This window comes from Anolis carolinensis, chromosome 4 (genome assembly GCF_035594765.1).
Source record: "Anolis carolinensis isolate JA03-04 chromosome 4, rAnoCar3.1.pri, whole genome shotgun sequence".
Lineage (NCBI taxonomy): Eukaryota > Metazoa > Chordata > Lepidosauria > Squamata > Dactyloidae > Anolis > Anolis carolinensis.
In genome coordinates, this window is record NC_085844.1 from 46720360 (window position 1) to 46864538 (window position 144179).

Consider the following 144179-nt stretch of genomic DNA (forward strand, 5'->3'; position numbering starts at 1 on the left):
TGCAATACTGGACTCCAAATAATCAAGAACTTTTTGGTTTGGCAATGACTTGCCTGACTTTGAGACTGGCTAATCTGCAATATTATTATTTATAATAACTTTTAGGTATGGCAATGGCTTGCTTAACTTCGAGAACAGTTAATTTGTAACATTATTATTAATTAATCAAGAACTATTTGGTTTAGCAATTGCTTGCTTGACATGGAGACTGACTGATCTGCAATTTTATTATTTATAATATTCAATAACTTTTGGGTTTGGCAATGGCTTTCCTGACTTTGAGACCAGCTAATCTGCGATATTATTATTTATAATAATCAATATCTTTTTGGCTTGGCTTGCTGATGGAATACTGAGATTGAGATTAAAAAAATTAAATTCAAATAAAATATAATTTCAAAGTTCTGGTAAGCCCTTTTTTTGCTAGAGCCAGCCAGCCATCAGCCAGAACTCAAACCGCAGCCAGTATGCATCGCTCTCCCCTGAGCCCAGTGCACAGATCAATCAATATCAATCAATCAATCAATCAATCAGCAACTCTGTTTCTTCATCCTTCTTCCAACTGTCAGACTTCTTTCTTTCTCCTTCCCTTCGAGGTCTTATCTTCTCTCTGCCTGTCTGCCTGAGCTCATTGCTACTCTCCACCCTCTATCCCTTCCCTTCCAAGTGCTGCCAGGTGCTCTGCCATTTAAAGGCAACATGGAGGCAACTCTGCCTCCCCTTCTGTCCTCCATTAGCCCTGATTGCCTGAGAGGCATGCCAACAGGTTTGGCTTCGCCTCTCATCAGGGTTTGATTGCCCTGCAAATTTTAACTGTGTCACAGGGACTTCCGAAGGAATCTAAACTTAAGAATCAAAGGCATCTTAAGCTTCAATGTCTTAATATTTGGTGTGCACTGTGTAAAAAAGGTAAAGGTTTCCCCTGACGTTAAATCCAGTCATGACCGACTCTGGGGCTTATCTCCATTTCTAAGCCGAAGAGCTGGTGTTGTCCATAGACCCCTCCAAGGTCATGTGGCCGGCATGACTGCATTTAGCGTCATTACCTTCCCGCTGGAGCGGTACTTATTGATCTACTCACATTGGCATGTTTTCGAACTGCTAGGTTGGCAGGAGCTAGAGCTAACAGCGGCCGCTCCTGCCGCTCCCGGGGTTTGAACCTGGGACCTTTCGGTCTCCAGCTCAGTGCTTTAACACACTTCGCTTTCCAGTTTCAGATGCTGACAAAGTCCCACAGAGGCTATCTCACAATGCACAGCCACTCCCAGTGGTTGCCTATGGGAATCTATGTGGCAAGCATCTGAAAATGATAAGACTCAGTTTCCTGTAATCCCTGACTCCTAATTAGGAGATAGGAATGATGTGGGATAGAAAGCCAGCTAGAACACCAGAGGGGTTTAGGAATTGGAGGCACTGTGCTGCAGTGGTTCCAGTCATACCTTTCAGGCAGGTTCCAGATGGTGGTGCTTGGGATAGCTGCTCCTCAAAAAAGTAGCTATTACATGACATCTCACAAGGTGCTATTCTATCCCCAATGCTTTTTAATATTTATATGAAATCACTGGGAGAGATCATCCAGAGGCATTGAGCGGGATTCTATTAGTATGCTGATGACACCCAAATATTTTTCTCCATGCTTTCAAAAATAGCCTTGCCGAGCTGCCCCTGTGGGCTTTCTTCATCATCAGCTGGGTCGGGGGCTTTCTTCCATAGTTCCCTATCCTGCTTTTGCTGTCTCAGTGCCTTTGGAGTTTGGGTTGGCTGGGCTGCCCCTGGGGTCTTCTCGGTTTGCACGCTCCATTGGTCCTGGATTGAATTCCTGGTGAGGGTTGTTTGAGGAGGATTACCAGTGAGGAATAGTGTCTCCTCTGAATGAGTGCCTGGAGGAAGTAATGGGATGGATGAGGAAACTGAAACTGAATTCAGACAAAACCAGTGCTAATCTGGGGATGGAGGTATGTCAATCTGCCCTAGATAGGGTTATGCTCCCCCTGAAAGAATGTGTGGGCAGCTTGGGAGTGCCCCTGGTTCCGAATCCCCAAATGTTAGCTCAGGTAGATACAGCAGTCAGTAGTGCTTATTATCAGCTTTGGCTGATACAACAGCTGCACCCATTCCTATATACCTATGCGCTGGTAACCTCAAATTTGGACTTCTGCAATGCGCTTTACATTGGGCTACCTTTGTACCTGATGCCCATCTTCCTAGAAAAGCAGACCATGGTCAAGGAAGCCAAATAGTTCTTGACGATATCATTTGCAGAACCAGTTGACTACCTCTATTATTTTTTTCACTCTTCTTGGGCTGCATTGTGCAGGATCATACCAGGCACTGGAATTTATCCTCTGTTATTTGGGAATACAATCCCCTGAAGATGGAGATTCACAGCTTGGGTGTTCTCTGGGATTTCTGTGGTGGGCAGGAGTGCTGTCGCACACTTATAACTACTACAGAAACTTTATTTATTCCTGGAAATGCCTGATCTGTTGATAATGTCACATGAAATTTTATATGTCATTTGGATTATTGCAACATGCTTTATATAGGGTTGACGCTAGACTTTAGTACTCCTCTAAAAAGGAGTATTTATTTACAGTATTTATATTCCGCCCTTCTCACCCCGAAGAGGACTCAGGGCGGATCACAATGTACACATACAAGGCAAACATTCAATGCCATATGAACATAGAGACAGAGACACACAGGCAATTGAACTTTCTCCAGCTTCCAGCTTCCTGAGGGGATGCTCGATTCCGGCCACAGGGGGAGCAACTTAATCCCCACTTTGACGATCAAAGAAGAGGGTCCAATCCAGTAATCCCAGAAAGCAAGACTCACTGTAGTCTAGTTTGCCTTCTGTAGGAATGAGTACTGAAGTTTTGGACACAGTAAGCTCTTGGCCTTTTAGGGACAATGCTGAATCAGAGACTACCCCCAAATGAAATACCTGGTTTCTGGTAATCAACAGAATTCCTGTCTTGTTTAGTTTCAGTTTGTTCTTTAACATCCAATCTGTCATGCATTTAGATATCCACAGCCTCCTAACCATGAAATAAAAAGAAAGAAATTGGTTTCACAATCATAATTTGTGGTGTGTCTTCACATTGTTCCAACTATCAGGCAAGATTTGTTCAGAATAGGTTTGCCATTGCCTTTCTCTGAGACTAAAAAATGCGACATGCCTAAGATAATCCAATGGACGACTGGAAATTCAACTCCCAATTTCCAGCACCATAGTCCAATGTTCAAACCACGGCACTGCTCATCTGCAAGATAACAACAACAACAACAACAACAACAAAAACAAATACAGCAGCAGCAGCAACAAAAAACTTTATCTTTCCTCCACCACCAACTCCCATAGAGACTCAGGGCAGCTTACAAAATAGCACACAAAGATACATAAAATACATAATGCCTAAAATAAAACACATCAACATGAAAGCAATAATAACATTACATAAACCAAGTATATAAATTGGATAGAACAACCTCTATTAAAATAGAATCAGTTAAAAAATCCATGTATTCAATATAGCAGCCCAGCTGAATGCAGAGAATATAGATAATATAAAGTACTGATTGGCAATCAGTTCTGGTTACTGTCTAAATGTTATCAAATGCTGGGAAAACCAAGTTTTAAACTCTCTCCTAAAGTGTTGTAGTGTAGGGACTTGTCTAAGTTCACTGGGGAGGGCATTCCAGAGCTGGGGGGCCACCACCAAGAAGGCTCTCTCCCTCGTCCCACCAACTGCACTAAAGACGGAGGTGGGACAGAGTGGAGCTTCCCCTAGTGACTTCATGTATATCACTGGCCAACACACATTAAGGTGCCCCAAATGTTAGACCTGTTTCTGGATATATTGACATGCTGATTCCAAACATGGTGCCTGTTTCCCTTATCAGCTCTAGTGTTTTGAGACACATAACATATGTCATCTACCAGTTGTGATCTTCTTACCCATAGAAAATCATGTTAACCATATCTAAGGAATTAGAGCTGCGGCTGTCTAGGTAATGCAGTTTTCTAAATCAACATCACAAATAACCACAGGAACAGGCCTAAAAATCAAGACAGCAAGTTTTTTTGTTGAGATTTGCCTTCAAACACTAATACTCCTTGGGAAATCCCATAAACTGAGAGCTGTAAACTTGATGCTCCAGCACCATCTTGTGGGAGGATTTCACTAATTAGGATGAAAACAACCCCAAAAGAGTCTACTATATGCCCACCAAATCCTTTAGAAATCTATAATAAGTTATGATAATGAATAATACTGGGAGGTCTAGCAGAACAGGATAAAATTCTCCCCTGCTCATTCAAGTTCTGATATAGATTATTCATAAGGATGAGAAAAGATATTTCTGCTCTCCAAACAGCTGAGGTATAATCCAAATAGTCAACTGCATCCATGGAAGATGTTTTTCTGATGAGACAGAATTTTACAATGTAACTACTTGTGTAAGTTTGGGTTCTTTTAATAATTGATTGCTTGATGCTGCAGTCTGGCCATCTGGAAAAGGCAAGGGCACGCGGGGCGGGAGGCAAGGCCCCGTCTGGGTGGAGCCCCGCCTCCTGGCCTGCGCGCCCTGGCCCCGCCTCCCATGCTGCGCGAGAGGTGGGGTCAGAGCGAGCAGCGCGGGAGGCGGGGCCAGGGCACAGGAGGCGGGGCCAGGTCTGGCCATGCCCCGCCTCCTGCAGTGCATGGCCACACCTCCCTCAGCGCGGGGGGGGGGGCGCAATTTTCACCCCCCGCTTAATGTTTAAAATTTTCTCGGGCCGGCCCTGGGAGTCCAGGCACTTAATGATCCAGCTGTGTGGGAGTGAGTCAAAGGCTTTTCTGTAGTCAATCCACATCATGTGAAGATTAGTTTTTCGGCTTTTACAGTTCTCCAGAATCAATTTGTTGATTAATAACTGGTCTTATGTGCCCCTGCTTTTCCATTTGTTGCCTTTCTGTTCATCTAGCAAGATGTTCTTTTCTTCAATATAGTCTTGAATTCTGTCAGCTATGATGCCAGTCAGTAGTTTAAACATAGTTTAAACATAGTGGGCAGACACGTTATTGGCCTGGCCCATTCTGAACCAGTTTGGCACAATCTCCCATTAAGGAGTAAACAAGATAGTTAAGCCCCAATTGCTCTCCTGAATAAAACTGTTGTTGTTGTTGTTGTAGTTGTTGCCTTCATCCAAATGGCTAAGGATCCAAGACATTATTCCCTATCCAGTCAGATATGTCAGATACAGAGTATCAGCTCGGACATAACCAAGTAATACAGTGCAAGATATTTTGTCCTTCTTGACAACCATGCAAAGCCCCCCTATTTTTCCCTGATTGCTCAGAAATCAGTCCAGCTTCCTTGGCGGGAAAAATAAACAGTGGAGTAAGTATCATTTGGAAAGGCCTGCCCAGAATGGGCATAGGTGGACAAAAAAAGTGGTGTCTATATTTAACCTATCCCTAACAGTTAAACAGTTCAGATTTCAGGATAGGCTTTTGTGGGCATACATTTCCACTTCCCATTGGGATTAGTCCGGTAAGAGGTTAACTAATCCCCTCCTGAATGTGTAGTTTCCGGCTGGACTGCTGGAACTTTGCACAGACTTACCACCATGCATTCTAAACCAATGAAGTTCTTAATTGTTAAGCAAAGTCATAAATTAGAGATTAGCATGACTGAATTTATTGCGGCATGGCAAAAGGATTGTAAACAAACAAATATTAGCAATGTCTCCTAAATATGCATGCACTCGCTTATTGGTTAGTTGCTTAGGTGCCTTGAGTGAACAGACTAAGTTTGCCAACAACTCAGAATTCTCTATATGCTGCAGAAACATTTATTTCACAGGAAGACAGTCTTATGGAAGTGAACTTTGCATATTCCTGGCCATTATATGTGTGTGTGTGTGTGTGTGTGTGTGTGTGTATGTGTATGTGTGTATGTGTGTATGTGTGTATGTGTGTATGTATGTATGTGTGTGTGTGTGTGTATATATATATATATATATATATATATATATATATATATATATACATCTATCCAAAGGATCATTTTTAACAGATGTCTGTTGGAACTATTTTCAATCGCAGTGAACATGACCCGTGGTGGGTGCTATTGTCCAGCAATTTCTGGAGCAGCCACAGGTTGAGGAAAGCTTATCTTTTGTAAACAAGATTGTACAGAGGGCACCATCTAGCCTACTTCCTTTTCCCAAAATTCTGCTTTTCAGAAATGCACAAGCATGGTATGAACAGGCAGCTTGAATTTTAAACTCCCAGCTGCAATATAAGCATTATTATCTGATTCCAATAACAAGAAGGAAATATCACAAAAGTCAATGATTTACCTTCTTTGTGGTGTTGTTTGACTATTTATGATGTATTTATTGAGAACATGAAAGTGAAATTCACAACCATTTATTTAAAATATACACATTCAGACAAATTATATAGCAGAATATTCTATTGTGTATTCTATTTTATAAAATGCCTAAGGAAAATAGACATTTTAAAATGTTACATTAAAAAACAACAGTAAATATACAAGAGTTATTTAGAGAGAGGAATGTGTCATAGAAAAGCCCATTTATGAGATATACGGTATAAAATCTAGTAATTCTTGTGGTGCTTATCAAATTGTTTGGATAATGCTCTTAATATATTTCCTGGTCTTTTTTGGTATTTGTCACCAAGATTTTCAATTGCAATCTTAGCCTGATAAAAAAGGGAAGTGTATATATTACTGTTCATTGTAACATTTTAGACTTTCTTTGTTTTAGGGATAGGGATTTAGGAGGAAATGATGATTCTAGGTGGGGCATTTTCATTCCAAATACTGTAAATAAAATTATATAAGAGGACAACAGAGGATAATGTCAGTCTCATAAGTCCCATGGACGGCCAATATGGGAATGTCGATATCGGCCACTATTAGATGTCTCACCTGAATATTCACTACTGCTAATTTTCAGTGAGGTATGTGTGAGATGTATATCTTCTTTCCTCTTCACAATTCAAATTTTGTCACACAATACCATGTTATCTGTCATTTGCCTTAATGCCCTTTGAATAGGTTTTACTTATGTGATTTACTCATGTACTTTTCTTATAATGTGATCCTGCTATTCATTCCATGCAGAAATAACATACTAACTCTGATATTCTCTTGTGGAGTCAGGTTTTGTAGGAAGTAATTTAGAGTAGCGTGTAGGTATATTGATATATTTTTGGCTGTGAAAATAATGGCTAAGTATTCCATATCTGGAAATCTGAAATCCAAAGTGCTCCAAAATCTCAGCTAGCCCAAATGATTGGTTGAAATAATGACCCCTTCACTTTCTGATGTTTCACTGCACATAAACTTAATAATATGATATAATACATTCCATAACATCCAGTGTATAATAAAAATGGAAACAAAGAGTTTGAAGTCCAGAATTAGCTTACCTTTTCAGCCAGTTCCTTTGCATTTAGATTTGGGTCATATGTTATACCCTGTTTCCCCGAAAATAAGACAGGGTCTTATATTAATTTTTGCTCCCAAAGATGCTCTAGGTCTTATTTTCAGGGGATGTCTTATTTTTCCATGAAGAAGAGCTCACATTTATTGTTGAACAACAAAATGAACATTTATTATATACTGTAAAGTAGTTGTCATCACAAACCAGCATAACCAGACAAACTATGAATCCTATCAAGAATTTCTTGTTACTACCATTATTTACATGTACAACAATCTATGGTACCTCTTGCAATTTAGGTTTCACAAGGTTTCCATGCTGATTTCTCTCTATTCTAGTTTCAATGTAGTCATGAACGATGAATAATATAATATACTATAATAATAATATGATAATATAATAATAATATAATGATATACAATATATTAATGAGATAATATAATATAGGATATAATAATATCAGAATATGATAATAATATGGTATTAATAGGATAATATAATAATGAGATATAATAACAGAATAGCATAATAATATAATAATAATAGGATAATATAATAGAATAATAGAATGGAATAGAATGATATAAAATATATTAATAGGATAATATAAAATGGAATATAATAATAATAACAGAATATGCTAATAATAATAAAATAATAATATGATAATAGAATAGAATAATAGTATAGAATATAATGATATAAAATATATTAATAGAATAATATAAAATGGAATTTAATAATAACAGAATAATAATATAATAATATGAAAATATAATAGAATAATAATAGAATAATAATATAACGATATAATAATAATAATAATAATAATAATAATAATAATAATAGAAAAATATAATATAATGATTTAAAATATATTAATAGGATAATATAATAATGGGATATAATAATAGTAACAGAATATGATGATAATAATATGGTAATAGAATAATAGTATAAAATAATCAGTTTCATGGCATGGGATAGGAATAAGGATGAGAGGAGAATCCCAATGCGTCCTGTACCTTTAAGGAGCAGAAGCCTTGGGGATGAGTGGAAAGCCCTCTTCCTTCCCTCCACCCTCCCTTGCCCGGGCTCCAGGAGCCAATCAGAAGCCTCTGGGAAGAAGGGAGCATGGCCAGCATGGCCTTGTCTCCGAAGGAAGAAACGGCAGCGCAGCAGCAGCCAAGGAAGGTTTTTCAAGCCGCGGCTGGGGGACAGGCAAGGAAAGGCAGGCAGGGAGGGAGGAAGGGAGGCACAGAAAGCAAGCACTTTCCCTCCCTCCCTCCGGTGTGTGTATGAGGAGTGCTGCTTTAGCCCTGCAGCCATGCTTCCCAATGGAACTCTGCTGCAGCCTTAGTTGCTAGGTCTTACTTTCAGGGGAGGCCTTATATTTGGCAATCCCCCCAAACCCCTGCTAGGTCTTATTCTTTGGGGAGGTCTTATTTTCGAGGAAACACGGTAGGTTCTTCAATATATGTATGCAATTTGACAGGAAAGCCTCCATATAACGGAAGTACTAGAAGCTTAATTAGCTCACATAGACACTTCAGCAGCCCTGAAGTTATAGAGACAAAATATTTTCCTATTGGAATGGAAATGTTTGTATACATATAGGCAATTTTATCAGTGTTCTACTTAATCTTTGCTATCCATTGATCTTGTCCTGGGCGATTCTTCCTCTCCTTCTACAAACTGTTTTGTACCGTTCAAATATGACTTGATAAACAACCCCGGAGGCACAGTGTGTTAAAGCGCTGAGCTGCTGAACTAATGGACCAAAAGGTCCCAGGTTCAAATCCTGGGAGCGGAATGAGCACCCGCTGTTAGCCCCAGCTCCTGCCAACCTAGCAGTTCGAAAACATGCCAATGTGAGTAGATCAATAGATACCACTCCAGCGGGAAGGTAACGGCGCTCCATGCAGTCATGCTGGCCACATGACCTAGGAGATGTCAACGGACAACGGCAGCTCTTTGGCTTAGAAATGGAGATGAGCACCAACCCCCAGAGTCGGACACGACTGGACTTAACGTCAGGGGAAAACCTTTACCCTTTACCTTAAACAACCTCTCACTGGAATGAAACCAAACATTTTATTTTCTAAATGTGTTTAAGTTCCTATTCCAAAACATCAAGGACATTAGCCAAAGAAATCATTGCATACAATCAGGATTCTAGGACTGGGCATTTGGTAGGTCTGGGGTCAAATTTCTGCAATAAATCAGACACTGATTAAAAGTCTATTTCTGATCTGGAATGGTTTTCAGTGTTAAACAGGGGAGGCTCATCCCAATTGTTTACTGAAAAGATGAATTACCACTCCTAAGATCCTTTCACACAATCCAGTTAGGATGTTATCCCATGACTGGGGGGAGGGGCAGCATGATATATCTGTGCTGTTATGTCCTGTTGCATTGGAAAGAAAATGTTATTGTTCCTCAGAGCCTATCACATGTTATTCTTTTTTTTGCCTTTTCTCCCAAAGTTATCAATTTTCAGATTTATCAGATTTATCACTCAAGAAAGTGCAGTTCCGGCTCACTGAATAAAAAAACAAGGAAAAAACTTGGGGGATGCTAGACTTTCCCTTCCAATCCTGCAACTCCTGAGTACACAGGAGTCAATGATCTGGGAAGACAGACACTACTTTGGGGATTTAGACTGTCCCATCCAATCCTTTTACTCCCGAGGTGACAGGAGGCATTGATCTGCATCCCCCGTTCTCTGAGCTTCTCTCTTTCCTCCCAATCTTATTAATCACACTGGCCATTGTGAAATTTCAAAAGGCAAGATTACTATGAAGGAGAAATGACAGGAAAAAGTGGTGATACTTTGAAATCAATAAGTTAATTTGAAAAATTATTATGTCAGGCTCATGAAGCAGGATTTTGAGAGAGAAATGTCAGTGTTTGGTAGGAAATTTCCCACAGAAACGTCCCTAACTGCACGTCATCAATTTGATTAAATGTGTGGAATCTGACATAGTCCATCCAATGTGTTTTTTCTTTTTCTTTTTAATTTTTTTTGCTTTTTTAAAATTAATTTTTATTTACATACATTAATAACATACAGTGAAACCAAACACAAAACAATGAACATTTTGCAAACAACAACCCCACCACCAAGGCCTGAACAAGTATCATTTCATTTACCATAAAATTTATAATTCAACCATTAAACCAATGTCATATCCAAAATTCCTGACCAACAAGGTTGTATTGTTTTCCTTTTTCACTTTCTAGAACATATTTAATGAAAACTGACCAGTATAAATCAAAATCAGATCTTTTAATTTACCCCCTGAACACCCTCATTTCCACTGGTAATTTATCATTTAGAGCTACATTCCATACCTCCCATCCCAATGTGTTTTTTGCCATTTTCTCCAGTTGTGAAGTGATTCCTAAGCTCAGAAGATGATCTCTGCCCATTTTCTTTCCCCTTCATTTCTAGGCACTTCAGAAACAATTAATTAATGTTGTGTTGTGTGAAGGGTTCAATTGCATATCACTAAATTACTATATTACAAGTGTTACTATTAATTATTACTAGTGCATGGGGTAGTGCACTAGAGCATTATCATTCCTCTTTATTGCTCGGTAATTCTGGGATGTCCAGATTTTTGACAGAGAGCTCTAGGATGCCATCAGATGACAAAGCCCAGGGTCCCATAGGATGCAGTTGTGATGTGGAATCATGACTAAAGTGCCTACAGAGTCTTCCAGAAGAGGCAATTAATAATGTGTCTTTAATTAGAAAAAGGACAGCTTAGGGCAGTTTAAGGGGAGAAGGGCCACAAGAGCAAACACACTTTCCAATTTATTTACTGTGGAAAATATACATATTAAAAGCAGGCCACTTAGAATTTCTTCAGAATTTCCACACAATTAGCTTTTGTGCCAAGTGTACAACCCACCACATCAAGGATCAGTTTTACTCCTGTAAACACTGGTGAAGGAAAACATTGAAACATAAATATTTATATCTCAACTCAACTAATACTTTAAATGATATTATATTTATTATACCTGGCTCCTTGTCAGTCTGTCTACCTAGGTGAATCAAAAGTGGTAGCGATTGTAATTTTAATTTCCTTCATTTCCTTAATTTGATATATACTGTATCAAAATGAAAAAAATTACATCCCTTCCTAATTTAAAAACTCAGACTGCACACCTCTTTCCTGATCTGCCTTTGCCTGACCAGAAGTACCCTTGCCTTGTCTGGATTATGTTTTCATTTGTTTGACTTTATCCAGCCCATTATTGACAGGAGAAATTGGTTCAGAACAGAGTGAGTTTTCATGGTATTGGATGGAAAGGAGAGCCAGAGATAGTTGTCATCAGCATAGTGCTGACATCCAACTTCAAAACTCTGAATTTCCTCCCCCGGGGATTTCATATAGATGTTGAATAGCATGGGAGAAAATATTGATCCTTGAGGAACTCTGCAGGTCAAAACCCACAGGGTCAAGCAGGAATCCCTCAGCAGCTTCTTAGTTTGCTACTTCAAGAAAGACTGGAACCACTGCAGAACAGTGACCCCAAATCCTAGAGAAATTGTTCAAAAGAACACTGTGGCCAATTGTTATGGACACTGCTGAAAGATCTAGCAGAATGAAAAGATATATACTCCCCCCTTCCACTATTTTCTGCAAAAGTCACCCACTGAAGTGACTAAAGCTGCCTCTGGCATGAAGTCAGATCTGTAGTTAGGTAAACCACTGCAAAACAGCTTATTATTTTTGTATGTAGTACTTTGGCTGAACTGGGTAACACTTGGGTAATTTGAAAAAGACTAACATTAAATGTATATTTTAATCTTACCTGGTAGATACATGGCATGGTGAGCTACACAATGGAGGGATCTTCCTTTGTGTACATACACTCTAGCTACTAAAAACATATAGTCTAGAACAAAAGCTCCATGGTAATAAACAATAATTCCTGGAACTTTTGGTAGATTTTCCATGCCAATAACCTCATAACCTGAAATGATGACAATGTATAACAGGTTAATAGTAATATCATATCATTAACAAAACCCTGATTTTCAAATCAGTGATAATAAGCTTGCATATTATCTCCAAAGAAAAAGTATCCAGATATATTTTCTTTGATCTCTATCCTGAAAAGCAACTTGTTTATAGCTTGGACAAATATAAGTCAAAGGAGTCCTACCGAAAATAAGACAGTGTCTTATCATAATTTTTGCTCCCAATGATGTCCTACATCTTATTTTCAGGGGATGTCTTATTTTTTCCATGAAGAAGAATTCACATTGAACAAAAATGAACATTTATTATATATTGTACAGTAGTTGTCATCACAAACCAGCATAACCAGACAAACTGTGAATCCTATCAAGAATTTCTTGTCACTACCATTATTTCTATGTACAACACTCTATGGCCTGTACATTTACCAAGCCTTGCTGCTCTGGTGTTCTGTTTGGCGGGCATGCTTCCAAACAAAAACTTAGCTAGGTCTTTCTTTCGGGGGAGGCCTTATATTTAGCAATTCAGCAAAACCTCTACTAGGTCTTATTTTCAGGGGATGTCTTATTTTTGGGGAAATAGGGTATATTTGTCCATTGAGATGCTTACATATGTTTCTGTTGGAGGAGCTGAGACAAATGGTAACCTTTTCATTAGGCCCTCGTCTGTAGCGACCCTCTTGAAGAAAATTATCTAAATTCTGACATGCATTATTGTTGTCTATCCACCTCATCACATGAGGGGTTTTTGGCCCCTCTCTAGGGACAGATCCAGTTGAACTCCATCACATAACACAGGCAATGGCCGTGCCTCACTGATGGCTGATGTGGTGAGGAAGCGTTGCAAGAAGCTTCCTTACCAACCACAATAAGGATTCATCCTCCTCGCCAACCAAAGTAAGGATTCACAATTTCAGGGCTTTCCCCTCATTTGATGGGGGAAACTGCTATGCAGCAATGCGCCTTTCTGCATGCACCAATGCGCCTTGCCTCCATGTCCCCATATGATAAGGAAAGGAGGGAATGCATGTAGCTCACCATGAGGTGCCACATGCATGTTCCATTTTGCCGATAATTGCTGGCAAAATGGATCAAAGGGAGGAGGGACATCAATATGATGAGGTCCATAGGGCTACATATGATATTCTTCCTTAAAATGGTAATTTTAAAAGCATTTTATGCTGATAATAATGATACGAGAGATTGTTCTGGAGCTCCATTCCTAGTGAACAATGGCTATTCTTGTCCAATCCATTGCCTTGGTTTTTCCCATAATGGATCATAAATGCCTCTGCTTATGTTATGTTTTTTCTTGTAAACATATAGAACAAATGTGATAAAACAGGTTCCCAAAAATATCAATCAATATACGTGATATAACAACATAAGAAGCACTAATATCCACAAAGGGTTAAGCATGAAGTTCGCATATTCTTCCAAATCTTCAAAACCAGCCCAGTTTTTCAGCATGTGAATAAAGAAAGTTGAATTTTGAAGCCAAGAAGTATCTAATACAGATGCTGCCATTTGACACATTCTAAGTAGAAAAATAAAATGAATTCTGATTAGGCATGTGAAAAAAATGCTTCATCACATTTTCTAGAAAAAAATAGATGGTAAACGATACCACAGTATTAAATCAATATCCCATGGTGTTCCAGCAGCCTGGAATAGCAACAGTTTACCAGAATTCATAGACTCGTGCATCTGGAAGAGACCAAAAGGCCCATGCAGTCCAATCCCCTGCCATGCAGGAAAAGCACAATTCAAGCATCCTTGACAGATGGCCACCCAGCCTTTGCTTAAAAGCATCTGAAGAAGGAGATCCACCACACTTTGAGCAGAGAGTTCCACTCTTTCAGTCAGGAAGTTCTTCCTAATGATCTGGTGGAACCTTCTTTCCTGTAATTCAAACCCATTGCTTTGAGTCCTAGCATCCAGGGCAGCAGAAAACAAGGCTGTTCCCTTCCCTTTGCACCATTGGTGCCATAGTACCTGTGATACCTCAGCAGTGTGAAGTTGCATTTCTGATTGGGTGGCAGAACTCCACCGTTCCACTGTACTTTTTCTCCCTTTATTTTTATTTCTCAAAATATACTTTGCCACTGCAAACTATAAGGTTAAAAAACTTTTTAAAATTAAATTTGTAGCAAGGGGACAATATAAAATGCTGCCATAGAAGCACTATGACCTTATCGCATCAGGCACATCCCAGGAATGAACAATTGATGGTTTGTGCCTATCAATGGCTGGGAACAGTTTCATCACTGAGAGATGGAAGACTGAGAATGGATATCACACAATGTCATACAGTAAGGACTGGTTTCCACCTCTGTGCAATAATGTCTAAAGTTTATCACTTGAATGGTTGCCCTACAGGTTGCATTTATGTTCACATAACATTTCCTTCTATTTTTAATTCTTTCCCCTTTTTAAATTTGAAGTAGCAATACAAATGGAAAGCCCAATTGTTCCCAAACTAGTCACACTTTTAAACTAGTTTTGCTGATAGATAAAATGAATGGGAAAAATGTTCAGTGGTACATTTAGGCTTCTAAGATGTATTTATGTATTTATTTTTTACAATATTTATATCCCACCTTTCTCTATCCCTAGGAGGACTCAAGCCGGCTTACAAACAGCACCTGTACAGTGCCTTGGGCATAAAACACAGACATGAATAAAGTTATTAAAAATTAAAACAGACATAAAAACATAATTAAAATACTTTCCAATATGAGACACTTCATCCAAGCTACTGTGGTGACTGATCAAGAAAGAGATTTTTCAGTAGTGAAGGACATCAAAATGAAAACATTGCTCTTGTTTTCTTATGGCTGGGAAAAGAGTGCCATCTTCAGGATCATTAGGAAAGGAACCCAAATGAAAATACCAGCATTTCAATATCTTTATACAAATAAATAGTGCAAACACGTCTGGAATATGGCACATATATCCAGTGATTCCATCTTAAATAGGGTATTCTAGAGCTTGGAAAGCAGAAGCAAAATGATCAAGGACTGGAACTATTTCCTATGAAAAAGAGCTATTCCCTTGGATACAAACACCATAAGGACTAAGCGAAAGCAACTTTACGACCACAAGGCAGACAATGTGGAGGGCCAAGAAGGGGAGGAGGACGACGGGGATGATGAGGCAAGACCATCCACATCAACTGCTTCTCCCATCACTTCGGGATTATCTGCCAGCAAGGGCTGGTTTCATAAATTTCATAAGCGCTATGGACTTAAAAGTGTTTCCCTACATGGAGAGGCTGCCTCTGCAGATACTGCCGCAGCTGAGGAGTACGTGAGTAACACATTCAAGGACATAATAAAAGAGGGGGCTATCTACCAGAACAAGTTTTTAATATGGATGAAACGGGGTTATTTTGGAAGAGGATGCCATATCTCACTTTTATAATGAAGGAGGAAGCCAAAGCCACTGGTTTTAAGGCTCAAAAAGATTGAGTCACTTTGATAATGTGTGGAAATGTTGTAGGATTTATGATTAAAGCCAGAAGCAATCTCATATGCAAGTATCAGATACAACAAAGTAACCTCATTTTCACCAGTCCATAACTTCAGCTGCTTAGGGATACCTAGATAAATTTACGTGAGGAACAAGACAATGTCCTTACCATTTCTGATTTTTTTCTTTCTGGCTTTTTCTTTTTTTTTTTTTAATACTAAATCTCACTATCACTCCTTCAAGTTTTATTGCAATTGTTGCATTTTATTGTTTATATATATATATATACAGTCAGGATTCAATTATTATGATGTACTTATGACTAAGCTCGATGTGTTTTGTAGCTACCTTCTTCCATTCACTAGATGGCACAATAAACCAATTTAGAGGTGATAACCAGGCATAGCTCTCTCCTACCACACCAAACAAGTCCCCTTCAGGGTGAGAAGGGCAGAATATAAATGCTTTAAACAAACAAACAAATAAATAAACAGGCCTGCCAATGATTGGCCCATGGGATGCACCAGGAAGCTCTGAGATGCATGTGCAAGTTGCTTCTGTCAGACTGGCCACCTCTACTTGTGTTCTCTGATACTTTTCAAGACCATATAATCCCAAATAAGTATAACTTCTGGTCTTTACCCCATCTTCTTTGCTGACCTAAACAGGGCGGCATGAATAGTGCGGCAAGATATAACAAAAGCTATCTGGAGATAAAATATAATATTAAATACCGTATATACTTGAAGATAAGCCGAGCTTTTCAGCCCTCTTTATCAGCTGCAAAAGCCTCCCTCGTCTTATAATGTGGTCAAGGTCAAGCCAGGCAGCAGAGCCTGGAGGCTGTTGCTTGCAATATATGATATAGTTCTCTCCTCCCTTATCAGTGTGTTTGTTTTTCCAAAGCCTCCCTCACTCTTAATGAAGGGAATGTTTTGAAAAGGAAAATAAGTCCTTGCAAGTCAGGAAGAATAATATATATATATATATACCGATTAATCTTATAAAAGCATTTTCCCCTGAAATATTTGTTAATCTCTGCTACAGATATGTAGGTACTTCCCCTTGCAAGCCTTTGCAATCCCTATGTAACTAAATATTTGTATTTCTCTTTTATATTAATTTTATGTATGAATTTCCCCTCATATGTTTGCAAGTCTTTGCAAACCCTATATACATATAGATCTCTAGAGATTTCCATATACCTGTATATCTGTATCTATGTGTATACATTATTTTTATATATGAATTTTGCCTCACATGTTTGCAAGTCTTTGCAAATCCTATGCAGATATAATTATCTATATATAGAGAGATGTCTAGCTAGTAGGCATGTCCGATCGATGAAAAAAATGTTTCAATTCTTGTTTTTAAAGTAGGGGGCGCCGGCGCTTCAAAATAGAAACTATTTCTGATTTTTTCACCCAAAACTTTCAGATATTTCCAAAAATTTGTAATGATTCTAAATGTTTCTAAAATGACGGATGCACATGCACAATCGCCAAAATAACCAGCACCTGGGGGGGGGACTTTTACAAGGCTCTCCCGCCCTCATTTCTGGAGCTATCCTCATCAAATTTGGTACAGTGGGAGAACACATTCAACACTCCTAGCCCAACAAATTGCAGAACATTTCCTGTATCCTATGATTTTTGGTGAATTTTCATAACTTTTTATAATACACTATTTTTTAATATTTGAAGAAACCTGTTCCTGGTTTGAAAGTCTTATTTTCTGTTCAATTGGGTTTTTATCACTGTGAAATGGACCAGTGACCACGCCAAGCAATGCTCTGGCAAGGTGAGCAAAGAAACTTTGAAAACTAGAAATTCCCTTGTTATATTTTTAAGCAAGAAGGGCACTGGAAATCAATGGTGTGTTTTGCTATGTGATTCCACAAGCAACAAACGCGATGCCTTGCCTTCCTTTGTTAATGTACCAGTGACCAACCTGGCCAATGCTCTGGCAAGGTGTGCAAAGAAACTTTGAAAACTAGAAATTCCCTTGTTATATTTTTAAGCAATAAGGACACTGCAAATCAATGGTGTCTCTGTGATCCCACAAGCCTCAAAGGCAATGCCTTGCCTTCCTTTGGAAATGTACCTGTGAGCAAGCTGGCCAATATCTTGGCAAGGAGTGCACAGATAGTTTGAAAACTATAAACTCCCTTGCTATATTTGTAAGCAAGAACTCTGGAAAGCAATGGTGTCTCTGGCTATGTGATCCGACAAACCTGAAAGGCAATGCCTTGCCTTCAATTAGAAATGGAGCAGTGACCACGCCTCAAAGGCAATGCCTTCTTAATGAAATAGACTACTGATTCAGCAAAGGTATAATGCTATGATCCAGCAAGAACTATTCTTAATGAAATTGAAAGCTAGATAATTTTTTTAATAATATGGAAAAAAAAATAACCCTGGAACTCGCAGCTCTAAAGCGTTACCCAAAATTAACACACTCACAAGAGAAGGAACCAGCAACAAAACCCTAACCGTTTCTCCAAACCCCTCTGTGGGAACAGCCACAGACCCCTTCACCCTCTCTCTCCCTCAAGACACGAGGCTTGCTTGCTCTCCGTTTGCAGACCACCACCCTCTCCACGCAAAACCCAGCCCAGAATGGCTCACCCGGGCTACACAACTGGCTTTTATGGCGATCTTCCACGTGGACGCAGAGGATCCTAGCCCTCACCTTTTTTGTCCATTGTGGAAGCTTCTGATTGGCCGGGGAGCGGCAGACATGTTAGAATGCGCTAAGCTCCCATTCAAGGTAGGTTGCAGAAACAAAAAAAAAAATTAAAAATATTTTTAAAAATATGTTAAGAAAAAAAATGTTTGGGGGAAACATTAAGAGGCAATTAGAGAATTGGCCAATGATGGTTCAAATTACATTGCCGGTTGCGCTGTGAGACAACGTTTCGGAATGCATCTCAAAAAACAAGAACAATCCGATATAAATCCGATATAAGATCCAAAATGGTTTTTTGGACATACCTACTAGCTAGATATATATGAATACAGATATATAGGGCTTGGAAATACTACAGGGGAAATGCGTGCGCCCGCGCGCGCGCACACACACACACACACACACACAGATTTCTAGATAGATGCAGGAGGGAAATGCACATATATAGAGAGGATTTGCAATCGTTTCAGGGGAAATGCATATGTGAAATTAGTATATATAATTATAGATCTATATCTAGCTCTGTTTATATAGGCACTGTGACGCCTCTAGGCTGCGAGAGCACAGGGAACCAGACACGGAGGCCAATAAACAATCTAATATCTTTATTAAGGAAATAAAAGAGTCAAACAAAAATAAGCAGAGTATATAGTCCAGCAATAGTACTTTGAGGAAAGGTCAAATATAGTCCAGTAATATGAAGTTAGATGTCCAGTATTAGAGCTCAAAGTTTTAAATCCAATAACCGAAGCACACTCAAACTTCCAAGCTGTTTGAGTGGGGAAATAAGCAAGGTCTTTCAAGGAGTGCCAGGTTCAATGTCTGAGGCTAGGATAACAAGACAAGGCAAAGTTGGTCGTGGTGGAACTGAAACGCAGCCCAGATTTGGCAGGGAGACAAGACGCAACGCCCGGTCTACTCGAGAGTAGCGGGCCGCAGGAACTGGAGACGGTGTTGGTTTCCCAACTGACACGTCGACACCGCAATGGCCAGCCTGCGCGCAGAACTTTTATGGGACTTTGAATCTCCCCTCAAACCAGGTGCCTGAACACTTTTTCCCAAGGGAAACGGACAGAAGACAACAACTTGCCAGATGCAAACCTCCCTGGAAACTCTCAAGGGAATCGGTTTAATTAGCATCCTCTCTCTCCGCTAATCTCGCGCTTTTCCTCCTATTCTCCTTCTCAGAGTGGAATGTTTTCAGAAACAATTTCCTATCAAAAGGAGCACTCTCCGGGGAACCAGGCTCTGTTTCAAGGGCTTTTGTAATTAACTTTGGGCTAAAACTGTCAACAGGGGACATCTGGAAGGGAGCAGAATCTTGCTGAGTTGGCACAAACCCCATATACTCTTCAGTCTGATCCATAATGGCTGCGGGGTCATGACTCAAGGGTCCCTAAGACATCACAGGCATTGAATGTTGCCTGTTACTATGTTGGAAGCCAGCCTGAGTCCCCATGGGGAGATAGGGCAGGATACAAATGAAGTTTTATTGTTGTTGTTGTTGTCATTGTTGTTAAGTTATTGTTAATACCATATTGTTTTTGTTGACCCTACTTTTCCACTTACAGAGCTAGTTTACTGTTTTTCTTTGAAATACAGTAAATATTCAAAAATATTTAACTTGCTGATGCCTCAATTAATGTAATTTTATTGGTATCTATTTTTATTTTGAAATTTACCAGTAGCTGCTGCATTTCCCACCCTCGGCTTATACTCGAGTCAATAAGTTTTTTATGGTAAAATTAGGTGTTTTGGCTCATATTCGGGTTGGCTTATACGATATATACGGTAATATTGATAAACTTACCAGTAGAGGTATAATCTAAGATTACACCTCAGCACTAAAGGCCAAAGAAGAACCTCTACATTTCTGCAACTTTCTGGCAGAACCAACACAGCCTTGTAAGGGGCCATGAGTCCAACTATGTTGCATGTGTGCTTATTTACTTTAAAAATGGGCACATTTCTGCACCAAACATGCACAAACTTTTTATAGGTAGTCATTTTGATATTAGCCCCTCTGATGGTGTCAACTGGTGAGATTAATTCCCACCCACACTCTGCTAGGAATACTACTGCACAGGGAAAATAATTTGCCTTCTCTTTAAAAGTGATAGTACATAAATTAGTAACCGTGATTAAGAAGCATTGACATCAATAGTTACAGAAGATAAAAAGAAGGCTGGGGGATGACAGGTCAGTCCCATTGAACTCAATACCAGGAAAAAAAATTCATGTCTGGAGCAACCCAAGTTGCTTCTGGAGTGAGAGAATTGGCCGTCTGCAAGGACGTTGCCCAGGGGACGCCCAGATGATTTGATATTTTACCATCCTTGTGGGAGGCTTCTCTCATGTCCCCGCATGGGGTGCAGCTACACCAGGTATCCTCCAGCTGTTTGAGTCTCCGACTCCCATAAGCCCTAGTCACCTTGTTCAGTGGTCAGGAACTCTGGGAGTTAGAGGCCCAAACAGCCGGAGGGCTACAATGAGGATGCCTGATCTAATTGTAGATCAGTGGTTCTCAACCTGTGGGTCCCAGATGTTTTGGTTCCTGTGTCAAAATGTTTGCCCATGCCTGGAAAGCTGGAAAGCTTTATGGATTAAAAGGTATTGCAACAACTTTATTGCAACTGCAACAATTACAAAGCAACTTCCTCAATTAGACTGTGTATAGGCCAAATAAGGTTGAAGGAATACAGTGCTTGTTGGAGTCCAGAACAGCTAATTCTCAAGCACTGCATTAAGTTGACTGGATCTGATAAACCTTTCTTTATACTGGGCTTTATACTTTTTACAGAATTTACTGAAAAAAACAACCTGAAAGAAATATTCAAGCTTTCAGCAGAAGATGAAGTTACCTGCATCTGCCCAGCCTACAGGTTCCCCACTTATTTGTCTCATCACCCCACTGCTTCCCTCCCAATCATATCTCATGCCCCTTTACCCTTCTATATTAACTACTACTAGTTGTGACAAACCAGCAGGAGCAGTCAGTCTATAGGTTACAAAGTAGGGAAGTAATAATACTAAAGACAAAAATGGAACAGTACATACAAAGGGGTTCACAAGATGCACCGAATACATGGTCAACAATGGCAACCAATTATGTGCACATGGCTATATATAGGTCTGCCAAATCACACATATGGTCTCACACGTTTTATAGTCTAATGAGACTTTCCCCCCTCCTCCCTGAACCACAAATTGGAACTCATTATAATTTTTTCTGATGGTGAAGCAGTCGTGAGACTTTGGCCCAGGTCTGCTCTCAGCAGGTACTCAGGGTAACCTTGAGCCACAATCCCAGTTTGGGTGAATTTCATACAACATCACCCCATCTATGGCTGTGTAAGACATCTCTATGTCTTTCATTACTACCATATCATCCCTTTTTAAACATTTGGTAACTTGTTATAGGACATCATTCAATTTTTTAGTCTTGCTTGGAGGCCTTTAGTAAATCACTACCCTGATATCACTAGTGCCCCGCCCCCTTTAACACTTATCCAAATTCTCTCAACCTGTTTTCTATGCTTCAAGTCATGAATCCCTGCACAGGTGTACATATTTTTGAGACTTAATACTCCTACTCCTTTCCTGTTTGGTCTGTTACTTTGGAATAGATTATATTCCTCCCCCACTACATTCCAATAATGAGACTCAATCTACAGGTTTCACTGATGCCTATTAAAATATCTTTTCCTGTCTGTGTTGAGAATTTGTCTTGTTTATTTCCAATGCTTTGTGCATGAATAAGGAAACGTACAAAATGTTGTGTCATTATCTCCAGCAAATTCCTGGATTTCTTTTCCACCATTTTTTCCACTGCTGGGATCTAGTACTGTTTGCCAAATTTCCCCTTGTATCTTTCAGGCTATAATCCACAGTATTTGGTATCCCCTTGCCTTCTGGAATATGGTCACCCTCCTTCAAGTGATTCAGCCCACTTATCATGTTTGTGAGTCTGCTAGCAAATACATTTTAACAGGTGCTATGAAGCACAAGCTAGCATTTCCATAAGTCCTTATTCATGAAAATTTAGATTATGGTTCAAGAATGCAGATCGTTCCTTATGCCATCATTTGTATTCACTTCTAATATTCTGAAAAATGACAAAAATAATAACCTGTGCTCTAAGGATCTTTAGCTTTCTACTCACAGTCCCTTGCAATATATTGAAGGTCATGTCTTGTAGTATCATTTGTTCAAATATTAATTAGAAGGAAGGGATAATAGTTGATGAGCTTGATGACAACCATTAGCCTCTCCCTGTTATGTAATGGATCTTCACCCCTGGGAAACACAATATGGGACATCTTATTAGGTTCTCACACCCCCATTTCCGTTTCTCTGAACATAGAGTCACTTCATGGGCAAATGTATTTTTTTCTTCTCTGGAGCCCTTTCATTCATATAGCCCTCCAAGGACGTCTCCATGCCTTCTGGCAACTGGCTCTTGTTCCTGTAACTTTGCTTCATAATCACTGATTATGGAGAGTTGGGAATTAATTTTTATATCCGAAGTTGCCATATAGTTCTTGATAGTTCTGCTGCTGTTTGTCACAATATTTGCCTCCTTTGAGAACTGTCCCCTGCCTAGTGGCTTTCTCTATATCTTGTCTTTCCAGAAGAGTCTGTGCTGCTCTTTTTTTAAAAGACAGTTACATTTAATTTTTTTTAGATAAGATAGAGTGTATACCAGGCATGGGCAAACCTTGGCCCTCCAGGTGTTTTGGACTTCAACTCCCACAATTCCTAACAGCCAGTACATCTGTGTAGACACAGAGATCTCAAGCTATTGCACCTTCTTTTCCAATAAGGCAGTCAGCTTGCACTTGCATTTTCTCCCATTGTAGTTAAGGTAGTGTGAAAAAGTCATTCTCCTACACAGTCTTTTCTTCCACAAATATTACTCTAATATTCTTCAGCATAATATCAAAGTATTTATAAAGTCCTTCAAATAAATACATTGTCTTCATAAATTGAATTACTATTAAGTAAAGGTAGATGAGACCCTAGAGAAAGGAAGAACAAGGCGGTATGGACAAACACACAAAACAAAAAGGGAGTTTCCTTTTTAAGGGTGGAACAACTACACATAGCATTCCACCTCCGCCTTCCTCGTTGCTCTTCCTGGCTCTAGTCAGCAAAACTTGGATGAGTGATTCTTATCTCCTCTGCTCCATTTCCACCTCCACTGCCTCTCATGGATAATCCTGATTTCTGCAAGAAGTCTTACATATAATTTCAGATGAAGAAAACTACTTTATTTAAAAATCATGTAAGTTATTCCCCTCCTTTTTGTGGTACCATTTCACTGTTCACCATAGCACAACACAGTATATGAAGTCACACTCCTGAGGTTATAAAGGAATATATCACTTTTGTTAGATAGAGACTCCATTTGGAATCAAGCTCAGGAAGATAATAGATAAGCCATAGTGATTGTCCTAATTTAAAGGCACTTGAAGGAGAAAACAAAGCAAGCAGCCACTCCCAAACATTTGTCCTTTAGGTGCTTAGGACTTTAATTCCCAGAAGCCCCTGCTGGCTTGGTCATCAATCAGGAATTATCAAAGTCGAAGTCCAAAACACCTGAGGAATAAAGTTCAGAAATCACTTCCCCATTACTCTACTAATTGAGTAATGAAGAGCTGTCTTGCCTGACATGAGACAAGGTATTCATTCAGTTTCCATTCATTCAGTATATTATTGTAACTGTCTTCTAAAAGATCAACTTACTTGGATTTTGAGAGAAAGGATCCAGAGAATGTTAACTGCCACCATAACATAGCAGGCAATAAGCCTGAAATGACATGTCCCAGCATGTATGTGAATATGTTAAATAGTGGCAAGGATGGAAGAAAATGGTACATTGAGGTTCAACACAGTCCACAAAGGCATCAAACAGTAGTCCACTCATCTTCTGGACTTCATATTTCATGAAAACTGGAGCTACTCTAAAACAGTGTGTCGAGTCCTACCTCAAATAGATGACTGCTTTTGATACCAAAATTAAGGGGATCAAAATTTACTAAGGGATTTGTCAAAAGCAACAGGGACACACTTCAGCATTCAATTCCTGGTGTAGATTGTCAACCAAAGCAATTAAAGCCATACAACCAGGTAGACATCAAATGACATTTACATAGATGGTTTCCAGATTTGCTACTAATAGTGTTTTAATTGGGAGTATAGTATGCATGAAAAGTGTGGTCAGCCTTCAGTTCCTCAGATACTGCCCTGAAGAAATGTTACTTAAATTTATTAGTTTTATTTTTTTAAATTCCACCACTGATAAAAAATCCTCTTACATTGAAAGTTGGAGAAGGGAGTAGATGAAAAAATTAATTCCAGTTTGATATAAAAACCTGTATAATTTGTGAAACAGCAGCTCCATATTCATGTTGAAGTTCCTTGTGATGAGCAATTCTGAAAGTATTGATGCATATCAGTGCAATCCTTCATTTCCTTCATTATTCATTTTTGCGACGTATCTCAAAGCGCTCCCCCAAAGCACTTAGTATGCTGCCTGGTATTTTCTGGTGTTTGTCTCGCAAAGCTTCAATAGCAATTTTTGCCTGTTACATAGAAAATAAGAGAAACACAAAAACACCCACATAGGTTTCATATCACAGAAATTAGAACCTATGTTCTGAAGATTGAAATGATATAGGTTTTAGGGATGCTATTCTTCAGTAATCTTCTTTTCAAAGAAAATAAGAAGTTTTAGCAATTTTCTTTCAGCTGTGTGAATGTCTTTGAAAATTATACCATTTTTAAAAACTACTCACAATTTGGAACTTATTATGTATTTAATATTTGCCCAGTTTTGTACAGAAAATATCATTTTCTGTGCAGGAAATGGGTAGGCAACACCATGGCAAGTATCACAAAAATATATAAAGTAAGACATTAGAGAATGAGGCACAGCTTCACAATTCTAGAAAAAACACGCACCACTCACATAATGTATTAACAAATTACCTCCCATGTAGCCATAATAAGGCCAATAAATCTCTGCACTGGGCCAAATACAATCCTATATATGAAAGTCAATGTGACATAGTAGTTTGAGCTTTGGACTAGGGCTGTGGAGAACGGGATTTGGATCCTCATTCAGTCATGCGGACACAATGGATGACTTTGGCAGATCACACTTTCTTGGCCCCTGCGGAAAGCAAAGCCACTCCCCCCTGAACAAATCTTGCAAAGTAAGCCATGTGATAGGTCTGAATACACTCACCCTCATATGTACCATTCCTAATCATCTAAGAGACCAGAAAGTCATAGATTGGAAACAACTTTAAATCATGTAATGAAGAGCTGTCCTCGGGGAGAAGGGCGGGGTAGAAATATTGGAAATAAAAATAAAAATGTAAGAATAGAAAACCATAGTTCATAACTGATTTTAAAGTATGGAACAACAAAACTAAGAGATAAACTTTTTGAATTCATTTAGACCAGTGGTTCTCAACCTGTGGGTCCCCAAGTATTGTGGTGTTCAACTCCCAGAAATCCCAGCCTGTTTACAAGCTGTTAAGATTTCTAGGAGTTGAAGGTCAAAACAATTGGGCACCCACAGGTTGAGAACCACCGATTTGGACTTTCAGGTAAGTATTATTTCCAGTTAAATAGATGTTTTGTTTGGTGTGAAAAGTAGCACAGAAATACATTAATAATAAAATCAATAAGATATAATTGCAGCCTAGATGTAGATATGGATGTAGATGTAGCTTTAATGTGTACCTATATTCCTGTTGACCTTACTCCACCCCTGTTGAAATGACAAGGGGTCAGGCAAGGCTGTACTTTATCAAGCTGTGTATTTAATTTGTATGCTGAACATATTGTAGGTAAAACAGGATTGGACTCAAAGGCAAGAGGCATGGGAACTGGAGAAAGGAAAATTAACCATTCAAAATATGCATATTATACCATAATACCAGTAGAAAATAACAAAGACTTGGAACGACCACAAACGAAAATCAGAGAAGTAAATGAAAAGTCAAGATTACAGTTTAACATTAATAAACACACATGATTTACATATATTTAAAACAGATAATGAAGACATAGAAATACATAGTTCAAAATTTTCCATACTTTGATTTAGGGTGCATCTAGAATTAATGTTGTTTGACACCACTTTGACTTCAACAGTCCAATGCTATGGAATCATGGGGCTTGTAGCCTTTCCTGCCTAAACCCTACCAAACTACAACTCCCATGATTTCCATAGTATTGAACTATGAAGATTAATGTCTCAAACTGCATTAATTCAACAATGCAGATTTACCCATGGCTATTAATCAAAATGGAGATTGCAGTCAAGAAACCAGAATAAGACTAAAATTTGGAAACACATGTAAGAGGTAATCTGTCAAGATCCTGAAGTGTTGAGATATATAATTGAATACAAAGTTAGCCTTGCCTATGGCAAAATGTATAGCTGTGAAAACAGCTGCTAGGAAGAAAATAATCTCACTTGAAATGTGCTGGGGAAGAGTTCTACAGATACCACAGATTTTTAAAAACACATCAATGTATCTTGGAACAAATCAAGACTGAACTGTTATCTAGAAACTAAGATGGTTAAACAGACTGATGTTCTTTGGATATATAATGGAACAGCATGACTCACTAAAAGGACAATAATGCCTGGTATGGTGGAAGGCAGTAGGAAAAGAAGGGTGTTTTCCAGATGGATAGATTCAATCAAGGAAGCCATGGCACTGAATTTACAAGACTAGGAAAACGTTTGTAAATAGGGTGACTCAAAGGTCTCTTGTTTATTGGGTCACCATAGGTCAAAGTTGATGATGACAGTTAACAATACAAATCCCAAATTGTGGATAGGATTTTAAAGCCATGGTTTTCAAAGTATTGATTGGAGACTGAAGAAAATGGCTAAAATTACTCATTGCTTCCATCAAGAATTTTTTTTGCATACATTACATTTTTAATCAAGATCAAATACATATCCACATGTACATTGCCACTAAAGAAATTTCAACTCCAATATTTTCTCATGTGTGTGTTAATAGGGGCCACTTCACCTGAACTCTTCTTATCATAGATAAAATACTGGCAATAACAGAGTACAGCAAAACAAAACCAAAGCTCTACTTTAGATTTCCATAAACTAAGACTCTTAGAGATCTTTAAGCATTTTGCACTGAATTTAAATGTAAATACATGTATATTTTTAAATTTCCAACAATAGAATACTTACTTTTTCAGCTAATTCTGCTGCAGTTATATTTGGATCATATGGAATAGGTTGTCCAATATGTGTCCGGATTTTGACTGGAAATAGTCCATACATAGGAAACACTAAAGTTCGTGTTTTCTCATAAAGCCATTGCATTGGTCCTATATATGAAATTAAAATCAGATGGGAATTGTACATTGGAAGAAATTGATATCAATACTTGAAAACTTGCATGGGTTCACTACTGTATGTACCACTTCTAATCATCTTCAAGCAAAGAAAGCACACATAATTTCTATGCTCGTGAACTAGAGTTTAACATTATTTGCAACTTGGGGTTATAGTCTTTCCACAGATTATTCAAAGTAAGATCATATAAATTTGCAATATAAAATCACATTTCTAAGTAGGTATAAAGTTCCACTTACTTATGTTTCCATATATGACATATCCCTCTCGGATATTTTGGGTAAACATAGGAACGATGGGCTAAGAAACACCAAAGGAAAAAAAAATAGAACATTTTTCTTTTAAAAACGAGTCCACATAGGCCAGTGACAACATTAATTGGAAATCCGTGGGAATAAATAACTTAGATTTGTGAGCAATTTAAAAGAGCAAGTGTAATAATTATAACTGCTGCCACAAGTAGGGAGGGATAATTTACCCTTTCCTCTTCTATAGCTGAAGACATTCCTCTGAAGCTGCTATTTGTATTGATGCTCCTGGGTGTATTTTATGTTCTATAGAGAAGGAATGTATATAGCTGGTTATTCCAGTCCTATATTCGGGATGAAAAATTCAGGTTTTCTTCCTGCTGAGTGAGATTATAAGAATTATTGTGCCTTTTAATATTTACCTGCATTTTGTGATACTTTATGAAAGTCTTAAGGGTTTGTACAAATTACAGTGTTTTTCCTTGAAAAAAATGGGTGTTTAAAAATTCCCACAATTTCTTTTGCCAAGAAGTCCTCTCTGTCTGTTTGTCTCTGTATTGTTTGGTTTTGATGAGTGACTCAACATGTCAATACCCTCACTTCTCATTGAGAATTTAAGTGCATCTACATTGTAGAATTAATGCAGTTTCACACCACTTTAACTGTCATGGCTCAGTGCTGTGGAATCCTGGGATTTGTGGTTTTACAAGGTTTTTAGCCTTCCCTGCCAAAGAATGCTTCCAAAATTGTAGTTTGATTAAGCACCACTGCTCTTTAATGCCATGGCAGTTGAAGTGGTATCAAAGCACATTAATTCTACAATGTAGATGCACCCTTGAAATTTTTTATGAATAGTATTTATATTCTGAATCTATAGCATTTTGATAGGTTTTGGGCTTCTTCAGAGTTGATCTCTGTTGAATGCCCCCCCTTTTTTTTAAAAGAATATTGACTGGGCAAATATAGATACATCCTCATATTTATTAGATAGTATATACAGTAGAGTCTCACTTATCCAACACTCACTTATCCAACGTTCTGGATTATCCAACACATTTTTGTAGTCAATGTTTTCAATATATCATGATATTTTGGTGCTAAATTCGTAAATACAGTAATTACAACATAGCATTAATGTATAATGAACTACTTTTTCTGTCAAATTTGTTGTATAACATGATGTTTTGGTGCTTAATTTGTAAAATCATAACCTATTTTGATGTTTAATAGGCTTTTTCTTAATCTCTCCTTATTATCCAACATATTCACTTATCCAGCATTCTGCTGGCCCGTTTATGTTGGATAAGTGAAACTCTACTGTACATACTTATTGATTTCTTTGATATTTTTAAATGTATATGGAGCCTTGATATTTGTGTGGGTGTTTCAAGCTACTTAAAATAGGGGGAAATGAAGAACAAGAAGAACACACTTGATCTTCACAAATCACTAACCAATACAGGTGTTTGATGGCTTTAACTGTTGCCTGTTCCACAAATATATTTGAACCAACTGTGGTGTGCATATCTCATTTAGATAGTATTGTTATGACATAATAATTTAACCATTATAGACTCTGATTTCCATTTAATGGAGACAGGTGAGCGATGAATGAGAGAAACAAAGAAAAGAAACAAAACTTACAACTTTTGCATCTATGGCTACTTGAGCAAATCCTGTACGCTGCCTCCAGATAAGCTTGTAAGTATTATCTCCATAATTCTGCTCTCGAATTCCGCCAGGTGCAACACCTAATAGATGTCCTTTCTCTAGAAGTGTCACACATTCTTGTCTTGTAGGATGAATACAGCGAATAACGCGAAAAAAATGTTTTAACCCTGAAATAATGAGTGTAAGAAATAATGACTTCACTCTTGGTATAAGAAGAAATCAGGATCTGTATCATATGAGTATTTTGCTTGTATGTAGCTGCCTTTTTACACCGCTGGAATAGGAGGCTTATCAAATTCTCCCCATATCTCTGATAGTATCCTTAGGGGATCTGATACACACCCATGAGTTTTCTATTGTTGTGAAAGGTGGACATAGGGTGCATCTACAGTGTAGAATTAATGCAGTTTAACTCTACTTCCACTGCCAAGGCTCAAAGCTATGGAATCATTTATGTTGTAGTGTTACAAGGTTGTTAGCCTCCTCTGCCTAACAGTGCTGATGCCTTACCAGACTACACTTCCCATGATTTCATAGTCTTGAGCCATGGCAGTGAAAGTGGGGTCAAATTGCATTAAGTCTACAATGTAGATGCACCCATACTGTAGCTGCAGTATTTCATTTCGAAAGATGGCACAGAGTCTTCCCTGTGAACTGATTTTCTCTTGCTATTTTCAAACATCTTCTGCAAAAGAGAGAAAGAAAAGTGGTTGACATGTTCACGCTTCATCTCTGATCGGACAGCTTTTCCATTAAAAAAAAGTATTAACGTTACCTCCCACCCCATGGTATATTAACTTCCATTCCCAAACATGAATTTAAAATAATTCAGTTAGACATAAGACCATTCCCATCACTCTTCCTTTCAACACTTTGCCTATTCAGCAATCCCTTATTTCTAAGCAGATTGAAGATACTGGGCCACATGAAATGCCATGAGTTTTCTTTGTGTATTTTGCAATCCCTGCTAGCCATTATAGAATTAATGCAGTTTGAAACCACTTTATCTGCCATAACTTAATGCTATGAAATTACACAAGTTGTAGTTTTACTAGGACTTCCACTTTTTTTTTTGCTAAAGACTGCTGTTGTCTCACCAAACTACAATTCCCATGTTTCCATAGCATTGAGTCATGACTGCATTAATTCTACAGTGTAGCTGTATCTTGAGGGACGATGCATCTGAGCAGCAGCAGATTTTCTTTGCTTGTTCAGCTCATGTTTATCTTCCAAAGACATTGACACAAAAACTATTACGGAGAAAAAAGAGAGGCAAACTCCTTATATCCTGTTCTAATAACTTCTACATATAAAAGAAAGCAGCACTTGAGGACAGTGCTTTGTAAAGACATCAAATAGGATACATTTCTTTTATTTCACTTTCACTCTGTACGGAAAAATCAACTAATGAAAAAGGTTATATATCTTCTCCTACCCACACATTTTCTCCATCTCAACTTGCATGCAGTCTAATCAGTGATTTCACACTTTAATACAGTAGATTTTTTTTTAAAAAAAGGAATCCTGTGCACAACTTCAGCCACATTATATGTACAATATATGGAAGATTCCAAACAATAAGGAAATTTTGAGAATAAATTAGGAAAAAATCCAAATAGCATGAAATAATGATATGAAAGGGAATCATTTTCATTGCAAATACATTTTCGTTTAGTTTAATTTTTACCTGGTAGATGAAAAAGGAAATGGCTAATTACAGAAATGCAGAATCTGCCTGTAATTCTATAGAGTGTAAACATAAATAAGTACTGATCCATTGCTAAGGCCCCATGGTAATAAACAAGAACAGCCGGTCCTTTTGGAAGATTTTCTATTCCGCAAATTTCATAACCTATGAAGGAAGAACATGCAATGTATTAAGCATTATTTTATGAACATCTAGATCACATAATTTCTATATCTTAATAATGCATTGATTGTTTGCCTTTTTGTTTTGTGTGTGTAAACCGCCTTGAGTCCCTTTGGGGAGCGAGGGCAGTCTAGAAATAAAGTTTTATATTGTTGTTGTTGTTGTTGTTGTTGTTGTTATTATTATTATTATTGAGGCCAAATGATAAAATTGTATGTGTGTGTATATGTGTGTGTATGTGTAGCTTTAACGTGAAAGATATCATTATTTGTGTTTCAAAAAGAAAAGTCATTTTGAAAGTAAAATTCTAATGAAATCTATGGCTCCCCTTCCCAGAAAAATGCACTTAAATTAATGACCTACTCAGGAAAATAAGAGATAAATTAGATTCTTATTCCTGCTCTGAATCAAAAGGCTACCATATCAGAAGACCTTTTGAAATTTAACCTTTCAGGGATTATGTGGAATTCATGCTTACCATGTAATATCTTTCCCAACACATATGATACAGTTGTCAGGATTTGCTTTGTTTTGTCCCATCGTTTGTTATCTGTATCTTCTGGAAGGTTACCAATTTTCCTACAAATGACACAGACTGTGCTGCCAATGTACATTGCGAGGACCGAAACAAGAGCAGGATAATATAATATTATCAGAATCCCTAACACTGTAATGGGATACAGCATTACATCTGAATATCCACTCAAAATATAATGTATAGGGTCTTGCTTTAAACCATAGTCAGTACTTTCAGCTGTCATCTTTCAAATAAATGGCCAACTTCATAAAGTCACACTCCAAGACTAATTATTTCCTCACTTTTCTCCCTGGGAAGAAAAAAAAAAGAGAATACACAATTGATTATGTATGCCAACTACAATCCTAACCAGAAGATCTACCAGCTGGAACAATTTAGGTAGAATCCATCTCTCTATAACTATGTGCAAAAAGTTCATGGCTTTCTCTGTGCAGATTTTCTTCTGTTGGCCAACTCACAGCTCAGCAAGATGTGCTCTAAATAGGAAGCTTGTTTTTTTTTTTTAGCAAAAATACTCTAAAAAGTCTTGCAGAAAAGGATGCACTCTAGGGCCACACTTTCCCATATCTCCTGTATGGGTCTCTGAGGCCATAACTTCATCATTGATGTTCATTTTTATGAGGACAAAAGGAAGAGCTATAGTGTACATATCCCTCTCTAGATATGTACAGATGTCTACGTATCTATGTATCTTTCCCTCTCTACCAAGGCAGAGATTTGAAACATGACTAGTCTTTCTTCACACAAGTGTTATGCCATCACTGTATACTCTCCAGATATGTCCCTGAAATGTATCCAGAAATTAACTGTTATTCCATTGATATTCTCTCTGACCATTTCATTTATCTCTTTCCACAGGCCAAACAGGAATGATTCCAAGGCATAATAACATTACTTTTCCTTGCATCACCTAAAGCAGTGGTTCTCTGTGCTTCCCCAGATGTTTTGGCCTTCAACTCCCAGAAATACTAACAGCTGGCAAGCTGGCTGGGATTTCTGGGAGTTATAGGCAAAAACATCTGGGAACCCACAGGTTGAGAACCATTGACCTAAAGTCAGCCTTAGAATTCAGAATTTCCCCTGACTTAGGGCTAGGAGGAATAAGTGGTCCAGTTCCCAAATGGACCCAGCCACAATTGTCCCCACTACCATTCCACATTCTGTGAAAACAGCAGCCTGGGCATATGAAACACAGAGAGAAGTGGATAGTAGGTTACTTCTCCCTATTCTGCCCTTTGCCACCGTAATCTCTAGTCACAAAATGGGATCTACCTGTTCTCAGTTTCTTGCTTGGGTGCAGTTGGGATCATGGGGAGGACTGTGAAGGCCTGAGAGAGAAAAGGGGGATTTCTTCCACTCCTTTTCTTCCCCTTCCCATGTAGCTGATATCAGGGCAAGTGATGTGGAATAGGTTTTTCCCATGTTGCAGCTGGATACCGCAGTGACATGAATGGTGATGGGGGCATTTAGCTTGGCTGCCCAGTGAGTGGTGCAAAACCATATTTGGTGCTACTGGGTGATGTGGACTCCCTCCCGTCTCTGTGGTGGCTGGAGAATCCCTGTGGGGGCACTTATAGGGGCTGATCAGGTATCCAGCATGCCATAAAATAAGTCAGTATAGATGTGCCTTAGTTGAAATAAACAGATACATTTTGTTAAAAGGCACAACAGTATCCTATATATCTGAAACATCAATTTTGCTGGAAAAACATAATTTTAAATCTAAAAATAATTTCACATTTCCAAGCTACAGAAGTTTTGCACTGGTTGATTTGTTCAGGGTAATGACTAATAATAATAAGATTGAATGATTTGGTTTCACTCAATCTTATCACTATTAGAATCAAATCTAGTGGGTTCCATAAACACTTACACACCAGACATTTTTGCTTCTATTCCTATGAGGATGTGACTAATGTTACCAAGCCACAGAGGAGACTGAGGCACTCAAAGCTAATGATCTATATCTATGTTTTATTAGGTAGCTGATAAATAGACTGCAATATTGAAAAGTAAAGAATTCTCTGTCTGTCCAATCAGTAGATCTAGAGTATAGACCTCAAAATCATGGTAGTTAAAGTGATATCAAAGTACTTTAATTGTATAGAGCACAAAGAAATAAGCATAATCACAATACCTTATTTATTGATGAAGCTGATACATTCTGGAAACAAATAAAAATAGATGGTATTTAATATCCATCCTAAAATATATCTTGATTTCTGTATTTTTGCTATCACCAGATAGTTAACAAAATATATCTGTAAGTAATGACAATATAAGTAAAGTTGTACACAGAAACAAAAGGTTACATTTTTAAATAATATAATGGTTTAAGAACTATTCTCTCATAAATCTAATTGCTTACATTTAGAACACCATATATCAGAATTTGTAAAATGAAAGTAAACATAAGCACTGACCTTGTGAATAGACAATCTTCTGTTGAGAGTACTGAATTCCAGTTACAAAGTCTCTCTCCTTCTCTTTCTTATATTGATGAAAGTCAATGATGCAATCATTAAGTAGAAAAGCTGGTTATTTTAAATAATCCAAAATGTATGATCTGAAGTAATCAGTTGAAGATGCATTGTCCTTATCTGCCCACACAAATCTTTGCTTATGCAAACAATGGTCAGACATAGTATGATACATACACACACAAAAAGTGACACGCATCCATTAAATCCCTCAGAACATGAAATCTGAATTGCAGTGTTGCTTAATAACAAGATGGTAATGAATAATTATGTTATTCCGTATTATCTAGGTTTGTTTATATAGGTACAATTTTCTGCAAGGTAGCCCCAAAAAAGGTTATAAGATACACTTCTAAAGAAGACGTGGGACCTTAACAGATGCAATCTTCTCTGTGTCTTCTCTCTGGTTTCAGGTGCTGGCAAAACCAAGTCCCACAGAGGCCATCCCACAATGCACAGCCACTTCTGGTGGTTGCTTAAGGGAATCCATGTCTGAAAATGGTGATAAGACTCAGTTTACTGTAATCCCTGATTCCTAATTAGAGAACACTGGGATAGGAATGATGTGGGATAGAAAGCCAGCTGGAACACCAGAGGGGTTTGGGAATTGGAGGCACTGTTCTGCAGTGGTTCTAGTCATACCTCTCAGTCAGATTCCAGATGGTGGTATTGGGGATAGCTGCTCTTCAAAAAAGTAGCTATTACATGGCATCAAACAAGGTGCCATTCTATCCCCAATGCTTTTTAATACTTACATGAAATCACTGGGAGAGATCATCCAGAGGCCTTGAGCAGGATGCTATTAGCATGCTGATGACACCCATATAGTTCTCCATGCTTTCAAAATCAGCTGCAGCTAAGGATACTATTTCCTCTGAAAGAATGCCTGGGGGAGGTAATGAGCTGGCTCAGGAAAAACAAATTGAAACTGAATCCAGACAAAACGTTACCAAGATTGTTGTTCTTATTCCAAAATATTCCAATAATACGAAAGAATAGTATATTTAAAGAATGGAATAAAGACATAATGAAGTTTGTTTGGAAGGGGAAGAAACCCAGGATTAAATACACAATATTAACAGACAAAAAAAATAAATAGAGGAGGATTTGGATTCCCAGTTTTAAAACTTTATCACGATGCCTGTGCCCTGGACTGGATAAGAGATTGGATGAACCTCAAAAAAGAAAAACTACTCACTTTGGAGGGTTATGACTTGAGAGTGGGCTGGCATTCGTATGTTTGGTACGAAAGAGAGAAAAAAGAGAAAAACTTTGGGAATCACTTCATCCGGTCTCCTTACTTAGGACATGGCAAAAATACAAAAAGCTTTTTCATTTAAGGACCCCATTATGGTTATCTACTAGGCTTGATCGATCCATGAAAAATTTGATTCTAAACTTGTTTCAAAACTAGAGGGGGGCAGTTTTTCGTTTTTGTTGCTATTTACGAATTTGGCCCCCAAAAATTTTCGAAATTAACGAAAATTCGTTATCTTCAAAATTAATTCGTTAATGGCGGACGCGCATGCACAATTCCCAAAAACAGCACAGAGGGAGAGGACTTTACAGGACTCTCCCACCCTCATTTTTTGAGTGATCTTCTTCCAACTTGGTACAGTGGTAGAACACATTTAAAACTGATAGCTCACCAAAATTTGGAACGTTTCCCTTATCCTCTGATTTTTGGCGAATTTTCATAGCTTTTATAATAAACCATTTTTAATAATTGCAGAAATCTGTTCCTGGTTTGAAAGTCTTATTTCCTGTTAAATTGGGTTGTCTTTACTGTGAAAGTCATTGTTCTACTTCAGAAACTTTGTTTTTGTGGCTGAAACTTTGTTAAATTGGTGTGTGTGTGATATATATTGTGTATATATATATATATATATATATATATATATATATATATATATAGTCCCTGCTTATGTGTGTGTGTGTGTGTGTGTGTGTGTGTGTGTGTATAGGTAAAGGTAAAGGTATCCCTTGACGTTAAGTTCAGTCATGTCTGGGGGTTGGTGCTCATCTCCATTTCTAAGCCCAAGAGCCAGTGTTGTCCATAGACACCTCCAAGGTCATGTGGCCGGCATGACTACATGGAGTGCCATTACCTTCCCAGAAACACCCAGAAAATGGGAATTCCAGACAGGAAACAATCAGGGCCAGCTAATACCTCCCAACAAAGGATTCCCCCAGGTAGGAAGCAGCCAGGCTTTGAAGCTGCAAGGCTATTCAATGCTAATCAAGGTGACCAATTGCAACATTCACACTTGCCTCCCACAGACAAGAGTTCTTTCTCCCACCCTGGACCTTCCACAGATATATAAACCCCACTTGCCTAGCTTCGCACAGACGTCAAAACCTCTGAGTATCAGGCCTGGCAGGCAGGGAAGGGCGAGCGAGCGAAGGGAGGACAGCCGCCGGAGGAGGACGAAGCAGAGGGGAAGGGGTCTCGATCCGCCGCCTCCGCCCGCCTGGATGCGCCTTGCGAGGAGGAGGCGGAGGAAGCAGAGGAGGGGGTGGCAGAGGGAGAAGCAGAGGCAGGCAGTGAGGGAGGCATGAGCAGCGCCGCCCACGCCCCTCGCCCGCCTTCGCCTTCCGCCTCCTAAGCGACCCTCCCTCCCTCCCTCCCAGCCCCATCCTCCCCGCAAGGCTTCCGAGGAGGAGGAGGAGAGGACGCCGCCCGAAGGAAAGGTCGGTGGGCTCTTCGGGGGAGACCTTGGGGAAGGTCACGGGAAGGGCGGGAGGGGAAGGGGAAAAGCGCCCCATTTTCAAGAGCCACTTCGGGAGGGAAAGAGGGCAACCAAGGGGGGACCTCCCTCTCCCCCTCCTTCCCTCCTGGAAGAAGAAAGGAAAGACACGTGGACGCGCCTCCTTTCCGACGTGCGGGCCTCGCCTTCCTGGGCGCTGACACGCGAGAGCCTCCCTCCCGAAGACAGAAACCTGGCCCAGTCCTTCCTCGGTAGCCTATTGGGAGATCACCCTTGGGAGGTAATAATAATAAATTATTATCAGCTGCTGAGGCGAGGCGGCGGCGGCCATTTCCCCCCTCCGTCTTCCTCCTCCTCCTCCTCGGCCTCCTTCCCCCTCGCCCCCTCCCATTGGCTGAGCCCGTGACGCCCCTTTTGCTGAGGGGCAAAAGGGAAGGGCCTGAATGGTGGGAGTTTGGGTGCTTTGCAAAAGCTTTTTTTTCCTAACGAAAAAAACGACGACATAACGAAAAACGGCCTCTCGCGATTCGAAACCACGATATCCAGACGTGTGACAACCAATGCTTCAAAATTGCTTCAAAACAAACGAAAATAACGAATTAATAACGGTTAACGGGGAAAACGAATTATTTGAGCAAGCCTATTATCTACTATGGAAGCCAAACAAAGAAGACTATTAGGTTGGTCTAACTGGCCAACATATAAGGATTTGCTAATCAAAGGTTCACCAACTTTGAAATCTCATGAAGAGGTTAAACAAAAATTTACCCACATCTCCTGGTTACATTATCTGCAGATTAAGGAGCAGTATAATAAAGACAGAGAAATTGGATTTAGTCAAAGTGAGCAATTTTGGGAGAAAATCTTAGAAACAGAAAATAAGATAATTACAAAAATTTATAATAAACTATTGGAGTGGTCCACAGAAGAGGAAACAGTAAAAAAAATGTATGATTAAGTGGGCAGAAAAATTATGAAGACCAATAACTCTAGCAGAATGGGAATCTATTTGGACTAAAAAATTGAAATACACATATGCAATGGACCTGAAAGAGAACTGGTTAAAAATGTTCCACCGCTGGTACATCACACCAAAGAAATTAAACCAAATGTATACGAATACTCAAAAAAAAATGTTGGAAATGTGAGGAACAAGAGGGAAGTTATTTTCATATGTGGTGGACATGTAAAGAAACAAAAAAATATTGGGAGAAGGTCCACAAAATTTGTCAACAAATACTTAAAATAGATTTCCCTAGAAAAGCGGAATATTATTTATTGGGTATAACGGACCGGGATATTCACTTAGATACTAATGATGATATCCTATTTACATACTTAACTACAGCCGCTAGAATTAGTTTTGCCAAAAGATGGAAGCAAAAGGAAATACCAATATGGAAGAATGGCTACAGAAAGTGAGAGAGATAAAGGACATGGACAAACTAACGTTTTTATTAAAGAAAAATACAGGGACTCCGATAAGATATACAGACTGGACTAAAATAGAAGAATTTGAAAGAAAAAGAAGCTGAAAGATATTAGTTAAAGAATAGAAGGATGATTTTTTTTTTGTATCTTTCTTCGTTAGCTATTTGTAAAGCAAAGAATCAAGGACTAAGCCAATATAAAGGACAACATCTTTTTTTTAGAGTTTGTCCCTATTACTACAGAAAAAGAGGCTGACTCAATATTGGTTTTTGTATCACCCTCTTTTGTTTATATAGAATGGGAAACGCAAAGGCGAAGATGGAAGTCATTTTTATCATTTTCACTTTATTTTTATTTTTGATATATAAATTATTTTTTATTTTTTATTTTTATTACAATATTTTTATTTTTATATTGTTTTTTGTGCTAATCTGGGTATCAGCTAAATTTTGTGCTTAAGCCTTTTGGACTGTTTTCCTACATGTGTTGGTTAGTTGTTTGAATTTGTCTTTGGTAAATTCTCTCCTTTTCCATTTCTTGCACATGGATCTGCACACATTATTCGCCAATACATCACATAGTCCTAGACACTTGGGAAGTGTTCCAATACAACAGCCAGCATAGTGATCTTGTTTGCTGTGTACTAATCTTGTTGTGTATCAAATAATAATGATAATGATGATGATGATGACAATGATAATAGTAAGGGCAATACCAGAGGCCACCCAGTCCAACCTGTTTCTGCAAGCAGGAAAATCATAGTCAAAGCGGTGTCAAGCAAGACTCACTGTAGTCTAGTTTGCCTTCTGTAGGAATGAGTGCTGTAGTTTTGGACACAGTAAGCTCCTGGCCTTTTAGGGACAATGCTGAATTAGAGACTACCCCCAAATGAAAAACCTGATTTCTGGTAATCAACAGAATTCCTATCTTGTTTAGTTTCAGTTTGTTATCTTACATCCAGTCTGTCGTGCATTCAGATATCCACAGCCTCCTTGCCATGAGATAAAAAGAAAGACAATTTGGTTTCACAATCATAATTTGTTGTGGTGGTGGTGGTGATGTGCCAACTATCAGGCAAGATTTGTTCAGAAGAGGTTTGCCATTGCCTTCCTCTGTGACTAAAAGAGTGTGACATGGCCAAGATCATCCAATGGATATCATGAACAAATGGAAATTAAATCCCCTATTTCCAGCACCATAGTCCAATGTTCAAACCACTGCACTGCTTATCTGCAAAATGATGGATAAGCTCCCCCTAGTGACTTCATGTATATATCACTGGCCCACACACATTTTGGTGCCTCAAATGTTAGACCTCTTTCTGGGTATATTTGACATGCTGATTCCAAACATGGTGTCAGTTTTCCTATCAGTTCTAGTGTTTTGACACACAGAACATATGTCGTCTATATCAGTTATGATCTTCTTACCCATAGAAAAACATGTTAATCATATCTAAGAAATTAGATCCAATGCTGTCTATGTAATGCAGTTTTCTGAATCAACACCACAAATAACTCCAGAAACAGGCCTAAAAATCAAGTTGAGATGTGCCTTCAAACACTAATACTCCCTGAGAAATCCCATAAACTGAGAGCTGTAAACTTGATGCTCCAGCACCATCTTGTGGGAGGATTTGACTAATTAGGATGAAAACAACCTCAAAAGAGTCTATATACCCATCAAACCCTTTAGAAATCTATAATAAGTTATGATAATGGATAATACTGGGAGGTCTAGCAGAAAAAGATAAAATTCTCTCCTGCTCATTCAAGTTCTGATATAGATCATCCATAAGGATGAGAAAATATATTTATATTCTCCAAACAGCTGAATTATAATCCAAATAGTCAACTGCATCCCATGGAAGACAAAAATTATGCTGCCACTACTTAGTACTGCTTTCTGTGCAGGGAAACTGCACATACATTCTTCCCAAAGAATCAATCCTAGATTGTGAGTAGCCTTTGAAAACTTCACATTTTTAGTTTCTTTTCGCTGTGAGGTTAAAAATAGTAACTTCATTCATTTTTGTTTCTAAGAAGGACACTTAGCATGATTTCCTGACTAAGGTTCATCAGAATCTATTTCATCATATTGAAACTAGAAAGGAACAAGGAGGCGGGGGGGGGGGGCACAGTGTGGAATCAGACCGGTATGAACCTTTTATTTTCCTCTCAGTTTTCCCCTGGATGAAATATTGATCCTTAGGGCAGTCCTATAGCTGAGATGCTCCCTAAAGCAAGGAATCCACTTCTCATGTTTCAGAACTTAGTCAAGGCAAACCATCCAAAGTCCCTCCATTTTCCCCTGGTCGATCAGAAATCAGTCCAGCTTCAATCTGGGTCCTCATCAGGGCCGGCCGGAGATAAATTTAAATATTAAGCGGGGGTGCTGATAAGCGCCCCCTGCCGGCCCCGCCTCCTGTGCCCTGGCCCCGCCTCCCGCCCAGCGTGCCCTGGCCCCGCCTCCCACGCTCCGTGGGAGGTGGGGCCAGGGCACGCTGGGTGGGAGGCGGGACCAGGGTTGGCCCCGCCTCCCATGCTATTCACCCTGGCCCCGTCTCCCACGCAGCATGGGAGGCGGGGCCAGGGTTGGAAAGAGGGAGCCTTCGCCGCCCGGGGAGGGGAGGATGGGATCCCTCCTCCCCTTCCCGGGCGGCGAAAGAGAGAGGCTTCGCCGCCCGGGGAGGGGAGGATGGGATCCCTCCTCCCCTTGCCGGGCGGCGAAAGAGAGAGGCTTCGCCGCCCGGGGAAGGGAGGATGGGATCCCTCCTCCCCTTCCCGGGCGGCGAAAGAGAGAGGCTTTGCCTCCCGGGGAGGGGAGGATGGGATGCCTCCTCCCCTTCCTGGGCGGCAAAAGAGGGAGCCTGGGCAAGGCCAGTCAGGCCACAAGGCCAGGGCGCACTGGTCGGGCACTGGTCGGGCGGCGGGGCACCGTCAGAGCGGTGCCCCGCCTCCCGCCCAGCCTGAGGCGGCAGCGTCACGTGGCCTCCATGGTGGGACCGGCCCTGGTCCTCATTGGACATTATGAGTAGACAAAGTCTCTTCCTCAATGAAAAAATATACAGTTTTGATTGGTAGACTTGGAACAAGAGTCATTTGGAAAGGCCTGCCCGGAAAGGGCATGGGTGACCAAAAATATGGTGTCTATATTTAACCTATCCCTAACAGTTAAACTGTTCAGATTTAAGGCTAGGCTTTTGTGGGCACACATTTCCACTTCTCCTTGGGATTAGTCCAGTAAGAGGTTAACTAATCCCCTCCTGACTGTGTAGTTTCCGGCTGGACTGCTGGAACTTTGCACAGAATTACCAACATGCATTCTAAATTCTAAATTGTTAAGCAATGTCATAAGTTAGAAAAGGAAGATATGTAAAACTTGATTGGAATGGCTCTGGACTTACTATGCGACATGGCAAAAGGATTGTCAAATGAACAATCATTAGCGATGTCTCCTAAATATGCTTGCACTAACTTATTGGTTAGTTGCTAAGGTGCCTTGAGCAAACAGACTAAGTTTGTCACCACTCAGAAATAGTTATTTCACAGGAAGACAGTCTTGTGGAAGTGAACTTTGCATATCACTGGCCATTATTATATATATAGACAGACATCTATCCAAAGGATCCTTTCTTAGCAAATGTCTGGTGGAACTCCTTTCAATCGCAGTGAACATGACCAGTGGTGGGTGCTATTTCTGGAGCAACAACAGGTTGAGGAAAGCTTATTTTTTTTGAAAACTAGATGGTACAGAGGGCACCATCTAGCCTACTTTCTTTTCCCCAAATCCTGCTTTTCAGAAATGCACAAGCATGGTATGAACAGGCAGCTTGAATTTTAAACTCCCATCCGATATATAAGCATTATATAAGCATTATATGGCGTAGTGGACTAAGTGACTTGAAGGTTGGGTTGCTGACCTGAAAGTTGCCAGGTTCGAATCCCACCCGGGGAGAGTGCAGATGAGCTCCCTCTATCAGCTCCAGCTCCATGCAGGAACATGAGAGAAGCCTCCCACAAGGATGGTAAAAACATCAAAACATCCGGGCATCCCCTGGGCAACATCCTTGCAGACGGCCAATTCTCTCACTCCAGAAGTGACTCAAGTTGCTCCTGACATGAAAAAAAAATCTGATTTCAATAACAAGGAAAAGTTCACAAAATACAATGATTTACCTTCTTTATGGTGTTGTTTGACTATTTATGACATATTTATTGAGAACATGAAAGTGAAATTCACAACCATTTATTTAAAATATACACATTCAGACAAATCATATAGCAGAATATTCTATTGTGTATTCTATTTTATAAAATGCCTAAGGAAAATAGATATTTTAAAATGTTACGTTAAAAACAGCAACATACAAGAGCTATTTAGAGAAAGGAATGTGTCATAGAAAAACCCATTTATGAGATATACGGTATAAAGTCTAGTTATTCTTGTGGTGCTTATCAAAACGTTCAGATAACGCTCTTAATATATTTCCTGGTCTTTTTTGGTATTTATCACGAAGACTTTCAATTGCAATCTTGGCCTGAAAAAAAAGGAAAGTATATATTACTGTTCATTGTGATCTTTTAGACTTTTCTTTGTTTTAGGAGTAGGAATTTAGGAGGAAATTGTGATTCTGGGGGAACCCTGCTACATTTGCATCTGGTTATGTGTTGGCTTTCAACTCAACCAATTTCTTCTCTCCCCCAATAATGGCCAGGGCAGTGGCAGTTAGGATTTCATCTGCTTCTGACTTGGTATGCTGGAACTCTGCCTGTCTTTTCTGTCTCCTTATCTCCCCCTTTTAGGGAGTGTGGGGCATTTTCATTCCAAATACTGTAAATTAAATTATATAAGAGTACAGCAGAGGATAGTGTCAGCCTCATACATCCCATGGAGGGTCAATGTGGGAATGTGGACCTTGACCAGTAGTAGATGTCTCACCTGGATATTCGTCACTGCTAAGTAATTTTCACTGAAGTATGTGTGAGCTGTATATCTTCTTTCCTCTTCACAATTCAAATTTTGTCACACAATACCATGTTATCTATTATTTGCCGTAATGCCCTTTGAATAGGTTTTACTTATGTGATTTACTTATGTGCTTTTCTTATAATGTGATCTGCTATTTATTCCATGCAGAAATAACATAACTCTGATATTCTCTTGTGGAGTAAGGTTTTGTAGGAAGTAATTTAGAGTAGCGTGTAGGTGTATTGATATATTTTTGGCTATGAAAATAATGGCTGAGTATTCCATATCTGGAAATCTGAAATCCAAAGTGCTCCAAAATCTCAGCTAGCCCAAATGATTGGTTGAAATAATGACTCTTTCACTTTCTGATGTTTCACTGCACATAAACTTAATATGTGTAACAAAGTGTGATTTTTTTAGTTTACAGATGTCATGTTTAATTGCATTTTAAAAGGGTCAATATTTCAGTTACTCTGCACTCATGAGTTGGTTGCCATGGAGAAGTGGGCAGAGCCAACTGCCGTTTTGGTGGAGAAGTGCAGGTTTGAAAAAGAAGCAGTTAGTCTGTGCCCTGATGAGGTACAGTGAAGACTGATCCTCAGTTGAAAGGATCAGGAGACTCAAATGCTTATTTTTGAGTCAATTTAAAATAAGTTTGGTGACTTATTTTAAGGTAGTCTGTCTCCTGATGAGGAACAGATAATCTGTGATTGTAATTCACAGGGTGACTGCAGTTTAGAGCAGTAAAGAAAGAAGTGACATTTTAAGAAGTTTGAAACACCTCATTCTAGCCTTGCAACTGTTAACCAAAGTGCCTCTAAAGAGAAAGTTACTGTAACCATTAAGCTTTGTTCCAGAATAAACGTGTTATTGTTCTTTTAAACATCCCAGCTTCTGTCATATATATTACCATCAAAAACAAACAAGAAGAAAGAAGAAAAATAAAATTTAAAAGGTCTCCTCTCTAAGTAGCTAGTGGCTATATCTTCCCATAGTGGTGGCAAGCGTGGATAATCCCCTTTACATCTGGTGGTCGCATTATAAACATCTTTACACTGGTGGCAGCGGTTATAATATAATAATATAATTAAATAAACATCCAACATCTCTTCTCCGCAATATGATATAATAAATTACATAACATCCAGTGTATAATAACCCTCCCACCATCTCCAACGGACGCTCTGATGCCAGAGCAGAGAGGGAGCCAGCAAAGACAGTCTCCATCTTGTCTCCTTGCTCCAGCTGAAGGCCCCTCCTACCAGTAACATGCTGTGTGTGTGTGTGTGTGTGTGTGTGTGTATATATGTGTGTGTGTGTGTGTGTATGTGTATACACATGCACACACGCGCACACGCACACACATGAATATATATAATATTAATATTAATAATAATATTATGTTGTAATACAATGTAATAATAATTATAATTCACTATTATAATTGTATATTTATATTACATGCAATATTACTAATAATATTGCAATATAGTTGTATAATATAATATATTGTATGTATATATACTTGTAAACCGCCCTGAGTCCCCTTCGGGGTGAGAAGGGCGGTATATAAATGTCGTAAAAAAAAAAAAATGGAAACCAAAAGTTTTGAGCGCAGAATTAGCTTACCTTTTCGGCCAGTTCCTTTGCACTTAGATTTGGGTCATATGGTATGGGTTCTCCAATATATGTACGCAATTTGACAGGAAATCCTCCGTATAATGGAAGTACTAGAAACTTAATTCGTTCATATAGACATTTCAGCAGCCCTACAGTTGTTATAGAGACAAAATGTTTTCCTATTGGCATGGAAAACTTTATGTACATATAGGCAGTTTTATCAGAGTTCTACTTAATGTTTGCTATCTATTGATCTTGTTCTGGGTGATTTTTCCTCTCCTTGTAGCCATCTGTTCCCAGTTAAATTTAAATTTGGAAATTCTCTGAATTAACTTATCAAGCAGGCAGGAAACAACATGGGCTGGAAGAAGAGAATCCTATCACACCAGCACAATCACACAACTTTGTGCAATACACAAGACTGATGTTATACTAATACAAGATGGCCTGAGAAAATGCAACAACATAGACAGTTTATTTATTTATTTTGTGTCAAAAGCATTGCATAAATAAGTATAAACATAGACAGTTTCACTATACTATTGTACTGTTTATATCTAAAACATAATATTGTTTAATTGATTTTATGTGTTGTATATCACCTTAGGAGTCCTTAGGAGACTGCCTACTTTAAATCATCCAATAAACCAGGAAAATTGTTAGCATACAAATTGAGGAAGGAAAAGCAAAAAATTTAATTGTTAAGATACAGTACAATAATAAAATATTAATGGATCATATCAATATTCAACAGGTTTTTCAACACTATTACAGTAATTTATATAAGGCTGACCATATATCTCTGGAAGACAGTTACATAACTCAGCAAAAGTTGTCAAAATTACTGAAACACAAAAGCAATTGATCAATTGATCCCAGTCAATAATAATACATCATATATTCACAGTTGCTTTACAGAGTATGTGCCATATAGACTTGAGACCAATAAAATAGATTGAGGAAATAAGCTCACATGTTTTTCCAACTGTCCTGTATGCTTCACGAAGATTTTGTGTAAACATAGGGATGATGGGCTAAATTTAGGGGAAGAAATGAAAAGAAAGAGTGAAAGGCATTTATTAAGTATTTCTACTCAGTTCCTTGCCAAATTTTGGGCATTTTTAATTTCAGCAATCTGTAGCTTCAAGCTTTGGCTTGCAGAGTCAAGATAGCTCTATGCAAGTATTAGAACAGATGATGTTGTATAATTAATGTTTTAAGTGCTTAAGAACCACACAGTAACATAAAAGAGATGCACATTGTTCTTTTAAAAATAGCTTCTTTCAGTGTTATGTCCTAATTTTGAGAAAAGCAACACAACTTCATGTATTACTTCATTTTATTCTGGCAAAGAGTGATAATTGATTGGTTCGTTTTTAATGTGTAGCTATAAAGAGACCTACTATTATGATAATCTCACATAAAATATACTACAATAGCTGAGCCTTACCTTTGCTTTTATAATATGAATTAAAATTATTATTTTTAAAAATGAATTAAGAATTCCTAATTAATGACTTCATCATATTGAGATCATTGCTGCGGGGGACAGCGGGGGGATGGACACATAGGGCAGTGGGGCAAATTATGAGGCAGCCGGGCTAATTTTTCGCCCATTGTCCCACATCAGCTGCACCACCTGCTTGCCCATCACTACCTGCTTGCTTGGAAAGCTATGCTTTCCGGCATGATCTCACATTGTCCCCATGATTCTCTACCTCAACACAGATAGTCTCCCGTTGTTCAGGTTTCCCCCTTCTACCACGCTTGATGCAGAAGGCATGGAGCTTTGCCATAAGTAGACATTCATTGTGGGATAGATTGGTGGGCTCCATGCCAGCTGCATTTAAGAAGTGTTGTAGAACAGGTAATTCATCTAATGCGATGAAGTCCTAAGTCTCATTGAATAATGACAATTATCATATTCAAATATGATATTTTGATGCCTTTTCCTGATCATATCCAACACTATCTCTAACCGGAACTTCTGAAGGAAATCAAATTTAAAGAATACAAATCTGTATGTTACTCCTGATTCCACAAAAATAATAATTTAAAATTGTTACTTATAACATTAGTGATTCAGGTGACTTATTCCAGCTCACTCTTGCAATTTTTGAGCCATATACACTTGACAGGAGCTGAAGGAAACTTAAAACATCTAACTGATGTTATTCAAAAGACAAACTGGGTTTAAGAGTATATGTATACTTTATTCTATGCAATTGCCCAATGCATTTCATCCAATAAATATTTGCATGCTGTCATCACTTTTTTATTTAAGAAAGCTCATCGAAGTTCATATAAATAATTTTTGGGCAAAATTATATTTGTCTAATTTGTGGACTAATACCCAGTCTCTTTTACACGCAGCCCTATAAACTTAACAAACAGTTTTCCACTCATGCCAAACATTAACATTTTTGTATTGGAGTATTGTTATAACATCCCCATCACAGAAGCAGATCTGATTTTCAGACCATGTGATCCATTTAACCTTTGACTAAACAGAAATCTTTCTTGTCTTACTTGGCACTCACCGACTATTTTTTCTATTGGCTATGTCAATGAGCATTGTTTTATTCCATCCAACGTGTGTTTTGCCATTTTCTCCAGTTGTATAGTGATTCCTAAGCTCAGAAGATGATCTCTGCCTGTTTTCTTTCCCCCTCATTTCCAGACATTTCGGAAACAATTTATTAACCAGACATGAGGGATGCAGGGAGGAAATCCTCCTGTGTCATGTGATGGGCTCCGCCATACAAATACTATATTACAAGTGTTTTTAAATGGGGGTAGTCTGTGTGGGATAACTCACTAGAGCATTATCATTCCCCTTTATTGCTCTGTAATTCTGGGATGACCAGATCTTCGACAGAGAGCTCTAGGATCCTATTAGATGACAAATCCCAGGGTCCCATAGGATGCAGTTGTGACGTGGAATCATGACTAAAGTGCCTCTGGAGTCTTCCAGAAGTGGCAATTCATGATGTATCTTTAATTAGAAATAGGACAGTTTAAGGGGAGAAGGGCCACAAGAACAAACACATTTCATTTACTCCAATTTATTTAATGTGGACAATATACATATTGAAAATAGACCACTTACCACTTTGGCATCTAAAGCGACCTGAGAAAAACCTGTGCCGGAACCCCATACAAGATTGTAGTATTCATCACTAAAGTTTCCTTCTCTAAGTCCTCCAGGTGCAATTCCTAGAAGATAGCCTTTCTTCAGCATTTCAACGCAATTAGCTTTTGTGCCAAGTGTACAACCCACCACATCAAGGATCAGTTTTACTCCTGTAAACACTGATGAAGGAAAAAATTGAAACATAAATATTTCTATCTCAACTCAACTAATGCTTTAAATAAGTGGTTCTCAACTTTCCTAATACCACAATCCTTTAATACAGTTCCTCATGTGGTGACTCCCAACCATAAAATTATTTTTGTTGCTACTTTATAACTGCAATTTTGCTACTGTTACGAATCATAATGTAAATATCTGATATTGCAGAATGTATTTTCATTCACTGGAGCAAATTTGGCACAAATACCCGATACGCCCAAATTTGAATACTGGTGGGGTTGGGGGGGGGGGGTTGATTTTGTCATTTTGGAAAAGATATATACTTTGCACAGTTTTCTGCAGAAGTCACCCACTGAACTGACTAAAGCTGCCCCTGGCATGAAGTTAGATCAGGAGTTAGGTAAACCACTGCAAAACAGCTCATTCTTTTTGTATGTAGTACTTTGGCTGAACTGGGTAACACTTGGGTAATTTGAAAAAAGCTAACATTAAATGTATATTTTAATCTTACCTGGTAGATACATGCCATGGTGAACCACAGAACGGAGGAATCTTCCTTTCTGTACATACAGTCTAGCTACTAAAAAGATATAGTCTAGAACAAAAGCTCCATGGTAATAGACAATAATTCCTGGACCTTTTGGTAGATTTTCCATGCCAATAACCTCATAACCTGAAATGATGACAATGTATAAAAGGTTAATATTAATAACATATCAATAACAAAACTCAAATTTTCAAATTAGCGATAACATTCTTGCATATTAACTTCAAAGAAGTATCCAGAAGTATTTTTCTTTGACTTCTATCCTGAAAAGCAACTTGTTTATAGCTTGGACAAATATAAGTCACAGGAGTTCTATATTTGTCCATTGTGATATGCACATATCTTTCTGTTGGAGGAGCCGAGACAAAAAAATAACCTATAGAAAAGTCTTCACTAGGCCCTCATCTGTAGCAACCTTCTTGAAGAAAATTATCCAAATTCTCACATGCATTATTGTCTAGTCACCTCATCACACAAGGGATTTTTGGCCCCTATCTTACAAGAGATTATTCTAGAGCTCCGTTCCTAGTGAACAATGGCTATTCTTGTCCTTGTACTTCATTCAAGGTTTTAAATCTATGTTTTGTGATTAAACTGGTTTAAAACAAACTGCAGCCATTTTTACTTAACCAGACACTTGCTTACCATGCCATATCTTTCCAAGTGTGTCCACAAAATATCCAATCCATTGCTTTGGTTTTTGCCATAATGGATCATAAATGCCTCCGCTTATGTTATGTTTTTTCTTGTAAACATATAGAACAAATGTGGTAAAACAGTTTACCAAAAATATCAAGCAATATATGTGATATAACAACATGGGAAGCACTAATATCCACAAAGGGTTAAGCATATAGCTCACATATTCTTCCAGATCTTCAAAACCAGTCCAGTTTTTCAGCATATGTATTAACAAAGTTGAATTTTGAAGCCAAGAAGTATCTGATGTGGATGCTGCCATTTGACACATGCTAAGAAGAAAAATAAAATGAATTCTGATTAGGCATGTGAAAAAATGTGCTTCATGACATTTTTTGGGGAAAAAAATAGAGGACAAAAGGTATTACAGCATTAAATCAATATCCCATGGTGTTCCAGCAGCCTGGAATAGCAACAGTTTACCAGAATTCATAGACTCATGCAGCTGGAAGAAACCAAAAGGCCCATGCAGTCCAATCCCCTGCCGTGCAGGAAAAGCACAATTAAAGCATCCTTGACAGATGGCCACCCAGCCTTTGCTTAAAAGCATCTGAAGAAGGAGATCCACCACACTTTGAGCAGAGAGTTCCACTTTTTCAGTCAGTAAGTTCTTCCTAATGTTCTGGTGGAACCTTCTTTCCTGTAATTTAAACCCATTGCTCTGAGCCCTAGCATCCAGGGCAGCAGAAAGCAAGGCTGCTCCCTTCTCTTTGCACCATTGGTGCCATAGTACCTGAGATGCCTCAGCAGTGTGAAGTTGCATTTCTGATTGGGTGGCATAACTCCACCGTTCCACTGTACTATTTCTCCCTTTAAGGTTCACGTGCAAGGTTTTACGGATAAATGGTTTAAGTATTTTATATTGTATTGTTTTAAATGTATTTATTGTATTATGCTAAACTGTTTAATTGTTTTAATTGCTTATGTTTTATCTTTTGTATTGTATATTGGCATTGAATCTTGCCAGACTGTGAGCCGCCCTGAGTCCCTTCAGGTGAGAAGGCGGCATAGAAATGATGGAAATAAATAAATAAATAAATTTATTTTTATTTCTCAAAATATACTTTGTCACTGCAAACTATAAGGTTAAAAACTTTTTAAAAGTCAATTTTTAGCAAGGGGACAATATAAAATGCTGCCACAGAAGCACCAGGACCTTATTGCATCAGATAAGTCCCAGGAATGTGCCTATCAATGTCTAGGAACAGTTTCATCATCACTGAGAGATGGAAGACCGAGAATTGATATCACACAATGTCTGGCAGTAAGTATTGGTTTTCACCTCTGTGTGATAATGTCTAAAGTTTATCACCTGAATGATTGCCCCACAGGTTGCATTTATGTTCATATAACATTTCCTATTTTAAATTCCATGGCCCTTTAAAATTTGAAACAGCAATACAAATGGAAAGTCCAATTGTTCCTAAACTAGTCACAATGTTAAGCTAGTTTTGCAGATAGATAAAATGAATGAAAAAAAAAAGTTCAGTGGCATATTTAGGCTTCTAAGATCCAAGCTACTGTGGTGACTAATTAAAAAAGCGATTTTTCAGTAGTGAAGGAGATCAAAATGAAAACATTGCTCTTGTTTTCTTATGACTGGGAAAAGAGTGCCATCATGGGGATCATTAGGAAATGAATCAAAGTGAAAATACCAGCAATACCTTTATATAAATAAATAGTGCAAACACATTTGGAATATGGCATATATATCCAGTGATTCCACCTTTGCTTCTTGGAAAACAGAAGCAAAATGATCAAGGGACTGGAATAATTTCGTATGAAGAAGACAACCATTGTTTAAAGGCTATTTGATTAGAAAGAAGTGAGGCGGGAAGACTGGATAGAGTTGCATTGAATCTCACTTTCAGAGAAAGGCAGTATATAAATTCCTATAAATGTAAGCATGACTTGGAGAAAAAAGAAATATAAACTCTTCCCCTTCTGTTAATAATAACAAACAGCCAGTTGTTTAAATTAAATGATTATCTACTTGCAATAATCTAAATCCAGGTAAGCCAAATTCCAAGAGAATTAAGCACAAAGGGAAAATTTTCCTCATATAACCCATAATTAAACAACAGAAATGGTTTCAGTATGAAGTGATCACTGCCTCATTCCACAGATCACGTTTACAATTCTGCAGTTTAGAGAAGACATTTTGGAAAGTAGAATATTCCTCATTTTTTATATGAAAACTGCTATATACATACAGAAACACAGACATGTATGTATGTGTGTTGTCTGTGTATAGTGCCATGCATGATGATGATTTAAACATTTCCACTGTTAATGTTCAAAATGCTAATATCCTTGCATTTTTAAAAATGATTAGATCAAAAGAATTTTTAAATAAAAAGTATCCTTTAATTTATATACACTTAGCAGCGAGCAAGTCAAACTTCTTCACACTCACTGTCCCTGGAAATCCTGTGCTTCAGTTGACTCCAGTCACCTCTTCTGAAGGTGTTTTGTTCATTGTATTCAGCTTTCTCCCTTGCCACTCCCAAAGTAAAAAGGGTGGTTCACTTGACTCTTACATCTGTCATGCCTGTTTAAATTGCTACATATATTTAAATTCTGAGCCAAATAACCATTGCTAAACCATCATGGATTTTTGTTACACCCAATTTTACAGGAACACCTACACTCTGGCTTTACCAATTTGTGATCTCTTCCTCAGACCTGCTATCTGACTTCTACCATCTACCTTCTTGCTGATAGTAATAATCACCCATTCTTAGAGTTGCTGTTACTTCAGGAAACAAAACATATTACAGGTAAATAGCTGCAACTCAGACACCCAAACTGGATTTTTTGGTTTCACTATGCGGGTGACTGGTGTCATGGGAAAAGGTTAGGTCCACTGCATTGTGGTCCAGATTCAAATCACTATAGCTTAGAAACACATTCCCCCATCCTGTTCACAGCTTAATTTTAGAAAAATATATGGTTAGGATAAGTGTACATTCAGACATAAGTGAGAGTTGTTGCAGGTGAGTGCAGTCATCCTTCTTATTCAATATCTACATCTAGTAAACATGGCAAATTTTTCATTATGTCCCATTCACATTCTGGCAATAACAATTAATGGGTGTAGACAGCTCTGTGGGGCCCAGGGTTAATTTACTCACTCCAACTTAATGCACCCTTGATGGTGTTCTCATGTAGCTCTATCTTCATAGGAGTCCTCCCCAAAATGTTAATCATAATTTATATTCTGTCATCTTCCCTTCCCTTCCAAAAGATAAATTCCTCTCCCCCACTGTTGTCTCATCCCCATTCTTAACTATGTGTTGTTTGTAGAACAACGTCACATAACTGTGAATAGTCCTAAGAGGTTGTCCATCCTGAAAGCTGCGAAAGCCATGCCTTGCATCCCTTTCTTTTAGGTCAAAATTGGCAGGTATTTAAGGGTGGATTTGGTGGCCTCCTCTGCAAAAACAAACAAACGAATGGGACCAAAAGTCTCTGGGTTATCATGTCTAAATACAGAAGTAGACTTGTTGAGGAAGACTATCTTTGTTGTGCTCTTGCAAGGACTGCCCAGAGAATTTCTTATCTGGAGAGAAAGAAGCAATCTCAACCTTTGCACTGACTTTGGCTTTTTATGCATAGAATCATAGAATCATAGAGTTGGAAGAGACCTCATGGGTCATACAGTCCAACCCCCTGCCAGGAAGTAGGAAAACCATACTCAAAGCACCCCCAATAGATGACCATCCAATCCTCTGCATCAAAGCCTCCAAAGAAGGAGACTCCACCAGAGTCTGGGAAAGAGAGTTCCACAGCTGGACAGATCTCATAGTTAGGAAGTTCTTCCTCATGTTCAGGTGGAATCTCCTTTCCTGTAGTTTGAAGCCATTTGTGCCGTTGTGCCTGGCGCTATAATTCTTAGCAAAAGAGGCATGGACGTGACATTTCCCCCCCAGGGGATTGCTTCTTGCCCTCCTTTAGGAAAGCTGGAACTCCCAAGGATCAAAACACTGTAGATAACTCAAAACTGGTTTTATTGTTTACAAAAAGTTATCCTTTTAAGGCAATAAGCTGGAAGTTTCAAAGGGGTAAAGGAAAATATACATTACAGTCTCTGGTTGTTTTGGGTCCAAGGAGCTTTGCAGCTGAGAAGCTTTTCTGGGTCCTTCTTTCTCAATGGCTGTGAATGCCGAAGCAATCCTCAATCCCGGTCCAAATGGCCTATGTTTGAAGACATAGCCTTCCTCTGGTGCCAAAGAACCGATTTGAAGGTGCTTGAGACTTCTCAACGTCATCCAGGTTGGTCTGAACATGAAGCATAAGTCTCAAGGGTAAGAACCTCAGAATTGGTGCTGAGAGGTAACTTAATCAAGGGCTTTTAGAGCCAGGTCTCTCTCTCACATCCATCTGATAGAAAGCTTGATGGTGGAATGAAAAAGGAAACACTGTCCTACTCCAGGAAGAGGTGGAGCCAAACAATTGAGCTGAGGGAGCAATATAACTGGTGCAAACAACATTGATTGACAGCTATAAATAATCAATCAATCCAACTATATTTACAGGGTAAAAAGGCAAAATCAGGCATGATACAACAATTCAAATCTTGCAACTTACAGTTCCACATATAGATGGCCCCACTCGCGCCATCACACCATTGTTCCACATCCTAGTCTCCAGGGCAGACACCTCCAAGCTTGCACCTTCCTCCCTATGACTTCCCCTTACATATTTATACATGGCTATCATGTCTCCTCTCAGCCTTCTCTTCTGCAGACTAAACATGCCCAGCTCTTGAAGCCGCTCCTCATAGGGCTTGTTCTCCAGACCCTTGATCATTTTAGTCACCTTCTCTGGAGACATTCCAACTTGTCAACATCTCCCTTCAGTTGCGGTACCCAGAATTGGACACAGTATTCCAGGTATGGTCTGACCAAGGCAGAATGGAGGGGTAGCATGACTTCCTTGGATCTAGATGCTATACCTCTATTTATGCAGGCCAAAATCCCATTGGCTTTTTTGCCACCGCATCACATTGTAGGCTCATGTTTAACTTGTTGTCCACAAGGACTCAAAGATCTTTTTCACATGTACTGCTGTCGAGCCAGGTGTCCCCCATTCTGTATCTTTGCATTTCATTTTTTCTGCCTAAGTGGAGTATCTTGCATTTGTCCCCCATTCTGTATCCAGAGCCGGCCCTAGGTATTTTTCAATTGTAGGCGAAAAGAATTTTGGCGCCCCCCCCCAAACCAATCACTGAAAAATAAAAGCGTTGGATAAGCGAAAATGTTGGATAATAAGGAAAGATTAAGGAAAAGCCTATTAAACATCAAATTACATTATGATTTTACAAATTAAGCATCAAAACATCATGTTTTACAACAAATCAATAGAAAAAGCAGTTCAATACATGGTAATGTTATGTAGGAATTACTATACAGTAGAGTCTCACTTATCCAACACTCGCTTATCCAACGTTCTGGATTATCCAACACATTTTTGTAGTCAATGTTTTCAATATATTGTGATATTTTGGTGCTAAATTCATAAATACAGTAATTACTACATAGCATTACTGTGTATTGAACAACTTTTTCTGCCAAATTTGTTGTCTAACATGATGTTTTGGTGCTTCATTTGGTTTAAAATTATAACTTAATTTGATGTTTAATAGGCTTTTCTTTAATGCCTCCTTATTATCCAACATATTCGCTTATCCAACATTCTGCCGGCCCGTTTATATTGGATAAGTGAGACTCTACTGTATTTGCAAATTTAGCACTAAATATTGAACAGGGATATAGGGCAGTGTGGACTTAGATAACCCAGATAGCCCTCAGTATTAAAAAAAACTCTAAAATCAGGACAATAAATAAAGAACAACACTCTGAAAACAGAGGAAATCCAGACAGTAAACAATCAGGGACAGCTAACACCTCCTAAAAAAAAGATTCTCCCAGGCAAGAAGAAGGCAGGCCTTGAAGCCACAGGGCCATTAAATGCTAATCAAGGTGATTAATTACAACATTCACACCTACAGTAGAGTCTCACTTATCCAAGCTAAATGGGTCGGCAGAAGCTTGGACAAGCGAATATCTTGGATAATAAGGAGGGATTAAGAAAAAGCCTATTAAACATCAAATTAGGTTATGATTTTACAAATTAAGCACCAAAACTTCATGTTATACAACAAATTTGACAGAAAAAGTAGTTCAATACGCAGTAATGTTATGTTGTAATTACTGTATTTACGAATTTAGCACCAAAATATCACGATATTTTGAAAACATTGACTACAAAAATGGCTTGGATTATCCAGAGGCTTGGATAAGCGAGGCTTGGATTAGTGAGACTCTACTGTACTTCAAAGAAGAGTTCTTTCTCCCACCCTGGACCTTCTACAGATATATAAACCCCACATACCTAGCTTCCAAGTTCCGACAGACCTCACAATCTCTGAAGGCCCCAAAGGTGGGCTCACGTGGTGCGAAGGTGGGATTGCGCCGGCCGGAAGGCCCAGCGCGGGCACCGGGAGGTCCGAAGGAGAAGGAGGTGGAGAGTGGCGCCCTCCTCCCAGGATGATGGCGCCCCCTGGGCGATGGCGCCACAGGCAAGTGCCTAGTTCGCCTTATGGTTGGACCGCCTCTGTCTGTATCTTTGCATTTCACTTTTTTCTGCCTAAGTGGAATATCTTGCATTTGTCCCTGTTGAACTTCATTTTGTTTTGGCTCATCTCTCTAATCTGTAAAGATTGTTTTGAATTCTGCTCCTGTCTTCTGGAGTATTTACTATTCCTCTCAATTTGGTGTCATTTGCAAACCTGATGGTCATGCCTTCTAACCCTCCATCTAAGTAATTAATAAAGGTGTTTAACAGAACCCAGCGCAGTATGGAACCCTGCGGCACTCCACTTGTGACTTCTTTCCAGGATGAAGAAGACGCATTGGTGAGTACCCTCTGGGTTTGTTCACTTTGCATACTGTCGCAAAATGTAGCAATGTAGTTTACTGTTGTTATATTAAGACTGTTACCCATGTTACATCATGCTTCAAGACAAAATTTCATTTATTTGTAATTAGAAATAAATATTTCACAATATAATTACAGGTTGTTTTTGTTTTGTGATTAATCACTATGCTTTAATTATGTTCAATTTGTAACAATCAAAATATATCCTGCATATTAGATGCAGTCACAACAGTAACAACATTAAAGTTATGAAGTAGCAATGAAAATAGTTTTATGGTTGGGGTCACCACAACATGAGGAACTGTATTAAAGGGTCGTGGCATTAGGAAGGTTGAGAACCACTGAACTAAACTGTGTTGGGCCAATCTGATACAACCTGCAAGTGTGTTTCCTTTAGACTTTCCATCTAAGGAGTTAAATGTATAGATTTACTGAATCTTTTTTGGATTATAGTATGGTAAGTTGTCTCTGTTCAGTTCAAGGGAACAAATTGTACAGATGTGATGGAAACAGAATGCTTGCTGAAGAATAGTGATGTACATTTCTCCTTTTATCTTTCCCATCCCTTAGGAGTTGGAAAATATTTTATTCTTCGTGCTGCTCTGTAGACAGTAAGATATAGTATTTCAATTTGCTTGCTTCTCAGAGGAAGGCCAAACCTTTTCTGAAAAATTTCTGAAGAATGAGAAGAGGGAAATACCCAGAAAACACTTGCTCCAGAGTGACAGTGCTATTGCTATTTCCACTGTGTCTTATGTGAATCCATTAGGTGGCACTGTAACTTTCTATTTTTTTTCTTAGATCTGATTTTTTTTTCTTAATCCTGCCTCCTACATCTAAAGCGTGTGTGTACTCCATGCTATCCAAAAGTCAGACAATTTTTTGCATGAACAAGTGATTGAACAGGCATTTTGCCCCTGGCAGAAAATAAGTCCCATTGTGCTTGGAACTGAATTATAGCATTCAAATACCAATATCCGAAGCCTATGTGTTTACCATGAGCCAAGAGCATTTTTTCTAGCCTAACCTACATCATACGGTCAGGAAAAAATAATATATTTTGCTTAGTTGCTGGGGCACTCAGCAGAAAACATCAACTTCTTTTAAGGCAGAACAGAAATAAAGGAAAGGAATAGTGATCCATCTCAGTGAGCTTTTGTTTGCAATTTGGCCTTATGTTTTCTTATAAAGGATGTTTTCTGGAAATGGGAAAAGTTGCACCAAAAGCCATGTGATGTATTTTAGGATGTGGGCCCAGTCTACTTAATGAGTAAACTTTACATTAGCTTTTATATTATATTTGTATTACAGCTGTATAATAAATAATTAGTATAGGTAAGACTAAAACTGATGGAACTGCAGTGCAAGACTACTTTCTTGCCTTCCTGAAGGATCAAACCAGGAGAAATTCTCATCCAAAAGAAGAGGAATAAAAGGCAATCTTGACAAAAACAGAGCCCCCACCCATTTCAACTGGTTTTCAGGGCATTAATCAGGAGAAGACAAAAAAAATTGGTTTTAAAGCAGGGAAGAAACCATTAGCTGTCTGTGCACCATAAAACACCCATTCAGCATTCACATACCAGGTTGGTTAAAGAACTGTATGTCTTGATTTGTGATGTTGTTTGTGGGTGGAGGAAGCAAACCACTGCTGACTTTGGTTATGTCAAGAGAAGTGAGAGCTGAATCAGACAATAATAGCCTACTTATTAGCTATTTTCTTCTTTCCTTTTTAAGACTAGCAGAAACAGGCATGGATCAGAATCATTGTATAAAGTAAGTGATGGGACTGTGGTGAGATCCCCTGCTGTTGACCAGTTTCCTTGTCAAAAGCAGAGGATGCTTTTATCTTAGGGAGGTGGCAGGCCAATAATGGGGTGTGCACAACATTGTCTGATAGGAGCTTTCACCAAAGGTAACCATCCTGCTTCAATGCCAATTTTCCACCTTTATCAGATGAAGTTTTTAATTTTTAAATGACAGCTGAAAAGGAGATGAAAAGTCAAGTTTATCTTTTTGTATCTGTTCTTTATCCTTTGTTCTTTCCTTGTTCTTCCTCTGTTTTCTGTTTTTCTAATTATTTTTTTCCTTTTTAATTGCTGAGTTGGTATTCAGTGGTGGACGGGGTCAAGACAAAGGGGGGAGGCATCCACAGCTATAAGGCTATCATTTAATTTAATTATTAAAATAGTAAATTTTAATAATGCCAATGTCAAATTTAGTTGCATACGATAATAATATTGGAACTTCTATTTTTAAGCTACTAAAAGGTCATTAATATTTTAATATATTATCTAATGTTAAAGGGGACCCTTTTAATATATCATCTAATATTTCAGGGAACCCACTTACTATCTGACACTCTGGGAAATCCACCACTGTTGGCATTGATCTATTTTAAGTATGTTTTAATATTTTAATAAAATATTTAAAATGTGTTTTCTTGTCATAACTTATTCTGTTACCTGGCATCCCATTTTAGATTAGATTAATTTTGAGTGCTACAAGATAGGCCCAGTGGGTGTTCGCTTGAGGATAAATGGATCTCAGAACATGGAAGACATCTGAATAGTTTTAACCAGTATGGGGCCAAATCACAGGTGTCATCCTTTGCTGTTCAAGGAGTATGTTGTATAACACATGTACATAAACCTACACACATCAACACATACATGTGGGGAAAATAAAAGGAAATGTTGTAGAGGAATGTATTTGATTTTCTTCAGATCTATAGATATATTATTTGAGTGGCTTGATTAATAAGAAAAGACTTGCCATATAGACCTGCTGATTGTTGAGGTTTGGACACCCAAGTTGCTTCTTTCTCATGCTCATCGCGAAATGAAAACAAGAACAACAACATGTAACTCTTTGACCTATTTATTCAGCACAGTGGAGAATGTTGCAGTCAGGAGAAAAATATAATTTATTAAGAGATGTTTGGCTCAGAATCACAAATCTAAGTATGGAAAGAGGGGCATGCTAGCTGTGATCCAGTAAGCTATTCTGCAACAGTGGGAAATATATGCCATGCTGCTATAGGTATAAATTGATTTATGGTTAGATAGCTCCAGGTATTCATTATATTCCATTAATATTTTGTAACTGTGAACTTAACCTGTCAGCCAAGTTTATATGTCTCATTGTTCCTTCTGATAAAAGTCTCTGGTTAATCATATGTTTTCCTTTTATGTCAAACTGGAATACTATAATTATGAGTGTGTAAACAGGCCAGAACCCCAAACCATCATTTAAAATTAATAGAGGTAGAAATCAGAATTCTGATCTATTCCAAAATTGGAAACTTTATGACACCAGGTACAACGGTTGATCCCAACCACCGACCTCCTGGCTACATCACGATATAACTTTGCTGCCACCAATCTAATTGTATTGGTCTATGATCACACCATTCACTCTTCCCTGTCCCACTGGCCCACCAACCACCAGAGTCAGTTCTCAGAGCCACCCAAAAATGAAGGGAAACTCCGACTTAAAGAGTGATGGCTATTATGCAGACAGGCCCCCTTCCTATATTGAAGCACAGAAAGACATGCTTGTACTCTTGTGGTGAAGTATAAACAGATTTGTGAAGTGTATTTGATCTAGAACAAGAAGGTTGCTCAGATATTAGGAGAAGTTCAGACGTATAATTGTTTCAGAAGATTATCAAGCTGTTTCCTTAAAAGAAAATGGTTCCTTAACTTGTCTTCCACAGAACTGTGTTCACTCATGGAAGAACTAATCGGGCTTTTCAAAACCCTTCAGTCCTCCCTTCCGGAGGCTCCTAATATAAGCCCTCTGTCCCTTAGAGGCTCTCTAAAAAATGTAGCACTTCTCCCCGGAGGCCATTTTTAATTCGCCTCCCTCACAGAGGTTCTTTTTCTCCGAGAGCCCAACACTTTTTCCTCCTCAGACCCCTCTCTCCAAATCTCTCTCTCTCTCCCTGGTGCCCTCTACCTTCTGTAGCTAGGCAACACTCTCTAACTCCCCCACCAATCAGGCACCACTACCATATAAGGAGTGGGCTGTTCCCTTCTCCTTTAGCTTAGATCGGGCCTTTTCTCCCAGGGCCTAGAACTTTTCCTACACACTGGCTTGGTAGACCCATTCCGTTACATCAGGCATCTTATTCTGCCTTAAAAGAAGTGGCTGTGGCACTCTTGTTCATTTATTTGAATGGAGAAAGTGGAAGGCTAGCAGGCCCCTCAGAGAGATATGACAGACACAAAGCTGGAGAGAGACCCGTCAGATTGCAGGGAATGTGGATTTGTGCTAAGCACTACACTTGGAATCCCACCATTTCACAGATTGTCAGTCTTTCTCCAGCTTCATGCCTCATACACAACATAGGTAGTGCGTGAACCAAAAATGAGGCTAGAGAGCGACATGAGGCTGGAGGGAGAGTTCATCCCTGAAAGCTCTCAGCAGCAAAATATTCTTCTAAAGTAAGGTCTAAGAACTTGGAGTATGGAAAAAGTGCTTTTAATGTTTTTAAAATAGTTCCAGTTGCATTGGGGCCATATTTCAAATGAGTGTATTCAAGTGTATTTCTTGCACTAAGTCTCCAGGGAGGCAAAATTGCCCTTTGGATTTGTCAAAGTTGCCTACTTTTGCTATAGAGCTGGAAGTCCTATCCCATTGAATATAGTATGATGTAGACATGACTTTGTCACACTATATAGATCTATTAGATCTATTAAGGAACTATTAAGGAACGTTCATAGTGATGAAATTTCAACTTACTTTCTGTGCAACCTCATCTACTGGCTTGCTTCTGTTTGATCTGCCCTGGATTAAACAGAATAGCCAGCCAACTTTCTGTGGTAAATATAGTGTATTTTGCATTCCCTGAAGCATATTTTGATCAAGTACTTATATGGAAATTCAGTAGCTCAGTCAAATAATATGTTTTCATAGAGCTTTCTCAATTGGGCTGTTCCAAAGCAGGATGCTGGATGGACAGGGTTGCATTGAGTTAGGGTTAGGATTGCATTGAGAAAACAGCAATTAATGATAAAATCTATTGTGGAATGATGTGTCAGGCTCTCTCCTTTCAACGAAACTGGCTAGAAGAAATCCATTGTCACATTGCTCACCAAGAAACTGCAAAATAAATAAATAAATAAATAAATAAATAAATAAACAAACAAACAAATAAATAAATGGCCTCAGTAGATGTATGATGTATTCTTTCAATCGGTAATGGCAGGTTGAAAGGAAAGGTATAAGTTGTTAGAAATAGGACCCAAAGGAAACGTTTACAGCAGCAGTGCTGCTATCAGCATAGCCTCTTGCCTCACAAAAGCATGCAAAGTTAGTGTCATGCAGGCAAATGATCAAATTCCATTCTTATTGATGTTTGAATCTCACAACAAGTTTGAACTCATAATACTTGTTCCTTGTACTCATAGTAATAGGCTGGAATCAAGCCAGAAAGCAACCTGAGAAAGAGATAAGGTTTCATCTAAATAGAGCTAGTATAAAGAAGAACCAAAGCTGGGGTGCAATACAGACTGGTTTCCTATTTCAGATCTAAAGAAATATGACACATTATTATTATATGGGATGATAATGGCAACACCTCTTATTTGACTATATAGAAATGCAACCAACCCATCCAGATAATAAGCCATCTCAAAATTAGATTGTTAGCACAAGCCTCAATTATAAGTGGTGAGAGAAAGGATCATATAAGAATAGTAAGAACTGGACCAAGACCCTTTGTCTCTCATATTTTAGATATCCCAGAATGTGTTTGCTTGATTTCAATAGATAAGGATAATTTCACAAATAGAGGATAGTTTCACAGTTTTAAAGGACATTTTAAGTGTCTTTATTGTATTTTAATCTGTTTTTACCACACTGTTACTATTTAATTGGGGTTTTTTTAATTTTTGTATTGCGCTTTTAAAACTTGACTAAATGTGGGATTGTTAGCCTCCTTGAATCCCAAGGGGAGAAAAACAAGGTATAAATAAAGTTAATAATAGTAGTAGTAATAATAATTTATTTATGTATTTATTGTGTCAGAAGTGAACCGAGGGTACAAGTTGTAATGTATTCGAAAACAGAAACAAAAATTTAAAAACCTTGGCATTATACTAAATGTCCTTTGACCAGTAGCTGGCCACTTGGAGTACCTCTGGTCTTGCTATAAGAAGATTCTCCATTGTGCATGTGGCAGGGCTCAGGCTGCATTGTAGTAGGTGGTCTGTGGTTTGCTCTTCTCCACATTGTATGTCGTGGAGTTCACTTTGTAGCCCCATTTCTTAAGGTTGGCTCTGAATCTCGTGGGGCCAGAGCACAGTCTGTTCCATGCTTTCCAAGTTGTCCAGTCTTCTGTGTGCCCAGTGGGGAGTCTCTCATTCGGTATCAGCCACTGATTGAGGTCCCAGGTTTTTGCCTGCCACTTTTGGGCTCTCACTTGCTGAGGTGTTCCTGCGAGTATCTCTGTAGATCTTAGAAAACTATTTCTTGATTTAATGCAAACAGGGGGTGGGCTGGAGATGTACATGCCTTGGTCCTTTCATTGCTGGCTGCTACTTCCTGGCAGATGTCAGGTGGTGCAATGCTGGCTAAACATTATAATTTCTTCAGTGATGTGGGGCATAGACATTCTAGGATAATGTGGCATGTCTCATTAAGAACCACATCCATTGTTTTAATGTGGTGAGATGTATTCAACACTGGGCATGCATATTCAGCAGCAGAGTAGCAAAGCGCAAGGGCAGATGTCTTCACTGTGTCTGGCTGTGATCCTCAGGTTGTGCCCGTCAGCTTTTGAATGATGTAATTTCTAGCACCCACTTTGTGCTTGATAGTCAAGCAATGCTTCTTGTAAGTCAGAGCACAGTCTAGGGTAACTTCCAACTATTTTGGTGTGCTGCAATGTTTCAGAAGTGACTTGCAACATGCAAATAATAATAATAATATTAATAATAATAATAAATTACGATCTGCCAACTGCAAAAGGCCACCCTACTGCGCACATCATCCGAAAATATATCACACAGTCCTAGACACTGTTCGACTTCTGATTTTGTGAAACGAAATCCAGCATATCTATCTTGTTTGCTGTGTCATACAACAACAACAAGAAGAACAATAATAATAATAATAATATACATCACACAGCCCTAGACACTTGGGAAGTGTCCGGCGTGTGATCCAGTACAACAGCCAGCAGAGTGTCTGCTGTGGACTCATCTTGTTGTGTTTCTAATAATAATAATAATAATAATAATAATAATAATAATAATAATAATAATAATAACAACAACAACAACAACAACAACAGTAAGAATAAGAATAGGAATAAACAGCCTATTAGGTTGTTTTCTGTGGGGTTTGTATGTTCAACAAGAATGAGAACACTGACATTACAGTACTCTGACTGAAATGTTAGTCAGCAGATATACCATTTTTCATTACATAATAATCATCCACTCCTTTATGACTATTATGTGAGGAAATAAAATCTGCCTGTGATTTTCTGGTTTCTGTTGTTGTTGTTTTAAAAATAAAATGCCTTACCTCCGAAAGGGGAGGTGGAGAAGGGATGCTCCTGTTTCAAACAAACAGTTTAGTTAGTATGTTTTTTTAAAAAAAACTACAGTGCCATTTGGGGTTGACTTTCCTTTCCTTTCTTCTTTCTCCATAAGCAAGGCAGTTTGAAAACTATAAAATGGAGGTTTCTGAAGTTCCACTCTTCTCTCTTTTCTCCTTCCTCCAAGGCAATGCAATTTAAATGGAGATCTCTGGAACTCAAGTCTTCCCTCCTTTTTACAAAGTACTCCATTCCAGGTTTTATAGGAAAGAGGAGGGAGGAGAAAAGAGTGGAGCTTTAGAGACCTCCATTTTATAGTTTTTAAGCTGCCTTGCCTTTGAAGAAAGAAAGAAGGAAGGGAAGATCAGCTCCAAATTTGGGGTGTGTGTGTGTGTGTGCGTGCGCGTGTGACTATTATATGGTGGTGAGTACTATGTGATCAATTACAATTATTCATTGATTTTCTTAAATGTAAAATAAATTTTAGTGAATTTTCCCATTGCATAGTTGTCATAGACAACTTGCAATTTGGTACTTATTCTGCACGCAAAAATGCACATAGTTATTTTGTACAAAAAAACAGCATTTTCTGTGCAGGAAATAATATGCTGGTTTTTGCACAAAACAATCACATAGAAAAGAGTGTAAATTACAAAGATTCTCATTCGTCTGGGATTTTTCCTGTTAGTATTCTGCCAAAGTTCCAGGAAAAATCTTTAAAATCTTTACAACTCTGTTTGGCTACTTTTGTGAAATGTTGAGTCTTGACCTGCTTTGAAGATTTTCAAGGGAAATGTTAATATTGATCTATTTACTAAACAATACTATAAGCTTAGGTGAATAAAATGGCAAACTCTAATGAATCTTTGCTTAATTAAGATTGATATGCATAAGGGAAAAAACTTCCATCCCTTCACCCTCCCAGACAATGAGTTTCTTATGTCTCTCCTTCTTGGTGACAGGACAAGGTACGTTGGCACCCTGTCCCCATCAGATGGGAGAAAGGGTGATAATGCATATTGTCCTGTCATCCTTTCCCCCATCATACAGGGAAAAGAGAGGAAAAACGGAGCTACCCAAAATATACTTTCCTCCCTGTAGTGGTGGAAAAAGCACCATTTGGTGCTTTCCTTCCACTTTGGGAGAAATGTGGGTGGCGCCTGCCATGTGTCATGTAATGAAGCAAGGCAGGCCCCTGTCTGTGCTACAAAACAAATTGGTAAAATGGGACAAAAATAACCCATGTGATGAGGTCCTTATTCTTACAAATTATACACGATCTTGTTTACCATCTTTACCTGATTAAGAAGCAAAGGGGCTAAAACTGAATAATGAACTTGCAGCTTCTGTTTATCTGAATCAAACTATAATCACAATGTATACTTTGGATTCTGAATCTTGTTTTGCAATCAATATGGCCACTGTTGCATTTTTCAGATTTAAAAATATTGGCCATAGTTGCTCATCCAGAGAATTCTGAACCCGAGAAATTGGACTGTGGACATTTACTGCATGAATTCAATATTGCATATAATTTCATTATTGTTAATAGCAGATATATACCAATGTTGAGCACCCTCAATATCATACCTCTTTTCATTAGCACAATTTCACTAATTTGCTCATTTGTGTCCTCACAATTTTATTTCCACACACCATCACATCTTTGTCTTCCTGCACCTCTGTTAATTCTTTTCTAGATCTATTCTTTATTCAATTGCTCAATACCAGCATTGTAAACAAATCAAGAAAGCCAAATGGAATTATAAAATACAATATAAGAAAAAAACAGTCAGCTTGGAAATAGCAAAGGGGAAGGTGAGAGAAAAACAACTCCATCTCTTGATATCACTGCCAATACAGAAGCAAGAGGAACCCATCACACCATGTTAGGTGATGGGAACATTGTGGAATTGGGAGCTATTGATGTTAGTGACCAGGAAAAAAAGTACCACAGTGAGGAGGCAGACCATCAGAGGGATGCAGAGAGTGTCATGCAATATGGACAAAGGAGATGGTCCAGTTCTAAAGCTGGTTTGTCTGCCTTGTGTGATAAACTCCTGGGTGTCTTCTTTCAGTGTGGCTTGATTTTGCAGTGTAAGATAAAATGACATCATTTGGTTTTTAATGACAGACTTTCTTTGCTGCAACACATATTTATCTCAACATTGACAACAAAGGCACTTTCTCAGATGACTACTGCATTCTGTCATCAGAAAAGCCTGAAGCCTCATAGCAGCCACAGACAAACTCAGATCTCACAGACAATTTATTTATTTTGTGTCAAAAGCATTGTACAACGAATACATTTCAAATAATGGAAATAAAAAAAAGAAGAAATCACAAGCAACTAAATAGTTTTGGACCAAAAGCGGGCAACAGCAACCGCATTGTCTGTAGCTTTAAACAACTCCTCCTCCGTGCATGAGGCAGGGCATTGTGGGCAAGCATACATGTGCTGAGTTGTTTGTTCAGCTCCACAGTCACACAAGGTGGAGGATTCCTCCATGTAGTGCCACCTTGCCAAGTTGTCTTTAGATCTGCCCACTCCACTTCTGAGTCTGTTCAGGGACTTCCAAGTTGCCCATTCTTGGTTTGCCCCTGGAGGAAGACCCTCTTGGGGGGTCATCCAGTTAGAATTGCCAGGTTTAGCTGCCCAGAGGGACACCCTTGCTGTTGCTGGAGGAACATCAAGAGGAGTGGTGGTTCTCATGAAGCCCTTCCTTGATTTGAGTCTGGTGGGAGGAGGGTGATAGCCATGCAGTGGGTGGCTTTCACAATGTTCGACCTTTTTTCTCTCACCGTTAGCAGCAACTTCCCGTCGCACGTCAGGAGGGGCAATGCCAGCTAACTTGCTAACTCACAGACAATATGAGGCTGCAAATGGTGAAAGGAAATTGTTCTATCCTCTTTTACAGCTTTTCTTCCATATTGCTTCACAGATTTTAGGAAGGAGAGGGCACTGAAAATTGTGTTTGAAAATCTCTCTATATACATATAACATCCTAAGAAAACAAGATGCAGACCTCTTACAGTAACATTTTGTTTTCCTTTTATAGTTTTTTTTTACGATTTTTTCCTGATGGAGAAGCCATTGTGCTTTAAAAGCTATCATAATGAATGTTGTGCCTTCTGGTTGAACTACTAAAAGGCATCAATACAATGTGTACTTTGGAATTTTGGGTTTGACTCCTTAGGCTGGAATTTATCACACAGTCCAAAATTATTTAAATATAGTATGATTATAAGCTGCAGTTCAGGGCAATGAAAGTCAAGCTACCTTTCAATAGGCGGGCCAAGATCCCCACTTTCTGTATTTCTATATTCCAAGTCCTATCTTCTTCTCTGACCTCTACCTTTCCTCACCTAAGCATTAAAAAGGGATTCCTGGCTGTAAAAGTTGTTTAACAATGAAATATATTTCCTGGTAGTGTGGTGGAGTCTTCTTCTTTGGAGTGGATGGATGACCATATTTCTGGAGTGCTTTGATTGTGTATTACTACATGGCAGAGTGCTGGACTGGATGTGACACTTGTGGTTTTTCCAACTCTATGATTCAATGATTGCTCTTTTCCCCCCTCACTCACTTAAGCACCAGCATTGATCTGTGAGTTTTGCACTCTTCTTCTCCTTTAATCAACAAGCATGAAGCATGTAGGCAGACATATAAAATGGTCATTCTTCCTTTTCCTGATACTACTCATCCAAAAGTAACAAGAGGCATGACATTATTACTCAAGACACCAAAGAACTTGTGGGTACAGTTAGATAGAAACATAGCATTGTTATTGGGGTGAATAGTATACAAATTACTAGATAATGTAATAAATCTCAATGTCTAGTCCCAAACTATGTGTGTTAGATTGGAAGTGTGGGAAGTATTATGTTTTTTTATGCCTAGTCATAGTACTTGGTAACACAATGAAACAAAATAACATTACTGCTGTGGGTGTAGAGTCTACAACAATTATTCATACCTTTAATAGAATTCCAAACAACCTGTGATATCTAAACTGATATCTAATTTCTAGCCGGCATTACTTAGATGTAGAGAGTGGTGTAACATTCTCCACCCCTTCTGTGAGGAAATGTTCACCAGAGGAGTGGCTGATGAGTATGAAACCTCTCAAGTAAACAAAAAACTTCATACCAAGGAATCGATGCAGTCAAAGCAAGGCGGTTGGAGGCAAGGGACGTTAAGGCTTTCCAGAAACAGTAAGTGCAAAGGTGTTTTATTTCTCTCTGTTGAATATATATCATCTGAATACCTCTCTTTCTCTCAAGAAGCAGCAACTATTGGCAGTTAGTCAACAAGGTTACAACTTCTACGATGGGTTTATAGGTCAGAGTGAGAAAAAATACAAGGGCATAATAAAATTATTTTTCAGAAAAAACTACAATACTAGGGAATTATGGGAGTTGTCGTTTTACAAAGTCTCCAGCCATTTCTGACAAAGGGCTACTGATGTCTCACCCAACTACATCTTTGAAATCTTTAAAAACCTGCCTGAATAAAAAGGTTTCAGCCTGCCACCAGAAGGGTAGCAGGGAGGGTGCCATTCTGGCTTTCCTGGGCAAGGAGTTCCAGAGTCGAGGGGCAGCCACCAAGACGGAAGGCCCACTCTCTTGTTCCCACCAACCAAGCTTGAGATGGAGGTGGGACTAAGAGAAGGGCCTCTCCTGAAGATCTCAGGGCCCAGACAGGCTTATACGAGGAGATGTGATCTGCCAAATAACCTGGACCCGTGCTGTCTACACTGCCATATATTTCAATTTAAATCAGATAGTCTGTATTCAGAAACTGAATTATATGGCAGTGAAGATTGGGCCTTAGACTATGCCATGGAATGATACACAGAAACCTGGCTTGTAAATTTGGATTCTAAAGTAATAACTAAATATTTGCAAGCCAAATTGGTATTATTTTAGCCTATATTATGGATGATCAGAATGTTTTTTAATGGAAGATAAGTAGTAACTGGTACAACATTTTTCTCAATGCCAAATTAAAGGGATATTTTCTCTATAATTTTGCAGCTCCAGATACAACATTTTAAAAACTCATATTTTCATTAAGTATAAGTTGGCCCTCCAGATCTGCAGATTTGACTTCTGCACATTTGATTATTCGGGAATGTGATTAAAATGTTCTCTTTAGGAATCCCTTGGTCTTTCAGTGCAATTTATACCATGGGAACCTAGATTCCTTATTCATGTCTTTTTTCACTTATACAAAGTTCAGGGCCCCTAATCCCAGTGATTGTGGAGGTTCTTAAATTAGTGGAGGATTAGGGCAATTTGAAGGCATCATTGGTGTCCCAAGCAGCTGATTATTGCTATGGATTTGGTCTTGAAAATCCAAGTAACATGTGGATGCATGGAGAGTCAGGTGTAAGCAACCATGCTTGGTGACTTTATGCAACATCATTTCTGGTCCTACAGGAAGTCTATTATGACATCATTTTTTTGTTTCCAAAGTACTTGCTTTATGGAGTTTGAACTAGAAGCTTCCAAACCATCAGTGTGCATGTGGGTTTTTACAATCATCAGCACTGCAGATGACTTAACATGAATGATGGATAACAGTTCAAAATGGGGGACTTTGGATGTTTATTTTTCCAGAGGACAGATGAATAAGAAAACTTCACTTGATTTGTTTTACCATTGTATAGGGAATGATGTCTCCAACCACACTTGATGCTTCAAGATGGGAATCCCTGGGCTGGTATACTGCAACACTGAAAGTCTGGATTCGTTTTATTTTTCTTCATGAATATACATCTTTTGTGGCTTGGTGGTTAATCTGTGTGCCCATCCTTGTGGGAGTGGCATTTGCCCTCATTGTATACATTGTAATAAGTGCAATTTCACTTTTTATGTTTATATACAAGAAAATAAATAATGCACCTGAAGACATGCTCAGCAAAGTATGGGATAAACCAAGGCACATACTTTCATATCTCGGGGCTACATGTGGGAAGATTTTGCATGGTGAGCAAAGTTTTTTTTTAATACTTATCTGAGGAACTCCTCTATTTGTATGACTGATCAGTGCTGATGAGAAGGTATGATACACTTCAATGGGAGTTTTCAAAACATCTCTTATTAAATCATATGGAAACTATATATGGAGTTTGTTTTCAAAAGGTACCTAATCCACATGAACCAATTTTACAGGAACCGAAAATGTGTTGAGAATATGCAATCTAAGTGATCTTGGTTATGCTTTCCTTATATATTCTTTCTGTGCCAAGCATCACATTTGCATATATCACAAAGATATTTATTCATTATAGAATTATTCAAGAAACAAATTTAGATTGGTACCTTTTGGCATGAATCTACCATTTAAAATACTTGCATTAAAGTAATTGCATTATACTACAAATAATGTTTTATTATTTACTAGCTGTGCCCGGCCACGCGTTGCTGTGGCAAAGTGGTGGTGGTATTGGTTAAAAATTGTTGTGTAATTTTTATTTGACATTTGTATTTTTTTTATTAATTTTATTGTAAGTTATCTTTTTATTTATTATATTTTATTATTTTCTTGTATTATTTTTAGTTATTTTCTGTTATTATAGTATTTTATTGTATTAATTTTTTAGTGTTTTTAATTATTTTTAGTGTTTTATTATTATTTTTTATTGGGTTGCTAGAAGACCAAGTTGGAGGAGCTTAGCCTTCTAACTGGCAGCAATTGGATAAAAGCAATTATTCCTCTCTCTCTAATTAGGACTTTATTTTTCTTTTCTTTCTGTTGTATCAACCTAGAGGCGTGGATGATGGGTTGTGTTGTCAAATTTCGAGGTTGGGGGGCCTGTAGTTTTGTTGTTTTGTGGGTCGCCGTGATGCCATCACTCTTTTATATATATAGATTATGCTACAGCAAGAATTCTCTTCTGTATAGTTAATTTTTCAATTAAAGGTCACTTTTCTGTTAACGCATATTCTTTTTTCTCTACATAATGAACACAATAATATAATCCAGTCATAATTAAAAATGAGGTATTTTCATCATCATTTTCTTGTACATCTATAGTGTCCTTTACTATATATATGAAAATGGCAACTGGTTTACATATTTGTATCCTATGGCTGCTAGCAGTGTCACAATATCTTTCTTTTTTGTCTCCTACAAATTACTCTTACAGTACACCTCCTTTGTGTTTCCTGTTACAAAGGCCATATTTCAATTCTTGCCTCATCATCTTGTGTTGATAGACAGGTTCTATACTATAAGCAGCATGTAGCCCAACCAAACCTGTATTTGCCTAAATTGTCAGTCTTGGGACCTCATCACATGGAATTCCATAAGCCGGGGGACAATGAGGAAAACTGTCAGGCAGTGCCTCGCATCACCCCCTTACCACCACATGATGTTTCCCATCTGCCCCCGCCTTTATCCCATGCCGCCTTTGGCTTAGTCTATGAGATCATGGGTAGTCACCCATGTTCTCAGGGCTGTCTCCAGGGTGGAGCCTTGCCAGAAGTAGCCCTGCCTCATGGGATGGGCTCCGTTGGCCTCTGTCCTGGCTGCATCTCAGCAGTGTCCTACAACGGGGCTTCCCCCCTGGTGATGAGGTCCTTAGTATCATTAATTTTGAACCTTTTTCTGGTTAGTGCTGAATATTTGAAAATTTATGTGGTTGATGCTGAATCCTTACCATTTTGTCAGCTTTTAACCCACACAGAAGACTGTATCATGATTACAGTATATCTTGGTTTCTTTGAAGCATGTTTCTTGTACCTCTCTTTATTTGGTTTATTTCATTTCTGTTTTTATATTTGCATTGGCAGAACCCTGTGAAAGCTTTCTTTTTACAAACAGCACATGATTTTAAATAAAGAAATAAAGACATTTCCAGTCAGTACATCTCATATTACATATTAATATTGAACTACATTTTAGCAATCCTGAAAAACTACACACACACTGAAACCTAAACTGCTATCAAAAAATTTACTTAGAACAGTGGAAATAAATAGAATTTACTCCTAAGTACCTAGATACATGATAGTGCTGCTAAGAAATTAAGTGAAATAAAAGCAGAATAGTAGGTTTGGTGGGAAAACCCTTGTTTCCCATATATAGTTTTCCATGTTTAATTTTAAGAAATTTTCAAGGAAAAAGTATTTCTCCTGAATTATGAGAATTTAGTAGCCAAAAGGATTGGATCCTTTTCTGACCTCAGGGCTCATATACATAGCTACCTAAATATTGAGCCAGTCTGAAGCATTGCTGTTTTGGACCAGGCCCAAATTTTGCAGATGACTTTACAATGCTTTGTTCCTAAACCATGTCAGTAGCAGGAGTGAAGTCCTGACCATCCTGTGGGTCCATGTGCAGTTCAGCCACACTGAATAGTGATCTTTACCTTTTACATAAATTGTCCAGACAACTCCTGGCCATCAGTAGGGACCTTTGGTGATGTCCCCATGACTTGGGAGAGAGGAAGGGGAAAGGGCAGAAGTGATCCCCTCCCCTATCCAAGTCATTTGTTTGCATCTACTGAAAATGGGAAAGGTGCCTAGTGCCCCAGTGCCCCTTGACTGCTACTGTTGTGGCAAATGACACAAAATATTGCCATCCCACGCCCCCCCCCCCCCCACCCTGATGCCATGGAGCACAGGGGAAATAGGAGGATGGCACTGGCCCATGTGAATAGCAGGACTGGTTCTAAATTAGAACCAGATCAGCTTTTCACACAACCCCGAAGTGCATAAATCCCCAACTTCTGTTATTATAGGCTAAAATTGGATTCACATTATGGTTATTAAAGTTATGATTATCCAGTTTTATTCCGTATTAAGGTCCAGAAGTTCCTGGATATCACCTAGATGCCCCAGGGTGACTTTTGTTCCAATTCAACTTTTTGGCCCATGTAGACTCTCCTCCAGTTCTCTACTATTTTCTCTACTATTGTATTTTTTCTACTGTGTTACGTTGTCTTATGTTTTGTGTTACTTTTTGTACTAAACAAGTTAATTACCTCTTGTGTTCTGTATTTTCTTTAGGTTATGAGATTATTGGAGTGGAGAATATACCAGAAGGACCTGGGATTATTGTTTTATATCATGGCGCTATGAGTTATGACTATAGTTTTTTTGCAAGTAACATGTTTCTACTGACAGGGAGAGTCTGTCATTCTGTGGTCGATAATAAGTTGTTTACTGTACCAGGTACTGTACTTCTACCTCCATATTTAAATGATAATATTGAACATTGTTTAAATTATGGAAAGTTATGATAACAAATCCAATTTTTGGTCCTTCAAGCCAAAGCCACTTAGTGGGGCAGGCATGACAATCTGGCAGGAGCTCACAGGGATGGGAAGTTCTTACTAGGCAGGTGGCAGTCACTGACTTATATAAGAGTTCATGAAAGTATGTAAGTCTTTATGTAAGTTGTATTGAGCCAATTTTTCTGTTCTTACTTTAGCCTTCACAAGGGATTTGTGTCAACACTTCAGCAGAACCTTGTGTTCAAAGCAATATATGACCATATTATTAGTGTGACATCGGTGATAGTGTTAACTCTGCATAGTTTGTGATCTCTCAAACAATGATGGAGAATTATTGCCCAGTGGCTTGGATGTGGCCTGAGGAATTCCCCACCCAGTTCACATAATTTTCCTGCTATTTCTCTTAAAACCCTAGCTCCTTGCAAAAGGAAAGTTTTGTAGCAAGGAAAGCTGTTCACTCTTAAACATCCCATTGTGTTTTGGTACATATACTGGACCAACTCAAAAAATTACATCTGGATTCACCCACTTTCCTGTGGCCTCAATTACTTCATCTTTAGCCAAGCGCAGTGCTAATTTATTTCAGACCCCTTGCTGTGGCCCCAGCAACCTTTCCTAAAATGGAATTTTTCTAAAACCTTGTCCCGAGATTCATGAATTTTGCTAATTTGTTGCTTTGAGAAATATTATTCAGGGACTAAAATATATACTAAATTATATGAGATGGCTGTATTCAGCATAGTGGGCAAGATGTTTTGAAGACCTGATGGAAATACTTCACTTACTCAGCAGTTCAGTCTACATCAAGTGGTCCCAGTAGCTATCAGTTAACATATTGTAGGCAGTGCTTCTGTTTTAAATCAACTTTAGTGGGTTGGAGATTTTGTCACAGGAATTCACGAGACAAACTTTGAATGAAACTATCCATAGTGGATGAGTCCAAAGCTTTACATGATCTTTGGGTCATTTAAAGAGATTTTAAAGTCCATGTTGCTGCCCTTGCACTACTCTTCCAATTCACCAAGGCAGCTGAGTGCCAGATGGTATAATAGTAAACTAGCAGAAGCTTTGTTAAATTCAAACCACTCTCAGCCTAGGGGTATTCAAGATTATTTAGGGCTATCGTTATCTATTTTTCTGCTAACATAATAGCTGTTTCATGCCATTGAAAAATGTTTATACCTGACATAACTTAGTTCTTCAGTCACTCTGCCCGTCTTCTGCCTCTTTTTGACTCTTGTGTGTTGATCTCAGCCAGTCAGTTTTGTGACATTAGCAGATCAATTTGCCTCATGATTTCTGAGATCCAGTGGCAGCAAGAGGGTCATGCCATTATAAAGTAAATGCAGCTAACAGAAGACAATTTCAATGGGCACAAGATACTTGTTCCTGTTCTTAAACTCCTGCAACAAGAATAACAATAAGTCGGGCCAATTATTACTTAACCACTCACAGAGCATTTTTCTCATACATTGCAGCTGAATGGAAAACCACGTTCCTTCTCTTTATTCACTAAATAAGCCTCCTGATATTCCCAACACATAGAATATAATGCATTACTTAGAAGTAGGATGTCTTGACAAACACAATTCTATAAACAGGTACTCTGTGAAATGTTTTTCTTTTCATGACATATTTTCACAGGTCTAAAAGGCTACTTAGAACTGTTTGGTTGCATTCCTGGCAGCAGAGCTAAAGGTGTTGAAATCCTGAAAAAAGGCCAGTTATTGGGGGTTGTACCTGGTGGAATGAAAGAAGCATTATTTGGTGACAACTACTATCAACTGATGTGGGGTAACCGTACAGGTTTCGCCCATGTGGCTTTAGAAGCTAAAGTGGTGAGTGATTGCTTGGTTCTATTTAATTCCTGTCTTAAAATTATGCTAGAAATCCACTGCAGTATGTAGGGGTGTGCATATATTTAATTACTGGAGAAATAAGAAAGTAAAATTTTAGTGGTGGTTAGGGAAGGCAGACAAATGGCAAGATTTGTCCCTGGTAGGGCAGGGAGGGGACTTGGGGAAAACTCCCTCCCTCCTGGCCCGCCCACCTCACTCCAGCCTGCCATGCGGCCCCCAACTAAAAAAGTTTACCCATGCCTGGTCTAAAGTAAGGATGCAAAAATACATTAATAAAAGATAGAAATGTGTAACGTAAATTCCAAGGTTAGGAATTTATTTTTTGTCTCCTCCTAAAAACATAATTGAAAATTATTCAAGGTGAGAAATGTCTAATTCTTAGTCTTGGCAGTAGCAACTTTTTTTTCTTTTCTACTTCTCCTTTTCTTTCTGGACAACACTAGGAAGAACAGCTTCTTTTTTATGTTTTCCCACCACATCGGGTCAAATAATTCATAAGGGTTTCTGCTACATATACTAAACCATCAGGATGAGGGTGCATTGGCAGTGTAGAAATAATGCAGGTTGACACCACTATAACTGCTATTGCTCAGTGTTATGGAACCTTGGGATGCTATGATTCCATAGCATTGAGCCATGACAGTTAAAGTGGTATCAAAATGCATTAATACCACAGTGGAAATGCAACCTCCAACTAATATTATAGCCCTACAGATACCTAGGGAGAATATGAATCCATTTTGACAGTTGCAAGTACTGAAAGTGTTGTACTGCTGCTATTAAAAATAGATTTGCTTGAATTTAATGTCATTTTAAAAACTAGGCTCTTGTTTGTTTATTTTAATTGTTTTGTTTTGTTGTGGGTTTTTGACCTTTTTACTGTAGAATACACTGAAGGAGACATTTATTTGTAGTAACAGCTTTATTAGGAATGGCAATGCCAAATTCTAGACATCTAAACTATTAGTGATCAGTGTTAACTGTCGGTAGTCTTTCATAACAAAATAATTGCTATAGTGAATCTGAAATACTTTTGTATTCCTCATCCATTCTTTCATCTTTTTTTAGCCCATCATTCCCATGTTTACACAAAATATTCGTGAAGTTGGCAGAACATTTGGGAATACACGTGAGTTTGACTTCTTAAATTGCTTCCTGCATTTTCTTGATGTTTCCTTTACAACTATTTTCCCAATCTGCTTGATAATCCTCATTTACATATTGCATGTCTCTTCACGGAGATATGTACAATGTTGTCAATTAGCTAGCAATGGCACTATGGCCATTTTCACTATGAGACTGAAAAACAGAAACACTTCTAATCAGACTCAAAATCAAGGATTTCCTACAGTAGAACTGCATTCTATGACAGTGTAGATTCATCCTCCTACATCAGATTATCAGACACTCTGCAAGATTATCTAGGCCCGTTCACCCAATCTGAATATTTGGATTAAGAACTTACCTAGATAGGAGAGAAATGTGGCCTTGGGAAGCTTTAAAGCAGGAGTATCACCCATTTTCAGTACCTTATTGATTCCATATGCTTCCCCTACATATATCCATCCCCTTTCTGCTGTTTTCCCCCTTCCCCCTCCCCCTCCCTTTCACCCCCTCTCTCAGGGAACATTCTGTATCATTATCTTCATCATTCTTTATCATTCAATTTATTTGCTTGATCGTGGTTCAGTTCATTGTATTTACTATTTCCCTTTACTTTGGCTATCAGTTCTTCTCATTTCCCTTCCCATTTCTCCCTAGGATATTCATTAACATATTTATTTTTTCCTACTGATAATGTAATCTTGGAGCATGTAATCTGCTAAACTTTTCTACCATTTTTGAGTATCCCATTTCTTGTATTCTAGACCCGACCTTGCTAACTTTTAAGATCAGACTTGTTTGTGCTTTCAAAGTGATTAGGCCTAAGCCTGATGTGACCCTAAATACAAAATTTCCCCCTCAAACTAAAAAATAGTCAACAAAGATCCTTGATCCAGATTGGTACCCTGGTTTGTCAGCAGGGAGGATTTGATCCTATAACTGTATTGTGGACCATATCTGTATTTGGGCGTGATATATCAGCAAATTGCATAGAGAGAAAACTTCCCATTCATTTAAGTGGAAGCTTTTCCTCATTCAAATCAGGTCCATCAGACTAGACTATGGGGAATGTTGTAGAACTCTTCAACTGCTTTTTTTTCCATGTCAGGAGCAACTGGAGTTGCTTCTGGAGTGAGATAATTGGCCGTCTGCAAGGACATTGCCCAGGGGACGCCCGGATGTTTTGATGTTTTACCATCCTTGTGGGAGGCTTCTCTCATGTCCCCGCATGGAGCTGGAGCTGATAGAGGGAGCTCATCCACACTCTCCCCGGGTGGGATTCGAACCTGGCAGCTTTCAGGTCAGCAATCCAACCTTCAAGTCACGAGGCTTTTATCCCCTAGGCCATCGGAGGCTCCTTCTTCAACTGCTAACACTGCACTTGAGATGACATACATCCCAGCATTCATATGTAGTCTGGATCTTGGTTTATTTAATGCTTTTTCTTGGGTTGGATTGATACAATTCTTAAAATTCAAGGTGTTTGTCTCCAAAAGGAAACCAAAATCTTAAGTTATTTGGTTTACTCTGTAGGATTTACAAGATGGCTACATGACAAAACTCGATGGTTTTTCCTTCCCATTATTGGATACTTTCCTGTCAAATTACGTACATATCTTGGAGAACCCATCCCGTATGATCCGAACATAACTGCAGAAGAACTAGTACAAAAGGTAAGTGAACCTGCGTATGTAAATATGAATATAAAATCAACTTGTGAATAATATTTTCCATTTTGTATTATCTTCTGCATACTTATTTACATTTTTCTTGCTCAGTAGTGGACTTTATGTGTACTCCACCATGGGTGACCTTAATCTGCCCTCCATTCTGCACATATTCAACACATGTGTTGTCAAATTCTGGGTTCTCATGACATTCTTTCCTGCTGTTTGTATGACACTGTCAAATGTGATACTTAGAATCAAAACATATGTGTACATTCCAAAGGAAGACACAGAGGTCTGCAAAGCAATGCAAGATATATGTGGCTTTTCTGTGGCATATTAGCTTTATTTATTCTATCTCACATTTGTGCATGCATATACACAAACATATATGCCACTCCCCTTCCCCAAAAGCTGGGATTCAAAGCACATTGCAAAACTAAAAGAGGGAGCACATATAAATTTAATTTGTAAATGCGGTTAAACTATCTATAAAATTATGGATTAGAGTTACAAATGGCAAAAGTCCTTTTGGGGAGATGGGGTGGGTTATAAATAAAGTTTATTAATAAAAGTGTTTAAAAATAATAGAGCACATAAATAATTGCCCTTTCTTTGTAGAGCAAATAATTCTTGAAAGTGCTATCATGAAATATAAAAGTTGTCATCTGTTGAGGAAGGACAGCAAGAAGTGAGCCCTTCTAGCATCCTCAGGGAAAGAGTTCCAAAGTCTGACATAACAGAAATACTCTCACAGAAAAGCTTTTGTGTACATTAGAGATCTATATACCTGAACCTAAACAGGTTTTTTCCTTTGACCTGAATTGCTTAAATAAAAATGGATCCATTTTGCTCAGCATATTTTTGATTTCTTAAGATAATACTGACAAAAGGAAGTTATTTAAAAAGACAAACACCACTTCTATTTAGGAAAACATTTATTATACCAAAATGTGTTACCTATACTCACGATCTGTTTGCATATATACAGCATATATACACCAAATAGACCTTAGCTTGTTTTCACACATAGAATGATAGAATCATAGAATAATAGAGTTGGAAGAGACCACATGAGCCATCCAGCCCAGCCGCTCATCATGCAAAAAACCCACAATCAAGACACCCTCAAAAATGGCAATCTAGCCTCTCTTTAAAAGCCTACAAAGAAGGAGCTTCCACCACACTCTGGGCAAAGAGTTCCATGCTGAACAGCTCTTATGGTAAGGAAGTTCTTCCTAATGTTCAAGGGGAATCTCCTTTCCTGTAATTTGAACTCATTGCTTCAAGTCCTAGTCTCCAGAACAGTAGACAACAAACCTGCTCCCCATCTTTAAAATATTTAAACATAGGACCTCTTCACATGAGACCTTTTAGTCCCATTTTGCCACTTGTAATAATAGCGTGGATGGGGCCTGCCATACAATATCACACAACACACAGCAGGCCCCACCTGTCAGGACCCAGGCTGCAGAGCACCAATAACCATGCGCAGAGACCAGATTCTATCTAATATCTTTATTAAGGGAATATATAAAGTCAATAAAAACCAGTGAAGAATAAAGTTCAGAAGTAGACCTTTCAGGAAAGGTCAAATATAGTCCAGGAAATCAATGTCCAATATGAGATATTAGAGTCCAAAGTTATAATCCAATAACCGAAACACACACTTGCCGAGCAAGTGTGGGGAAATGACAGGGTCCTTTAGTCCAATCGAGGTTGACAACAAGGCTGGAAAACAAACTAGATTCTTGGCAAACAAGACTTGATACGTGGCAACAAGAAGCAAGAAGCAAGAACGAGGTCCGAGGCGAGGTCCGGGAACAAGGCAGGCTTGGAACTAGAACAAGGTCCGTGGCAAGGTCCTGGAAACAAGGAACTGGAGTAGCGTAGTCCACACACGATCTCACTCCTGAAGCTGACGAATTGACTCCGCAAGGATCTCCTTGCGGGTAAACACCTATATAGGATCTTGTTTTCCCGCCAAGGAACACTTTCCCTGGGGAACAAGAAGTGAAACCCATACTATGTCCAGATGCATGACTCCTTAAGATTTCCCAAGGGAAACAGGCTTAATCAGCTAATTGTCTGGCAGCGATTCTGGCGCTTCGGCGATTCGCCTCCCTAGCGCCTCTATCTCGATTATAATTATCCTTACGAGAGAACGGGGGAGAATTCTGCCCAAGGCTTGTTTGGCTGGCTTCTGGAGGGCAAACATCCTGCAGGTGCAAGGGCTCCAATTCTGGCTGAAACGGTGGGAAACCAAAGTTTTCCTCTTCGTCTGCCACAATAGTACTGGGAACGGGACTACATGGCCCATGAGACATCACACCACCCACATTTCTCCCAAAGTGGAGGAGAAGCACTGAATGGCATTTCCTCCTCTTCTATGGGGAGGAAAGTGTATTGGGTAGCTGCAAAGGAGTTATCTGCACTTTCCTCCCCTATTTGCCACACGCTGTCGCATGTTGCCACCCTTTCTCCCATCTGATGGGGACAGGGACAGGGTGCCAATGCATCTTGTCCCATCCCCACCGTATGATGGGGGAAGGAGAGAGGGCCCACGAGGCGCCACGAGCCACCCTGCATGCCTTCTCTTTTGCCGGCAATTGCCGGTGAAATACCATGGCTCGAAAGAGGTGTGAGGTCCATAGTAATGTCTACTTTCAACCTTCTCTTCTGCAAGCTAAACATACCCAGCTCTTTAAGCCACTCCTCATAGGGCATGGTCTCCAGATCTTTGATCATTTTAGTTGTCCTCCTCTGGACACATTTGAGATTTTTTTCTTTGTGAGAAGAAATGGAATGAATTCTAGCTTTACAAATTATATTGTATAAAGAAGCTCATCCTTCATAAGTGTTGGTGGTTATTTGCTTCCTTGGCACATAGCTCTACTTACAGAACAAAATGATTCAAAATCAGACTATCCAATCCCATTTAATTCTTGTGAACACAAATGTTAGTTTTTGTTACTTCCTGTTTTCTATGTGATTTCTTTGTAGTTTTTTTAAAAGAAAGAATTATTATAATAGTATATGTTCTCCTTTTGTTTCAACAGACAAAGACTGCTATTGAAAACATCCGTGATAAACACCAAAAAATACCAGGAAGTATCTTAAGAGCTCTTTCGGAACGATTTGAGAAACATCATAAAGAGAACTAGCTGTCACACATTTTATGCACTTGTCTGTTTCATTAGCCAAATGTCCAAATAAAATATTCATAACTCTGTGAGTAGTGTATGTTAAAAATAATGTAAGGTTTTTGATTTATTTAGAGTTCCATAAAATATGTAGAAAATATCCAGTCTTGTGATTTACTGTGACAGTAATGTTGGAAATGCAACAATACTTTGCACTGAAAAGTGAAGAATGCATCACAATAGGCAGTAGTAATAGAGTTAATCTGAGCAACCTGAAATGTCCTCCCACTGTGTCTATCTATCTTGACTCGTCTGTGATGTAAACTGATACTCTTAGGGATGATTCTCCACCTCTTCTTCTCCCCACAGATCCTCTCTCAACCTCCTAAGATGTAGCTAGGTTAGATTAGAACCCTGATGAACTTTCCTATCTTAGAAGGGAGTTCCTACAATAAAGCTTAGTTTCTTTCTTGAAAACATTGGTGCATTTGGTCCTTAAATCAAGATCTGTAACTGCTGCATGAAGAAACAAGAAGAAGCCTTAGAGCCAAGTCTAACAATGTAGATACCCTCAAACCCTGGCAAAAGCAGGAACAGCAACATACGTTACAGCTTCGAAGATAGGTGGGAGATAGCAAGAGTTTTGTGCAGCTTCAATCAAAACAGCCAAAAGTCAGTATGTTCCACACACCAAAAGGAAGTGGCATCACATTGTCTTAATTTGAATTCCTCATCACATTTTTCTGCCTTGTGGTTCAAGTTTATATTGTAGTCTATTAAGACATCCTAGACTTATTTCACACATACTGCTGACAAGAAAGGAATTACCCACTATACATTTGTAAGCTGTTTTTTCCTATTTAAAAGTAGAACATTGCACAAATGTCTTTGCCTAACTTCTACAATCAATTGAGGTCATCATTGTTTTGTTGTTACCTGAGTCACAACTGTTTTGTTATCTGAGTATGAGCTCCTCCTCTCAGTGTGGTGTCACCTGCAATTTCATTTAGCATGCCCTCTATTACTTCATCAAAGTCATCAATAAAGAGGTTGAACAAGACTTGGCGAAAGCTATGAATAAAGATGTTGAAGAACAGTTAATGTTGAATCCACAGATAGCCCAGTAGCCACGTTTTTCTAGAATAAAGGGAAGCCATTGGTGAGTTCTCTTTGTTTTAGTCCATCAAATGTACACAAGCTATCCAATTAAAAACCATCAAAATAGAATTGAACAGGCCATGAATGTTAAAACAAATAACAATCAATAAATAGCAGTTAAAAACAATTCATCAAAATCTAGACCGGTGAAGTGCAAGAGTGTAATAAGTCCTAGTGTAATATAAAAGAAGCATCAATATCCTTCAATCTCTCTGTGATGATGCCACTTCTAGCCTTTTTGAATGCCTGGGTGTGAAAACGGTGGCAGCGACAACAGCTCTTTGGCACTTCCCCATAACAGAGCACTGAAAGAGTGAAGGGAATCTTTTAGCTCATCCCAGGACAGAGTAAGGTCTTGCTTTTTTGCTGCTCAGAGAAAGAGATACGTTAAAAAAAAAGGAGTCGAGTTAATATGGCTTATGGTTTATGTGTATATTTGTATGTATTTGAACCATAAAGATTCCTACACAGTTTGAGGGCTCACATACCCATCATGACAAACTTAACATACAAGAAGGGTTTGGGGAAACATGAAAGAGAATTATGGGAGTTGTAGTGCATCCACATCTGGAAAACCATCTTTCCATGAGCTCATCCTCTTTAAACCCCTACTCTCAAGGAGACCAGTATCCCTTTTGAAACATTTCTTTCCATGTGACCTACACCATCTTTAAACCACTAATGGAAACAGAAAGAGCATTATTTATTTATTTATTTATTTACAACATTTATATCCCGCCCTTCTCACCTGAGGGGACTCAGGGCGGCTTACAAAAATTGGCAAAATTTAATGCCCAAAATGCAATCATAAAACAAGGGTGGGCAGCAATGGCGGCGGGCACGACTTGCTAGGAGCTCCTGGCAAGCCACCTCCATTCTCCGGTCGGGGGAGCTTTTAGCCTCCCTCCACCCTGCGGATCGAGTCAGGGAGGATTCAAACCCCAGTGTGGACCTCCGAAGCTCTAGGGCGAGAGCCAGAGAGACTCGGGGACCACGGGGAGAAGACGGAGAGGAGAGAAGCAGATTTCTTCAGATCTCTGCATATACCGCAAGCCGGCCCATTTTTAAACTTAAAGAAGAAAAGGATAAGATCAAACAGCCGCTGCGGCAGGAGAAGTAAGTACTTCACCAAAGAAAAAAGCTTTCTATTCCAAGTGGATGTGGAACTAGAGATTAAACAAAAGAACGACTGAATGTCGGATTCTGGGTCGATACAAAAGGATAAATTAATATAAACATATAGAAATATACAATTAAAAAAAAAAGTGCAACCGAGGGTAGGAAGAGACACCCCACCGAGTGGACTGCCGTCGATCCGAGGTTCCACCGAAGGGTGGGCAACCCGCCGGATCCGGCAAGTCGCGGAGGGGAAGCGTGGTGCAGATCTGACCTCAATATTACGACAAACGAATGGGTAAATAATAAATGAAAAACCCAAAATAGTGATATTAGAACCTCCAAAGCAGTGAGGGGAGAGAGAAGCAGAAATCTGCGGACCCCTTATTATTTCCTGAGGAGATAAGGGAAGAGAAACAGAAACTCTTAACATACCTATTGACGACCTTGGGAGCCATGCTGTTATGTCTACGGTGCCCTTCTTTATAAACAAAGAGAGAGGAAGGGGAAACTGGGAAAGCTTCAACTAAAACAGTGAAGGATCGAGTGTAGGTAGGGGGACCCCTGCTGGTGCAAAGTGGAAATTCAATACTCAGGAGTCAAAGGAGAAAGAATCCAAAGAAGAGAATGAACAGAGAGAAAGGTGCTGAACCTTGAGAGAAAAGATTCTGGGAATAAGAGCCTAGTAAGACGGAAAAGATTATAGAATACCCACCCCATTGGAAAATAGTACAAGATACTCGGGACACCGTCGATCCGAGGCACTTGCAGAGGCGAGTGCACTGCCGGATCCGGTAAACAGAAGGACGAGACCCAAGAAGGAACTGGAGAGGACGCAGAGACAAGAGGGACAAGAAAGACAGAAGAAAAGAAAGGAAAGAAGATTGAGAATAAAAGACAGACAAAGAAAAGGATCGTGATTTAAAGACTTAGAAGAGGAGCTTATAAGCCCCAACAGCAAGTGCATCTAATCAATACTTGAGAATTGAAATGGCAGGAGCAAAACCTAAGATGGACAATAAAATTACGGCAAGAAGAGCATCAGAAGATGTGTCAATGAAAGACCTTCTGAAAGAAATCCAGAAACTGGGAGAACGACAGGAAAATTACCAAATAGAGGCCCAAAAAAGAATGGAAGAATACAACAATCAAATGATAGAAATGAGAACAGAGATAAAACAAGAAATTGGACAACTAAAAGAGGAAGTGAGGAAAACATTTGAGGATATAAAAGAACTAAAACAAAATAGCGAAAAATTGGAAATTTCCCAAGAGAAAATAAGGAAAAAAATGGTAAATTTAGAAAATAAAAATCAAAAAATAGAAAAATTACAAGAAAGAATAGAACAAAGAGAATTAGAATCCCAACTCCGATTCAGAAATATACAAGAGGAGGAAAATGAGAACATAAGAGAAAAAATAATAAGTATGACTGCTGACTTATTACAAAAGACAACAGACAAGATGGAAATAGAAATAGACAGGTGCTACAGGATACAGACAAACTATTCAAGGAAGAATAAAACGGCTAGAGATGTTATTGCAAATTTCACAAGAAAGAGTACAAGAGACGAGATACTAATACAAAACAGCAAAAAGCCAATATATCACAAAGAAACAAAAATAGTGATATTAAAGGAAATACCTCTAACAATGCTGAACAAAAGGAGAAACTACTTTTTCCTCATGGAAGAGTTAAAAAAATACAAAATTCGTTATAGATGGGAGAAGACAGAGGGGATAATGGTAACTTATCGAGACGAGAGACATTGGCTGACATCGGTGGAAAAAGCAAAAGCTTTCTATAAAAATCTTTAAAAAGACCTGGAACATGCAGCCTCAATTTCACCCTCAGTAAAAAAGAAAAAACCCAAAAGACAGAGACAAAACTCCCCGGAAGAGACAGTATTGGGAGTGGGTGCAGGACTGCAGACCACAAATGTATCAGACGGAGAAGAGGATGAGGAAGAATTGATAAATGAGGACAACCAAGATGGAGAGTAAAATAACACAGCAGCTAAGAATATACACAAACAATGTGAACGGGTGGAACTCACCCCAAAAAAAAAAAAAAGGAAAAGCACCTTGACCCAAATAAATAAAGGAAAATACGACTTAGTGGCGCTTCAAGAAACGCACATATGCCAAAAACATGTAGCACACTTGAAAAACGATAAATTAGGAAAAGAATTCTTTTCGGCAGATTCGGTAAAGAAAAGAGGAGTGGTGATATATGTAAAGGAAAACATCCCAGCAGAAATGAAATTTAAAGATACGGAGGGGAGGGTAATTGCGGTAGAAATAATGCTAAATCAAGAGAAAATCCTCATTTGCAATATATACGCTCCGAATGGACCTAAAACAAAATTTGTAAATAATCTGAGAGAACAAATTTTAAAAACGGATGTGGAGCATATAATAATCTTAGGGGATTTTAATGGAGTGATAGATCATGATCTAGATAAATCGAAAAAGAAAAATAGAAAAACTAAAGGAAAAATGGGCCAACTACCAAAAAACTTCCTAAATCTTAAAAAAGAATTGGACCTTCAAGATGTCTGGAGGAATAAGAATACAAATAAAAGAGACTTTACATACTACTCAAATAGACACGAATCATGGTCCAGGATCGATATGATCTGGACCTCAAACTCATTAACATCAAAAGTAGATAAGATAAATATATTACCAAGAGACAAATCAGACCATTGCCCCCTCGAAATGATAATAAACTACAAAAGAAACCATTGGAGATGGAGATTAGATGACAACCTGATTAAATCAGAAAAAGCAATACTCGAAAACAGGAAACTAACAAAAGAATTTTTTAATTTTAACGACAAAGAGAATGTAACAAAACAAACGATTTGGGACTCGTATAAGGCAGTAATGAGAGGATATTTCATACAACAGAAAGCCAGAGCCAACAAAGTTAGGAACTATAAAATAGAACAGATTAATAAGCAAATAGAAAATAAAGAAAAGATATTTAAACAACAACCTAAGAACCAAAAGATCAAGAAAGAAATAAACGATCTAAAGAAGGAAAAACATCACCTAGATTTGGAAAAAATAGCAAAATCATTGAAATATGTGAGACAAGATAATTTTGAAAACGCAAACAAACCAGGGCCCTGGCTGGCAAGGAAGATAAGAAAGAAAAAACAGCAACAACATATAATAAAGATCAGAGACAAAGATAAGGAGTATACGACAGATGAAGAAATAAGAGAAGAATTTAGGAACTACTATAGCCAATTGTATAAGCAAAAAGAGGAAGATTTGGAAAAGATTACAAAATATTTAGGTGAACAAAAACTGGACAAAATTACGGAAACACAAAGGGAACATCTCAATAAAGAAATAACAGAAGAAGAAATTAAGAAAGCAATAAAAAATTTAAAACCTAACAAAGCACCGGGTCCAGACGGATTCACCGCAAGTTTCTACAAAGTTATGAAAGACGAGTTAATCCCATTTTTGAAAATACTAATGAACCAGGTATTGGAAAAAAACATTATTCCGGAATCGTGGAAGGAAGGAGATATTATCACAATTCACAAAGAAGATACAGATAAATCGGAGGTAAAAAACTACAGACCAATTACGCTATTAAATTTGGACTACAAAATTTTTACGAACATATTGGCAAATCGATTCAAAAACTTCTTAACAACATGGATTGGGCCAGAGCAAAAAGGATTTCTCCCGGGAAGGCATATGAAAGAAAATGTGAGAACTATAGTAGATGTAATAGAATTTTACGAAACACATCATCAAAAAGAATTGGCACTGCTCTCGATCGACGCAGAGAAAGCATTCGACAACCTAAATTGGAGATTTATCAAATTACTATTTAAAGAAATTGATATAGGTTATCAATTTTACAATGCGATTGAAACGATATACACGGAGCAGAGGGCAAGAATTTTAGTAAATGGTCAGTACATGAAAGAGATACCAATAAATAAGGGAACTCGCCAAGGATGCCCATTATCACCATTAATCTTTATCTTCGCAATTGAAATCTTAATAAGAAATATCAGAAAGGACGATCAATTAAAAGGAACAAAAATAGAAAACTATGAATTCAAGATGAGGGCTTTTGCTGACGACCTTATATGTATTATTGAGAATCCGAAACACCAAATTCAAAAGTGGCTCGACCGTATAGAGGAATATGGATCAGTGGCAGGCTTTTATCTAAACAAAAAGAAAACAAAAATTATGACAAAAAACATACCAAAGAAAAGACAAGAGGAAATAGAGAAAGTGGCAAACATCCAAATAATACCTAAAATAAAATACTTAGGAATTTGGTTAACAGCAAAAAATGCACACCTACTGAAAAATAATTACCAAATGAAATGGAACGAAATTAAAAAAGATTTACAGAACTGGAAAAACCTGAAAATCTCTATTTTAGGACGTATATCAATAATAAAAATGAATGTCTTACCAAAACTGTTATATTTGTTCCAAAATCTTCCAATAATAAGGAACAATAAACTTTTTATGGAATGGCAAAGGGAAATCACAAAATTTATTTGGAAGGGAAAAAAGGCAAGAATAAATTATACAATAATGACAGATGATAAAAGAAGAGGGGGATTTGGACTACCGAACTTAAAATTATATTATGAATCTTGTGCATTGGCATGGGTTAAGGATTGGGCAACCCTAGAAAAAAACAGTATGCTAGCATTGGAGGGCTTTGATTTGAGGAGGGGATGGCATAGCTATCTCTGGTATGGTAAAAGATCAGTAGAGAAAAACTTCGGAAATCACTTTATCAGATCCTCATTAATAAAAACTTGGGAAAAATATAAGGGAAGAATATATATGAAGACACCCCTATGGATTTCACCTTTGGAAGCTAATCAGAAAAATTTTTTGGATTGGACAAAATGGCCAAAATACAAAGAAATATTAAGAAAAAAGGATGGGCAATTTCAACTAAAACAACAAGAGGAAATAAGACAAAAATACAACAAAATGTCATGGTTTCAGTATGCCCAGCTAAAAGAACAATTTGGGAAAGATAAAAAATTAGGATTTAATGAGACTGAAAATTTCTGGGATACCATGATGCAAAATAGCAAGAAGGAAATTGCGAGAATATACAAGAAGTTACTAGAATGGTCTACAGAGAATATGTAAAAATATGTGCCACAAAATGGGCAAAGAATATTGGACGTTCAATTATGATGTCAGAATGGGAAGCAATATGGAATATAAAACAAAAATATACGTACGCCTCAGATTTACAGGAAAACTGGCTCAAAATGTTCCACAGATGGCACATCACACCAAAAAAGATAGCAACCATGTATAAAAACACAGACAATAAATGCTGGAAATGTAAAAAGCAAGAAGGGTCATACTTTCATATCTGGTGGACATGTTCGGAAACAAAATCATTTTGGAAAGCAGTACATGAAGAAACACAGAAAATACTACAAAAATCATTCCCAATGAAGCCAGAGTTTTATTTACTTGGGTTGACAGAGAGTATAATGAAATTGAACTCAAATGAGGACAAAATATTTACATACGCAGCGACAGCAGCAAGAATAACCTTTGCAAAATATTGGAAACAAAGAGAAATACCAACAAATCAACATTGGTTGGAGAAATTGAATGAGATATATGATATGGACAAATTAACATATCTAATGAAAATAAACAGGGGTAATACAATAAAATCAACTAACTGGGAAAAATATGTAGAATATAAGGAAAAGGCAAAGGAGAAATAAGCAAAGAAGAATCCGAGGACACTCACAATGACCAAAACTAGTCCAATAAATGTAAAAAAGAAAGAAATGGAACAGAACCTAGCCCACAAAGAATAGAAAGCGGAAGGACTTCTGTATCCCCTCCCTCCCTTCCCCCCCTTCCCTCTTCCTTCCCTTTTTTTTTCTTTACCTCTTCTCCCCTTTTCACCAACCCCTGTGAACCATCTCCATTTTTATTTTTTACTGTACTGTATGTATGTGTAAGAAAATCTGAATAAAAATTTATTAAAAAAAACAACAATATAAACAGATCCAATAATAACATTGTTAAAACACATTATAAAAACCTTAAAAACGTATATATAATTAATTCCATTTGTCCGAGATCCTCATGCTTCATCCTTAAATCAGGCCATGTCAACTTTGTCATTTACTCATCAAAAGCTTGGGTACATAACCATGTTTTCACGGCTCTTCTGAATCCCAGCAGGGTAGGAGCCTGTCGGATATCTCCAGGGAGGGTGTTCCACAGCCGGGGAGCCACCACTGAGAAGGCCCTGACCCTCGTTCCCACCAGCCACGCCTATGAGGCAGGTGGGACCGAGAGCAGGGCCTCTCCAGATGATCTTAGTGATCTTACTGGTTCGTAGGAGGAGATATGTTCGGACAAGTAGATTGGGCCAGAACCATTTAGGGCTTTATAGGCCAAAACCAGCACTTTGAATTGGGCTCGGTAGCATATCGGCAGTCAGTGGAGCTGGCTTAGCGGGGGGGGGGGGGGGTGCGCTCCCTGTAAGCTGCCCCGGTTATTAATCTGGCTGCCGCCCATTGTACTAATTGGAGCTTCTGGGCCGTCTTCAAAGGCAACCCCACGTAGAGTGTGTTGCAGTAGTCCAAACGGGATGTAACCAGAGCGTGGACCACCGTGGCTAAGTCAGACCTCCCAAGGAATGGGCACAGCTGGTGCACAAGTCTGAGTTGTGTGAATGCTCCCCTGGCCACCACCGAGACCTGGGGCTCCAGGCTCAGCGATGAGTCCAGGAAAACCCCCAGACTGCGAACCTGTGTCTTCAGAGGGAGTGCAACCCCGTCCAACACAGGCTGTAACCCTATTCCCTGTTCAGCCTTACGACTGACCAGGAGGACCTCTGTCTTGCCTGGATTCAATTTCAATTTGTTCGCCCTCATCCAGTCCGACACAGTGGCCAGACACCGGTTCAGGACCTGAACAGCCTCCTTAGTGACAGATGGGAAGGAATGACAGAGCTGGACATCATCTGCGTACAGATGACACCGCACCCCGAAACTCCGGATGATCACTCCCAGCGGCTTCATGTATATGTTGAACAACATGGGGGACAGTACTGAACCCTGTGGGACCCCACAAGACAACGGTTGTGGGGCCGAGCAGGTGTCCCCCAATGACACCATCTAGGAACGACCCTCCAGAAAGGACTGAAGCCACTGCAGAACAGTACCCCCGATTCCCATCCCGGCAAGGCGCCTGTCACGACCCAGGCTGCAGAGCACCAATAACCATACACAGAGGCCAGAATCTATCTAATATCTTTATTAAGGAAATAAGTAAAGGCAAATAAAATAAGTGTAGAATATAGTTCAGAAGATGACCTTTCAGGAAAGGTCAAATATAGTCCAGGAAAACAATGTCCAATATGAAATAGTAAGGTCCAAAGTTGTAATCCAGTAACCGAAACACTCACTTGCCAAGCAAGGTGAGGGGAGATGACAAGGTCCTTTAGTCCATGAAACTTAGGCAAGGCAAGGAAATAGCTTGATTCTTGGTACACAAAGCTTGATTCAAGGCAACAAGGAACGAGGAACAGGGACAAGATCCGTGGTAAACACTTGGCAAGGTCCGGGAAGCAAGGCAAGGTCCTGGAAAGCAAGGCTGAGTCCTAGGTAGCAAGGCAAGGTCCGCGAAGCAAAACAAGGCTGGAAACAGGAACGAAGGCTTGGAAACGGGAGTAGCGCTGTCCACACACAACCTACTCCGGTAGCTGACGAATTGACTCCGCAAGATTCCTACGGGGCAAGGAACCTAAATAGGGTCTCGTTTTCCCACCAAAGAACACTTCTCTGGGGAACCAGAACCGAAAGTCAATCTCTGTGTCCAGATGCATGACTCCCTAAAGGTTCTCATGAAAGCAGTCTTAATCAGCTGAATGCCTGGCTGCGATTCTCAGGCTTCTGCGATTAGCCTGTTGAACTCCTTTTTGTTGTTGATAATAACTACGGCGAGAAAATGGGGGAGATTCTGACTCAGGGCTTGTTTGGCAGATTTCTGGAAGGCAAACCTCCTGCAGGTGCAAGGGCTCCAATTCTGGCTGGGAAAATTCCAATTCTGGCTGAAACGGTGGAAAAACCAAGTTTTCCTCTTCATCTGTCTCAACAGCGCTAGGAACGGGACTACATGGCCCATGAGTCATCACACTATCCCCCTCCTCAAGCCCCCTCTCAAATTGGGACTCTCTCCCCGAGGTGCGAGGCCGCGGCTTGGCGGGATAGGTCTGATGGAAGCGGCGGGTTAAATCGGGGGCATGGACAGTGGAAGCGTCTTCCCAAGAGCGTTCCTCGGGACCAAATCCCACCCAGTCAATGAGATATTGCAGGCGGCGGCGGTGAAAGCGAGAGTCCAAAATGTCCTGAACCTCGAACTCCTCCTCTCCGTCCACCAAAACAGGGGCGGGGGCCGGCCGGTCTACATCAGGGCGCACACCATCCGCTGGAAGGAGCAGAGAGCGATGAAACACTGGATGAATGCGCATAGAGCGCGGGAGTTGAAGTTTGAAAGTCACGGGGTTAAGTTGCGCCACCACTGGATAGGGGCCAATGAAACGGGCATCTAGCTTCCGGCAAGGGCGATGGGAGGGCAAGAAACGAGTGGACAGAAGAACCCGGTCTCCTACCTTGATTTCGGGGCCCGGCTGGCGATGATTGTCAGCGTGGCGTTTATAGTCCTCCTTGGCTTGGTCTAGTTGCTGGAGTAAAAGTTGTTGCACCGCTGTGAGTTCCTGCAGCCAGTCCTCTGCTGCGGGAACTTCTGAGGTTTCAATGACAGAAGGAAAGAATCGTGGATGGAAGCCGTAGTTTGCAAAGAACGGGGTTTCTTTAGTTGAAGCCTGGACACCATTGTTATAGGCGAACTCCGACAGCGGTAACAGGGAAGCCCAATTGTCCTGCTGGTAGTTCACATAACAGCGAAGGTATTGTTCCAAAGTGGCATTGGTGCGCTCAGTTTGCCCATCCGTTTGGGGATGGTGCGCCGAAGATAGACGAGAGTCTATGCCCAATAGTTTTTGTAGTGCTTTCCAGAAACGAGAGGTGAATTGGGACCCACGGTCTGTGACCAAACTCTTGGGCAACCCATGCAATCTGAAAATATGTTGAAGGAATAAATCTGCAGTCTCTTTGGCCGTGGGGAGGCCATCGCAGGGAATGAAATGGGCTAACTTGGTAAAAAGGTCCACCACCACTAGGATCGTGGTGAATCCACAGGAAGGTGGTAGATCAGTGATAAAATCTGCAGAGATTATTTCCCACGGGCGAGATGGGGTAGGAAGGGGATGCAGAAGCCCTGAGGGCTTTTCCCTTCTTGTCTTGGAGCGCTGGCATACTGGGCAGGTATTGACATATTTTTCCACATCCTTGCGGATCTTGGGCCACCAGAAATCTCTTAGGATCAAATGCATGGTTTTAAATAGTCCGAAATGCCCTGCTGGCTTGCAGTCATGACACAGACGAAGTGCTTTTTCCCTGCCCGGTCCTGGAGGGATGTAGACATGATTTCTATAGCAAAGTAACCCATCCTTAAGCGAAAAGGGGAAATGTAGTCCTTGGCGAAGTTGGTCCTGAGCCCAGGCATCTGCTTGCTGACTAGCCCTGATTTCCTGAGCAGAAAGGGGTCCTGGAGTAGAGGGAGTTGATTTAATTGGAGTGGATTTGGTGTTTCCCACTGTGAGCGTGGCAAAGTTCTCGGGCTGCAGCAGTTGGGACTCAAAGGTCTCTTTGCGCCCTGCAGCATATTCCGGTTTCCGTGACAGAGCATCTGCTTGCTTGGTCTGGGCTGGGGTTACATAATGGATTTGGAAGTTAAAACGTTCAAAGAATAAAGCCCAGCGTTGTTGCCTCTGATTTAGCTTGCGGGCAGTTCTTAGATGCTCTAGATTCCGATGATCAGTATGGACCTCAATGGGAAATTTGGCCCCTTCTAACCAATGTCTCCAAGTTTCAAAGGCTGCCTTTATGGCCAAAAGTTCCTTTTCCCAAATAGTGTAATTTCTCTCTGGTGCGGTCAGTTGACGGGAGTAGAAGGCACAAGGGTGAAGGTGATCTCCCACTGGTTGTAGGAGTACAGCCCCAATCGCCACATCTGAGGCGTCCGCCTGCACGACAAAAGGGGTTTCAGGATCTGGGTGCTGAAGGATTGGCTGGGACGTGAATAATTTCTTTAGTTGCTGGAATCCTTTCTCTGCTTGTTCTGTCCAGCGGAAAGGCTGTTTCCCACGGATGCAGCTGGTGATTGGATCAGACCAGCGGGCAAAGTCTGGAATGAACTTGCGGTAGTAGTTCGCGAACCCCAAGAAACGTTGCACCTCTTTCTTGTTGGTTGGCGCCCGCCATTCCAATACTGCTGAAACCTTCGCCGGGTCCATGGTGAGCCCTAGTGGCGAGACACGGTATCCCAGGAAGTCTACCTCTTGTAGATCAAAAGCGCATTTTTCCAGCTTGGCATAAAGTCCGTGATCCCGCAATCGTTGTAACACCATTCTGACGTGGTTCTCATGTTCTGATTGTGATCTAGAAAACACCAAAAAATCATCCAAGTAGATAATCAGGAACCGGTCTAGATAATCCTGAAAGATGTCATTGACAAAATGCTGGAACGTTGCGGGAGCTCCACATAAACCGTAATTCATGACCCGGGACTCGAATAAACCGAATTTAGTCTGGAAGGCGGTCTTCCACTCGTCCCCTTCCCTGATGCGAACTAGATTGTAAGCTCCTCGAAGATCCAGTTTGGTATAAACCTTGGCCCCTCGAAGCCGGTCTAAGAGATCCGAGATCAAAGGCAGGGGATATCGATTTCGCTTAGTGATATTGTTCAATGCCCTATAGTCCACCACCAAGCGTAGGTCCCCTGACTTCTTTTTCACAAACATCACTGGGGAAGCGGCTGGGGATTGAGAGGGTCTGATGAACCCCTTGCGGAGGTTTGTCTCTAAGAACTCCCTGAGAGCTTCTTGCTCTGGTTCAGTCAGGGAGTAGAGGTGTCCTCGCGGGATCGGGGCCCCCTCCACCAAGTCAATGGCACAGTCATAAGGTCTATGCGGGGGTAGTCTCTCGGCTTCTTTTTCACTGAATACATCCCAAAAGTCTGAGTATTTCTTGGGCAAAGTGATGATGGATTCAGCGTCTGTGGTATGGCAGACCTTGGCTACCAGACAATGGTTTTGGCAATATTTTGAAGCAAACTGCAGTTCTCTGTTGGACCAGGAGATGTTTGGGTCGTGAAGGGTCAGCCATGGAATTCCCAAAATCACTGGGAAATGGGGAACCTCGGTAACAAAGAAGAAATCTCTTCCATGTGTTCCCTTATCCACATTCTGGTGGGTTCTGACCATTGGCTTACTGGACCTGTCTTGAGGGGGCGGCCATCTATGGCCTGCACCACACGGGCGTTCTTGAAGTCGTGATATTGTAATCCCAGAGAGTCGGCATACTCTCTATCAATGAAATTGTTTGTGGCTCCTGAGTCTATCATGGCATGGATCATGACGGGTCCTTTTTTCGCTGACCACAAGGTGACCACTAGGAGAAATAGGACCCCGGTTGGCGGCTCTTGAGTGGGGTTTTTGACCGGGTTGGCGAGCCTCTCTACGCCCGGTCGCTGGCTTCCCCCGCCGGCTTTGCGCCAGCCGCCTCAGACGTCTTCGCCTCCGTGGAGGACGCCGCCGCCAGACGGGCGGCGGGCTTCCCTTTGGCTGGGCACTCTCTGGCAAAGTGGCCCCCGTTTCCGCAGTACCAACAGAGATTCAGGCGTTGGCGGCGGGCCTTCTCGGCAGTATCCAACCTGGGACGCACATTGCCCAGCTGCATCGGCACCTCCTCGCTTCCTCTGGGGTATGGGGCTGGTGGCGGGGGTCTCCACACTGGACGCGGCTGGATGCCGGTGGGAGCGGGAGGTTTCACTCCAGCCCTACCGCTCTGGCCTCGGATCCATTGCTTTCTGTTGGCCAGCATGACTTCAGCTCGTAAACATTGATCAATGAGTCCTTCAAGAGAGTGTGGAGTATCCACCTTGGAGATTTCCTCCAGCATCTCGATGTTGAGACCCTCCCGAAATTGTCCTCTGAGGGCTATGTCGTTCCAGCCGGTGTTATGGGCCAGCACTCGGAACTCGGCTATGTACTGGGATAAAGGTCTATCCCCTTGGGAGAGGCGCCGGAGTTTGTGGCCGGCCGCCTCCAAATTGTCCTCGATTCCCCAAGTCGCCTTAAGGTGATCCAGGAAGTGTTGCGCTGACCTCAGATGTGGGGAGACTTGGTCGAACAGTGCCGTCGCCCAGTTGGCCGCTGGCCCGTCTAGGAGACTGTAAATCCACGCTACCTTGATGTCTTCTTGGGGAAACTCGGCATTACGGGCCTCTAGATAAGCCTGGCATTGGCGACGGAAAACATGAACCTTAGAAGCTTCTCCAGAAAACTTGGTTGGCAACGCCATGGCCGGGAGACGGACCCCGCGTTCCTTCAATCCCTTTATTTCTCCGTCCTGCGCATTGAGCTTATCTCGGATGCGGTCCACTTCATCCTTGTCGATGGTGTAACTGAGTGGCTGGTCACCCGGTCCGGCTCCGGTAGACATTCTGGCCTAGGTTAATTGGTGCTTAGGGTGCCGGAGTCAAACTGTCACGACCCAGGCTGCAGAGCACCAATAACCATACACAGAGGCCAGAATCTATCTAATATCTTTATTAAGGAAATAAGTAAAGGCAAATAAAATAAGTGTAGAATATAGTTCAGAAGATGACCTTTCAGGAAAGGTCAAATATAGTCCAGGAAAACAATGTCCAATATGAAATAGTAAGGTCCAAAGTTGTAATCCAGTAACCGAAACACTCACTTGCCAAGCAAGGTGAGGGGAGATGACAAGGTCCTTTAGTCCATGAAACTTAGGCAAGGCAAGGAAATAGCTTGATTCTTGGTACACAAAGCTTGATTCAAGGCAACAAGGAACGAGGAACAGGGACAAGATCCGTGGTAAACACTTGGCAAGGTCCGGGAAGCAAGGCAAGGTCCTGGAAAGCAAGGCTGAGTCCTAGGTAGCAAGGCAAGGTCCGCGAAGCAAAACAAGGCTGGAAACAGGAACGAAGGCTTGGAAACGGGAGTAGCGCTGTCCACACACAACCTACTCCGGTAGCTGACGAATTGACTCCGCAAGATTCCTACGGGGCAAGGAACCTAAATAGGGTCTCATTTTCCCACCAAAGAACACTTCTCTGGGGAACCAGAACCGAAAGTCAATCTCTGTGTCCAGATGCATGACTCCCTAAAGGTTCTCATGAAAGCAGTCTTAATCAGCTGAATGCCTGGCTGCGATTCTCAGGCTTCTGCGATTAGCCTGTTGAACTCCTTTTTGTTGTTGATAATAACTACGGCGAGAAAATGGGGGAGATTCTGACTCAGGGCTTGTTTGGCAGATTTCTGGAAGGCAAACCTCCTGCAGGTGCAAGGGCTCCAATTCTGGCTGGGAAAATTCCAATTCTGGCTGAAACGGTGGAAAAACCAAGTTTTCCTCTTCATCTGTCTCAACAGCGCTAGGAACGGGACTACATGGCCCATGAGTCATCACAGCGCCCCAGAAGGATACCGTGGTCAATGGTATCGAAGGCCGCTGAGAGGTCCAGCAGAACCAGCAGGGACACACTCCCCCTGTCCGGTTCCCGGCATTAGCAGTCCACTCACATGAATGCCTTCATTAAAACGTCACAAGGTTATTAGACAAATCCACCATTTCCCACTCCAAGGAAAAATACCTGTTTTTAAGTGTTCTTTGTGCAGTGGAAGAAGTGGAGTTGATTTCTGCCTATCTCTGAAATCATCCTGTTTCTACACACTGTGGAAACAGAGTCCCAGGAGCAACTACTGGAAGCAGTTCTTTGAAGCGTGTAGCAACAGAGGAAAACTTCCATATGATGAGGTCTCTAGTGGTACTGTAACTGAAAACTGCAACAAATAGATTCCTTGTCATTGAGTCATTGGGCCACTAGGTGGCATTCTTCATTTACAAGCAAACAGGATCATCGGAAGGAAGAAAGGCTTCTGATAAGCTGGGAACTTATGGCTGGGTTGGAATGGAATTAAGGAAGATCAAGTTATTAAAAACATTGTCAGTTCTAGCATTTCCACTAAAAAGGCAAATTATATTTACACATCTATTAAAATACCAGTATTTCACCCTATATGGGAAGATCTTGGCGCATACAAATAAAATCAATGCCAGAAGTAGCCCTGTGTTGTGTGAAGGGCTCCATCAGGCTCCATCTGGAAGTGTCCTAGGACAGAGTCAAATCAAGGTGATGATGTGATCAATCAAGGGGAGTGATGGTCCCCTCTATTCTGCTTTGGTGAGACTTCACCAGGAATACTGTGTCCTATTCTGGGCCACACAATTAAAGATAGATGTCAACAAGCAGAAACATGTACAGAAAAGGATGACTAAAATAATCAAAAGTCTGGAGTTTATGCCCTATGAGGAAGGGCTTAGAGAGCTGGGTATGTTTAGCCTGCAGAAGAGAAGGCTGAGAAGGATGTCATAAGGAAGAGGGAGCAAGCTTGTTTTCTGCTGCCCTTGAGACTAAGACTCGGAACAATGGGTTCAAATTACAGGAAAGGAGATACTGCAGATACTGTCCCTATGGTTGGATGAGACAAAAGTTAAAACACAATTATTTTATAGATACCAACTTTAATTGGATTTTTAAATCCATATGATCAGCCCCATGGTGTGTGTGTGTGCATATGTGTGTGTGTGTGTGTGCCTCTCTGGGAGCCATGAATTGCTCCTGAGTCTCTCCTCCCTTGCCACGAGAACAAGCACTGCCCAGCAATTCTGGTGCTGCCATTTCTGGTCACAAGTTCAGATGCTGCATTAGTTCAGATGAGCAATTGGGAGAACCTAGGAGACTTTGGAGGGGATCAGCACTTTTGAAAAAAAAAAGTTTTATTCCCAAATGTTCTCAGGCATCCTGAGCTTGTATAAACATCAAAAGGCTTATATTTTCATGGAAAGAAAAACAGGTTGCCGATTCTGTTTGCTGGATATTTTAGGAAAAACTTTGCTCTGCTCTACAAAATAAGACAGATGCATCCAAATTGCAGAATTAAAGCTGTTTGACCCCATTTTAACTACCATAGTTCTATACTATTGAATACTTGGATTTTGTTGTTTGGTTAGGCACTAGCAGTTAAAGTAAGGCCGAATTGCAGTAATTCTACAGGGTAGATAGATACACCTATTGTTTTACTATGCATAGTGTAGTTTATCTTATTTCATTAACAGGGATTGTTATTATTATATTATTTACATGGATTTATGTCAATTTGAATAGAAATTATAAATACATGTACACTAAGAGTGAAACTTACTGATTGCTAATAAAACACACATACACATATCTCAGAAATATCTGTGGAGGTGGTTTTAATTAACATTGTATGATTCAACAATCACATCCCAAAAATGTTTGCATACATGTGATGTTCCCATATCACACTGAACTTGAAATTTGCCACAACTGATTTGACAAGAAGTAGTTTAATCAGCTATACAACTCAGGCTGTTCATTCAGTACATAATATAAGGAAGCTGTCACTGAAGAGAGCAACTCTAGAGTGGAGTGTTTCCAGACATCGCATATATCATGCAATTGCCCTGCAGCATTCACGGAATTTTATAGGGGGATCCAGGTAATGCCATATTTATAAAATATTATTCTGGCTTGCTTTACCTTAAAGAGTCTGCCTCCACAGAAATGTACAGTCAAGATGAGGGAATCCAGCTAAAAAGAAGAGGATCTGGAATCCAATACAGGTTAGGACAGAACGTTGGCTCTCCAAGAGAATCCGTTTCCTTGTCAAGACTGGAGAAAAAAAAATACTGTGATGCTGAACCTCTCCACTATAAGGAATGTTGTGCCCTTTGGATGCTTCACTTGATTGATCCTTGACTACTTTAGAAATAGCTAGTAGTGCCTTCTGTATTTTACTTCAACTTCATTTATCTCCATTTTTTTCACCTGCTACTTTTAAACATTAAGCCTCATGACTTCCTGTATGCAGACACAGACTGACTTTAACTGATTCCCTGCCTGTCTCTTGAATTGTGCTTTGTTTACGTAGGCATTTCCTTCTTGCTTTGACTCACCTGCTCCAGTTTTATAGCCACTTTTTTCAACCTTTTTCTTCTAAAAAGAAGTTGACTGGGAAGTGCTAGAAAGGTATCCACTGTAACAGTTACCTGCATTTCCTCTCCAACAATAGCACCTGTTACTCTAAAGGTGGAACCCTCTTTGTTACAAGATTAATAGGTAGCATCTATCTCCTATATAATGGATGGTTTCTACATGGTGGTGCCACACCCATTTCAGTCTCTAGATTTTCATAGATGCCCCTAGTTGGATCATAGATATGTGTCAGAAACTGGATACAAGATAGAAGCATCTACTGCTGTTTCCAGTATAGCAGAAGGAAGAAAGAGCTGAATATTCCAGGAACAGTAAGTAAATATGTGTGTGATTTGCCAGTGAAGGTGATGTGTTTAAATTAACCAGTAAGAAAGAACCTGTGAGCCATAGAATCTAAAGACCATAAAATTCATTGTACATTTCTAGGCAAAATGTATGTATGAAAAAATATATTGTAGATAGGCAAAATGTCACTTGTTGTGGGGTTGAAGTCCAAAACACCTGGTGGATCAAAGATTGATAACCACGGCCCTAGAATATAGAAAGTCAGACTGGTCTGATTATTCCATTGCAGACACCATTTGCAGACACAGCATTCCTCTGTTCACTCATAGAATAATGTCATAATGAGTTGGAAGGGAACTTGTGAGACACAAAGTCCAACTTTGGGCTCAATGCAGGATCTGTAGTTAAATGTTGACACCTGGTTATTTATTTATTTAGTCTCCTGTTTTTCTCCCATAATAGGAGTGCTAATTCTGAAGTAAATTTCTATACTATCCTATGCCAAGTAAGATCTGAAAGCTATGGCTTAGAACAGTGCTTCTCAATATTTTGGCCTTCAACTCCCAGAAATCCTAACAGCTGGTAAACTGGCTGGAATTTCTGGGAGTTGTATTCCAAAACACCTGGGGACCCACAGGTTGAGAACCACTGGCTTAGAAAGAAAGCAGTTCTGGGGGTGCTGTTTCCAGCGACTGTTTAGGTGTCACTGGTGTTTTATTAATAGTAAACTGATTTCATTTCTATTTATGTGCCAAAAGGTTTAACAACAACAACATAATAATAATAATAATAATAATAATAATAATAATAATAATAATAATAACTTTATTTTTATACCCCGCCCCATCTCCCCGAAGGGACTCGGGGCGGCTTACATGGGGCCAGGCCCGATAAAACAAACAAATAACAGTAACAAAGCAATAAAACAATTATCCCAGTAAAAACATCAACATCAATAAAAACAATCATTAAAATCAACAAGCAGGATACAGTGTTAAAAACAGGAGACTAATTCATACTTATAATATTGGAAGAGTAATCTCTTTTACATAAAAGGATTGTAAATATTGAAGCTTATTCGGGATTCCCCTCTTTGGGGAAACACAGCTCTATTTTCTATTACTAGGAAGGCTGGGGAACTATTGATTATTGGAGAGAGGTTATCTGACTTCATCACATGAACTTCTGGCTCCATCCTAGGATGTGAATAGTCTTTCATTTGGTTTAGTTTAATTTGGCTGGTACAAGCATGTGTAAGGGAAGGATCTGCTTATCTGAATAAATGGAGTGCTGGTATTGATTGGGATTCCCCTGAAGGTTCAAGTTTGAAACATGGAAGTCCTTCTAGATTCTAGAATTGACTGTGGAAGGAGGTAGCAGTAACTTTGATTGGTATATGGGCTAAAATCTTAAGTAAGAAAGCCTTGACTTCAACTACGTGGTCCTAATTATAATCAATGTGTACAGAAAAATGGGTCTGACCTTGAAGACAAGCTGAAAATTCTAGCAGACACAGAATACAACCACACAAGTGGAAGGATTTGATGAATAGACCATATGTAACACCAATTCTATACCATCCGAATTTTATTGCATTCCCAAGCCTTAAGTGTTGGTGTTGAATATGAACCCGCAGAGTCATGCATCCTATCTGAAAGTTATGCAGTTTCCCCAAAGTTCCCTGTTCCCACATATGGCCGAACTCACAGAACATCCAAACAGCTATGCAACAAATATTGAAGCTAAAATACTAGAGAGTTTTTCAAAATCTGAGACAGCAACAAAAACTACAGTGTGTGCTTCAAGTGTTTGCAGATGAAACTATGTAATTGAAATCATTACTGTAATTAGGTAATAAGGGCAGTTCTGACCAGAGTGCATGTGCATTAGAAGGTTCAAAAAGTTAGTTAGCATGGAAGTTTAGCCTTGCAGGTACAGTGCATGAAAACTGTACTGTAACCTTTACTTACAAAACAATGTTTTCTTCATCTCTTTAATTACATATATTTTTATAAACAATAATAAATTATTGCTGAAACACAGCATAACATTTTAATAGACTGTCTGCTGCAGTTTGAGGGTGTCATCTATTGTGGGTTGCACCCTCTGATCCTCTCCCCTGTGATACTACTGTTTATAGAGTTCTCAAAATATAATAATGGTTACTCTGATGTAAATCCTTCAGTAATCTGAGAATATGCACTAGTGAAGTCAGTCACTATATGCAGGAAATAGATGTCCCAAAGACTGCCTGTCTTTAGAAGCATTCATAGATAAATTATTTATAAAGTTTCTGAATCACATGGCAAAATAACTTGTTGATTTATAGTGCTGTCAAAGTTCAGTGAACATTGGTGATATACCAACAAAACTAGGTGTAAAATAATGGTGGTTATTGGAATGATATATTTCCTTAGTTTTTATATAATTTGGGGTGGGAGAAATTCCAATTATATTATTATGTTTCTTGTAACTATAAATACCATGTAGAAGTTCAAAATGATAAATAGGATTCTCTTTTCCCTTTTACAGGTAAATGGTGGAAGAATATCCAATTTCTGTGGAAAAATCAGTCGACTTGTTTGTTTTATTGACATGCATGAAATGGCAGCAATGAAGACACCTGGTGTTCCAGGTGAGGAAATGATCACCTGGTTTTCTTCTGCACTGACAAACAGGACTGATTTTACTTACTTGAAAGAATACGTGATATTTGTGATCAATCCTTTGTGGCTACTTGTGCCTTTGATATTGTTATATTCAATATATTCATTTATGTATATTTTTGGCTGTTTCGGCTCATTTATAATTTATGTTTACAAGAAGAAGACCAACCTACCAGAAGACACTTACAGCGAACCTTGGAACAAAGTAAGACAAGCTATTTCACAAGTTGTGAGTGCAGGTGGGAAAATATTACATGGTAAGATATTTAATTTCATTTCATTTTATTAATTCCAGCATTTTCCAGGGTTCAGACATAGCAACCCTGGTTGCTGTTTTGGAAGTTGCAGCAAATCCTGCAGTTGAAAAATACTGTTGATTTCTAGTGCTGCCAAAGTTCAGTGCACATTGGTGATCTACCAACAAAACTAGGTGCAAAATGCTTATATCTGTAACTCTAACATTGAAAAGATGAAAAGCCTACATCATAAACATTTTTAGTCTTTGTATAGTCAGAAACTTGCCCGAAAATGGGCCAGTTACTGGTTATGGAAAATTTGCTTCAATTTTCCGTTGTTTAAGATGTTTCAGACTTAATATGGTGTCAGAAAAGATTGTTGAATTAACCTGTTGGGTTTTATACTCTTTTTAGGCTATGAGGTTATTGGCATGGAACATATACCTGAAGGACCAGGGATTATTACTTTTTACCATGGAGCTATTGTTTTTGATTATGCCTTTCTTGTAGCTAACATTTTTGCAGAAAAGGGGAGAGTATGCCATTCTCTAGTTGACCATACTATGGTCAAATTACCAGGTAAGAAATGACTATTATTTGAATTTTTGTTCTACTATTAAACATAAAGGTGCTCAAGGTAGATCATGTTATAAACTACACAATAATAGGAATATATTTTCATAACCTGTTAAGATTATGATTCCAATATGGTTAAACATTCATGCAGAGCAGTAAAAACGCAGAAGACTAGGGGTTTATGTGAGCAGAGGTAAAAAGTAAATTAAACAGTAAGACAAATATATCCAGCCTCCCTTTCCCTTTAAAAAGTCATGCGCATAAAATAAGCATCAGAGACATCAAATAAAATAGCAAAAATATGTTTACTCACAATCTTGTATGATGATGGTCATACAGGCAAAAAACATCTTAGTTCCAAAGAAAAACAGTTCAGGAAACTACATATCTCTTAACATACAGGAACATCAGCATGGCATGGTCAGGAGCAAAGAGGAAGAGACAGGAAGAGGCATCTGTACATCACTTCCTGTGTGTCCCTAGAAAGGATACACCCATTTCCCATTTCATATGCAAAACCCCCTTAATGGTGTCATCAACTCTGGAATGCAGCTCTGTTCAGGTTACTAAGCAACAGACATAACTAACTACTAGGCTTGCTCAAATAATTCGATTTCCCCGTTACCCGTTATTAATTCGTTACATTCGTTTGTTTTGAAGCAATATACGACCTTGATTGTCCACACGTCTGGATATTGCGGTTTCGAATCGCGAGAGGCCGTTTTTTCGTTTTTTTCGTTAGGAAAAAAAGCTTTTGCAAATCACCCAAACTCCCAACATTCAGGCCCTTTCCTTTTGCCCCTCAGCAAAAGGGGCGTCACGGGCTCAGCCAATGGGAGGGGGCGAGGGGGAAGGAGGCCGAGGAGGAGGAGGAAGACGGAGGGGGGAAATGGCCGCCGCCGCCGCCTCGCCTCAGCTCAGGCCTGGAGAGACCGAGAGAGACAGAGAGGGGCCCGGCGGTGAGGAGGAAGAGGCCCGGGATGCGAGGGGGTGTGGGCCAGGCCCGTCCTCGGCTGCTCCCAGGGGCCCAGATTCGCACCCTCCCTCCCCCCAATACAGGTCTCCATACCACGCTACATGAACTTGAATGGATACTGTGGTTGTGTTGTCGAAAGCTTTCATGGCCGGGATCACACTGTTGTGGTATGTATTCCGGGCTCTATGGCCATGTGCCAGAAGCATTCTCTCCTGACGTTTCACCCACATCTGTGGCAGACATAGAGGTTTTGACGTCTGTGCGAAGCTAGGCAAGTGGGGTTTATATATCTGTGGAAGGTCCAGGGTGGGAGAAAAAACTCTTGTCTGTGGGAGGCAAGTGTGAATGTTGCAATTGGTCACCTTGATTAGCATTGAATAGCCTTGCAGCTTCAAAGCCTGGCTGCTTCCTACCTGGGGGAATCCTTTGTTGGGAGGCATTAGCTGGCCTTGATTGTTTCCTGTCTGGAATTCCCATTTTCTGGGTGTTGTTCTTTTACTGTCCTGATTTTAGCTTTTCTGTAGCTAAAAATGCATATAAAATTGATTCTATAGGGAGGATAAATGATTGGATTTCAACTCCTACAGCTTAGCTTTCTCTAATGGTACCATACCAAACTAAACCTCCCAAGATTCTGTAGCAGTGAGCCATCTTGGATATTGTAAGGGATTATTATTATTATTATTATTATTATTATTATTATTATTATTATTATTATTATTATTATTAGACCTTGCTCCCAGGAAGGTGCCTTCGCTGTGGCTCCCAACTTATCTATCTACATTTCCACATATTCTCCACATTGTGTGTATGTGTATGTATATTATATATACATGAGCCCCGATGGCGAAGTGTGTTAAAGCGCTGAGCTGCTGAACTTGCAGACCGAAAGGTCCCAGGTTCAAATCCCGGGAGCAGAGTGAGTGCCCGCTGTTAGCTCCAGCTTCTGCCAACCTAGCAGCTTGAAAACATGCCAATGTGAGTAGATCAATAGGTACCGCTCTGGCGGGAAGGTAATGGCACTCCATGTAGTCATGCCGGCCACATGACCTTGGAGGTGTCTATGGACAACACTGGCTCTTGGGCTTAGAAATGGAGATGAGCACCAACCCCCAGAGTCAGACATGACTGAACTTAACATCAAGGGATACCTTTACTTTTACCTATACACACACACACACATATGCAGGGACTATATATATATATATACACACACAGTATATATCACACACACACCATTTTAACAAAGTTTCAGCCACAAAAACAAAGTTTCTGAAGTAGAACAATGACTTTCACAGTAAAGACAACCCAATTTAACAGGAAATAAGACTTTCAAACCAGGAACAGATTTCTGCAATTATTAAAAAATGGTTTATTATAAAAGCTATGAAAATTCGCCAAAAATCAGAGGATAAGGGAAACGTTCCAAATTTTGGTGAGCTATCAGTGTTAAATGTGTTCTACCACTGTACCAAGTTTGAAGAAGATCACTCAAAAAATGAGGGCGGGAGAGTCGTGTAAAATCTCCCCTCGTGCTGTTTTTTTTTGGCCACTGCGCATGCGCGTCCGCCATTAACGAATTAATTTAAAAAATAACGAATTTTCGTTAATTTCGAATTTTTGGTGGGGGGCAAAATTCGGAAATGCCTTCAGAAACGAAATGCTGCCCCCCTCTAGTTTTGAAACGAGTTTAGAATCAAATTTTTCGTGGATCGAGCAAGCCTACTAACTACATAAACCATCCCACATTGAAAATGCATGCATGATTGCTTAGATAACCCAACACACAACTTAATAATCCTATATAATAATTTCAAAAGACTGATTTGAGAAAATTTAGTGAACCATTAGAAAATTTTAGCCAACTATTCTAAATATGGTGTGGATTCAAATCATTGTATAAAAAAGAGGTGATCACCTGGGAGCTATTTCCCAGATTGGGCAAGTCTTAAAGATCTCCAATTTTGTTTTGGAGACATTTTAATAGGACTTAAATATTTTTGTTAGAGAAAGAAAAATAAATATTGCATGTTCCCAGGTGCAAAATTATTTCATTTTGCATGCATTGATTAGGTTCAGACAGACAAACAAAGGTATATCCACACAAACAGCAAAATCTGGGGCTAGTCCAAAGCATTGCTGCTCCTGAAGAATGTAAGCTGTCAGAGCAGAGTCCTCATTGTCCAGTTAGGAGAAACTTGGTTTGGCTTCATTAGACAATACCCTATATCTGCGTTGTTTTTCATCATCATAGTGGTGGCAATGGGTCCACTCTTCCTTTCTGCCCTCTTAAGTTGTGTAGGTGACTTTGCTTACATTGGCAAAACAGGCAGTGATGACCAGGAGCTCTCTATGGCTTCATGGCAGCTGCTGCTATGGTGATTAAAAATGGCATATTTCTGATCACCCTAGTGCCATCCCCTTTTCCTTATGTGATATAGTAGCATTGGCTTATGCAAACAGTGAAGCCTGTTTCAAATTAAAACTAGCCCTGCTTTTCACAAATCCATGGAGTCTAGGGGGAAGCTTTGGAGCATTCCCCAACATTCACTAAATTATAGCACAACCGCATTAAGTTGCTGTGACAAATTTGGAAGCAACATAGCTCTACGGACATAATCACATTGATGAGGTTCCCCATGCTGATTTGCCAGCCTCCATAATGAATCGGCTTCGCAGCGGGGTAATCCCAGCACCCCATGCCCTGCTCCACTCCCAGCTGGCAGTGATGCTTCCCCATCACATATGGGGAAGTGTTGCCATGCGGCTTGTCCCCGGAGTAGCCCTGTTGTTCCACGTGAAACATGAGGAGGCTCTCATGTTGGAGAAACAGCGTTCTACTATGCTGCCACCCCAGTTGAGCAATTGCATACAGCCAAAAGTGAGACTACATCGTGTGAGGGGTGGCATAGGGCTCCTTGGCAGAAGCGTCTTAGGACGCTAACAATTCCTCATGTTATGAGGTTCTATGTATCAAATAAATGCAAAGTAGCTGATTTTGTCCCTTTTGAGATTATACATCCTGTGTAGATATCCCCAAAGAGAAATACTGAGTACATCTAAACTACCAAAAAAGAATCTAGTCTCTATTCTTCCATGTCTGAATAGCCCAGGTTGCTCCCTGCCCTCTATTTAAAGAGACAAGAAACAAACCTCTTTAAGACATACCTTTTCACTTTAATATTCTCTAGAATGTCATACTGCCAAATGTGGGACCTGATTTTGACCCTTTTCAAATGAATTGATCATCATAGAGCTCCTTTCTCAGTGACTGAACATTTTAGGGGAGAAACTATTGTGAAAACAAATAAGAGAAGAGGAGTAATTTCTTATGAGTAAAGCAGCCATGCTTGAGAATGTTAAAAAGTTACTGCCATTGGAAGAGTGATATCTTCAAAATGGCTACACTTTTCTTTTACAATAAATGTGGGACTGCATGCTTCATATATTCCTTTTCTTACAGGATTGAAATTGGCCCTTGATGCAATCCATTGTAAAAATTACACCAAAGCAGAATGCTTGGAAATCCTGAAGAAAGGCAATTTATTGGGACTTGCACCTGGTGGACTTAGAGAGGGAAATTTTAGCGATCAGTATTATAATCTGATGTGGGGTAACCGTACCGGTTTTGCTCAACTGGCTTTAGATGCTAAAGTGGTGAGTAAGTGAGATAACATTTTATGATGTTACATGTGACTGAAGAAAAATTAGATTAATTTTGTAGATATCAAATTAAAGTATGCTCCAGAAACAACACGTTTCTGGTCAGCTAATGGAAAGTGCCTAATTGAGTCATTCATTTCTGTGTTGTGATTTAAACAAGTAACAACAACAAATGGCTGATAGTTTTCATCTGGGAGATGTATGAGAAAGTTCTTGGAGGTGTTCCTTCCTACACTAGGTAGTCACCATAGCAGCCCCACCCTACTAGTAAGCGAAGGGTTACCCTCCCATAGTAAAGCCAAATTCCAGTTGCCACCTGGCCATTGACAGCAACTATACAAATAGTTAATGATCATTGGGTTTTATCTGTATGCAAATCTTGTAATCACTTAGCTGTCCAGGGAAACTGAACAAAGCTACACCCTGACCAAGCATAATAATAATGTTTTTCAAGTGTTAAGGAGCCTGGACTGATGCAAATGCTTGCAGTTTGGGTCTGTGTATCAAACTGCATTAATTCTACAGTGTAGATGTACCCAGAGAACTTGAATTCATGCAATAGTTGAATTCTTGAAGAGACTTTTCAAAGTTGGAAGATATTTATTTGTTTTTGTACCAAAAAAAGAGTTTCAACCAAAATTTCTGGTAGATAGGTATGATTTTGCCCTCACTAAGGAAAGGTGTGGTCCTATGTTATAACTTAAGACATGGTTATGGGACCAAGCATTCGAGCAATAACTGTAACAGTGTAATAATGATAATAATTTAAACTGATTGACTAACGGACTGACCCTGGACTATGATTTTGAACTTACATTATTTTAATTGATGTTTTAATAACTGATGTTTTAAGAATGGATGTTTTAATAATTGGTTTTAATTGTAATTGTTATTTCTGAATTGTATGTTGGCATTGAATTGTTGCCTGTGTGGCCGCCCTGAGTCCCCTTCAGGATGAGTAGGGCAGGCTATAATTATGGGAAATAAATAAATAAACAAACAAATGTTGGGCAAGTCTTGTTTTACAAAATGAAAAGATCAAGTGTTGTTATGATTGAGCCTCATGGCTCTGTTACTGACAGACGTGGGCGTAAGACTCCTCGAGAGTCAGATACTCTCGAGGAGCGAGAGAGAAAAAGACTGCGAGACATATTTGCAGCACCATCTGACGAGGAGTCTTTCGAAGGGTTTACGGAGAGAATGGAGGAGGGGCTGGTTAGCTCAGAGGAGGATGAGATGGATTGGACTCGGGTAAGGGAGGAAGTGGGTGCCACTGGCCATGATGGGATGGAAGATGAATGGGGACCTTCAGGATTAGACCCATGGACAAGCTGGAGGGATGGGACGGGATCCACAGCTGGGGATGCTGTGGGGCGTAGTCAGAGGTGTTCCAGCTCTGACGAGGAAAGTGATGAGGAAACGCCCGGGTTAAGGAGGACAGCTGACAGTGATGAAGATTTGTAACTGGCATAAAATGGGGCTTGAGAGCAATTGCAAATTGCGTTGGGCAAGGTAATCTGGGCAAACGCTTGGGATCCGTGTGTGTGTGGGACGCTTCCCTGAAGACTTGTGTGCTTTCCTGTGCTGTGACGTAAGTTGATTGGAATCCAGGGTCAGACGGCGGGAGGGATTGTGTGGGCATTTGTTTGTGCAAACCTGTGCTTACTCTTATTAGCTTGACCTTCCGTCGTCTTCTTGACGGACGCCATCTCCTGCTTTGAGAACTCGGACTGAACTGACCACGGCTTGTCTTCCCCCCTTCTTGGACTTGGAAAAACTACAAACGTCTGCTTCTGGCTTTGATCTACGGAACGGAACTGGTCTACTCAACTGCTACAATCCTTGGCTGATTTACTCGTGTTGGAGATCCTGTCTGCTGTGTGTGTGGGGGAGCGACGCAAGTTACTCTAAGCACAGTGTTGGCAGCAGAGAGGAATCTGCTGCCAATTAGTTGCATTCTTTGTATCTTTTGTTCCTTGGCTTTCGTTTCGTTTATACCCAGGCTGAAGTAAGCAGTTTGTTTTTACCCGGATTAAACTCCGGTTTAATCCGGTTTATCTTTTGAACATTTACTTTTGCCCCTTTTTGCTCCTAAAGGCAAAAACTGCCTGGCCCTTGTGTTTTACGGGCATTTTTGAGTTCTGTAATCTAATAAACTCTGTTACTTTGAATCTTGTGGCGTTCTGTCCTTGACAGATTGCCCAACGCCCATAAAAAGTTTATTGCAGCAATAAACCCGTCAGGAAGACGATGGATGAGTTACGGGCCAAAGTAGACCAATTGCAAACGGCTTTTACCGTTAGCCAAACAGCTCAGGCTGTGAAAGGACATGTTTTGACTCCTGAACGCTTTGACGGAACCAGGTGCAAGTTGCCAACCTTTTTGGCACAAGTGGAGCTTTATTTTTCTCAGCTCAGTGCTCATGCTTTTCCTACAGACACTAGCAAGGTGGCTTTTATTTTGAGTTTGTTGACCGGTCCCGCAGGACAATGGGCCACTAATTTAATTTTGGGAAATGACCCAGTCAAGGACAATTTGAATAATTTCAAAAAGTTGTTAACTGATACTTTTGGGGATCCTCTCCGCACGGAGAACGCTGGGTGGGCTCTGTATCGGTTGAAACAGGGAAAGGGGACTGTTTTGGATTACTTAAATAAGTTTAACCTGTATCGCCACCAGCTGGATTGGGGGGAAAATGCATTCATGCTTTTGTTTACTGCCGGGTTAAGTGATATGCTCCAGGATGAATTAGCACGCTTGGAGCCGGCTGAAAGCTGGGACGCCTTAGTAGCTAAGGTGCTGCGTTTAGACGCAAGGTTCGAGGCTCGTAAACACTCAAAAGCAATGTGTGCGCCACCCATGCATGTAACCAGGGCACCTGTGGTGATGGGGGAAGAGCCCATGGAGCTTGGGGTCTTTAAAAAGCTGTCTACAGAGGAAAAGAGCCGTAGGAGGCAGCTGGGCTTGTGTTTGTACTGTGGGAATGCTGGGCATTTTGCCAAAAATTGTAATGTGAAACCTTCCCAGCTTTCGGGAAAAGGCCAGCCCTAGTGCGACGTGAGTCCAACGCACTAGGGCTCCTCAAGCAGTCAACTGAGGGGAGGAAGCATGTTTTCGTACCCATTACATTATCTGTTGGGGGAAGGGAACTTGTTTCTACTTTGGCACTGCTGGACTCAGGGGCTACGGTCTCCTATGTAGATATTGAGTTTGCTAAGAAGCATGGCATTCCTAGAGTGCGCAAGGCATGCGACGTGTGGGTGGAAGGAGCAGATGGGAGACTGCTGGAGACTGGGGTGGTTAACCATGAAACCTCAGCAGTAACGTGGGAGGTGCAGGGAGTAACGGGAACGTTTGTGTGGGATATTACGAGCTTGCCTAGATATGATGTGATCCTGGGGATGGATTGGCTAGCTGTAGTAAACCCACAAGTAGATTGGGCAACACGTAAAGTGATCTTAAAGAGGCAGGACTGTTGCACTCTAAATGTTACTCATTCTGATATGGAGGGAGTGCCTGCTGAGTATGGGGAGTTCTCTGATGTATTTTGTAAAAGAGAAGCGGACAAATTACCACCGCACAGGCCATATGATTGCGCCATCAAGTTGGCAGAAGGTGCGAAACTGCCAGCAGGGAGGCTGTATGCCTTGACTGTACCGGAAAGGCAAGCTTTGCGGGAGTTTCTAGATGAAAATTTAGCCAAGGGGTTTATTCGCCCATCTAGTTCTCCAACTGCGGCACCAGTATTCTTTGTAGCCAAAAAGACTGGGGAACTTAGGCTGGTCTGTGACTATCGGATCCTAAACAAATACACCATTCGGGATAGGTACCCGCTCCCTTTAATCTCGGAACTGTTATCAAGGGTGCAAGGGGCTAAGGTCTTTACCAAGCTTGACCTGCGGGGGGCCTATAACTTAATCCGTATACGGGAAGGGGATGAATGGAAGACGGCATTTAACACGTGTTTCGGATGCCACGAGTTCCGAGTCATGCCTTTTGGGCTTTGTAATGCTCCTGCGGTATTCCAGAGGTTCATGAACGATGTGTTCAGGGACCTAATTGATCAATTTTTAGTGATTTATTTGGATGATATCTTGATTTTTTCTAAGGACGAGAAAGAACATCGTCAACATGTCAAGCAGGTTCTGCACCGACTGCGGGCTAATGGGCTTTTCGCCAAGGCTTCCAAGTGCGTCTTTCATGTGCCTGAAGTGGAGTTCCTAGGTCATGTAGTGTCAGGTAGGGAACTTAAAATGGACCCACATAAGGTTGACGCTGTCAACTCATGGCAGGAGCTGAAGACTAAGAAGGATGTACAAAGGTTCTTGGGTTTCGCTAATTACTACCGGGAGTTTATTCCGAATTTTGCAAAGCTCACGGTACCTTTGACGCAGCTTCTGCGCAAGAAACAGCCATTTGTGTGGGGGCGGGAAGCTCACGAGGCGTTTCTACAACTAAAGTCTAGTTTTCAATCGGACAACATACTAACCCATCCTGATGTTGACAGACCGTTCGTGGTAGAAGCGGACGCTTCTAGCTACGCGTTGGGGGCTGTATTGTCTCAGAAGGATTCCTCAGGGACCTTGCGTCCCTGTGGATTTTACTCGCGGCAACTAACACCCTTCGAGCAGAACTATACCATATGGGAGAAGGAGTTGTTGGCGATTAAGGTGGCGTTTGAGGTGTGGCGGCACTGGCTTGAAGGGGCACGGCACCAGATCGTGGTCAGATCTGATCACAAGAACTTAGAGCACTTGCAAACAGCAAAGAAGTTAAACCAGCGTCAAATCCGCTGGGCTTTGTTTTTCTCCAGGTTTAACTTCAAGGTGCAGTTCGTGGAGGGGAAGGCAAACTTGCGGGCCGATGCTTTATCCCGCAAGCCGGAATTTAAGACCAATGAGCAGGTAGTATGTCAGACCATCTTGCCTACTGCCTCTCTGTGTGTTGTAGATAATGAGCTTGGGTTACATGACCAGATCCTTGAGGCTCAGAAGGATGATGTGTGGACTCAGGAGCAACTGATGCTGCTCTCTGCAGGTAACCGTACCATACTGCCGCATCTCCAGGATCAAGACGGGGTATTGGTGCGTAGGGGGCAGGTTTACGTACCAGTAGGGACCCTCAGGTTGGAGGTGATTAGAGCCCACCATGACGAACCCATGGCTGGGCACTTTGGCAGGTTCAAGACCGTACAGCTTATCACCAGGAGCTACTGGTGGCCAAAGATGCGGCAAGACATTCTGCGCTTTTGTGACAGCTGCGCCGTTTGTCAGCAGAGTAAGACGCCTGTTGGGCGCCCTAGAGGGTTGTTATCGTCTTTACCTGTTCCGGAGAGGCCATGGCAAATCATTTCCATGGATTTTATTTCAGATTTGCCTAAGTCTGGGGGTTATACTTGTATTTGGGTGGTGGTGGATTTATTTAGTAAACTGGCTCATTTTATTCCTTGTTCAACCATTCCGGCGGCCCCTACGTTGGCCTTACTATTTACAAAGCACATCTATCGTTTGCACGGAGCACCCGAGGTGATTATTTCAGATAGGGCTCCGCAATTTGTGTCACGCTTTTGGAAACACTTCCATGAGTGTTTGGGGACTAAGTTAAACGTGTCTTCAGCTTTCCATCCGCAAACGGATGGACAGTCGGAACGGGTTAATGGGCTCTTAGAGCAGTATCTGCGTTGTTTTTGTTTAGATCAACCCACGGCTTGGGTAAAGTGGTTACCGGTGGCGGAATTTGCTTACAACAATGCGGTGCACACGTCTAGTCAGCATACGCCATTTGAGCTAACTTATGGTTTTCACCCACGGGGAGGTGTGGCGCCGTCGACCAATGTGGTCTCTTCGGACCCTGTGTACCGCTCTTCGGAAATGGCTGCATTGCATGATGTTGCCCGTCGCTTACTGTTGGAAGCTAAGGCAACGCAGAAGACTCAGGCTGACCGCCACAGGCAGGCAGGGGAGGAGTTGGAAGAAGGGGATTTGGTGTGGTTATCTTCCAAACATATTAAACAGGCTGGGGGAAAGTTTGCGCCTCGGTATTTGGGTCCCTTTCCTATCGTTAAAAAGATTTCTTCTGTTGCGTTTCGTTTGCGTTTACCGTCTAGTTTAAAGGTCCATCCAGTCTTTCATCGTTCGCTGTTGAAACTTGATACCTCTAGTCGTCGTGGTGCTATAGCGGAGGGTATCACTGCCACTTCTCCGCCATCGGGGGAGGAGGCCTTTGTGAGAGGGGATAGTGTTATGATTGAGCCTCATGGCTCTGTTACTGACAGACGTGGGCGTAAGACTCCTCGAGAGTCAGATACTCTCGAGGAGCGAGAGAGAAAAAGACTGCGAGACATATTTGCAGCACCATCTGACGAGGAGTCTTTCGAAGGGTTTACGGAGAGAATGGAGGAGGGGCTGGTTAGCTCAGAGGAGGATGAGATGGATTGGACTCGGGTAAGGGAGGAAGTGGGTGCCACTGGCCATGATGGGATGGAAGATGAATGGGGACCTTCAGGATTAGACCCATGGACAAGCTGGAGGGATGGGACGGGATCCACAGCTGGGGATGCTGTGGGGCGTAGTCAGAGGTGTTCCAGCTCTGACGAGGAAAGTGATGAGGAAACGCCCGGGTTAAGGAGGACAGCTGACAGTGATGAAGATTTGTAACTGGCATAAAATGGGGCTTGAGAGCAATTGCAAATTGCGTTGGGCAAGGTAATCTGGGCAAACGCTTGGGATCCGTGTGTGTGTGGGACGCTTCCCTGAAGACTTGTGTGCTTTCCTGTGCTGTGACGTAAGTTGATTGGAATCCAGGGTCAGACGGCGGGAGGGATTGTGTGGGCATTTGTTTGTGCAAACCTGTGCTTACTCTTATTAGCTTGACCTTCCGTCGTCTTCTTGACGGACGCCATCTCCTGCTTTGAGAACTCGGACTGAACTGACCACGGCTTGTCTTCCCCCCTTCTTGGACTTGGAAAAACTACAAACGTCTGCTTCTGGCTTTGATCTACGGAACGGAACTGGTCTACTCAACTGCTACAATCCTTGGCTGATTTACTCGTGTTGGAGATCCTGTCTGCTGTGTGTGTGGGGGAGCGACGCAAGTTACTCTAAGCACAGTGTTGGCAGCAGAGAGGAATCTGCTGCCAATTAGTTGCATTCTTTGTATCTTTTGTTCCTTGGCTTTCGTTTCGTTTATACCCAGGCTGAAGTAAGCAGTTTGTTTTTACCCGGATTAAACTCCGGTTTAATCCGGTTTATCTTTTGAACATTTACTTTTGCCCCTTTTTGCTCCTAAAGGCAAAAACTGCCTGGCCCTTGTGTTTTACGGGCATTTTTGAGTTCTGTAATCTAATAAACTCTGTTACTTTGAATCTTGTGGCGTTCTGTCCTTGACAAGTGTTCACTGAAGTTGGCTACATCCTTGAAAACTAATATGCCTCTTTGAAAGGAATCAAACTTTGAAAGGAGTAAAGTTCTTTCTCTTCCATTTCTGGGGACCTGAAGGAGTTTGCAAATCTTCATTTTTTACTAGTTTGAATCATGTATGGGAAACTATTATAATAAAGCTGAGTGTGGGGCCTTGCCTCTGCTTTTTAACAAAAAATAGAGTGAAGATTAGTAAAGTGAAATATTCATTGTAACGTATTGTATGTATTCTGTTTTTTAAAGCCAATAATCCCTATGTTTACCCAAAACCTTCGTGAAGGATACAGATCAACTGGAAAAACATGTGAGCTACATTTCCTACTTTTCATCTTCAACAAAATGTATGTCAAATAGTGAACATTTTAATGTAATGAAATGCAAGTAACTTTATTAACTAACGACTTCATTGCCACATGCTTTTCCTACTATGTACAAGTTGTGTAGAAATATGTGATTGTTACATCTCCCTCTAAATTTAGAACAAAATCAAAAATCATAAATGTGGAGAAAAATTGAGGAGGATATAAACAAAATATCATGAATAATTTCATAAGCTATGCTTTGAATTGTCATATGTTCATTTCATGTACAGGGTTGTCAAGATGGTTGTATGAACATACTCGATTCCTAGTCCTTCCCACATATGGAGGGTTTCCAGTGAAATTTCGCACATATATTGGAGAACCTATCCCATATGATCCAAATATAACAGCTAAGGAACTGGCTGAAAAAGTAAGTTTTTTTTTTCGTGTCAGGAGCAACCTGAGTTGCTTCTGGAGTGAGAGAATTGGCCGTCTACAAGGACGTTGCCCAGGGGAGGCCCGATGTTTCGATGTTTTACCATCCTTGTGGGAGGCTTCTCTCATGTCCCCGCATAGAGCTGGAGCTCATCCATGCTCTCCTCGGGTGGGATTCGAATCTGGCAGCCTTCAGGTCAGCAACCCAACCTTCAAGTCACAAGGCTTTTATCCCCTAGGCCATTGAGGGCTCCTAATCAATCATGGAGGAATATTTACCCAGAGTGAAATTTAACATTGTTTTCTTGAGAGCCACTATGGTTAACTGGTTTGAGTTTTGGGCTGGGAGCTCAGGATTCAAATCTTTGCTTGGCCATGCAAACTCAATAGATTACTTTGAATAAGTCTCAGGCTGATAAAAAGCAATAATTAAACCTTCTACACCAGTAGTTCTCAACCTGCGGTCCCCAGATGTTTTTGGTCTTAGAATCATAGAATCATAGTAGAGTTGAAAGAGACCTCATGGGCCATCCAGTCCAACCCCCCGCTAAGAAGCAGGAAATCGCATTCAAAGCTCCCCCGACAGATGGCCATCCAGCCTCTGCTTAAAAGCCTCCAAAGAAGGAGCCTCCACCACAGCCCGGGGGAGAGAGTGCCACTGCCGAACAGCCCTCACAACAGCCTTCAACTCCCAGAAATCCTAACAGCTGGTAAATTGGCTGGAATTTCTGGGAGTTGTAGACCAAAAACATCTGGGGACCCCAGGTTGAGAACCAGTGCTCTAGACAGATATTGCCATCATCACCAATCCCAGTGGTAGAATTATTTTAGGGTCATCATAAGTCAGCAATTTCATGTGAAGATTATATAAAGAAGATGAACATCCTTAAGACCAGAACTAGGCACAACAGTTCTGTGATCATTGTCCAATTGGCCTAACAATTCCATATACCAAAAATTTATTTAACTAATTGTTGTTGTTGTTATATTATTATTATCATTATTAAATAATAATAATCTTTAAGGAGTAATTATTTGTGCAATTAACAACTGTACAATAACTCTCAATTCCAAATGTCCTAATATTTTTAAATACACTTATGACTTGTACACTGCCATATTCTTAAACATAATGCCAATTCACTCCATGTCATTTCACCCACACACATGTCATTTCTATCATATTACTTTGTAATGTGTAACAAATATCCCATCTACACTGCCATATAATGCAATTTAAAGCTACATTATATGGTCAGTGCATACTCATATAAAGCAGTTCAATGCAATTAAACTGCATTCTATGAATCTACAGTGACCATATACTGCATTATATGCCAATAGATTGGACCAAAGAGAACATCTTATTTGGATGAAAGAGAGTCAAGCATGTTCCTTACATGTCGTTATATTCCTTCCCTGATGGATAGAAGCAGCACTTCTAGAAGGTAGCTGCATTGTATAAAACTGCCCATGGTCGATTGCTACTGTTTCTATGGTATGGATTGCCCTTTTTAGGTGTGATTTCAGTTTAGTTTGACATGCTCAATATTGTTCAATGAAATGCATATACTTGGTTAATGAGAAAATACACAGTATTTCTGCTACTGGGTGGGTGTGTGGGAATTCTAATACGGATCCCACCATAAACTTTTATTGTACCTTGGGGAAAATATTTGTACTTTATATAGATTACTCCTTTTGCTTTTTACATTTTACTAGGCAAAGACTGCAATTGAACATCTTCGAGACAGATATCAAAAACGGCCAGGAAATATATTAAGAGCTCTACTTGAACGCTTTGAGAAACATCACAAAGATATCTAAGTTTTCCATAACGTTTTCACATCACATTTGTGTCCATATACATGTAGTAAGAAGTATTAATAATTATGTGATTGATGCTGCTATTGTGTACAAGATAACTTGGACATAAGCCCTATGCTCCACTATGGGGCTAAAAGATGAATGAATGTGCACACAGTTGGGGGGATTAATATAGCAATTATTTTTATTATATACATATTGTCAAGACCCAGGCTACAGAACACCAATAACCATGCGCAGAGGCCGGATTCTATCTAATATCTTTATTATAGGAATATATAAAGTCAATAAAAACAAGTGAAGAATATAGTTCAGAAGTAGATCTTCCAGGAAAGGTCAAATATAGTCCAGGAAAACAATGTCCAATATGTGATATTAGAGTCCAAAGTTATAATCCAATAACCGAAACACACACTTTGCCAAGCAATAGTGTGGGGAGATGACAAGGTCTTTTAGTCCATTGAAGCTTGACAACAAGGCTGGAAAACAAACTTGATACTTGGCTAGACAAGACTTGATACGAGGCGAACAAGAAGCAAGAATAAGGTCCGTGGTGAGGTCCGTGGTCAAACTAGGCAGGCTTGGAACTTGGTTCGGGAAACAAGGAACTGGGGATTACGAAGTCCACACACGATCTCACTCCTCAAGCTGACGAGTTGACTCCGCAAGGTTTCCTTCACGGCAAAACACCTAAATAGGGTCTCGTTTCCCGCCAGAAGAACACTTTCCCTGGAGAACTAGAAGTGAAACCCAACTCTGTCCAGATGCATGACTCCTTAGAATTTCCCAAGGGAAGCAGACCTAATCAGCTAATTGTTTGGCTGCGATTCTGAGGCTCCGGCGATTCGCCTCCCTCGCTCCTCTATCTCTATTATAATTGTCCTTTCGAGAAAACGGGGGAGAATTCTGCCCAAGGCTTGTTTGGCTGACTTCTTGAGGGCAAACATCCTCCAGGTGCAGAGGCTCCGATTCTGGCTGAACCGGTGAAAAACCCATGTTTTCTTCTTCGTCTGCCACAACAGTGCTAGGAACGGGACTACAAGGCCCATGAGACATCACACATATAGATGCTACATGTGAATGTGTGTATGCATAATTTTAAAACAGCAGGTGTCACAAGTTTTTTTCTGAATATTTATTCATTAGTGTCATTAACAGACATAACTTAATATTAATTAATAAGCAAATAATCTTGGCTTCTGGTTTCTTCAGTTGTTAAATATATCATCCACCTAAAAATGTTACTGATGGAGTGTTCTCAAGATGAGGACTAGGTCTTCCTAATCTTAAAACCTATTCTCAAGCATACTGTTTGGCTTGGGACCCTTCCACACATGACTAAAACCCAGGTTAAAATAACCCTCTTCAGCATGGATTCTAGTCCCCACCCACCAAGCCAAATCCCAGGCTTTCCCGAGAGGGAGCAGGAGCTACATGCCTTCCCAATTGAAATCGGGATGGCATGAAAACACCCCAAAGCTCTCAATTTCCCCTCTAAATCTTACTAAAAAGAGTCCCTGGATGCCATGGAGCCTCTCTTAGCATCCTCCTGGAGTGGGAAAATGATGCCTGAGGAGAAGGGAGGGGTGAGGAAGAAATCCCCTTCTCGCCCACCCCCCAGTCTTCCCAAACATGGTTTTTACTGGAGGCATCATTAGGTAAAACTGAGACAGTAAAAACAGAGACAGGTTCTGCATTTTGGGCCTGTTTGGATGGACCTTTGGTTGAAGAGCTGGTTGTTTTTATTTATTTATTTATTTATTTATTATTCAAACTTATATGCCACCACTCCCCTAGGGCTCAGGGCGGTTTACAAGAACAGGCTAAAATCTAACAATTTAAAAACATTTTAAAAACATCTTAAAAAACATCTTTAAAACATCCTAAAAGCATCTTTTAAAAACATCAATAACAGAAATCAAAAGCTTGCCAAAACAGGTGTGTCTTCCATGGCCTGCGGAAGGCTGATAAGTCCCGTAAGGCATGAACTTCAGGTGGCAGAGTGTTCCAGAGAGATGTCGCCACTGCTGAAAAGGCAGTTTGTTAGACGCAAAGTCTTAAAACTGGGGACTTCCAATAGGTCTTGGTCCTCAGAACGGAGGGATCTCTGGGGTTTGTAGGGGGTGAGGCGGTCCCTCAGGTACATCGGCCCTAGAGCATGTAAGGCCTTAAAGGTAAGTATCATCACTTTGAAAGTGATCCAGTGCTCAATTGGTAACCAGTGCAGCTGCAGTAAGATTGGTGTTATGTGTCAAGACCCCAGGCTGCAGAGCACCAATAACCATACACAGAGGCCAGAATCTATCTAATATCTTTATTGAAGGAATATATAAAGTTAATAAAAACAAGTGTAGAAAATAGTCCAGAATTAGACCCTTCAGGAAAGGTCAAAATTAGTCCAAAGAAACAACGTTCAATATGAAATATTAAGGTCCAAAGTTGTAATCCAATAACCGAAACACTCACTTTGCCAGGCAAAGTGAGGGGAGATGACAAGGTCTTTTAGTCCATGAAACTTGAGCGAGGCTAGGAAGTAACTTGATTCTTGGAAAAACGAGGCTTGATTCAAGGCAACAAGGAAACAAGGAACAAGAGCAAGATCCGTGGTAATTTCTTGGTAAAATCCGGGAAACAAGACGAGGCTGAGTCTTAGAATGCAAGGCAGGATTCGTGGAGTAAACAAAGCTGGGAACGAAGGCTTGGCGACAGGAACGGAGGCTTGGAAGCGGAGTAGCTGTCCACACACGCTACTCCGGTTGCTGACGAATTGACTCCGCAAGATCCCTTTGTGGGTAAAACACCTAAATAGGGTCCCGTTTTCCCGCCCAAGAGCAGTTCTCTGGAGAACCAGAAACGAAAGCTATTTTCTGAGTCCAGATGCATGACTCCCTAAACTTTCCCATGGGAAGCAGGCTTAATCAGCTGAATGCTTAGCAGCTATCCTAGCACTCCTGCGAGACGCCTGATCGACTCCTCTCTGTTGTTTACAAAAATCATGGCGAGAAAACACAGGAGATTTAGGCTAAGGGCTTGTTTGACAGACTTCTGGTAGACAAATCTCTTGCAGGTGCAAGGTTCCCAAATCTGGCTGGGAGAGTTCCAAATCTGACTGAGACGGTGAAAAACCCAAGTTTTCCTCTTCATCTGGCACTACAATGCCAGGAATGGGACTACATGGCCCATGACTCATCACACTATCCCCCTCCTCAAGCCCCCTCTCAAACTGGGACTCTCTCCCCGAGGCGCGAGGCCGCGGCTTGGCGGGATAGGTCTGATGGAAGCGGCGGGTTAGATCAGGAGCATGGACTGTGGAAGCGTCTTCCCAAGAGCGTTCCTCGGGGCCAAAACCCACCCAGTCAATGAGATATTGTAGGCGGCGGCGGTGAAAGCGAGAATCCAAAATGTCCTGAACCTCAAACTCCTCCTCTCCATCCACCCAAACAGGAGGGGGGGCCGGCCGGTCTGTATCAGGGCGCACACCATCCGCCGGAAGGAGCAGGGAGCGATGGAACACTGGATGAATGCGCATAGCGCGCGGAAGTTGGAGTTTGAAAGTCACGGGGTTAAGTTGTGCCACCACCTGATAGGGACCAATGAAACGGGCATCTAACTTCCGGCAAGGGCGATGGGAGGGCAAAAAGCGAGTGGACAGAAGAACCCGGTCTCCTACCTTGATTTCGGGGCCCGGCTGGCGATGTTTGTCCGCGTGACGTTTATAGTCCTCCTTGGCTTGGTCTAGTTGCTGGAGCAAGAGTTGTTGCACCGCTGCGAGTTCCTGCAGCCAGTCCTCTGCTGCGGGAACTTCTGAGGTTTCAATGACAGGAGGAAAGAAACGTGGATGGAAGCCGTAGTTTGCAAAGAACGGGGTTTCTTTAGTAGAAGCCTGGACCCCATTGTTGTAGGCAAACTCTGACAGCGATAACAGGGAAGCCCAATTGTCCTGCTGGTAATTCACATAACAGCGAAGGTATTGTTCCAAAGTGGCATTGGTGCGCTCAGTTTGCCCATCTGTTTGGGGATGATGAGCCGAAGATAAACGAGAGTCTATGCCCAATAGTTTTTGTAGTGCTTTCCAGAAACGAGAGGTGAATTGGGACCCACGGTCTGTGACCAAACTCTTGGGCAATCCATGCAATCTGAAAACATGTTGGAGGAATAGATCTGCAGTCTCTTTGGCCGTGGGAAGGCCTTCACAGGGAATAAAATGGGCTAACTTGGTGAAAAGGTCCACCACCACTAGGATCGTGGTGAATCCACAGGAAGGTGGTAGATCAGTTATAAAATCCGCAGAGATTATTTCCCATGGGTGGGATGGAGTAGGGAGAGGATGTAGAAGCCCTGAGGGCTTTTCCCTTCTTGTCTTGGAGCGCTGGCATACTGGGCAGGTGTTGACATATTTTTCCACATCCTTGCGGATCTTGGGCCACCAGAAATCTCTTAGGATCAAATGCATAGTTTTAAATAGCCCGAAATGCCCTGCTGGCTTGCAGTCATGACATAAACGAAGTGCCTTTTCCCTGCCCGGTCCTGGGGGGATGTAAACATGATTTCTATAGCAAAGTAGCCCATCCTTAAGCGAAAAGGGAAAATGTAGTCCTTGGCGAAGTTGGTCCTGCGCCCAGGCATCTACTTGCTGACTAGCCCTGATTTCTTGAGCACAAAGGGGCCCTGGAGTAGAGGGAGTTGATTCAATGGGAGTGGATTTGGTGTTTCCCACTGTGAGCGTGGCAAAGTTCTCGGGTTGTAGCAGCTGGGACTCAAAGGTCTCCTTGCGCCCTGCAGCGTATTCCGGTTTCCGTGACAGAGCATCTGCTTGTTTGGTCTGGGCTGGGGTTACATAATGAATTTGGAAGTTAAAACGTTCAAAGAATAAAGCCCAGCGTTGTTGTCTCTGATTTAGCTTGCGGGCAGTTCTTAGATGCTCTAGATTCCGATGATCAGTATGGACTTCAATGGGAAATTTGGCCCCTTCTAACCAATGTCTCCAAGTTTCAAAGGCTGCCTTTATGGCCAATAGTTCCTTTTCCCAAATGGTGTAGTTTCTCTCTGGTGCGGTCAATTGACGGGAATAAAAGGCACAAGGATGAAGATGATCTCCCACCGGTTGTAGGAGTACAGCCCCAATTGCCACATCGGAGGCGTCCGCCTGCACGACAAAAAGGGTTTCAGGATCTGGATGCTGAAGGATTGGCTGGGACGTGAATAATTTCTTTAGTTGCTGGAACCCTTTCTCTGCTTGATCTGTCCAGCGGAAGGGCTGTTTCCCACGGATGCAGCTGGTGATTGGGTCAGACCAGCGGGCAAAGTCTGGAATGAACTTGCGGTAGTAATTCGCGAACCCCAAGAATCGTTGCACCTCTTTCTTGTTGGTGGGCGCCCGCCATTCCAATACTGCTGAAACCTTTGCCGGGTCCATGGAGAGCCCTAGTGGCGAGACGCGGTACCCCAGGAAATCTACCTCTTGTAGATCAAAAGCACATTTTTCCAGCTTGGCATAAAGTCCATGATCCCGCAATCGTTGTAACACCATTCTGACGTGGTTCTCATGTTCTGATTGTGATCTAGAAAACACCAAAAAATCGTCCAGGTAGATGATCAAGAACCGATCTAGATAATCCTGAAAGATGTCATTGACAAAATGCTGGAACGTTGCGGGAGCTCCACATAATCCATAATTCATAACTCGGGACTCGAATAATCTGAATTTAGTCTGGAAGGCGGTCTTCCACTCGTCCCCTTCTCTGATGCGAACTAGATTATATGCCCCCCGAAGATCCAGCTTGGTGTAGACCTTGGCTCCTCGAAGTCGGTCTAGTAGGTCCGAGATTAAGGGCAGGGGATAGCTGTTCCGCTTAGTGATATTGTTCAATGCTCTATAGTCCACCACCAAGCGTAAATCCCCTGACTTCTTTTTCACAAACATCACTGGGGAAGCGGCTGGGGATTGAGAGGGTCTGATGAATCCCTTGCGAAGGTTTGACTCTATGAACTCCCTGAGAGCTTCTTGCTCCGGTTCAGTCAGGGAGTAGAGATGTCCTCGCGGGATCGGGGCCCCCTCCACCAAGTCAATGGCACAGTCATAGGGTCTATGTGGGGGTAATCTCTCGGCCTCTTTTTCATTGAATACATCCCAATATTCTGAGTACTTCTTGGGCAAGGTGATAATGGGTTCAGTGTCTGTGGCATGGCAGACCTTGGCTACAAGGCAATGGTTTTGGCAATATTTTGAAGCAAACTGCAGTTCCCTGTTGGACCAGGAGATGCTTGGGTCGTGAAGTGTCAGCCATGGAATACCCAAAATCACAGGGAAATGGGGAACCTCGGTAACAAAGAAGGAAATCTCTTCCATATGTTCCCTTATCCACATTCTGGTGGGTTCCGACCACTGGCTTACGGGGCCCGTCTTGTTTGTGGCTCCTGAGTCTATCATGGCATGGACCATGACGGGTCCTTTTTTTGCTGACCACAAGGTGACCACTAGAAGAAACAGGACCCCAGTTGGCGGCTCTTGAGTGGGTTTTTTGACCGGGTTGGCGAGCCTCTCTACTCCCGGTCGCTGGCTTCCCCCGCCGGCTGTGCGCCAGCCGCCTCAGACGTCTTCGTCTCCGTGGAGGACGCCGCCGCCAGACGGGCGGCGGGCTTCCCTTTGGCTGGGCACTCTCTGGCGAAGTGGCCCCCGTTTCCGCAGTACCAACAGAGATTTAGGCGTTGGCGGCGGGCCTTCTCGGCGGCGTCTAACCTGGGACGCACATTGCCCAACTGCATCGGCACCTCCTCGCTCCCTCTGGGGTATGGGGCTGGTGGTGGGGGTCTCCATGCTGGACGCGGCTGGACGCTGGTGGGAGCGGGAGGTTTCACCCCAGCTCTACCGCTCTGGCCTCGGACCCATTGTTTTCTGTTGGCAAGCATGACTTCAGCTCGTAAACATTGATCAATGAGTGCTTCAAGAGAATGGGGAAACTCGGCATTGCGGGCCTCTAGATAAGCCTGGCATTGGCGACGGAAAACATGAACCTTAGAAGCTTCTCCAGAAAACTTGGTTGGCAATGCCAAGGCCGGGAGACGGATTCCGCGTTCCTTCAACCCCTTTATTTCTCCCTCCTGCGCATTGAGCTTATCACGGATGCGGTCCACTTCCTCCTTGTCGATGGTGTAGCTGAGTGGCTGACCTCCCGGTCCGGCTCCGGTAGACATTCTGGCCTAGGTTAATTGGTGCTTAGGGTGGCGGAGTCAAACTGTCAAGACCCCAGGCTGCAGAGCACCAATAACCATACACAGAGGCCAGAATCTATCTAATATCTTTATTGAAGGAATATATAAAGTTAATAAAAACAAGTGTAGAAAATAGTCCAGAATTAGACCCTTCAGGAAAGGTCAAAATTAGTCCAAAGAAACAACGTTCAATATGAAATATTAAGGTCCAAAGTTGTAATCCAATAACCGAAACACTCACTTTGCCAGGCAAAGTGAGGGGAGATGACAAGGTCTTTTAGTCCATGAAACTTGAGCGAGGCTAGGAAGTAACTTGATTCTTGGAAAAACGAGGCTTGATTCAAGGCAACAAGGAAACAAGGAACAAGAGCAAGATCCGTGGTAATTTCTTGGTAAAATCCGGGAAACAAGACGAGGCTGAGTCTTAGAATGCAAGGCAGGATTCGTGGAGTAAACAAAGCTGGGAACGAAGGCTTGGCGACAGGAACGGAGGCTTGGAAGCGGAGTAGCTGTCCACACACGCTACTCCGGTTGCTGACGAATTGACTCCGCAAGATCCCTTTGTGGGTAAAACACCTAAATAGGGTCCCGTTTTCCCGCCCAAGAGCAGTTCTCTGGAGAACCAGAAACGAAAGCTATTTTCTGAGTCCAGATGCATGACTCCCTAAACTTTCCCATGGGAAGCAGGCTTAATCAGCTGAATGCTTAGCAGCTATCCTAGCACTCCTGCGAGACGCCTGATCGACTCCTCTCTGTTGTTTACAAAAATCATGGCGAGAAAACACAGGAGATTTAGGCTCAGGACTTGTTTGACAGACTTCTGGAAGACAAATCTCTTGCAGGTGCAAGGTTCCCAAATCTGGCTGGGAGAGTTCCAAATCTGACTGAGACGGTGAAAAACCCAAGTTTTCCTCTTCATCTGGCACTACAATGCCAGGAATGGGACTACATGGCCCATGACTCATCACATTATGTGGCATCTCATCGGGACTCCTGCAAGGAGCCAGGCAGCTGCATTTTGCACCAATCTGAGCTTCCAGATCACCAACACAGGAAGGCCAATGTAAAGGGCGTTACAGTAGTCCAGTCTTGAGATGACCATAGCCTGGATCACCGTAGCTAGGTCATCCCTAGACAGATAGGGGGCTAGCCATCTAGCCTGCCGAAGATGAAAAAAGGCAGTTTTGCTAACGGCGGAGACCTGGGCCTCCATCATCAGTAAGGGGTCCAAGAGGACTCCCAGACTCTTTACCAGTGAAGAGAAATGAACGTTTACTGCTAATAGAAAGAGAAGGTCTGAAATTTGGGATTCATGCCTATCTCTGGTATGATAAATTTTAATTTTAATAAGCACTACATAAGGAGATTGTTATTAAATGTAAATATAAGAAAAAAATATTACAGCAGAATGTCATTGTTTTGCTCTCCACATGAAGCTTGCTTAGAGGGAAATTACTGTGAAAGAGAAATGGTTTATAAAGACTTGATGGTACAGTAGAGTCTCACTTATCCAACACTCGCTTATCCAACGTTCTGGATTATCCAACGCATTTTTGTAGTCAATGTTTTCAATATATCATGATATTTTGGTGCTAAATTCGTAAATACAGTAATTACTACATAGCATTACTGCGTATTGAACTACTTTTTCTGTTAAATTTGTTGTATAGCATGATGTTTTCATGCTTAATTTGTAAAATCATAAACTAATTTGATGTTTAATAGGTTTTTCCTTAATGCCTCCTTATTATCCAACATATTCACTTATCCAACGTTCTGCTGGCCCGTTTATGTTGTATAAGTGAGACTCTACTGTATTTGATAATGATCAGTATAGAATAAAGATGAGAGAGGAACTACTGTTCAAAAACTTCCCAGTAAAATGGTTTCCCTACAGACAACTAGTAGAACAATTGAAAATGGATAAACATTTATTTGGATTATTTACTGATAAACCTGAACTTGAAACTGTTTTGGACTCTGGAGATGATCATTTAATTGCTAAGTTGTAGAAATTGTAAAATATGAAATGGGGGAGGAACAGATGAAAGATTGTGTGGTTAAGTGGGCACGACATTTTGGTAAACAAATACAAATGGAACAATGGAAAGAGTCTGGACAAAGAGTTTGAAATTTGAAATATTTTTTTAATAAAATGGCGTATAGATCATAGAATCATAGAATTGTAGAGTTGGAAGAGACCTCATGGGCCATCCAGTCCAACCCCCTGGCTATCATGTCTACTCTCAGCCTTCTCTTCTGCAGGCTTCTTAAAGCCGCTCCTCATAGGGCTTGTTCTCCAGACCCTTGATTATTTTAGTCACCTTCTCTGGACACATTCCAGCTTGTCAACATCTCCTTTCAATTGCGGTGCCCAAAACTGGACACAGTATTCCAGCAGACTAGAGGGGTAGCATGACTTCCCTGTGGCATTCCATTTGTCACTTCAAGGTCAAGCCAGTCACTTCAAGGATACCATCCATCCATCTCGCCCTTGGTCGGCCTCTCTTCCTTTTTCCTTCCATTTCCCCCAGCATCATAATCTTTTTCCAAGCTTTCCTGTCTTCTCATGATGTGGCCAAAATACTTCATCTTTGCTTCTAATATCCTTCCCTCCAATGAGCAGCCGGACATTATTTCCTGAAGGATGGACTGGTTGGATCTTCTTGCGGTCCAAGGTTGTTGTAGTTGAGCCAAGGGGCAGTAATGGTTCTATGAGTGAAACAGCTGGAAGGAGAAAAAGGGCTAATAGAGAACAGGTGCTTGATGAAAAACAACAAGTAAAGTGGGTCCAGGAAATACTTATGGCTCCTTCAGAGGATGAGACGTTTTATGGGTTTTCTAGTGATGAGGAGTCCATGTTGGAGGATGATGGTTTCACAGAGAGTAGAGGAACTAAAAGATCTACTCGAGGGCAGGAGTCGGATGAGGAAAGAGAAAGGAAAAAGATCGGGGATATACTCACTGCTCCCATGGATGAGGAGACATTTGAAGGGTTCTCTGGGAATGATGGGTCTGGGAGTGAGATGGAGAATGTTGATTGGACTCAAGTAAATGTGGATGATGAGCCAGCTCATGGGGCTGTATCAGGGGATTGGCAAGCCTCTCATACTCCTGGGACATGGGGAGATCTAAGTCTTGAACGAAGATGGAGGGACTGGAGGGATGAGAGGCGAGGTCCACAAATGAGATCAAGATCAGCTGAGGATGATAAGGACAGGGTGGAGGCCTCATCAGCATCAGACTCCGATGAGTAAGTTAAAAGTGGAGTTTCAAGAGCTATTGCCTTGCAGAAGGCAAGGTGTCGTTTTGGGGACATTGCTTTGTCGCTGCCTGTTCTCCTTGGGTCCTGGCTGTACAGCTTCCTGATAATCCAGATTGAATCCTGCTTTGGTGTTCCTGGCTTCTGACTCTTGTTCAGCTCCTGACAACGACGTTTCCAGTTTGGCGTTTCCAGTTTGGCGTTTCCAGTTTGGCGTTTCCAGTTTGGCGTTTCCAGTTTGGCGTTTCCAGTTTGGCGTTTGCTTTGGCATTCCTGCTCCAGCGTTTCCAGTTTGGCGTTTGCTTTGTCGTTCCTGCTCTGGCGTTTCCAGCTTGGCGTTGGCTTCACCGTTCCTGCTCCAGTTTTTCCAGTTTGGCGTTTGCATTAGCTTTCCTGCTCTGGTGCTTCCAGTTTGGCGTTCGCTTCGGTGAGCCTGCTTCAGCCTTTCCAGCTTGGTGCTTGCCTTGGTATCCCTGCTTTGGCGCTCCTGCTTTGGCGTTTCTACTTCGGCGTTTCTGGCTACTGAACCCGGTCCGACTCCTGTGCTTGCTCCTGGCTTGGCGTCTTTAGTTTCCTCCTTTGGTCTTTGAAACTCGGCCTGGCCTTCGACTACACTTCTGTTTGCTGCCTCTTGGGAGCGTTTAGCTCCTCCTTAGCCCTTTGATGTGGATTATCAAGACAGATAATCCGGATTATCCTTTTGTTCTTGCTTTTTAACTTCTTTTGAACTGAGACTTTTACCTTTTTAAAGAAACACTGCAGTTAAGTGTTTTTTGAGTTTAAAACATCATTTAATAAACATTTAAGAACTTTTATTGTGTGTCTGGCTCTTTAAGAGGCGGCTGTATCACGAGAAAGGTACTCTCAGGATTTTCCTCCAGCACCAAAGTTCAAAAGCATCTATCTTCCTTCGCTCAGCCTTCCTTCTGGTCCAGTTCTCGCATCTATAGGTTACTATGGGGAATACCATTGCTTTAACTATGCGGACCTTCGTTGCCAGTGTGATGTCTCTGCTTTTCACTATTTTATCGAGGTTGGCCATTGCTCTCCTCCCAAGAAGTAGATGTCTTCTGATTTCTTGGCTGCAGTCTGCATCTGCAGTGATCTTTGCGCCTAGAAATATAAAGTCTGTCACTGCCTCCATGTTTTCTTCCTATATTTGCCAGTTATCAATCGGTCTGGTTGCCATAATCTTGGTTTTCTTGATGTTTAACTGCAGCCCGGCTTTTGCACTTTCTTCTTTCACCTTGGTGATAAGGCTCCTCAGCTCCGCCTTACTTTCAGCCTAAGGTTGTTAACATTTCTTCCAGCAATTTTAATTCCAGCCTTAGATTTGCCAAGACCCGCACGTTGCATGATGTGTTCTGTGTATATGAACTCTATCTGCTTGGGATGTTAGATGAACAGATAACAGTAGCAAGAATTATCTAAACTCAAATATGGAAAGACTCAATGATTCCGTTCCAAGACAACTGGATTATGAAAATAAGGGAACTTGCAGAAACGGATAAACTTACTATGTTGATTAAGGTGAAATCTCTAACTTTAAGAAAGACTGGGGCCCATTTACTGTGTTCCTCCAGCAAAGATGGTGCCAAATCTCCACACTAGTTTTTTGAACTGGAAATATGGTTTTATGTGTGGAAAGGATGTACCAATGGTTCCTTTTCACTATATGGTTTAGAAACTGAGAGAATATAACCACCAGATAGAGAATGTTACCCTTAGATTAAATAACATTGTTTGTAGTTTTTAATTATCAGGTTTTTTAAAATGTTTAGGCTGTAGAAGTATCATTTTAGAAGAATTATCATTTAGTAAGAACTGTGCCCAGGTTCTGGTGCCTTTATTCATTTTGAGATCTGGAGCCTTTGGGTATCTTATTTAGTTCACACGGCCATTGTTACTCTTTTGTAACAAACAGCCAGGGCCAAGACATCTTTCAGACTGAACTAATATCCAAAGCATTATGCTTGCAATAAAAACACTTTGATCAACCAGTCCTTCCAGATCTATTGCTTCATGTTCGTATTAATGCTCTTATTATAAGGATGATTATTGCTCAAATGTTTCTTTGTTTTAAAAATGGAGGCTTGGACTTTCTATGGAGATTTTTTGCCTCATTCTCTAAGAGAAAAAAAATCTATTACAACATATATTCCTAGCAAGGTAGAGATGAACCTGTTTTGCTACTTGTCATCAGAGTGAACTAGAAGGGTTTTTAGTTGACATTCATTTGGTTAATTAAACAATTAACCAAAAATCCAACAAATAATGAGGTGGACATTTATAGACAAAACATAAAATAAAAACAAAATACACACATATAGACAAAAATTAAAATTAAGAAACAAAGAGAAACAATTCTATGAACCTCTGTTTTATCCTTTACTAGCTGTGCCCGGCCACGCGTTGCTGTGGCGAAGTATGGTGGTATGGGAAATAAAGTATTGAGGAATTGGTGGTAGTTAAGGTCAAGGGTAAAGGTTTTCCCCAGACATTAAGTTCAGTCGTGTCTTACTCTGGAGGTTGGTGCTCATCTCCATTTCTAAGCCGAAGAGCCGGCGTTGTCCGTAGACTCCTCCAAGGTCATGTGGGATGACTACATGGAGCGGCGTTACCTTCCCGCCGGAGCAGTACCTATTGATGCACTCACATTTGCATGTTTTCGAACTTCTGGGTTGGCAGAAGCTGGGGCTAACAGTGGGGGCTCTCTTCGCTCCCCCAATTCAAACCTGTGGCCTTTCGGTCCAGAAGTTCAGCAGCTCAGCGCTTTAACACGCTGCGCCATCAGGGGATATTATTTCCTAAAGGTTGTGAATATACAATATTTCTGATTGGTTTTTTTTGTTTGTTGGAGGCAAGTATGAATGCTGCAATTAGGAAAAATGATTAGGATGTAATGGCCTTGCAGCTTTAAAGCCTGGCTGTTTCCTCCCTGAGTGAATTTTTTGTTGGGAGGTGTTAGGTGGCCCTAATTGTTTCCTGTCTGGAATTCCCTTGTTTTCAGAGTGGTGTTGTTTGCGATATTTTATGTGCTTCTACTGTCTGTGGTCCTGAGAAAACAGGATTTCCCAGACTTTGATGATGGGAATACTTTGTTGGGAGGTGTTAGCTGGCCCTGATTGTTTCCTGTCTGGAATTCCCCTGTTTATTTACTGTCCTGGTTTTAGAGATTATATTGTTCTGCATTATTCTATCCCAGTAATTATTTCATATTAAAGAAGAATCTCACTTATCCAACATTCGCTTATACAATGTTCTGGATTATCCAACGCAGTCTGCCTTTTCATAATCAATGTTTTTGTAGTCAGTGTTTTAAATTCATTGTGATATTTTAGTGGTAAATTTGTAAATACAGTACAGTAGAGTCTCACTTATCCAACATAAACGGGCCGGCAGAACGTTGGATAAGCGAATATGTTGGATAATGAGGAATTAAGGATAACCCTATTAAACCTCAAATTAAGTTATGATTTTACAAATTAAGCACCAAAACATCATGTTAGACAACAAATTTGTCAGAAAAAGTAGTTCAGTACACAGTAATGCTATATAGTATTACTGTATTTATGAATTTAGCACCAAAATATCACGATATATTGAAAGCATTGACTACAAAAATGCGTTGGATAATCCAGAACGTTGGATAAGCGAGTGTTGGATAAGTGAGACTCTACTGTAAGTACTACATAGCATTACTGCGCATGGAACTACTTTTTCTGTCAAATTTGTTGTATAATATCATGTTTTGGTGCTTAATTTGTATAACGATTACCTAATTTGATGTTTAATTGGCTTTTCCTGAATCCCTTCTTATTATCCAACATATTCACTTATCCTGCCGGCCTGTTTACGTTGGATAAGTGAGACTCTACTGTATATTTCTAATCTTATATTATCTGCTCAGAACTGGATTATATGAGGCTCCTTCTTCACAGCTGTATAAAATGCACACTGAAGTGGATTATATGGTAGTGTGGAGTCAGGATAATCCAGTGCAAAGCAGATAATATAAGATTATAAATGGGTTATATAGCTTTGTGGAAGGGCCTTGAGTCTACACTGCCATATAATCCAGTGCAAATTAGATAATCTGTGGAAGAAGTCTAAGTGAGGCCTAAATCTGCCTGTCCCCTAACTGAAACCTGGCTGTCCCTTGGTTGCTAGGCAACCAAGTGGGCAGAGATTAGCCCTCTAAACTGGCAGCAATTGGATAAAAACAATTATTGCTCTCCCTCTAATTAGGACTTTATTTTTCTTTTCTTTTTGTTGTATCAACCTTGAGGCGTGGATGATGGGTTGTGTTGTCAAATTTTGAGGTTGGGGGGCCTGTACTTTTGTTGTTTTGTGAGTCGCCGTGATGCCATCACTCTTTTATATATATAGATTGTTCTAGTCCCTTTAAATAATACCATATAATCACACTTTTACTATTGGTAATATTCTAAAAATTAATAAATCCTACAATGACAGCTTTTTTTCATCGTTGTTATGAAAAGATAGTAAACAAATCCCAATCTTTCTTAAATTGATTAATCTAAAATGCTGTTTTGCTAAATAAGCTACTATAAGATGCTGAATAAGTCCACATGCCCAACAATAAGTTGTAAAACACAGCAGGCTTAACATATTTCTGATCTCAAAGACTGCTATGCTGTTCTAGAGAGTAAATCACACTGAGTAGTTGGGCCTATAGGTCACAGTCCTGTTCAGAGCTGGAAAATTATAAACATGAGTCAAATGATGGAGACAAGACAGCCTTCAGTGCTGATGCTATTTGGCTGATTGCTTCCAATATGAAAAAGACAGAGGGTGGCCGATGTTGCTCAGTAATAGAAAATTATTAATGGGATTATGCATTGTTATTGGCTAATCAGCCCCTCAGGAAAAAAAGCCCCTGAAAATAGATCTAAAAATATGAAGGGAGAGAAATATACAGATAATTATGATGAGCTATGGTACCCCTTAATTTCATTTATAAATAAAGAACATTCCCTATATCACCTGTCAAAACATCACCTGAAAACATAAGGAGGAATTAAAACTGATATATATAAACCCTAAGGTCTATGGATAAGTGAGACTCTACTGTATTTATTTTTCTCTATTGTTTGTTGATTGTTTATTTTTCTCTTACATAATGATGAGTATTATTGAATGTCACCAGAGTTTTCATTTGGACTTGGTCTCATATTAGAGCTAAGGAAAAAGAATGAGGGAACAACAAATTAAACAAGGGAAAGTTACATCAAGAATTGGCTAATTCACAACAGCAATATGAAGTCTTGTAAAGGAGGTTGAAAAGAAAATTATTTACAAGAGACATTTTTTTTGAAAATGCAAATAAATCAGGGAAACTGCTAGCATGGCAACTGAAGAAGAGCATGAAGCAACTGTCAGGACCCAGGCTGCAGAGCACCAATAACCATGCGCAGAGACCAGAATCTATCTAATATCTTTATTAAGGAAATATATAAAGTCAATAAAAATAAGTGTAGAATATAGTTCAGAAGTAGACCTTTCAGGAAAGGTCAAATATAGTCCAGGAAAACAATGTCCAATATGAAATATTAAAGTTCAAAGTTGTAATCCAATAACCGAAACACACACTTTGCCAAGCAAAGTGAGGGGAAATGACAAGGTTCTTTAGTCCATGGAACTTGATGCAAGGCTGGAGAGCAAACTAGATTCTTGGCAAACAAGGCTTGATTCAAGGCAACAAGAAGCGAGGAACAAGAACAGGGTCCGTGGCGAAATCCGTGGCGAGGTCCGGGGAACAAGGCAGGGCTGGAACGAGAACAAGGTCCTGGAAACTGGAGTAGCGTAGTCCACACACAATCTACTCCCGAAGTTGACGAATTGACTCCGCAAGGATTCCTTTGCGGCCAAACACCTAAATAGGATCTTGTTTTCCCGCCAAAGAACACTTTCTCTGGGGAACAAGAAACGAAACCTATACTGTGTCGAGATGCATGACTCCTTAAAGTTTCCCAAGGGAAGCAGACTTAATCAGCTAATTGTCTGGCAGCTATCCTAGCGCTCCGGCGAGTCGCCTCTCGAGCGCTTCTATCTTGATTATAATAAACCCGGCGAGAAAATGGGGGAGATTTCTGCTCAAGGCTTGTTTGTCTGACTTCTTGTGGGCAAACATCTTGCAGGTGCAAAGGCTCCAATTCTGGCAGAAACGGTGGGAAACCCAAGTTTTCCTCTTCATCTGCCACAATAGTACTAGGAACGGGACTACATGGCCCATGAGTCATCACAGCAACAATGATTTGTTAAAATAAGAAATAAGGGAGAAACAATTACAGATATATGGAATAATCTTTTGAAGGTTTTTACAATAATTTATGCCAAAATTCCCAAATTGATCCTAAGAAGAAAGATCAATATCTGGATAATATTAATCATAATAAACTTTATTTGTATACCACTCTATATCCTCATAGGGACTCAAGGTGGTTTCCAACACAGGTAAAACATTCAATTACCAGAACAAAACTTACAACACAACCATAATAAAACATCAACATATTCATTTAAAATAAAACCCGTTTCAGTGCTAATCCATTGGATAAGATAGAACTACCAATGGACAAGATTCCAGGGTGGACCTAGACAACTAAAGAGGGTGGGCCAGGGCTAGTGCAGTGAAGTGACATGGGCAAATGTAAACTGGTGACCAGGATAGGATCTGGGTTATTTGATCTCAAGACCTGTTGAGCAGCTATTCAAGTGTTAGACTAGTGCAATGATGTATCGGGCCAGGAAGTGGGTAAAATGGATGAAATTAAGTTTACTAAGTTTTCATAGGAAATGAATGTAGAATTAGATAGAGCAATCACACTGGAGGAATAAGGTGGGGTTCTTGATAAAAGCTAAAATAAATAAAACTCCTGGTCCCGATGGGTTCTCAGCCAAGTATTATAAGGAATATAAAGAAGAATTGGCTCCAATCCAACTATCAGTAATGAACAAAGTGCTACAGAAAGGTGAGATGTCAGACTCCTGGGCAGAGGTGAATATACAGCATATACTCGAATATAAGACAACCTGAATATAAGCTGAAGCACCTAATTTTACCCCAAAAAACTGAGAAAACTTACTTACTTTAATATACACCAAGGGTGGGAAATGCAGCAGCTACTGGTAAATTTCAAAATAAAAATAGATACAGTAGAGTCTCACTTATCCAAACTAAATGGGCTGGCAGAACATTGGATAAGTGAAAATCTTGGATAATAAGGAGGGATTAAGAAAAAAGCCTATTAAACATAAAATGACATTATGATTTTACAAACTAAGCACCAAAACATCATGTTTTACAAGAAATTGATAGAAAAAGCAGTTTAATACACAGTAATATTATGTAGTAACTACTGTATTTACGAATTTAGCACCAAAACATTACAACATTTACTACAAAAACAATGACTACTAAAAGGCAGACTGCCTTGGATAATACAGAACCTTGGATAAGTGAAGCTTGGATAAGTGAGACTCTACTGTACTAATAAAATTTCATTAATTGAGGCACCAGTAGGTTAAATGTTTTTGAATATTTACAGTATTTCAAAGAAAACAGTAAACTAGCTTTGTAAGTGAAAAAGTAGGGCCAACAAAACAATGTGGTATTAACAATAATTCAATAATAATAATAATAATAATAATAATAATAATAATAATAATAATAATAATAATAATTTCATTTGTATCCCATCCTATCTCCCCATGGGGACTCAGGCTGGCTTCCAACATAATAACAGGAAAACATTCATTTCCTATATAATCAATGCAGTGCTAGATATAAATCTATAATTATATATACTAATTTCCTATATGCATTTCCCCCTGAAATGTTTGCAAACATATGAGGGGGGAAATTCATATAAAAAATTAATGTAGGTAGATAGATAGATAGATAGATAGATAGAGATATATAGGTACTTAGGGATTGCAAAGGCTTGGAGGGGGAAATGCATATATATCTGTAGGAGAGATTAACAAATATTTTAGGGGAAAATGCTTTTATAAGATTAATGGATATATGGTTTGCAAAGACTTCAGGAGAAACATGCATATATAGAAACGTATTTATAGATCAATAGGGCTTGCAAAGGCCAGTGAACACTTCCAAGGGAACAAAAATATGCATATAAAGTTAATACATTTTGATACACACAAAAAGCCAGGAAATTGGGTGGGTTTGAAAGAAAGCCATACAAACAAGGAGGACATGAAATATATCTCCTTTCTTTCCTTCCCTCTCTTTTGACTGGAAAAAAAACACACTGTTCAGGGAGGGGCAGAGCAGAGAGAAATATATCATATATTGCAAGCAATGGCCTCCAGACTCTGCTGCTTTGCCTTGACCCCATTATAAGATGGGGGAGGCTTTTTCAGCTTATCTTCGAATATATATGGTAGTCCTCATCCCAAAACAGGATAGAAATATGAAACAAGTGAAGAATTATAGGTCAATCTCGTTACTAAATTGTGATTATAAATTATTTGCAAATATTCTAGCAAACAGATTTTTAAAAATTCTGGTTAAAATTATGGATGAAGACCAAGTAGGCTTCCTCCCAGGTAAACAGTCAAATCAGAATGTGAGAATGATCTTAAATATAATAGAAGTGGCCGAAAAAGATCCCAATAGAGAGATTGCATTTTTATTCCTTGAATTTGCGCATTTATGGAAAAGATATTGTTTCAATATGGGGCGGGCCAGCAATTTAGAAGAGTGGTGGATGCAATTTATTCTAATCAAAAAGCAAAACAAATGGCCAACTGTCAAATTGGATAAAAATACAAAAACGAACACGTCAAGGGTGCCCATATGGATGTTAGAGGTACTTTAGGAAAGACAGACATCTCAAAGGAATGAAAATAAACAGGCAAGGATTTAAAGTTAAGGTATATGCAGATGACATGGTGATCATTACAGAAGACCCTATAAAGAGTATATCAAATTTGATAGAAATAATTAGTAGGTATGGATGTGTGGTAGGTTTTAAAATAAATAAAGAGAAATTGATGTTTTTAACAAAAAACTTTCAAAAACAATATTGATAAACTGGAGAGCTTATCAGCATGTAAGGTTACAAGGAAAGTTAAGTATTTAGGATTATGGATAACTAATAAAAATATAATCTATATATTTCAAGGTAACCATGAAAAGATATGGAAGAAAGTAAAAAAAAAGACCTGGAAAAATGGAAAGGATCCAATTATCCTGGTTGGGAAGGATAGCCATGCTAAAAATGATGATTTTTTAAAACCAAAAATGCTGTTTCTATTTCAAAATTTATTTTTATTTATTTACAACATTTCTAACCCACCCTTCTCACCCAAGGGGACTCAGGGCAGAATTTATAAATAATTTATTATTATTATAATTTATAAATAATTAAGGGAGTGAAGGTTTTTAAGAAATGGAGAAAGGATCTGGTTAAATTTATATGGAGTGGAAAAAAGTCTAGAACTGCATATAGAAATTTAATAGATGCCAAAGACAGAGAAGGATTAGTGCTTCCAGATCTAAGATACTATTATGATGTCACAGATTTAGTAGGTTAAAGGACTGGATAAAATTAGAAAATTGGACTTTACTTAGTTTAGAGGGATATAACCTAAGATTTGGCTGGCATGCCTATTTATGGTATAGAAAGCAGTGTTAAAATCAACATATAATAAGGAATTGAGAAATTATAGGGAATGTCTAATTGAAGAAAAAGGACAATGGAAATTAAAAAGGAGCTAGGGATAAATGGCTGGTTTCATTAATATCAACTACAGGATATATTTAGGAAAAATGATAAAATTGGGTTCTCAAAAAGGAAATCGGAGTTGGATAATATTTTGGAGGGGGGAAAAAGGATTGATGTCCAGGTTATGCAAATACATTCTAGAGCATATCTTGATTGATAATAAATAAACAAATAATGATTTCTGGTCCAAAGCATTCAGGAAAAATATAGAGTTGGAAAACTGGGAATTTCTATGGCAAAAAGGATTTAAATTTTTAATAGCTGGTTCTACTAGAGGAAACATGTAAAAATGTTCTATAGAAGTTATATAACTCCTGAATTAATGGCCAAAACTGATAAAACCCAAGGGGGGATATTGGATGTGCAAAATGCAGAAAGGCACCTTCTTCCATGTTTGGTGGACCTGTAGGGTGGTAAAAAGTTTGGTTTTGGTTTTTTTTGGGGAAAAGGTTACTAAAGAAGCTAATCAAATGATTTCCAAAAAGGTTAAGAAAATCCCAGAAATGTGCCTATTGGGTTTCTTTCAGGAGAGAATTGGTAAAGAATATGTAGAAATTTGCCAATATAATTTTGTGGCAGCAAGAATTACAATACCAAAAACCTGGAAGGGGGAAAAGAACTAAGGATTGGAGAAGAAAATTAGTTGAGTATATTCAAATGGCCAAACTCTCCAGAGGCATAAGGAGAGGTAACAATGAAGAATTTGCTAGAAAATGGAGACCTGCTTTTAGATATTAAAAAAGAAGACAAAAATAGATTGTGAAATAACTGTACAAGGAATTTATTAGTGATAAGGGTAGATTTTTGTTAGATTCTAGTTCCATATGGTGTGGTGTCAGAAGTAATGGGTTCACAGTTCACGGTTGCATATTGATTGTTGAATTTCATAGATTGTATGTTATATTCATACAACACAATAAAAATTTATTTAAAAAATTATTCATATTAGCAATCCTGGTTCCATAGATTATTATTTATGGTCATGAATTAGTAGAGTGTTGTCAATAGTAGAAGTGCGACTCTATAATATCATTTAAAGGGAGTAGATTAATTAGGGATAGCCACTGATATTATTAATGGACATTGCCTATTTATTCTGCCAGTGATTTTGGAAAGATATTAATGCTGTTGTTGGACTGAAGCTAAAATACCAACTTTGCCACACCACCCAGTGAGCATGGAACTACATGATAGAGTGGAAATACCTGTTAGGGGAAAAAAAATAATTTTGAAAATCTTAGATCAAAGGACCACCCAACACAAATTGTTCTCATCAAGAGGTAGGATAAACAAACTTTGTTAACCATCAGTGATTTATAGAATTTACAGAGTTACATATACAAAGTAGAAATTTGCATAAGCACGGCTTGTTTAACATGTGTTGCAATACATTTTCTCTAGGAAATAGAGTCTATGTGTCCATCATAGCATAAGCATTATCTCCTCTGTAAATAACAAAAGGTTCTTAGGAAAGGACAACCACTTCACGATTGCTCTTACTTCCTTATCTGTGACACAGTTCTTGCAGTTTTTGCAATTAGAGAAAAGAAGCTGGTGAAACAGACCAAAAATCTATATATATAAAAGAGTGATGGCATCACGGCAATTCACAAAACAACAAAACTACAGGCCCCCCAACCTCAAAATTTGACAACACAACCCATCATCCATGCCTCAAGGTTGATACAACAAAAAGAAAAGAAAAATAAAGTCCTAATTAGAGGGAGAGCAATAATTTTTTTTATCCAATTGCTGCCAGTTTAGAGGGCTAATCTCTGCCCACTTGGTTGCCTAGCAACCAAGGGACAGCCAGGCTTCAGTTAGGGGACAGGCAGATTTAGGCCTCACTTAGGCTTCTTCCACAGATTATCAGATTTGCACTGGATTATATGGCAGTGTAGACTCAAGGCCCTTCCACACAGCTATATAACCCATTTATAATCTTATATTATCTGCTTTGCACTGGATTATCTTGACTCCACACTACCATATAATCCACTTCAGTGTGCATTTTATACAACTGTGAAGAAGGGGCCTCATATAATCCAGTTCTGAGCAGATAATATAAGATTATCAGTATACAGTAGAGTCTCACTTATCCAACATAAACAGGCCGGCAGGATAAGTGAATATGTTGGATAATAAGAAGGGATTCAGGAAAAGCCAATTAAACATCAAATTAGGTAATCGTTATACAAATTAAGCACCAAAACATCATATTATACAACAAATTTGACAGAAAAAGTAGTTCCATGCGCAGTAATGCTATGTAGTATTTACAGTAGAGTCTCACTTATCCAACACTCGCTTATCCAACGCATTTTTGTAGTCAATGCTTTCAATATATCGTGATATTTTGGTGCTAAATTCATAAATACAGTAATTACTATATAGCATTACTGTGTACTGAACTACTTTTTCTGACAAATTTGTTGTCTAACATGATGTTTTGGTGCTTCATTTGTAAAAGCATAACTTAATTTGATGTTTAATAGGCTTTTCCTTAATTCCTCATTATCCAACATATTCGCTTATCCAACGTTCTGCCGGCCCGTTTATGTTGGATAAGTGAGACTCTACTGTACTGTATTTACAAATTTACCACTAAAATATCACAATGAATTTAAAACACTGACTACAAAAACATTGATTATGAAAAGGCAGACTGCGTTGGATAATCCAGAACATTGTATAAGCGAATGTTGGATAAGTGAGATTCTTCTTTAATATGAAATAATTACTGGGATAGAATAATGCAGAACAATATAATCTCTAAAACCAGGACAGTAAATAAACAGGGGAATTCCACACAGGAAACAATCAGGGCCAGCTAACACCTCCCAACAAAGTATTCCCATCATCAAAGTCTGGAAAATCCTCTGTTTTCTCAGGGCCACAGACAGTAGAAGCACATAAAATATCGCAAACAACACCACTCTGAAAACAAGGGAATTCCAGACAGGAAAGAATCAGGGCCAGCTAACACCTCCCAACAAAAAATTCACTCAGGGAGGAAACAGCCAGGCTTTAAAGCTGCAAGGCCATTACATCCTAAACATTTTTCCTAATTGCAGCATTCATACTTGCCTCCAACAAACAAAAAAAACCCAATCAGAAATATTGTATATTCACAACCTTTAGGAAATAATATCCCCTGATGGCGCAGCGTGTTAAAGCGCTGAGCTGCTGAACTTCTGGACCGAAAGGCCACAGGTTTGAATTGGGGGAGCGGAGAGAGCCCCCACTGTTAGCCCCAGCTTCTGCCAACCCAGAAGTTCGAAAACATGCAAATGTGAGTGCATCAATAGGTACTGCTCTGGCGGGAAGGTAACGCCGCTCCATGCAGTCATCCCACATGACCTTGGAGGAGTCTACGGACAACGCCGGCTCTTCGGCTTAGAAATGGAGATGAGCACCAACCCCCAGAGCAGGGGTCCCCAAACTTTAGAAGCAGAGGGCCGGTCCACAATCCTTCAGACTGTTGAGGGGCCGAATTATCATTTGAAAAAAACAAAACAAATTCCTATGCATACTGCACATGTCTTATTTGTAGTGCAACAACAACAAAGCAATACAATATTTAAAAATGAAAACAATTTTAACCAACATAAACCTATCAGGATTTCAATGGAAAGTGTGGGCCTGCTACTGGCCAATGAGATAGTCAAGTTAATTAGGATTGTTGTTGTTGTGTGCCTTCAAGTCATTTCAGACTTTGGCCGAGCCTAAGTCTAAAATTAATTATTTATTTACTGCATTTATTTACTACATTTATATCCCACCCTTCTCATCCCGAAAGGGACTCAGAGCAGCTGTATGTACACACAATATATTATATTATTAGCATAACACAATATTAGCATTATATATTACTATATTGAACTATACCACTATACTATTATATAATATGTAATATATAACATATAATTAATATTATTATATGGCATTACTATTAATATTATATTGTATAACATAATATTATTATCAATATTATATGTATATACAATATATTATATTATTAAAACTGATATAAAAATATTATATTATAAAACTGAGGGCGGGGGCCAGGACTTTGGAGGGCCGCATCCGGCCCCCGGGCCTTAGTTTGGGGACCCCTGCTCCAGAGTAAGACACGACTGGACTTAATGTCAGGGGAAAACCTTTACCCTTGACCTTAACTACCACCAATTCCTCAATACTTTATTTCGCATACCACCAGACTTCGCCACAGCAACGCGTGGCCGGGCACAGCTAGTGGATTATAGAATTCTATCTCACAAAATTGTTTGTCTTAAGTTGGTTAGGAGTTAAGTAAATGCAGGGACTAAATGCTCGTCATTGCTAATAGTTATAGTACATCCCTACTTCTGCGGGGAATACATCCCAACACACACACACGCACAAAACACACACACTTGTGGATACATGAAACAGGATAATAGAGAATATCATATTTTGACTATACTTTGGCCAGAAGATACCATAGAATTACCTTGAGGACCTAGAGAGACTCAGACCTCTGGGAAAAATATTTTTTCAAGTGTGGGTAAATGAAAAGGTGAACATCAATTTTGTGGACACAGGTGCACACACTGTATTTCTACAATGAATTTCTCTCTGCCAGTTCATATTAATGTTGTTTTCAATTTTGACTTTGCTATTTGCTAGTAATTTCTAGGTGACCTGGGAAATTAGTTTTATGGATTGTTTTGCCTTTAGTTCTGTCTATGTAGTGTTTGTTATTGTTGATCACAATGCTTTAATTTTCTGTGTTATTTTGTTTATTAATGATGTTAAACCATACTTGAATTCAGAAATACTCCAGACTGGCCCCAGAGATGGCCATAAATACCCTACTGAACCCATTGTGCCAGTGGTTTGGTGTTTTCTCAGTCCAGCCAGGTCACATTAATTAAATTGGAGTGTAACCTCACTTTCTGTGTCACTGTCACTTCTCCCTGAGAAACACAGAGCTCCATGCAAGATCCTAGCCATTGCAAACACCCCATTCTGTCATCAGCAGGTGTTACAACACATCTCCCTTCCTCCTTCCTAGTCATGCAAGCACCTCTGTTGATATCACCATTTAATCCCCTTTCCAACTGGGAGGATGAAGTTAGGGAGGTGGATCTCTCTTCTCTCTTTAGTGTCTGATTAGACATAACACAGAAATGTGTATCAAAATGTAATAGCCAGACTTATATATCCAAATCAAATTGGAGACATCTATTCCACTAGGGAAGGCCACACTTCACATACTCCATGTTGCTGCTGCTTCTAGCTAGCCACAGATCTCCCTTCAAGCTCCTCACCAATGCAGGCACATCTTCAGACAGCAGAACTGCATGACTAGGAAGAAGGAGAGAGTTGGTTGATTTTCAGTTCTGATATCAACAGAGGTGCTCATGGCCAGGAGTTTGTGTGG

The 144179-nt window shown here is 40.1% G+C and overlaps 4 protein-coding genes across 6 annotated transcripts; 2 read left to right on the top strand and 2 right to left on the bottom strand.

The window, feature by feature from the left end:
- Nucleotides 1-24869: 24869 nt before the first annotated feature.
- Nucleotides 24870-36700, bottom strand: LOC100554761 (monoacylglycerol/Diacylglycerol O-acyltransferase). Of its 3 annotated transcripts, XM_016995657.2 has the most exons (8): nucleotides 34774-36700; nucleotides 34488-34514; nucleotides 32291-32639; nucleotides 31630-31794; nucleotides 29916-30109; nucleotides 28263-28323; nucleotides 27856-27995; nucleotides 24870-25201 (listed from the first exon to the last, which is right to left on the bottom strand). In XM_016995657.2, the coding sequence occupies exons 3-8, from the start codon at nucleotides 32571-32573 to the stop codon at nucleotides 25097-25099; spliced, it is 948 nt and encodes a 315-aa protein (XP_016851146.1). In that variant the 5' UTR covers nucleotides 32574-32639; nucleotides 34488-34514; nucleotides 34774-36700; the 3' UTR covers nucleotides 24870-25096. The 3 variants fall into 3 exon arrangements, with proteins under 3 accessions (XP_016851146.1, XP_062836428.1, XP_062836429.1); XM_062980358.1 differs by having other exon boundaries at nucleotides 34488-36700; XM_062980359.1 differs by lacking the exons at nucleotides 31630-31794; nucleotides 32291-32639; nucleotides 34488-34514; nucleotides 34774-36700 and adding an exon at nucleotides 28502-28577 and having other exon boundaries at nucleotides 29916-30005.
- A 6501-nt stretch (nucleotides 36701-43201) lies between these two features.
- On the bottom strand, nucleotides 43202-99850 carry LOC100554962 (monoacylglycerol/Diacylglycerol O-acyltransferase). The gene is made up of 7 exons (XM_016995656.2): nucleotides 99668-99850; nucleotides 50066-50391; nucleotides 49385-49546; nucleotides 48670-48872; nucleotides 46534-46594; nucleotides 45570-45709; nucleotides 43202-43509 (listed from the first exon to the last, which is right to left on the bottom strand). Exons 2-7 carry the CDS (start codon nucleotides 50388-50390, stop codon nucleotides 43405-43407), a joined length of 996 nt encoding a protein of 331 aa, XP_016851145.2. The 5' UTR covers nucleotide 50391; nucleotides 99668-99850; the 3' UTR covers nucleotides 43202-43404.
- Nucleotides 68701-81717, top strand: LOC100555153 (monoacylglycerol/Diacylglycerol O-acyltransferase). The gene is made up of 7 exons (XM_003224300.4): nucleotides 68701-68825; nucleotides 70283-70601; nucleotides 73629-73793; nucleotides 75500-75693; nucleotides 76783-76843; nucleotides 78352-78491; nucleotides 81545-81717. The coding sequence occupies exons 2-7, from the start codon at nucleotides 70286-70288 to the stop codon at nucleotides 81647-81649; spliced, it is 981 nt and encodes a 326-aa protein (XP_003224348.1). The 5' UTR covers nucleotides 68701-68825; nucleotides 70283-70285; the 3' UTR covers nucleotides 81650-81717.
- A 146-nt stretch (nucleotides 99851-99996) lies between the features above and the next one.
- Nucleotides 99997-120252, top strand: LOC100557832 (monoacylglycerol/Diacylglycerol O-acyltransferase). Its single transcript, XM_003224314.4, has 7 exons — nucleotides 99997-100434; nucleotides 102941-103331; nucleotides 103725-103889; nucleotides 108326-108519; nucleotides 116187-116247; nucleotides 116536-116675; nucleotides 118403-120252. Exons 2-7 carry the CDS (start codon nucleotides 103004-103006, stop codon nucleotides 118505-118507), a joined length of 993 nt encoding a protein of 330 aa, XP_003224362.4. The 5' UTR covers nucleotides 99997-100434; nucleotides 102941-103003; the 3' UTR covers nucleotides 118508-120252.
- The last annotated feature ends 23927 nt before the right edge of the window (nucleotides 120253-144179 follow it).

Excerpts from the sequence above, each read along its gene's own strand:
- LOC100554761 (XM_016995657.2), bottom strand. The coding sequence starts at position 32,573 with ATGACAGCTGAAAGTACTGACTATGGTTTAAAGCAAGACCCTATACAT. Across the intron at positions 31,795-32,290 it reads GTTGGGAAAGATATTACATG|GTTATGAAATTTGCGGAATA; the intron begins GTAAGCATGAAT and ends CTTCCTTCATAG. Across the intron at positions 28,324-29,915 it reads TAGCCATAGATGCAAAAGTT|CCCATCGTTCCTATGTTTAC; the intron begins GTAAGTTTTGTT and ends GGTGTTTCTTAG.
- LOC100554962 (XM_016995656.2), bottom strand. The coding sequence starts at position 50,390 with ATGTGTCAAATGGCAGCATCCACATCAGATACTTCTTGGCTTCAAAAT. Across the intron at positions 46,595-48,669 it reads TCGCTTTAGATGCCAAAGTG|CCCATCATCCCTATGTTTAC; the intron begins GTAAGTGGTCTA and ends CCCTAAATTTAG. Across the intron at positions 43,510-45,569 it reads CAAAGGAACTGGCCGAAAAG|GCCAAGATTGCAATTGAAAG; the intron begins GTAAGCTAATTC and ends CTTTTTTTTCAG.
- LOC100555153 (XM_003224300.4), top strand. The coding sequence starts at position 70,286 with ATGATGTCTCCAACCACACTTGATGCTTCAAGATGGGAATCCCTGGGC. Across the intron at positions 73,794-75,499 it reads TAAGTTGTTTACTGTACCAG|GTCTAAAAGGCTACTTAGAA; the intron begins GTACTGTACTTC and ends ATATTTTCACAG. Across the intron at positions 75,694-76,782 it reads TGGCTTTAGAAGCTAAAGTG|CCCATCATTCCCATGTTTAC; the intron begins GTGAGTGATTGC and ends ATCTTTTTTTAG.
- LOC100557832 (XM_003224314.4), top strand. The coding sequence starts at position 103,004 with ATGCATGAAATGGCAGCAATGAAGACACCTGGTGTTCCAGGTGAGGAA. Across the intron at positions 116,248-116,535 it reads CAGATCAACTGGAAAAACAT|GGTTGTCAAGATGGTTGTAT; the intron begins GTGAGCTACATT and ends TTTCATGTACAG. Across the intron at positions 116,676-118,402 it reads CTAAGGAACTGGCTGAAAAA|GCAAAGACTGCAATTGAACA; the intron begins GTAAGTTTTTTT and ends ACATTTTACTAG.